The following is a 121,896-nucleotide window of genomic DNA, read 5'->3' as shown; positions in this document are numbered from 1 at the left end:
ACTTCAGTGAGCCAAGTGTCCATTTCCTTTCCATAGATGGTCACAAATTTGTCTAAAGTACATTGAAATCATTACATTACAGGCATTTAGCAGACGCCATTACCCAGAGCAACGTACAACATTTTACATAGCATTGCATCCATTTATACAGCTGGATATATACTGAAGCAATGCAGGTTAAGTACCTTGCACAACGGTACAACAGCAGTGTCCTACCCAGGAATCGATCCTTTCGGTTACAAGACCAGCTCCTTATCCATTATACTACACTGCCGCCCTAGTGGCACGGATAATTGTGATAAGGAAATGTAAAAGATGCACAGCAAAATGCAGGGCCACAAGTCCCCCCTCCCCCCCAAACAACCAGGAAGTGCAGCAACAGCACCAGTCTACCAGTCTGAAATGCTAGCCTTCTGCTCTCCCAGAACATGCAACCCTTGGAGCTCTTGGAACATCTCTGGTGTCCTTCTACAATATTCCACACATCCGAGCGGATTTGGGTCTTGCGTCAGTGCTGTGGACAGAAGGGATTCTTGAAAGTTTAAAATCTGCAGGAAAGAAAGAAATTCTTTAATATGGGGCAAAAATAAATAAAGGTATACAATTGCTCAACAGCATTAAACACTTCACTCACCTTGTTTATGGTCATCCAGGCAAACCACCACAAACCCTTCCACTAAAACATTTCAAAACCATTGAATCAGCCTTAAGAATTCATAAGATTAAATATGGCTTCTCAACACTGCTATTCATTGTAATGGATGTCAGGTTCAAACAGGGCGCATTTTCAAATACCATGCGTTTCAGCACCAGTGATTATTCTCAGCAGTTGATTGGTTAAAAAAAAAAAAAAGTCTGCACACTTCCGTCAAGGCCTTGATTGGCTGCTGATTGAAAGACACTGAAAAACTGGACTGATGTCAGGAAACCTCTGCTCTATAGAACAGGGGGACATGACAATCAATAACTCGCCCCATCATAAACCAAATATGATTCACCATTGCCCAATTATGATCACAACTTCAGTTACATTATTACTCGTTCAAATGTCCTCCTTTTACAGTTGGTGTCCACTAATGGACAACATAATCCCTTTACGTTGGGTGCCAACATGACAAGAGTTCGGAATTGGATACATGCTGAAAATTTAATGCATTTCCAGAAGAAACAGAAATTTCTATTGAACAGTTCCCAACTTCGCTATTGGAAACCTCATTTAAGTGATGTTACGTTACATTTCCATGTGTCAACTGTTTGGGCCTCACTAATCTTATTAGGATGTCCTAAACCATTAAGGCAATGAACGTGCATTAACAAATAAAAACCTCTAACGCATGGCGTCCATAGTCATTTTGGCAGTGCGTAAAGGTTCCCGTTTTGTAAGACCATTTTAATTCCACTCATGGGCATAATGCAGATTTCTTGTTAGTGGCTACAGTTGAAACTGACCGCGTTTGTACAGGCTACAAATGTCCGTCGTGACGCCCAGAACTAATTAAATTAAGACCAATACAAAACGGTGTATTTGGAAAGGAGCAGATTACATACAAGCAAATAACGTGCGGTCCACCGCCAACTTCAATTTAAAGCAATTCCGCAACAGCCTATGAGTTTAGCCTACCGTTTGAATGATCAGAGAAAACACTGCAGATTGTTCGCGGTTTCTTAATTCTTACCCCAAAAAGAGGATGCTGAAAATTGAAGGCAAGTGAGATTCCCGCATGACACGTGGCCAAACCCGTAGAGCCGATGTAGCCTCAGGCATTCTGGAATAGGTGCGTTCGTTTGCCGCCATACTTCGAAGTAGCCTAGACTAGACTTGGCCCTATAGCAATTAAACCCTCATTTACCTAGTAGTTAACTACAAACCACTATAGCAGCTTAGTTCGTTACTGCAGATCAGTGGATTCGCACAATCGTAGTAGTTAGGCTAATTCAATTTACTCGGCATGTTTTCTATGCGCTTTGGATGTTTCCCCCCCGAAGCCCCCGAATTAAAACGGTTCCGAATTTGTAGCTACCAGCCTATTTGCATTTACAAATGGCCTTATGGATTATCTGGAATAACAAACTATTAAAATCGATATCACCGCAAATTCGAACCATTATTGGCTGTTAGAGCATTTGGAAAAGCGACCACACATTTATCTCGATGTCGAAGAAAAAGCAGCCTGACTCGTGCTTTTTTATCAGTTAATACAATCACTTACACGTGCGGCAGGTTATCAGATTAATAATCAAAAGCTGAAGTCCCCGGCTGTTCATAAATAAAGTGAAAGAGGAAAAACACTGGCCAGGCCTCAACCCCACATTTGTACACGGATATAAAGTATAACGGATATAAACAGTAAATAAATCATAATAATTCTTCGACTCAGGCATTGAATGAAAAATAAATAGAGCCAAATACACTTGTGATAATGTTAATAGTCAAATCAGCGTCTGAATTCAACACACGTTTTACTTAATTCTGTCGAGTCACGGGATGTGCTGGTCATCAGTTCATTGCACATTAAACTCATCCCCGATTCCCACGTGGTTTCTTGCATCGGAGTTGGGACTGTCATCTCCCTTACAGTCATCTTATTCACAAAAGAGTAGGGTCAGAAGCAGAGGTCGAAAGTCCAGGGGCCTGTATCATAAAATTAGATTACCATATTAGCTGGATGACTGCACTGAGTAAATCCCGGAACAGCTCTTTTTACTTCAGTCCATGTTCCAGATTTGGGAGAGTTCTGGGTTTTACTCAATGCAGTTATCCAGCTACATCAGTATGCTTCATGATACTGGTTCCTATAGGGATCAGAAAGTAGAAGTCCTGCCATGTGTTTCTTCCACCCATTAACCGGGCCAGCTGATTTCGCTGATTAGTTTTACCTCCTGGTTGAAGGATTGTGCTAATGAGCAAATCCAGGTGATTGGAAAAAAAATCCTTTTACTTTTTGAACCTGGATTTTACACCTCTAGTCAGGGGCACATGAACCAAAAGTACTTGGGGCTTATATCAGGAATGTCCACCATCTAAGGCAGGGGTGCACAACTCCGTGCTAAAAAGCTATAAGCCTGACCATTTTGGCTAGAAAGAAGGTAACAAACCAGATCTCCATGATCTCTGCACAGACAGAACTCTCTGTCTCAGTACTACTGGTATTATATTAGTATATTATGGCTGGACGTAACCCTGAGATTGAACCTCTTCACTTGTAAATACTCTGTGTATTTATTGACAATATTCACATGCAAGTTCAAAGGGAAGAAACTGAGAAATGCTTGAACCACCTCAACCGAATAATTGTCTCTCCTTGCTGAAGCCCTCAGTGGAGAATGAAATTTAGGAGTACTACAGAACTGTGACAGGAAGGGACCGGGTTGCTAGACTGGGGGATTGTAGGGGATTTTGAAAAAACTCAGAGAGGAATTTTCTGAATATGAAAGTATGAGTCAGTGATTGATGGGAAATTTTAAAAGGAGGTATGGGTGATGGTTTTGAACATTTGTACAGAGTTAAAACAAACGTTTTTAAAAAAAGGAACAAGAACTACATTAGTATATTGTAGTGGCATGCCCACAAAAGGCGTAGGGTTTGAATGGCAAGAGGATGTGGACGAGGTTTTGTTTTTGTGTGGCTGTCTGGCCATAGGTACTTCTTTTAAGCCTAAATCAAAACACAGGTTATTAGAGGGCAAACAGATTACTTTCATCGTATACAGTCGTGCCATTGACCTCATTTCATTGCTTATGTGTATCGATTTATTGGTGTTCAGTCAGGTTTATGAGATTAACCTGCATCATGGATTTTATTTCCTGGAGGAGCTTCCCGGAGTCCTTTTTGATTTGTGCCAACTTTCCAGCAGCTATACAAGCTTTTAAACAACAGAGGGAGCAAAACACCACATTGAGTTCCGGCTTGTCTCGGTTTTGTCGCGTTCGTCAGAGAAATCCTCTCGGCGCATAGTCACATTAGTACAGTATTATTGCGTGCGGTGCAATTTATTGGTGTGGAAATAAAATGGCCGAATAACAAAGAATGGGTGAGAATGGGTGATGTCACCAGAGACCAATCAACATGGGACCAGAGCAGAGTCAAATCTTTATTGTAAATAGCCTACTTTAACCTTTTAGACAGCAGTAAAATTCCTACAGACGACTGAGGTGAACTGAAAAGAAACACCCAAATTCACCATCAATATTCTGAATTCATTTCTCCCTTCGTTCGATTGTCCGTTCCGTCAATATATTTAGAACAGAAATTCTCCGGCAGAAGTGCGTGTAGTTAGTCTTAACGGCTAAAAGCGTCTACATTTCAAACGTTTATGTGTCACGCGGGGCAAGTTTCGGCTTTGCACGCGCACGCGGAAAAACGCAGGTATGACGCTCCAGACTGCCGTGGATCCGCGACGAAGCCCCTGAGGCTGCAGGTTGCACTGGGTTGCATCAGCCTGCCGTTTCAGCAAAACGGCTCAGTAGCTCCAATTCAAAAGGACACGTTCAGCAAGATTTTTTACAACTCCACTGTACCAGTACAAAATGCAGAAATTCTTCCTCCCCCCGTCCAACCTTCTTTCAGAGGTTTGCCAGGCCTTGATTGGAGGAAGATTTACTCTTTGCTGTGCACATTTAATCAAACTATATTGCAAGCTATACTTAAATAGACACTGGCAACCAACCAATCACAAGCAAGCAACCATGCTGGGGCAAATGCGAGAAAAAAAATGGCACGTTTATTTGAACTGGCAGGAAGGCGCGATGAAGTTCAGTGAAGACACCTGTTGACTCCGGAAACACCGGGAACAACCACAGGAAGGGCACGTTTTTTTTGGGGGGGGGCGGGGGGGGGGGGGGGGCACACACCAAGGGGCTTCAAAAAGAACGACACGTCAAGAGGCAGATGGGTGTGTTTTTGAAGAATTTTTATTAAATTTGTTTTTTAGAAAAAAGGAAAAAAAAAAACAATACAAAATTCTGCAACAGTCTTATGAAATTTAGCTGAGTGAACTGCCATCAGTCCAAAAGGTAAAGTTAAAGTGCTTGTTCTAAGTCATTGCCTTTAGAAAGTTTCATTTTCCAAAATTCTGCCCCACAGGAGCATCGGGGCTGACAGTGCTTGGGGAGGAAAAAAAGAGAGGGGGAGGACAGGAGCTGACCCCACCCTCTCTCAAAAGAATGGCCTTTAGACTGTCAGGTATCACAGAATTCACATTAAATTAATGAAAAAAAAAACAAAACAAAAAAAAACTATTCCTCCCCTCCAGTTCAATTGCTTACACAACACCAGTGCTCTTCAAAATCATTCCAGTGGACTTCCTGGATGATCTAGGACTAGTGCACTGGGGCAACCTTTAAAAGGGGCCAACTGAGATTCTCAGCTCAGGGATGCAACACACAAAAAGAAAATGTTAACCAAAGGCTTGTCAAGTTTTGGGATTTTTCCTTTAGCCAGAGTGGACCCTTCCCTACTTTTCCCCAATACCTAACGCTAACACCTTTGACAGTGCTGTGTGGCAGGAAAGCACAGATGTCTGGTATAGATCATATAATTTCCACAAATTAACTGGCCTGTTCCCACAACACTGGCCAAAAAAAAAAAAAAAAACCTGATTGGTAAAGGGGAAGATGTGCCACTTCTGTGGCTTCTAGCCATCTTTTTACTTGCCGCACCACTAAGAACCCCAGTGGATGCACACCTGGGCCAGGTGAGGTAAAATTGGGGGGTGGGGGAAGAAAAAAAAAAAAAAAAAACTTAATGAACTTAAAATGAAATAGTATTTTCAAAACCAAAGACCACCCAAACCCCTCTTGTGCCTTGATTCTGTGTAGCTTCAGTTTTGAAAAAAAAATTTTTTTTTTTTTTTTTTTTGAGAACAAGTTTTAGTTTCCCCAAACGACAGGGAGAGGAAACTACTGCATATGTAATTCAAGTAAGTCTTACTATAAGACATAAAAACCCACAAAAGACGCATCTGCAGAAAGATTACAATCGCGCGTCCTGTCACCATCGTGAAGACGGACCAGTGAGAAGGACGCCGTTCGTTTTTCTCCTCCGAGTACATGCATACAGGATTCGTGAGAACGGTGCCGTTGGAAATCACCTTCCCGATTACGGTTCACGAATCAAGCTGGCATCCACGCAGCAAGAAGTACTCCGAAACAAGCCTAGCCTACCAGATGCTCGATCGTATAATAAAACAGCCCACATTCTTCTTTGGCAATAGGTTGAGACCCTCTTCTAATCTCTTGGGAGGCACGTTTTGCCAGAGAAAAAGAAACTGTCCAAACCTTTACTTGCCCAGAATAATAAAAAACACACGCACTAGCTTTTATTCCTCCTTGGCATTTGTCCAGCTAGCGCAACATTATCATTTAAAAAAAAATTAAAAAAAATAAAAACCACTTGCTCAGTTTCTCTCTCTCTCTCCCTCTCATATTCTCAACATATCACTTTCACAACCACATGGACACAATTCAAGAATGCAAACATATTTAAAAAAAAAAAAAGAAATTAAATCTTTTAAGATAAAATCGAAGGAAACATCCGGTGTTCCCCTGGAACAGCACCTGCTCTACAATGAAGATTTTTAAATAAAAGCTCCATACAGTCATACAACAGTGGCACAGTCAGAATTGGGAGTTACCCACAAACATAAAAAGTAAACTTTTTTTTTTTTACTTTTCTTTAAAAAGATGACTTCTTTCATATTCAAACGGCTACATTTTCCTTGGAAGACAAGTTTTTTTTTTTCTTTGTTTTTGTGGAATGTTTTTCTATTTTTTTTCCTTTTTTATATAGGATGAACAATTCCCCCGTTTCACAGTTTGCTTTGTCAAACAGTTTTTTTTCCCCCCCAGCTTCCTCAAATGAATGCTGTTGCAAATTCTAGCAACAATGTCTGTTTATATAGCTTCTGCAAAATGTGCAGCACAGGAAAAGGCAATATAAATTAACCTTCATGGTCGGGAAGAATCCCCCAGCCCAGTTAGCCTTGAGACTCAATTATGACTAAACGTCACACGTCACATTTTGGCCAAATGCCATGATTTGGTCTCGCCTCACCACAGACTGGAAATGTTTGAGTTCCACATCAAAAATGAGAACATCAAGCTCCAGCCAATCACAAATCTTTAAAGTTGCACCAATCCTGCCAAATCACTACAGGGCTGGCAACAGTCAAATTTCCAAAGATATCATTCGCACCAGCAAAGGAGGGGGCGGGGTTTCAGTTAATAAACCCACCCCTCGTTTTAGTCTGGTTAACGGAAGAAAAAAAAAAAAAAAAAATGTACGACAGGAAGCAAAATGTACAAACGGAGGCGTTGGACACCTGTTAAGATGATGATTCACACTCAAACACCAGAGTCTTGGGTGGATCTTAACGCTGGGACAGAAACTTACATTTTTTTAAAAATTAAAACAAAAACAACAAACACTAGAGATTGGCTTTTTTTTGTCCAATTTTTGCTAAATATTTGAATATTTACCAAAACAAGGCGAAGGAGGACCAAAAAAGTGCCAAAGCCCTGCTGGGCTGGAAAGGGAAAGCCATTCTAATCTTAATTTTAAAAAATATTCAACGAAATGTAAAATAATGTGCAGCTCCAGGGGCTTAGGACAGAGCCCAAATGCCCAAATGCCTTCCCCCCCCCCCCCCCAGCGGTGAGAACGGCTGGCTCCGATTACAGGACACACATGCAGGTCAGTTTCTTTTCACCAAGTTTGGTTTTCGATACCCGATCGGCCGCCCCCCTCCCCCCCCGGAACTGTCTCTAGCTTTGAATTCCAAGGCTGCAAGGCTCCTAACCCCCTAACCCCCTTTTGTTGCCGGGACGACGCACGCGGGCACCCAGGTGAGACCACAGGAACTTCCCGAGCCTCCAGTTCCCCCACATAAAGCCGTCAAGGTAAGGGAGGCGGGCTCAATCCAAATATGGAGCTGCCCAGCAATGCGACTGGCTGGGGTGGTCGTTCACATTGACTTTAAGACCATCCCATTGGGTAATGGGAACGGTCGACACGGCTAATCACGCCGTACCTCAGGCGATTGCTCTCCAGTCTAAGGAGAGGTTCTGTGTGGAAACAAGAGAAGCTCCTGTAAGATGATACATGTTTTCAAACTGGGTACTCAAAATAAAATTTGAAAAATACAAAAGATTTAAAATAATAAAAGTTATCGCCGTACGGCGAACGGACACTGCCAGCAGCCTCTGTTCCCTGCTGTGTAAGTTCTGAAATTATAACCTTCATCATCGCAGCGATTGCATAAGGCCAGTACGCATCTGCCCACAGGGGGCAGCATTCATGCAGTTACATACCGGCAAGAAAACATTCCTGATGCGTTTGTGTTTTCAGTTTTGAAATTCACAGTGGATCCAGTTATATGTGGATGCAGCACAAACAGGGCAGTCCTTTGGTGTCTGAGCTTCGTTTCCCCCCCGCCCCCCACTCCCTTCAATTGCACAAAATAAAATTACACCCCCCCCACAACCCCCACCCCCACCAGACACAAACCATTAACCTGAACCTGTCGGTTGCCATTGCATGTCAAAGCAAATGCGCTTTTGTAGACCTGCAGCAACAGGAGGCAGACAGACAGGCTGAGGGGGGGGGTGGGGGGGGTAGGGTGTGAGGGTGTGGGGTGCACAGGCCAATGGGTGGGCTGGCCGGGCTGGTTGGGGGTAGGGAGGAGCACGAGGGCCCAAATGGGGGGGGTGGGTGGCAGGGGTGGGGTACGGGGGGGCAGGGCCAGGCGGGTGTGGACAGGGGCTGGCTGGGGGTAGGGAGGAGCACGAGGGCCCAAATGGGGGGGTGGGGGTGGAGACAGGGGCTGGCTGGGGGTAGGGAGGAGGATGAGGGCCCAAATGGGGGGGTAGCGGTGGAGGGGTGGGGGGTACAGGGGGGTCCAGGCCTTGTGACTGGCGGGCTGGTTGGGGGTAGGGGTAGGGGGATGAGGCGGGGTTGGGGGTAGGGGGGATGAGGGCGGGGGGTTGTTACTCCGTGAGGCGATGGTTTGGCGGCGGTGGCGGCTCAGGCGCAGTCCCCCACGATGACCAGCGGCGCGAGCAGCTGCCGCAGCTCGGAGGCAGACACCGGCGCCCCCTTCAGGAGGCTGCTGCGCTGCCTGCGCCTGGCCAGCTGCGAGCCGGAGGGCGGGGACAGGCGCACGGAGGAGCAGGACCCGGCGGTGACCACCGGGGGCGCCGCCGCGCTCCCCCCGCTGGCCTGCTCCTCCCGCTCGGCCAGCTCGCGGTTCACGGCGGCCGCCTGCCCCGCGAACACGCCCAGGTCCCGCACACTGCTGTTCCTGCGAGGGGGGGGCGGGGGGGGGGGCGTTAGCAGAGAAGGGACACGTTTCAAATATACCCCCCCTGACTCACCCCTATAAACGTTACTCTGTATCACATTATCAGACTCCCACTGCGAGACTGCCCTGAATACCCCACCAGCCTCACACCCTGGCAGCGCCGTTAGCCGGGCTGGGGTTGGCTGCGCCTCTGCTGAGGGGCGAGCTCTGCCCATTTCGGGCACGTGCTTCGCTAACAAACGACCGGTCATTCGCCGCTTCTGGCGAAGTGTGACCTCACGCGCGCGGCGCTCCGGGTAAGAGGCCGATGACTCACGCTTCTGACCTACAACATAACTACCGTCACTACGGTCTGCTAGAACCAATCAGACTGCAAGATCCCGACTGGAACTTCCCTTTCCAGCTCTAGCTTCCCGAGTTGAGAAGAGCACTGTAGTAGCTAATGGACAGACACACACACACACACACACACACACACCCCCCCCCCCGGGACAAACTAACTGCCTTCATTGATCTGTGATCCCCTCCCGACCATCCCCCAAACGTAACAAATCCCAAAAAGCTCGTACTCACCTCTGATGCAATATAGACGTTGGGGAGGTGTTTGGAGCCCCCTGGAAGAAGAAGAGGCGGAAGGGGAACAGGGTTAGCTGGGACGGCCCGTGAAGCAGGGCCTGATACAGGCACACACACACACATCCCTGGTCGGGACGGTCCCGGCCGAACTCACCTCCAGCACCCAGGGGTGCCGCAGCACCTGGGCCGCGCTCAGGCGGTTCTTGGCGTCCCGAACCAGCAGCTTGGAGATGAGGTCCTTGGCGCTGGGGGAGATGTGCGCCCAGTCTTTTTCGGGGAACTCGTACTTGCCCTCCTGGATGCTCTCGAACAGCATGTTCTGCGGGGGAAGAGCGGACGCAACGCCTCAAAATACAACACCTGCACGTGCACCCCCCCAAGGAACCCTAAAATAAGCCTGCATCACTTAAACCCTGCCAGCAAGACATTTTTAACAAACGCTGCTCATTTACATAAAGGACATCGCGTCCTTTAAAGTAAAAGCCAGATGTGATGTTTCCAGACAAACGGTGCTGAGTTTTAGTTCTCGTCTCCTAGCTCACGGTAAGACACTTTCGTCCCGGGCCGACAGACCCGCCCTGGGTCGACTGAGACCCGCCCTGGGTGAAGCTCCAGCCCTGCGGGGCTGTTGTGGCCCCAGTCTGTGCTGGAGCGTTCTGGAAGGCAGGGTTTGCTAGTGGACTAAGGCATCCCGCCCTCCGCCCTCCGCCCCCCCCGCTGGTTTTCGAGCGGGACCGAAGCCCTACCTGGCAGGCGTGGCAGGGCTGCCCCCACTCCCAGCCGCAGTCGCCCCCGCAGCGCCCCACGAAGGGGGGGTACCCGCTCAGCATGATGTACAGGATCACCCCCAGACTCCACAGGTCGCAGCGCTTGTCGTACATGCTGGCCTCCTCACTGAAGGCCTCCACCACCTCCGGGGCCATGTACTCCGCTGAGCCGCACTGGGGGGGGAGAGGGGGAGGGGGAGAGAGAGAAGGTGGGGGAGGAAAGGGAGAACGAACACAAAGTCAGCCAATGCACAGGCACTTAGCCCCATGCCCCACCGCCCTCCCCACAGCCCCACCATCCCATAATCCCCTGGCTGCCGGGTAACCGCGTTACTCAATGCGGGCGAGAGTCTGATCCAACTCAAACACACAGCGGCCGCCAAAACGCGTTGGAAACCAGGAACGCGAATTCGCAGAAAACGGCCCGAAGTAGCACCTCCCCGGCCGGGACGGGGGGGGGGGATCAAGCATCAAAACACACGCCTGACGCCCCAGAGCGCGTCCCGCGCGCCAGGAACCCACCCGCCCGCCCGCCACGGGGTCCAACCTGGACCCCAAACCGGTTCATCCCAGTTCAGCCCCAGAGTAAACACCACAGAACCATCACGGTTAGAGCTATTGGGAGGGGGGGTGGGTTCTGCTCGGGTTCGAGAAATTCAACGATTACACACCAGAGACTAGCTGTGGCAGTCGCACCGCAGCCCAGAAAAACTCAAACTGTGGGGTTTCAGAAGTGCAAATTCAACAAAAATGCGAGCGTCTTTGGTTACCCTTCATCACGAAAAAACTTCCAAATCTCAAAGGGGACTTCCAATAACCGGCAACGTGCGCAGGATAAAACAATCATGATACCAAAATAAAAAGTGAAATAAAAACCTAACTCATGGCCATAACTGCGTCTACCAGGCTTTAAATAAACTGCGAGCCTGATACTGTTTTTTTTCCCCTCCCCCCTCTGAAATGACACATTCCAGAAGGGGTTTAAAAACGAGTTTAAGAAGAAAAAGCAGCGAGTCCATTCTCCCCAGCAGCCCTCCGTCTGCACAGCTCGCCTCCATTGTCAGCCACAGGCCCAGCTGTCGCTTGGCTCCGCCCCCACGCCCCCCCTAACACCCCCCATGCACATTTATGTAATGCAATTTCGCAGTGCAGGAATCTCAGACAATCGCACAAAGCCTGCACTGTTGCTGGACCCCCCCCTCCCCTCCCCTCCTCTCCTCTTTCCCAACCCCCCACCTCCACACTGCTGCTACCAGCCACCCAGCCACCCAGCCCCACCCCACCCAGCTCAGCTCAGCTCAGCTCAGCTCACATCCACTCAGGGCCTCCTAGGGAAAGGGCCTCACAGACATATGGCAGAGGCTACAAATCAGGACGTAAAAGAAAAGACCAAAGTACGTTAAAACCCTCTAACGTGTGACATCACATATGTGGTTTAGAATGTTCTTAACTGAACGTTCTATGGCTGATGTCACAACCACTGCTGGTAACTGAAAGTGATGGGGCTCTACAACACAGAAGACTTTGAATTCTGGAAAAAGAATTCTGTAAAAAATAAATATATAAATATATATATATATATATATTCCAAAATACATTCAAATTAAAATCAGAACTATACTCTTCAGAGGGTCCAGGACAGAAAACTAGGCAGTTAAAGGTTGCGTTTCAGCTCTCGAACCCTAAATCATCACGGCTGCAGGACACTGCTGTTGCTGCGGAGACGAGAGGGAGCTGAGGATCGGTGTCTGCGCTCGCGTCAGTCTGGCGCGAGTCTCCCGCGCCGTCCTGCCCGGCGCGGCGGTAACGGGGACAGGCTGTCGCTAAACGCAGGCCGGGGCTTTTCCACCCCCACGTGACCTGGCAGCCCACACGGGCTCATGTGACCGGAGACACACAGAGAGCTCAGGCCCCACATTCCCGGATCTGCGCCCAGCACACCTGCAGCATCAGCAGAGAGAGAGTCGGAGTTCCCCGCAGAGAGAGAGAGATGCACACACACACACCGCACGCGCACACACACACACGCACACACACACACGCACCACGCACACACACACACCAGACCGCACACCTACACACACACACGCACCCAACACCACAACCACACCCGCGACAATACAGCAGAGCACACTTCTACTGAAGCGTTCCCCAGCTCACCCACACACCGCGGAGGAACTAGGCAGAGAGTCCACCACTCTCAGAAGCCGTCCCGCCCCAAACCAGACCCTCGATTGAATCTGAGAACCACAACACTACAACAAAGCGGTTCCAAGGACCCTTTAACACAACAACACCGAGCTATAACAGGCCAAGGATACAAGCCATTTTACAAAGAAATACAAGCCCCACAGGCTAGAACAGAAATGTAAACAGAAGAAAATATCCTGTGTTTAAAAAAAATTTTTTTTTTTTTTAAACCCAGAGACACATGAGTAGAGGGTGGGAGGGGTTAGTTCCAGTCAGCCCCTCCCCCTCAGCCAATCGGAACACAGTTGCTAGGTGAGGTGCGGAGAAGACTCCGGCCTCTGGAACGGCAGCCTTTGTGACATGAAAACAAAGAGGAAGGGAAGGAAAAATGCAGACTTGCAGAACTCGCTGACAGAGTGGGCGGCGAGAGACCGGCAGCCAAACAAGCCTGGCTCGAGCCACACTGCAGAGTTACTGCCAATGTTGATGTAAGGGCTGATACAGTCATGTTTTTAAATAATAATAATAATAATAAAACCATAACTCAAAGATAAAAAAGCTTTCGTTCTCTGATCACGTTACCAACTTTGACCACACTGGATAAGAGCGTCTCCATTTATCTTATCTTATCCAGCACTTAAACTTAAAGATTACTTTTTATATTTTGTTTACAGGAAGTCACATTTATAGCTGGATGTTTTACTGCAGTGATTCGGTTCAGGTCCCTTGACCAAGCACACGAGGGCAATGAGGTCTGAGCTGGGAATTAAACCCACAATCTTCCGGTTACAATCCTGTTCCCGTTGGGAGACTGGCTGTGCGGTATAAAGGAACAGGATTGTAACTGGAAGGCGCTACTGCACAGAGAAACACCCCTACGTCAGGGTTATAGTATTCACTAAAACAATTGTCAAGTATTCATTTTATTTTATTTTTTTGCACAGGTAAGCAGACGTCAGACTTTCTGTGGTCGGAGAGGGGCATTAGATCTACAGATGAAAACGATTCATGAAGTTAACACGTATTTTCTCCCAGTTAAACCTGAAAGCACAATACAAAAAAAACAATCCCAGGACAAATTAATCCTGAAACGTTAAAAAAGAAAAAACCTCAAAGACCTAGGTACTTCCACGGGGCAGCAACGAAATTCCCCACGCAGACCACTCACCCAATACCGAAACTTAATTTAGGGAAGAGCATTTTGGCTGGTTCCTAACGCGGGGACCAGGATGGCAGAGGTTACATTACATTACATTACATTCATTTGGCAGACGCTTTTATCCAAAGCGACGTACAAGAAGTGCATTTTCATGATCGTAGACAACTGCTGAACACGGGTTCAGTAAGGTACAATTACTTATTTTGTAAAGCTATTTCTAGCCGAGAACAATGAACACTATCCTGGTCTAACATCTGCAAAGCCAAACTAGGCAGAAGATTAAGCTAGAGTATTAGGACAAATACAATTTACCAAGAAGTGCAGGGATGGGGCAACATGTAACAAGTGACAGGAAAAAGGGTAGTCACGTTCTGTTGCCGTGCAGAAAGACGACCCAAATGTGCGTGTGGGCCCCCCCCCCCCCTCCCCCGGCATCCCAAACCGCCCCAGACTAAACACGTGAGCCCTCTGGGCCCCCTTTACTACCCACCCCAAAAATACCCCGAAGCATAGCTCTCCAGCCAGCTGCCAAATCCAGGCAGGGTCACAGCGGCCCCCTCACCCCACACTACCCAACCTCACCCCCAGTTTAAAAAATCCCCCATTTTCCTCCGGAGCTCGATCGCTCAAGTCCACGTCACCTGCTCCTGCCAGTCTCAGAATAACCGGCCCGAGGCTCCGGGCGGGGGAGTCCGAGTCGGATTCGGCATCTTAACGCACTGCGCCCCCGAGGATAACACGCCGGCGTCCCGCGTTCAGATCTCTCTCCCGGACCACCCCGCCTGCGCCCGCAACAGCAAAAACCATTTTTAAAAAAAAGACCCCTCCAATCCCGCTATCGCAGTTCCTCGGGATCAGGGGTCGGAGATAAGCAGGCAGAGAGAGAGAGGGCGAGCGAGGGGTGAGACGCCTTGACTGGAATTCCGGAATCCTTTCCATACCGCACGAGGAGGAACGCCGGCGAACGCCGCAGAGAAAAAGCCACGTCCTTGACCCCCCCCGGATACGGGCGGAGTTTCGGCCAATCGGAGAGCTGTCCTTCGGGTGATACCACCCGGGCTCGCCCTATACCGCGTGAGCCAGTGGGCGTCGATAAGGAACGGCACTGTTAAAAAAACATGCCTGGCTAACCCACGCCAGAGAACAGGCGAAGGTGTGTGACTGACCGTGTGTAATCAGTGTGTAATCACAGTGTGTAATCAGTGTGTAATCACAGTGTGTGTAATCACTGTGTAATCAGTGTGTGTAATCACATTATCGCCTCCTTCTGAGGACCCTCTCAGGTACCCATAATATTTGCCCCCAAGTCCCATTAATGAGTCAACCATACAAGGTGAATCACTATCACATTAGCACACACGTGCCTGCGCCCACACACACACACACACACACACACACACTCACCGGGGTCAGGAGCTCCGGGGTGGAGATGGGAGAGCTGTCGCTGTTCAGCTTGATGCCGCTGCCCAGGTCAAAATCACAGATCTTCACAGGCGAGATCTGGTAATGGCGGCAAGAGAGACATTCGACAGTCAGCAACACGAGCACGTATACAAAAAAACAAAAAAAACAAACCACCATTCACAGCATTCCACCTCCAAACGAGCGCACCGTGAAGGTAGCACACATTCCAAAGTCCACGGCCATTTACAGCGATACTAATCCGCAGGATAAGATAACGGAACGTTTACACGGAAACACCCGCTTAGTCATTTTTCTTCAATCGGAGAGGCCGATAGCCTCACCTTACAGTAACACAGAGCTTGTGGCACCCGGGAAACTGAAGCTAATACTTACAGAATACTCAAAATGCCTACAACCTTTACATTTTATTTCTACCATAAAAAACAAACTCTTATCTACAACAATTTACAATGGCTGCTTTTTTTTTTTTTTTAACTACAGGCAATTAATTCATACAGCTGGGTATTTCGGTTAACCTCTCTCTCGAGGGCGCACACACAGCACCCCAGCCGGGAACCCAAACCCACAACCAATCGGAGGTACAGGAAATCGAGCTCTCACCCGGTCCTCCTGCTCACACAGGATGTTCTCTGGCTTGAGGTCTCGGTGCGCCATTCCTTCGCAAGACAGGAAACAGGACGTGAGAAAGACGAAAGACAGAACACGCCGTCTCTCCCCCCCCCTTCCGAATTACGGCACAGCCCCCTGCCAGTGGCGTGAGGGGGGAGGGCACACCGGTCCCAACGCAGCCGACTCAAAAGGAACAACCACGCAACTGAGCACAATCAATCCCAGAAGTCTTTGCGCGGACCCCAGCGACATTTAGCTCGGCTACTACATTAGCCAGAGATTCTCACGCCGTCCTCTTAGCTGCTTAAAAAATAATAATAATAAAAAACAAAACCAAAGTGAGACCAGCTCACCTTTGTTATGCAGGAAGTCGAGCGCCCTGGCGATGTCCTGCACCACCACGCTGGCCTCCTGCTCGTTAAAGTGCCGTCTCTTGTGGATGTGAGCCAAAATGGAGCCTGCGAGAGACAGCCGCGTTCACAGTTACCCGCTAACACATCCGCAATTCCTTCATCCGTGGGGACGATGCCCCTCTTAAACGTCCACACACGCATGAACAGCTCATCTGATAGGGCGAGAGAGATCTCCTGACAAACTCACCTCCTCTCAGCTTCTCGAATACCAGGTAAAACTTCTCTTCTTCCTCAAAGAACTCGACCAGTTCCAGGATGTTTCTGTAGCAAGACACAAAAGTAAAATAAAAACAATGAATACATGGTGTGACATGAATTCACACACCAGTCGGCGTGGTAAACATTACTTTGGGCAAACGGACACGAAACAGGACGGCACGCGGCTTCGTGTGAACCATTTTAAAGATGGCGGCCGGAGCACCGCATAGATGGCGGTATGACAGAAGGATTCTCAATCGCTAATGTGCGCCATTTCAGTCGCATGCTCACGGATATAAATCTCTCGCCAGGTCTTAACTTAGCACCACCGCTCATCAACCTGTGTTTATTTATAACTGGGATGCAGTTTAGCAGCCAAACTCAGAGTCTGGACTGGACTATATTTATCAGAACAAAATGTTGCTCGAGAATCACTTTAACGCTGCATAATACACCTGTTTTTTTTTGTTTTTTTAAAATAACTGTTTAACAATGCCCATGTGCCAGACTGGAACTTGTGGAACAGCTTGTGATTATTATTGGCTAGATGGACTTGCTCGAGTGATGCTAATGTCAGCATTTATCTGTGAAAGACATTTGTACAAGTGAGGTCCAAGAGTGTCGTTAGCCTGGTCTAATTCACAGTTTTGCATATAGCTCATGTTCCCCCCGCCTCCCCACACACACACGCACACACACACGCACACACAGACACACACAGACACACACAGACACACAGCTAGCCTACCTGTGACCCTGGCACTGGTACAGCATCTCCACCTCCCTGAAGACGCGGCTTCGGCTGTGTCCCGGCCTCTTACTGATGATCTGAAACAGACACACAGGATACAGTCAGGCGCAGACACAGGCTCAGACACACAGGATACAGTCAGGTGCAGACAGTCTCAGACACACAGGCCCAGACACAGGCTCAGACACAGGCCACAGTCAGGCTCAGACACACAGGCCACAGTCAGGCTCAGACACACAGGATACAGTCAGGCGCAGACACAGGCTCAGACACACAGGATACAGTCAGGCGCAGACACACAGGATACAGTCAGGTGCAGACACAGGCTCAGACACACAGGATACAGTCAGGCGCAGACACAGGCTCAGAAACACAGGACACAGTCAGGCTCAGACACAGGCTCAGACACACAGGACACAGTCAGGCTCAGACACAGGCTCAGACACACAGGATACAGTCAGGCGCAGACACAGGCTCAGACACACAGGCCACAGTCAGGCGCAGACACAGGCTCAGACACACAGGATAGTCAGGCTCAGACACAGGCCACAGTCAGGCTCACACACAGGCGCACACACACACAGGCCACCGTCAGGCTCAGACACAGGCTGAGACACATTAAAAAAAACACAATGCACCTGTGGTAGCACAATGGTTAGGGAACTAGGCTTGTAACTGAAGAGGTTACAGGTAGCTGAACTGACATCATCCTTAATTTACTTAAGCAGAACTGCTTCAGTAAAACATTCGGGTGTGTGTGCGCAAGAACAGATCAATAATAGAGCATGTGAATGAAATGGCTAACCATAAACACAGAGGCTAGTAGCCTGTACTGGCAGACAGCGCTTGCTGTCGGACTCTGACCCTTAACTCTTCAGGAATCTTAAATGTCAAATTTCCTCAAAGAACAGCCGGAGAGTTGGGGGGGGGGGGGGGGGGGGAAGAGTACAGGGTGTCAACCTTCAGGTTCAACCAAAAGAAAATTTGTCTGCCCTGTTAGGTATGAAATTACACCTCCCCCCCCACCTACCCAGCCTGCCCCCAGGCACACTTTTCCAACCCAAATGGTTTCCAGGAACAGTAGCATGACCTACTTCAGTAACAGGCTCCCCCCACCCAACCTTAGAGCAGAACGGGACTGTGGTGTAAAATTAAGGCTTGGCCCCTCTAAATATAGCTTATGCTGCAAAGGGGGGGCAATCTACACTCCTAATCTCAAAGCTCAGCGCAGGGCGAGGCCGAGGAGCCAAGCCGCGTTCACGCGATTGGTCACCTGCGGGGAAACTGTCTGGAGTAAAACCAGACCTTCAGCACACACGCCCAGAGCAAGCATGGAACGGACCAGGAAGTCCGCAGAACGGAGAGAGGCTGGCAGTGAACTCACACGGGGGGGGGGGGGGGGGGAATAATAAATAAACTCAGAGGTTTGTGTGTCCCCCCCGCCCCACACCCCTCCCCCACCCCATCCCATATCCCACAAAATCCCCAGGGCCTGAGAAGCACATTGTCCAGCCTAGCAGCTGTAGGCTGCCCTTTTTCAGTGGCCCCAGCAAGAGTGCACAATACACAGCAGGGATTAGCTGACAGAAGCAGGGGACTGAGCGAGTCCCAGGTCTGCACTGTCGCTGCATGTCACCCACATCCCCAGGTCAGCAGTTAACGGTTAACAGTTAGCTCCTCTTTGCCTGCTCCTACCCTAGCTCCACTGTTTTCACTCACCAGTAGTGATTGTGACATCAGCACTGGAATGTTCCATTAAGAACATTCTAAAATCACACATTTTGTGATCGCACACCATAAAGGGTTAAAGCAGAGGCTAGGCTACTATAGAGACAGTGCAATTCCCTTTCTGAGCAGCAGGTTCTAAATCAAACGGCCCAGTGGGGGGGGGGGGCATGAGGAGATCTGTCCCTCACGGAAGCAGTGAGATTGCTCTGGTGTTTTTTTACAGCCCTGCTGTCGGAGACAGAACGGTGTTTGGTACAGGATGGGGATGGGGGCAGGGGGGGCGGGGGGCAATCTTGCATCTCTGGTGGATATAAATCTCCACTGCAGCTTACTTGGGCTTGAAAAGAAAACTGGGGGAAGGGGGGGGGGGGGGTAGTGTGGGTGAGGGGTGTGGACACAGGGAGGCCCCAACTGACTCACACTGCAGGTCTGTAAATCAGTCAGGGTCTTTAAATCACTGGAGCTATGATCAGTATGCACAGCCCCCCGCCTCCCCCGACCCCAGACATGGGGCCGGCAAGTCACCCCCCCACCACCTTTAACTCCTATTGTGACAACCCCCCCCGGCCCCCTCCCTCCCGCCTCCCCTTTCCCCCTGACCCACCTGCTGGGGGAGGGAGAGAACGAGAGAGAGAGACATCTGGCCTGTGGGCTAAGCCCCTCACAACCCAAACTGACCCATCGGAGTCAGCACCCAGGCCCCGCCCCCCACCCGGCCACAGTCCCACACAGCCCAGCCCTGTGGGAAAGCAGCCCCCCCCACCAGGGTAACCAAACCAAGGGAACTCTGGAAGGGCAGCGAGGGACAGACAGACTTCCAAAATTCCACCGTTGCGAGATAAAGAGCCAGAAAGTGCAGAAGCTAATCTCGGGCCACTAGCCAGACCGTGTTATCACCAACAACATCCCGCACGTGTGGGGGAAAAAAACACGGAAGGTTAATGAAATCAGGAGAGCTTGACTGGAAACGTAGAAAGGAAAATAAAATGGCACCACGTGACCCCTAAGCCAACAGAGGCAAGGGCACGTGCAGCCGAACAGCAGGCGGATGCCAACCGTTTACAGTCGACCGTAACCCCGCTCGCTCACTCCTCTCGTGTTCCAGTGAACGCGATGGCAGCCCAACAGCCTTTTATTTTTAGAAATCTTTCATGAAAGAGCTGTAATGCAATTTCTGCCACCATCCAAAAAAAAAACTATTGTGTGGGGGGGAAAAAAACAAAACAGTTTCACAAGAATTGCGTGAAGCCACATAAAATGAGGCAAGAGAAAAATCCAAAACAAAATCTGAAACAAAATACACAAATCTGTGTGTCCTCCTCCTCACCCCACACCCCACTGGGAGAAAAAACTGCAGACAGAGCAAGTACCAAAAAGAATAAAACAAATGTGTAAAAACACTGTAGGATATAACCCTCCCCCCTCCCCCCCCCCCCCCCGCCCCACCAACTTTCGCTGGTTTCGCTACATGTTTTTGGTACAGCTGCCAGTACACCATGTACCTGCTACTAGACGCCTCACTGTCCAAAAAGGGAGAAGGGGGGGGGGGGGGGGGAAGGACATTGCCAGCTCTCAGCTCTGATTGGCCAGTGCTATGGGGGAACCAACCAGGAACACAAAAAAATAATAATAATAAAAATAAATAAAAAACTTAGAGGAAGTTTCTCTGCTGAGCTAGCGCACACGCGCACGCACACGCGCCACAGAACGACAACAAGAGCTGTCGTCTGAAGCTCACAGAACAGCGCAGAACACATACGACTGTTGAAGGTCTGCAATAAACAAGTGTGTGTGTGTGTGTGTGTGCGTGAAGATACACACCCTACAGATTTCAGGTTCATCGTGTGTTTGCTTTGGAAGATGATTGAATCATTACATCAATGAATTTTGATAAAAATATCAGTCTGGCAACAGACAGATGAAGAGCATGACAATACAACTCTTCTCCCCCCCCCCAACCCCACATTCTTCAGTTCACAAATCACAACCTCAAGGCCAGAATACTGTGCACCACATAACGGAATGTAGCGCCTCCACACCAGTTACAAGTTTAGACCCAGACGGCAGCAGCGTTTGGGGGGGGGGGGGGTGCAACACGAGTCACCTGCCATTTCGGACCCGAGCCACATCATGGGTCTGCGTTACCCTCGGTGTCGTCAGCCCCCGGTAAACTTGGCTCACCTCGAGGACTTTACTGAAGAACTCTTTAAAGGAGAGGAACCTTCACCACAGGAGTGAACCTTACCTTGACTGCATACTCCTTGTTGGTGATGAGGTTAACACAGGTCTGGACTCTGGCATAAGCCCCTTCTCCTAGAATCTCCTCCTGCAGCCGGTAAACATCTAAAAAATAAAAAAAATGTATAACCCAAAATGAGTTTTCTACAGATACCACAGCCGGTTTCACTTAAGGGGCGAAATAAATGTGCGGCATAATAAATCTACCGTAGTATGAACTAGTACAACAGTAATTAAAAACCAGCAGGGACCGCAACAGCCAATAAAATCAAAGCAGCAAACACGTTGATGAGAACTGGCTCCCGTACAGTGCTTCTCCATGGCTAGAAAGATCAGCTCCACTAAACGTGGGAGTGTGAGGTGCCAGGCGGGAGGTTCAAGGCCCAGACTCACCCTCGAACCGCCCCGAAAAGCTGTCTGTCGCCCGGCACCTCTTCTTCTTCTTGTTTCTCTTTTTGGCGTCTGGGATGTCGATAGGCTGGCTGGACGGCATGTCTGACACATAAAGAAAAGTCAGTCAAACGTTTACAGGCCCAGTGGCCAGGAGCAGCTGCGCTATGAGGCTCTGCTATAAAAAGCAAGCCGGGGGAATACCTGCTGGCGGAGAACCGGGTCATTACTCCGGGCTACTCCGACAGACAAAAAGGCTACAGAGTCTGTGCGCCGGGCTAATCCTCCTTTCAGCACACCTCCTTCAAAGCCTCACGGTGGGGGGTGGGTGACAGGCGACATATGCCAGATCGAGTCCTCAATCCTGGCTGAACTGTGAACCGCGAGCTCCTCGCATCACCCCACGCGCAGACGGCGAGACACACCAACGGTCGCGAACGCTTCCGGTGAACTGTGCCGGGCGCCGCGCGAACTCGCAACGCATGTCGCATCTTCAAAGGATAAAACGTTGCTGAAACTCCGCTAGACAAGAGAACGAAACACTGAAAGCAAAACGCAAAATAGCTCTCACCTGGTCGCGTGGGGCAGTCAAAACGGAAGGTTGGATCAAGGAGACGAGAGTCTGTTTTAGAGAAGTCATCGGATTCAAAAGGGTTCTGACCCTAAACAAACAGGTAAACACAAGTACAAATTACCACCAAAAAATTACACAAGTCCATTTCAAAGCAACAATAAAAGTCACTGCAAATGCCATGAAGCAGTTATAACACTTTCTCCTCTAGAGTATCAACACAGGATTCAATGAAACACGTGCGCAAAGACTTCCATGGGGTTCAAAACAACTCGCCACTCTTTAAAAAATGTACTCATTTTATTCATAAGTATTAGACAATAAATTAGAAGTTCCAGAAATGCTTAAGGCCATATGAGTAAACGAATGTCCTGTTGCAAGTACATATGCAATACAAAAGCCCGTAAACTGAAATGTCACTGCCACAAAAATAAATTGTGCTTGTGGAGATTTCCTTCTCGCATTTCACAAATCCAGGCACACCAACTGGGCTAGTGTCCCGGTATATTCTGAGATGAAACCGTATCGCTGGCAAGCAAGTATATTCCGAAGCCATCTCACAAGTCATCTACATAAGGAAACGCAACGACCCGTTATGCACATGCCATGCATTAGTTCAAAGCGAGCACAATCAGGTAAGCCTGCAAACGAATGCTTACCTTGAACGAGCGATGGAATCCCGTGACCTCGGCGATCTTATTCTGCACCATTTTTAAGCTTTGCGTGACGGGTGGGCGGGTGTGCAGCGGCGAAGACGGCGTGGGTGACAAAAACGGCACTTGCTCCGGGACAAAATGCAATTATCTCGAAGAAGCAGAACCGCTCCCGATGACGTCCGGACGACGAATGTTCGAGGTGTTAAACGGGACCCCTGAAATTACGAGGGGAAAGGTTACTTTCTAGAAAACTGTACGATAAATGTTAAATATAAGTTTGCTAAAACAGCGCAGTCCGCTGGACAGAAACATCCCAAGTTGACAAATACGGAAAAAAAACAATGACGTCAGGTACACAATGACTTGAATGAGTGAATGCAACAGGGCCTTGTCAGGACATGTCCAACTACAACCGTTAAAAATTTGGATCTTTTAACCCCATTGGCAAGATCAGCCAGTAAAACGTACGCTACCGACTGAAACTGCTCAGCGAGTTTACTGGTATGATTATGAGCCTTTGCATTTTGGACAGCTGAGAGAGACGATTTTTACAAAGGCGTGTTTTGGGTCCGATCTAGACTACAGAAAAAAACAATACCAACAATTTATCGAAAAGTGCAATTCACCACCAACGTTGGCAGTAGAACCTATTTAGCCACGGTTAAAACGTGTAACATGGCCTTAACGTCATCGCTAGCTGTGCTGCGAGTGGTTCACTAGCGCTAACTAGCTAGCTTTAGCATAATAGCTATGGACTACACATGACGCAAAGCAAGCAGGCTAGTTAGCAAGCGCTACGTGCCAATAATAATACAAAAAAGCCAACAATAGTTAGCCATTAGACAACGTTAAGCTCAGAAATGCAGCTGTCCATGTGTCTAATGGCAAGCGTATAAGTATATATACATACGCGTATATAAATATAGACTAGTTCGTCTACCTATCATACATTGAAATCGTTTCTATGTATAAACTACAAACAGCCAATCAGCAAGCTACCTCACGCTAAACTATAATTTGAAGTGTTTATGTTTCCTGAGTATTGTTTGGGAGACAACGCGCTATTTAATTGGAAACTATACCAACAAGGTATTCCTTTGAAAATAAACAGTTAACGTTAGTCAACAATCATACTGCGAATCAGCTAGTGTCAGCAAGGCAAAGTTGCCAAGCAAGCAGCTAGCCAACATCAGCAAATTAGCACTACATCGAATCTATGTTGCAGCTTACCCCAGACATAAATAGCGAGACGTTGGCTTGGCCCGATTCGCGTAGATATAGCTAGCCTTAAGAAAATGTAACTTAGCTGCTTACCCCGTTGCTATCCTTGAATCTCCAGCCTTAGCGCCGTTTGAACCCACTGCTTCAGAAGCTGCAGTTGGCGTGGGAAAGTCCGACGGGTAACTATTGTTCGAGGGAGCAGCTCCACAGCTATGGGAGACCTTTATATAATCTCTGTCCTTTTCCCCGCCTACCTCTCCCTTTGGGCCCTCCTCCATGACCGTAAACTCGGCTCCAAAACATCGAAGTGTTTCGGATATTTCATCACGTGGGTTATGGCGTATGGTTAGGGGTTGGTTCTGTGTGGAAAAAAGAAAAACAAAACGAATCAGTATCTTTGTTCGCTCGACTGAGAAAGCGAAAAGAAAAGCAATTAAAAAAAAAAAAAAACTAACGTTACATTTGAATAAAGTGATTCAGAAGACACCATATATCATGCTATTATGCTGTTTTGTGAACAATTCTTTTCACCGATGGACCCATTTAAAACAACGAGCAAATGGGCACCGAGCAAACATTTGCTATCTATTTCTAAAATAGTGATGTATACTTCCAGATATTTATAAATTAATGTATAAATGAATGTAAATTTGCACAAAACCACTGAGATATTATTAAAATGTGCATAGCCTTTGTTCATTATTCTTAGTTACTTGACATTACATTAAACATTAAACACAGATTCTCTTATACGGAAGAACACGAGTGTTAGTTTTCATTATTCTGTTACACACTATGCACTGTGCTGACATAGACTTGGGCATCATCACAGTTTTAATACGTATGCAGAATGTATTTTCATATTGTTTCTAAATCTGGAGATTTCAACTTTTTCTGATCCAGAGACCCCCACCCAGCTTCAAAGGCATCCAGGGGACCACCTTATAAGTTTTAAGTTGCTATATATAATTTTTTTTTAAAGATTTCTTTTTATATATATATTAGCCGAAAGCTATATATAGTTGTTGTTAATGAAGCTTGGCCAGGGATTGCCTGCAGTACTTTGAAGTACCCCCTGATGAAAGCCTGACTCCTAAATGATTGATGGGGCCAGCCGTAAGAGGACTGTAGTTACCTTCAGGCTGGCCATTTGAATAGTGCCTTTGTAGATTCTGCTGATTGAAAGCACTAGTCAAATAACGTTTTCTGTGCTCTGCGAAACATGTGATGGCCATTGTCAGACAGACAAAGAAAGACTTAATTATATTATATATTATATTATATTATTTTACATTATCTATAGCCGCTTATCCTGGTTAGGGTCATGGGGGGTGCTGGACTATCCCAGCATGCATTGGGCGAGAGGTAGGAATACACCCTGGACATGCTATATTATATTATATTATATCTTTCTATGAAACATTTCATCGAATAAATCTTGTTCATGAAGGTTTTGGTAACTTTTTAAAACCCTCTGGAGACAAAATGCCCAATAACATTGTATCTGACGTGTTTGTACAATTATTATTATATATTTTTAACCTTTCCACATCCAGCTGAAAACCTTAAGCCAACATCCCCTGCTTCCGAATATATAACTTGTACATACATATTCATATTTTCCTGCAATGTAATTGCAAAAGTAACCTGCAGCTCGAGCGGGTGTGCTATTTGCTGTGGTCTTTTAACAGCCTGGGAGAGGAACGGATCGACCCCGAGACAGATTTCTCAAAACTCCTTTCAGCAGACGAGGATACGCTCAAGGCCTCGTTAATGCTTTAAGGGTGGCATGCTGTCAGCAGGAAGCCAGCCATGATCTTTGCACAAGAGATTAATACATACAGGTGAACACGAGAAAAATTTGAGTTAAACCGTTAAGAGAAAAGGGGTAGAAAACAGCAAGCACTTTCCCCTCAGGAAAGCTTCATTTCACAGAACCATGGCCCGATGATTGTCCTGTGACTTTTTTAAACTCCTGAGTATGCGACGCACAAGTCATGAAATACTATTTCACACGACCGCGTTAATGAAATAACTCCCTTTGATGACGTTGCGGGCCCAGAAGGGAAAAAATAGATGGAAGCAGTCGCCTTTCTCCGTGTCCTGACTGAAGCCAAGCTCAGCACATTCTATTTGAAGCAATTTTTCCACCCAGATTTTACCCAGGGCAGCAGGGATATTTATTTATTTAGTTATTTAGTTACAGGCAGATGACAAGGGAACGTGGGAAGAAAAATAAGACGATCCCATTTGAATGAAAAATGCTCATATTACTGCTGTGGTTTATGCGTGGATTTAGCAAAAAAAAAAAAAAAAAAAATGCTGAGATGCTGAAACTTGCCTTTTCAGGTTCTGCTGACGGTGTTTCAGTGTACTGACATTTGGTTGCGAAAGCACTGCCCAACCCAGTGCTGAAATGTTGAAACGTATTTGGCCTACCCGATCTCCCACCTTCTCTTTTTGAACCTGAACTTCTGGTGGTCTGATGCAGGGGTGTTGTGCAGGATTTTTGTTTTAGCCCGGCGCTAAGATTTTACTTATCAAGGTCCTGATTCAAGACCATGAGAAGTTAAGTAGTTGAATCAGGTGTTTTAGTGCTGGGCTACAACAAAAACCTGCACACCGGCCATTTCTGGATAAGATTGGACACCCCTGGTCTAGTGAATAAGTTCTCTTTATTGGCTGTGGTTAAAGGGCATAATGTCTTAATGATATTTTCTGGCCCATAAGCAGAGGTGTTTAGGCGCAGGCAAACATTACACAAAGTGCTGCTTACTACTAAAGCTTGCAATCTCCACATGATGCAACAACTACTTTTTTTATGGTTTTCTTCCCTTTTTTTCTTCCCAATTTCGGTTGCCCAATCATAGTAACCCACACTGTCAGTGTTTTCGTGCATGTGTGTGCACATGTGTACACGTGCATGAACCGTGTTTTGCATGCCCGAGTATGCAAAAGGGGTGTGTGTATGTGCAAAGATCACTTAAGCTATTCAGACGCATCTGGACCACACGCATTCCCTAGAGTCAGCTTTCACGTTCACATGTCACAGATTTACACACACATTTACCACTTCAAGCTTCTCGGCAAGTGAGTTCCTGGAAGAAAAAAGAACTAAAAAAAAAAAAACAAAAACAAAAAAAACTTGCTACTATGGTTTAGAGGTAAAACATACCTCTGTTTCTTAGAACATATTCCTCCTGTAGTCTCACCTGTCACATGCTGAATATTACTGATCTTCATTAGACACTAATAACCATTCCGACAATTGCCTTCCGAAGATCACACCAAGGTGGGAGGCTGCCCGCCAAGCTTTTCACGACACAAGACCACCATTTCTCCCCACCGAGCTGTATAGTGGTTCTCACACTGAGCTGTATAGTGGTTCTCCCCACCGAGCTGTATAGTGGTTCTCACACTGAGCTGTATAGTGGTTCTCACACTGAGCTGTATAGTGGTTCTCACACCGAGCTGTATAGTGGTTCTCCCCACCGAGCTGTATAGTGGTTCTCACACCAAGCTGTATAGTGGTTGCAAAAAGAAGGCATTGCTCACACGAGCATCCTGTCTGGGGAATGTGACAAAGATAACATTTTGATAATTCTTTTACAAAGTAGTTTGAACTGCATTTTTTTTTAGTAATTGTAGTTTTGCATTTAGGGTAGCTTGGCTGAAGTTAAATTCCTTTCAATGTGAAGAGATTGGTAGTTTCTACACACTGGTGTTAATATACACAGTAGAATTTTCAGTATTAATTACACTCTTAACAGCTCTTGTTGTAATACGGGACATTTTACTGTGAGTGAACAAAATAAAAAAAAAACTATGGCATTCTCCTGTTAGCAGCATGTACAGTGTGCAGTATAAGAACTGACAACTACATATTTATCTAGTTGTATATTAATGCATGTTCTCAGACCTCCATTATGAGCTTTCACCATTTACCACCATCATATCTGAATTCATTCCTGCCTCTCGCCCAATGCATGCAGGGATAGGCCCAGCGACCCCCACCCCAACCGCCCCCAAGATTTAAACAAGCTGTAATGAGAATCACTAGAAATTGTATTGTGTCATGCTTTCAAAAATATAAGCACAAATCAAGTCAAGCAATCACTTTCTGCGCATTCTGGTATAGCCAGTGTGTGAAAGATTGCATTCACTCTCATAATGGCATCAGAGATTGTGCAATTTGTGTCAGCCCATGTTACATAAGGCTACTTCCAGTTTTATTTATTTATTTATTTTATTTTTTGCCAATGGAATTTTACAAAACATAAGTCCAAGGTTTGGGTAAATGTAACAAGGGGTCCTTTGTGGCACTAGGGAAATTATTAAAAGATTACAGCATTAATTGTAGTACTTCAGACTTCTGTAACAGCTGGCAAAGAAACTTAAGTTCTTGGATTTCCAAACGCAGTCCACTGAGATGGTCAGCCCCGATAGAAAACAACACGCTTTACACAGATTTATCGGAATTTAGGTTAACGGTCGAAAATAGTTACTGCTGGGATATGCGGGGGTAAAAAGATCAACACTGCAAATTCTTTATTTTCCGTGCACAGATGTATCTTACAGAAAATGATCGCTTGAGGAATTGTCCATGATTCTTTTCCTTCTCTACAGTGCAAGGGTTCAGGACCAATCACGTGTCACATTGTTTGCATTCCCGCCTATACTCGGGACAAATGATTTGAGGTACAGCTCTTCGACGGTACGCCGTGTTTCAATGGAATTTTAGATCCCAAACATGGCACCTCTACATTGTACAATAACTCTTAAAAATGTTGGACGCATTTTAGGCTTCTACGGTGCAGCGACGCGAGCCGTCCTCTTGATGACTCACGTCCAGTCGTTTCGAATGCTAGCGAGCGTTCTTTGATGCGGTACGATTATCGCTCGCAGTCAGCACGCGCTGCAGCTGCCTCACGTACCGCCAGGAGTCAAGGTGGGAAGGGGAGGGTTCCGGCCTCGGGGGATGGGATGGGGGTGTAGTGCGTACTACTGGTGTTAAGGTAATTTCAGAAAATAAATCAAAATATTTTTTCTTTAAAAGTTGAACAGCTTGTTACCATTAGCCGATCTCGTTTGTCCGTGTTAAACTGGATGAAGCAGATTTAAGCAATTGATCATATAGTCTACTTTTATGATAGGTCTCATTATTTTTGTGAAAAAAATTACACCTGATTAGACCTATAATATGATTTAATTTATTTTCTTGATGTAAATACACTTTTGTTGTTGCTACATTTGCATGATAGACTGTAGGCAGGCCTACTTCAGATTCTACATGGAGGTAATGTTCAGCTATATTTTGTCTAAGAGCAAACAACTTTTCAAACACCTTAAGAGCACTGCCTAATTTGGTGTGGTTGAATCCTTTTCACTGTACAAGGGCCTTAGCCATCCCAAACATGACACCAAACGACGACCTAACTTTTCACGTCAGTAAATTCACACCAAATTCAGTATTAAGGCTCATTAATGGGGTACACAGACTGCCTTGGCTGTCCGTCGATCCTCCCAGCTCGTGCCAGTGTGGAGGACGATGTACGAAACTTTTGCATTGCCCTTAATAGCTTCGGCTGACCTGTCGTTACTTTTTTTTTTTGTTCGTAGTGTGGAGATGCGTGTGAAATAGTTCTTGTTGCCCTCGATTGTAAGCCTCGCCCCACGAGGGCCGCCAAATGCGTTATTCGCACGTGCTAACAGCTTCTCACAGCATTCTCTCCTTCCTCTCACACATATCGCACATTTCATGGATCGCTTCCGCGCGCTTGGTCTGGAATGAGCTCTCCGACGCCTGACTGGTCGTGTGATCAGTCCTCATCAGTGCCGTGTCCGAAATCAGCGTATTTGCCTAGTACTAACTGAGTATACAGGTTGTATGAGTAGCCCAAATTAATCAAAATAAAAGTTTTCAGATCAAACGGGAGTTGACCTTAAACTGTGGCTGACAGTATGCTTAAGTCAGAAGACTAGGCACTAGAACTGGCTTGGTGTCCAGTATTGTGTACAAATCAGTGCCTACTATTGAGTATGCATAGTGGTTCTCCCCATGTGCAAAAAGAAGGCATTGCTCTCACGCATGTAAGGTCTGGGGAACATAATATTTATCGCTCTCTTTTTTTGAGAGATAAAGTTCTTTACAAAGTAATTTGACCTACGTTCATTTTTGAGAAATTGCAGTTTTGTAGTCTACATTTTTCTTCTGGATAGCTTGGCGGAAGTTCAAGTACTTTCAGTGTGAAGTACAGCTACACTTTTGGAGAAGTTTTCCCAACACCGCTTGTAAATACAGTCTTGGAATTACCCCCTGGAGTTATAAGTTCCAGTTTCAGGTTATTCTGCCAGTCCTTCCAAGAATATGGCCCATTAAAAACTGAAAGCTGTTCTCAGTAGGTCTGGGAGACATGCAAAATTCCAAGAATAAGCAAGTTTTGAGACACAGTCTAACGACCAGTAATTATCCATCTGAGAAGCGTTGTGAGGTAGACAGGGAGTTTCTGAGCCTTAGGAACTCACAAAAGCCTTAGGAACTCACAAAAACTACACAACTCAAATGCCAGGAATAAATCACATGGTGTTGATTTCTGCAACCAGCAGGGGGCACTTCTGTGACTGTCTCAAAAGTGTGATGCCAAATCTACAGTAAAAGGTAAATTAATTTTCCTCACAATTCTTCAGGTGTTTTTCAAATTTATTTTCATAAAAATTCTTATGAAAAATTCATTGGAAAACCTCATGTGCTTAGTTTCCTCAACAATTTCGCTTCACTTACATTGAACATTGGGTTAACATCAGCATTGTTTAATATGCTGACATTATTACCTACAGGACACAACTTCTCAGGGAAAATATCATACAACAATGCAACAGATCTATGTGACCGCATCAGTTATAATTTAGTGAGTCACAAACCTATTCCACACGACCACTGTCAGAGAACAGAATAAATGTGTAAAATAGTTTAATTCAGTTAACCATTCTTCACTAATGCCAAAAGAGTGCCTTACATTTGCAAGACAAGTTCTGAAAAAACAACAAACAAACAAAAAAAAACACATGTATATTAGTGCTACAGCTAAGCACTATCTGTAATAAGACTGCAGAAGAAGAATCTTCAATAGCAGCTGCAATCAAACAGCGCGATGACCGGACACCAGGTTTTGCACATTCGACTGATAAACTGAATCACTGAGCGTTTGAGTCACATTCCGTCTGAATGACATCAGCTGCTGCTACACATCAAAAGGAATGACAGTAACTGCCGCCGACTCCAACGGCACATTCCGACACTGCAGATCGGCGCTGGAAAAGCTATCATCGTAGGTCGGACAAGTCGCAGGTCATAATTCTACTCCATAGCTGAACATAAATGTGAAAGAACACGTGTGCTCATGTGGGCGAGCAAAACATCGGTGATTATAGAAAGTAATGCAATTTTGAAGCGTTCAAGTTAACACAAGACACTCCATTATTTTACACTGATTGCTGTATTATAAATGACTTCTCATGCATTCCTTAGTCCAAATTATTTTGGGGAGTCACTGGCCCACATACAGAGGGCTTTAAGGGGGGCACGCTGCTACCCCTCCTGGGAGCACAGACGCAACCTGCAGGACAGACTTCACAGTCCTGGAATCCAGGACAATATCAGATTTCACACCGGAAGCCCGGCGACTATGTGTTGCATCACCATCAACGGCAGCATTGTGCTCTCCCGTACTGTACAAATCCTCATTCAGTTCGGCCAATCAGCCAATTTGTTTCATAACCAGGCGCAATTCGAAACATTAACCCAGAATGCCGCAGTCACAAGATGTTCTTTGGCCCTCTCCGCCTTGCCCGGCACACTGAAAGGAATGCATTATTGTGCATAAATTCCCTCTCCTGCATATTGGTGTACATTCCAGCAGCGTCCCACTTCAGGCGAATTATTCCCCAACCCCGGAGCCTTCTTAACCCTTTAAGGCGTGAGGTCACAAATAAGGCATTAGAATGTTCTTAACTGAACATTCCAGTGCTGATGTAACAATCACTGCTGGAGTTCTAGAACACCTAAACATTTTTTAAAAACCCTGCTCTTCAAGGAGTTAAATGCAGACAGCTGTGCTAATTGCGCCATCTAGTGGATTGTCAATGTATACGCAGTTTTGTTCAATATGTTTTTGTGAACTCCGGCAAGCCAAGCCATCTCCCCATTCCTGGAGGTCTGGTGTGCAACACGCTTATGGTTTTTGTTTCAAACGATTAATCGGGCTCAGTCCTCTAAACATCTGTATGCACCAGTGCTGGTTCACTTCTACAACTGGACCACTGTACAATGTTTCCACAGAGGGGGAAGCTACAGCTTCTGCTACAGCTCAAGTTATCCGATCTAACGACTAATTCAGTAATTAAGAGCACTAGGTTAGAATGAAACCCCAGGACAAATCAGAGCTCGTTATGCACCCCCGCAGCACACAGAGGCAACAGAAAATCAACTTTATTAACTTATAAAATGTGCAGTCAATAAAAAGGACGACAAGGACAAACGAATGGGAGAGAAAAATCAAAGCGGCAGGAATTAGGAATTTTCAAAATAATAAAACAAACAAATATATATTTAAAAAAGAAAAAAAAAAAGAAAAGCAAAAATATATCGAAGGACTTGAGGCGGGGGAGAGAGGAATGGCACAGGGGGGCAGGGAACCGGAGACAAAAGGTTCAGTACCGATTACAGCAGGGTAACGCAGCGAGGCCTGCCCAAAACCTCCATGATCCTACGCTGGTGAGGGGCATTAAGCTACACCCGTCAGGCCCTGGAAGCACACCGCACGAGCAGCCCCCTACGGCCATCTCTGGCGGTCCATAGCTATCCAATCAGTTCCTGAGTCAGGTTTCTGAAGACATCACGACCAACACTACCAAAGCTACTCGTTGGTCTGCGCCACACAACCGACAACGAAGGATTCGGTAAACCGGTTGTGGCAGGCGCGTGAATCTCAAGGGTGCTTTTAAAAAAAAAAAAAAAAACGTTCTTTTTAAAAACACATACGTAATATGTAAAAGCCATAATGTTTCACACTGAACAGAAAGGCACAACAAAATATCAACAAAAAAAACAAAAAAAACATTTCACCAAAAAAGAAAAGAATGATTGGTGTAAGCTGGACACTAATAGAACTTCTCCGCTTCTCCAAAAAAAAAAAACAGTAGAAAATAGGCTGCTTAAAAAGCTCTCCTGTTAAAAAGATCATTACAGTACACGTTTACAAAAATAGATTCTTTCTGACTGCGTTTCCTGTTTCAGTCTTCTCTCCGATTGCGTTTCCTGTTTCAGTCTTCTCTCCCGTGTGGTCCGGCTGTGTTCCTGGAGAGGGGGGGGAATGTGAAGTTTGGGAATGGGGGGGGGGCGGGTCCATTTCTCAGTGGCACATCCGTGATGTCATCTCTTTCTGCAGGAGAGACACGGGCACAGAAATTTCACCGTGAGCCCGCTGCTTCGCAGTAGGGAGCAACATCACCATGACGACATCCTCCCCCCCCCCCCCAAGTCGAACCCGGGCCCAGGGAGCCACAGGACGTCCCGGCTGTCACTGTGACTCATCACTTAACCCGCTGACAGTGGAGTACACGCCTAACTCACCTCACGTGGATCTGAACTGGCTGCCGATTTTGAGGTGAAAATGAGAAGTGGTCAGCCTGTGTTTCAGCTGGGCTAAGACAAGTAATCTCTGACTTCAACACACACACCATACACTGCTTTAGGACATAAACACACATCACCACACCACACACAACCTACACTGCTCTCTGACATAAACACACTTCACCACACACACCCTACACTGCCCTCTGACATAAACACACATCACCACACACTGCTCTCTGACATAAACACACTTCACCACACACACCCTACACTGCTCTCTGACTTAAACACACATCACCACACACACCCTACACTGCTCTCTGACATAAACACACATCACCACACACACCCTACACTGCCCTCTGACATAAACACACATCACCACACACACCCTACACTGCTCTCTGACATAAACACACATCACCACACACACCCTACACTGCTCTCTGACATAAACATACCCGTCCCCACCCAGAGCAGGGCTTATGAACCTGTATTAGTGTGTAAATAACCCTCTGCAGCTGTCTCATGGCTGTGCATTCACTGCAGGAGCAGAGAGCCAGTAAATACAGCTTTACTCTCACAGGAACGTGCCCTGCTGTGATGGAGAGGCCAGGGGTGCGAGATGCTGGATGCCCTGCGAATAGCATTCAATATTACCCATAATGCTTTTAAAAACCCAGTGTTTTAGAAGCCAGCATCAGTAGGAAACAGAAAAACTTACAGTAATGGAATCTCTTTTCCTCTCTCCATCGCTCTCTCTGTCCGTCTATCCTTCCATGCCTCACTCACTCACACACACACACACACACGCGCGCACACACACAGTCGCTCACTCACTCACACGCGCACGCGCGTGCACACACTCACTCGCACAGATACACACACACACTCACACACACTCACTCACTCACACACCTCCACCCCCCCCCCCCCCCTTCCCGCTCGCTCACCAGAGGCTCCAGCTCCTTGTGGTCTGTGAGGTTGAACTCCGTGACGAAGTAGTAGAAGTGCTTGTAGCAGGTGTTGACGTGCGCCTCTGCCCCCATGTGGGACACGCGGTCGAAGTGGTGGATGTAGACGTGCACGAACACGCGGAACAGGCGCGACAGGATCTTTTTGGCCACCTGCATGAAGGTCTTGGGGAAAGGAGTACCTTGAAAAATAAAATCAAATCAAACAACGCCATGAATGAAGGCACAGAACAGCAAGTGCAGCGTGTGCCAAAGGAAGAAACACACAGACATCTTAATGGAAATATTCACTCAAAAATTCAGCCGACACTCGGAGCAAATGTAGATATGCAATGCCCTGCTTGATGAGATGGTGCTCCTATGACACAGGACAGGGGGTGCATGCCCAAACCATGCCCTGGGGGGGGGGGCAGCAAGGCCCAGCAAGGTGCTGGACTGGCCCATGAAACAAACGGTAATAAAAACCTGAAAAGGTGTAGCGAATGGAAAATTATGGGTTGGATCATCAAGCTCAAAACCTGTGGGTATTCCCCACATTAAGACAAACCACACAAAGGTGGAAACAAGTCCGTCCAGTAAAATACAAAAAGTAAACATACGTCAACGCTCACTCAGCCAATTCAAACATGAATCACTGATACATGTGTGGGCACTCTGGCACGTCAATATAATGATCCCATCCTTCACACCTTACCTTGACAGACAGGGTACCCAGACACACCCACATTACCCCCGCCTCAAGCTCCCACAGTTCAATGCAAAGGCACTGCCTATGACGTCTAGGGGATTTTGGTGGGATGCTTCACGGGAACTGAAGTACAACATCAAATGGGCAGACTGGTCCTTGCAGAGCACAATGATTTTAAAAATGTAGGATTTATAGCTCACATAAATAACAATCAAGCTGTAGTTTGTTACATTACCACCACAATCAAGCAAAAGTAAGATTTAAGAGACTGAACAGAGCGTGGCAAATTCCCTCTTTACCTGCGACTGCTCACTACTTAACCTTTTGAAGAGGTTTTTTTTTTTTTTTTTTATTTGAAAAAAACCCACTGCTATCAGTCACCAGAAGTGACTGTGACATCAGCGTCAGAACGTTCAGTTAAGAACATTCTAATCACGGATGTGTGACCTCACACCTTAAGAGAGCCATGTCACACATCAGTAAACCCCCTGTGTGAAGCAGTCAGCCGGCCACATGCATAATTACCCAAGGGATGGCTGAATGTCTATATTCCCCAGGCTACTGCTGACAGCACTGACAAATTTAGCCATCATCTCCGTCAGTGGTGATGAAGGTGGCTGGGGGATGTCACAGGTGGGTGGGGCTAAAGTGGACCCTGCTCCCATTTTAACGAAACCACAGAAACCACCCTCAGCCAACGCCCCCTCAATGATGTCACTTCTAGCCTCTGACATCAGAAAAAAAAAAACCGCAGCGATAGAATGAAGAACCCTTTCCCATGTAAAGCTTCAGTGGTAATGCTCATATTAATAATTCTGTTTTATTTCTGCAAGCCTATAGTTACCTTTACTGCTCAAGTGAAACCGTTTACTAAAGGACTCTGACGCATTTACAGTGAAACTCATCTGACTGCTAGGCTCGGCTCCAGAGGTTAGCCAAATAAAAATGAGGACACAAGCTATACTTATTTATACCGCACTGTACAGGCTGTATATGACCCAGTTTCAAAGCCACAGCCTGCCTGCGTCTGGTGCCAGTCAAATACCGGAGCGAGAGAGGGGGCGGAGCCACAGACAGGCCTATGAACGACAGGGGATTTCTGGCTCCTGTTGCTGGGTTTTCCATAAGGACTCCGTGTTCATCCAATCAGATTTCATCTCTTCCGGTGACCTGGGTGTGGGCCACGTACACGCTTAGGACGGCCCTACACGTTCACAACCCCTGCAGTGCACTGGCTTATTATAGCTGTGGTCATCACCTGCAATTCCATTCAGGAAATGAAACTGAAAAAACAGCCATCGAGTTCAATGATGACACCCCCCCGTGCCCGCGCCCCCGCCCCAGTTAATGAGCAGCTGAATTTCTCTGGCTCTTTGCCTATGTACTTCACGTGTTTACTTGGATTTGAGTAAGCTTGCCTTTCAACGGTGGAAGTTTGCACTCATCTGCATATGGTTTCACGTTTCGGCAAGTCATTCCTTCTGAGTGCATTCTGTGCAAGGGGAATTTATTACTGGTCTTCAGGAATTACCCTAAATTATAAGCAATTTAATCACTGCAGAGTCAGCTATATCCTCCTGAGACCTGACAGGGGGAAAGTCTTTCGTATGTATATACCGACACGTCCCCTACAGGGGACAAAAATTAATGGCCAGGTCCAAGGAGGATACCCGGCCCCAAACTGCCTCACGGGAATAAAAATAAAACACGTGCCTTTGACCTGGCCGGGGAACGGAGAATATCAGCTCACAGATTGTGAAACACACACAGCCAGCTCACGTCACACGACAAGCGCCTCCTGGGAAGCAATGTAAACGCTGCAAAAAACCGCCGAGGCGTAACTGGGGCCCGCGCTAATGTAAACACAGCCTCGCTCTAGAATCGTCCGTTAATCGGCTCGGGAGGAAACTGCGCGCACTTCCACACGCCGTCATTATCTGACCGGGTGATCCGCTAACACAGTTGGGTCGCTGTACCGCCAGTGATCCTTTTTCACGTCACGGATGTAATACTCCGGTCCTAGCGGACTAGCAGCATCTGCAAGTCCTCCGGGCGGCACGCGCTCCACAGGTTATTGTGGCTTCCACTCAAACGGCAGCCAATTTAATCCTGGCATACAAGGCGCGAGGACTCTTTAGCAAATCAACGACTTAAATTAAGCACTGAGGTGCGTAATCGGACAAAGAAACCCAGAGCAGACAGTGCAGCCCTGCAGGACTGGAGTTGGAGACCCCCTGCCTTTCATTACACATTCTCTCTCTTTCTTCCAGGCCTTTTCTTGAATTTTTTCTTTTCATAATTCATTTTACAAATCATTTTATTGTTTTTTCTCACCAACTTGTCTAAAATAATGGGGGGGGGGGTGCTCGGTGTCAAATCCTATTCCTGTTTCACTTCGCGTTACTTCTGTGTCGTTTCACGTTCAACAAAGCACGGACAAAGAGGAAAAGGCGCTGCATCAACATAAACGGTCGCCATCATTACCGACGTTGGTGGGGAAGATGTCCTCGTTGTTGATCTGCACCTCGATCCAGTCCATCAGCAGGCTCATGTACTTGGGCGCGGGCAGGGCGGTGGGCCTCTTGTACTTGCCGTCGTCCTGCCAGCGGTACTCGTACTTGGGCCCGCCGGACATCACGGGGCAGCTCTGCTCGGTGCAGGAGTCGCTGATGGTGCCGTAGATCAGGTTGATGCGGTTGAAGAAGTCCACCACGTGCACGGCCACCCAGTCGTGGAGGCCCTCGCCGTGCGGCAGCTGCACCGCCTGCTTCAGGTCCAGCCCGGCGTTGAGCGACGCCTGCGCCTTCTTGTGCAGCTCGAAGCGCTGCGTTCCCGGCTCGAACTTTCGCTTGGGCCGAAACGTCCGGTCCTTGTTGAAGACCTGCTTCAGCGCCAGGGACATGGTGGCGGAGGGCGCTGTGCTGAGTGAGTGTGTGTGAGTGTGAGTGTTTGTGCACGCACGCGCGTTTGTGGGGTTTAACTCTGCTTTAGGCGAAGAACCCTTTCCTCTATACCCCTATCCCTGGTGCTCAGGACAGGATTCGCCTTGATGCGAACAGCTGTTAGTCTTCCCCGAAACACGTACAGCCGTTTACACTTCTAGTGCTCATGGGACCTGTCACGCAAAAAGAGAGAGAGACAGAGTGAGTGTGTGTGTGTGTGTGTGTGTGTGTGTAGGGGGGGGGGGGGGTGTATGTTTACACAAATAATACTGTAACAGCAATTCTGTGCCACATTAGTAAAAGGCATAGTTGTATCATTATGGTGAGACTTACAGTAGAAGCCGCTAGCCATGTTCTTTATAATACACAATACAATTTTATCAAAATGAGGACTGCCACTGGTAACATGTTAACTATAGAAAAACATAATAATTTTGTTCCATGATAAACAAGACTTGAAACCTAAAACGTGTTAGTCCATGTTGGCAATTTATTGATGCCCAAAACATGATCTTAGTTTGAAAACATAAAAAAGAACATGCCAATCATTACTAACCACTGTGTAATTAAGATGACTCATTTCCTTCATTGGCATTGCACTAGCAAACTTGACAAGCGTTAAAGTTCCGGACAGAACACGTGGACATTAAAGTGATAAAACTTTAAATGACGATTGCTACAAGTAGCCTAACGCATCGTTTTGTGACTAAATGCTACATGCTACATGACAGGACAACGGTATCCCCCTATTCCCAAGCCGAATTAAAAGCGAAACAGACATCATGCCATGCAAGCTAATAGCCTACTGAGGACAGCGAAAACTTTCAAACGTTTGAAGATAATACACCGCAAAAAAAACAATGTGTTGTGTGCGTTTTAAATTAGTTCTTACATTTTAACCGTAAGATTTTTAAAAAGATCGTTCCAGAAGTCAACATCTTGCTAGCTCGCTGCTACTTTTCCTGTGTAGGCTAGCTACTTACCGACTAAGCTGGTTTCTTGTTCCGCTTAGCAAACTTCAGTATAAATCGTCCAACTCCTTTGGTTACTCGCCGCAAATTTACAGCATCGCCTTATTTCAAAAATATAAAGTAAACAATGCCAACCGCGGTGTGGAATTTCTTTATAACTATAACAATCAGGACTTAATAATACATATTGCCGCTGCACTTTCTTTGCGAAGTCAGACAGAAGGCCCCTCCCTAACCACAGAAAACACTTCCTTTGAAGAAACGTCATGGCACACCGCCCGTGGGTGCACAGACTGCTCGTCTTTGGAGGAAGAAGCAAGCCTATGCAGCCTAATTCAGTCAAGTTTTTTTTTCACAGAAAGTTAAGTAGTTCGTGTAGCCTCGGGCTAATAAAAAATGTGCTGTGTATATATATACCGACGAGCAGCTTTGTGTTAAGATTGAAAAATACGTACTGGTTTAAATGCCACGAACACTGTGGGCTACAGGGTGTAATTTACTTGGTGTACTAGCTAAGTGAAGTAAAATGCCGAATTTGATATTTGTCGAGGTTACGGTCCTGAAGGATCTGACTGTAAATAGGAATGTAAATATACACGTCCAGTAGGCCCAGGAGTCATTTCATGATGCATAGCCTCGTAATGCGTAAGACTCACCCCACCCCCCCCCCCCCCCCAAAAAAAGATTAAGTTTTAATGAGTACATTTATGCCTAGCACTAGATTATCTTGCAGTAAAAAAAACAGCAACATTGGTTAAATTAACGAAAGGCTCCATTTAAACCTTCCCAAATCACATTGTTCCTTTTAAAAACAAGCAATCTGAAACAAGCATGCGATATGGGACATGCATTTTCATGCTGTTTGAATCCGGTTTGTTATTTAATTGAATTAAATTTGGTTAATTTCTATGAACATGCACACAACCACATGCATGCACAGACAGACACACACACATACATTCGTATTGCTATACTTGTGAGGACTTCCCATTGACTTACATTCATTTCGTAACCTCTAGCTCAGGAGGTAAGAGCGGTTGTCTGGCAGTCGGAGGGTTGCCGGTTTGATCCCCCGCCCTGGGCGTGTCGAAGTGTCCCTGTCCCTGAGCAAGACACCTAACCCCTAATTGCTCCCAATGAGCTGATTGGTACCTTGCATGGCAGCCTTTCAACGTTGGTGTGTGCAGTGTGTGTGTGTGTGAATGGGTGATGAGAGGCATCAATTGTAATGCGCTTTGGATAAAAGCGCTATATAAATGCAGTCCATTTACCATTTACTCTAACCCTAACCCCAACCACTACATGCCTAACCTTAACCTAATTGTAACCCTAACCCTAAGTCCTAACCCTAAAACAGCCTCTTGAACTTGTGGGGACCAGCAAAAGGTCCCCACCTTGCATAATTTTCCTCATCTTTCTATCCTTGTGGGGACATTTGGTTCTCACAAAGATAGTAATACATGCCCACACACACACATTCTCTCTCTCTCTCTCTCTCTCTCTCTCTCCCTCTCACACACACACACACAAACTCAAAAAGAAATAGAGATGCATAAACATTGAAATTAATGGAAATACTTTTATTAAAATTTCAAAAAAATGATACAAGTTCAAATGAACTCAAACAAAAAACTGTTTTCATAGCAGTTGAAAAGTAATAGGTTAATACATCAGTAGTTGTAATAGTTTGATTCATGATGCGCACATAGTTTTTATTTCAGAAAGGCAATCAAATATATATCTGTGTGAGAAAAAAAAAACAAATATAAGACACAAAAAGCAGGAAGATTTTGGCTCAGGGTGCTTCTCATGCTGAACTGAATATCCATGTATCTATTAAACCAGCCAAAACCCTGCTACATGGAGTATGGCTGTTAAAACAAGTTCAGGTTTTAGGACTCAGCCTAGGTGTACCTCAAACTATTTTAAAATCTAAAGGAGCATAACATTTTTAAAAAGGTGCGCTGACTACCTTTTAAGACATTATAGACTATATTGCTATTGAAGACCAAGCAAAAATACCTTCAAAATATTAAAATTATATAGCCTACTTGGCATCTTACCAGAATCATAACATTTTTACGATAAAGCTGCATTATGCTTCTCGCGTGAAAACTCTGAAGAGACGTTTAAACTTTTAAACCCCCTTGTAGCCTACCAGAAGATTTCTCTTATATAAAAAGTTTGCAGAGAAAGACCATTCAAAACAAAAACAATAACACTGGCAGCACACAAGCTTCAGCGGCCGTTTGAGACAGGTGGCTGCGCTGCGACACGGCCATCGTCTCTGCCTCGCAAGTTTGTTACGTTGTTGTGTCGCGACTGATTTTGATTTAGTACATCGAGTGGGTGTCAGCCGAAATCACGATGGGTTGAGGGGAACAGTGGCGTAGGTTTCGTTTGAACATTTGGGGTGACACGTTAAGCAGGGGGTCTGGGGTCCCCCCTCCCCCACCACCCAGGAAATTTTGAGCGTCAAACACTTCATTTCCTGCATTCTGGTGAATTATTATGCACCAATTTGTGCCTTTTCTGCTTCAATTTATGGTGGAAATAAAAGTCCTCTGCTTCTTTCATGTTTTTATTGGGGGGGGGGGGGGGAATGCACATGTTCTAAATACTGAGGGGGACGTGTACCCTGCGTCTCCCCCGAAATCTATATCTATGCCTATGGTGGGGAAAAGTTTTTTTTTTTTTTTAGACTCGTAACCCGTAACCAAACGATTAAAAGTGGCTGCTGCACAGTCAGCTGACCTCACCTGCTTCGTTTGGCCGAGGCCAACTGGCGATTTTAAGGGGATAGCGATAAACCAGCAGATCCTGCAACCCACCAGGACCGGGGGGGGGGGGGAGGGAGGAGGGTTGAGATAATTATTCACAGAGGCGCCCGTAGAGGGCGCTAAAGAGCCCGCCCCGAGAACTGAGGAGGCGTGGTCTAGACCCCGAGCGGGTCTGCAGAGGCAGCGGCGGCTCCGGGCTTCTCCTCCGGGGGGGTCTTCTTGGAGGTGGAGTAGTAGTAGGCCCGCATCCTCTCCTCCACCTTGGCGAAATTCGGTTGTTCCTCATGACTCAAGAAAGAAAGGACAACCAGGTCACTAACTCACTGCTTGCCTATACATAACATATTAAATGTCCAAATTGCCCCAAATAGTTTCAGGATAACAATTTGCTTTCTATATGTTAAATTGTAAAATTATTGTGGTTATGTTCAGTTGAATTCGTTGTCGGACAAGCAAGGATTAATTAAGAATATGTTTATCTTCTGAATCCAGCAGTGCCAACAATCAATGTCCTTGTTAAAATGTCCAGCACCCTGAATACTGAACACAACAGATATTGCGTGCAAGTACCCCTCACTTAACCTACATGTAAAATATACTTTATGTGAATTAATTTAATAATTATTTAAAATGAGAATTATAAATTAAATTGCCGAATTCATTGATACAGTGCACTGGTGGAATCAACCAACAAGTCAAAACAAGCTCTATACCAGGTTTTCAGATTAAATAATTGAATTCAGTAAGTAGCAGTCAATTATAATGAATTGAAAAGATATTCTTTATTGGATGCAGGCACACTACTTCTAAATTACACAACAGAAGACATACAGTAAAACATTAAACAACTAATCCAGAAATACCAGAAAATAGAGAGAGAGAGAAAGAGAGAGAGAGTGGGATAAGCCAGACCTTGCCAAAGTATCACCCACTTCCAGTATAAGCGCCACAGGATGAAAGGAAACCAGCTACAAGCACACAACCAAGGAACCACCACCAAAATAAAGAGGAAAACTCTTCTTCCAGGCTCCGAAACCAAACGCAACACAACCAACTTTCTCCTGTGGCCATCTTAAATACCTTACCCAGCATGGCTTGAGGATGTTTGCCCTGATTGGGTCATGCCTGGTTAAGGTTCAGGACAGAAGGGAAGGGGGGTCAGATTAATTTATGGTAAGGACTGGCCTACCTAAAGATTGCATTCAAACTGAAAGTAATGGGAAATGTTAGGCATGCAGGGTCTCCAACCCCCGATATGGTGTCCTGTGTCATATGGTTTGTCCCTTCTGAGGAGCTGAGACCCATAGATTGTCAGCCTAGATTAGGTTATCAGTGGAATTTAAAACTGCTCCAGTCACATTTGCTTTGATGCTTGTGATGGGGAGGCCAGGCCACATTCTTATTCACCGTTTCCCTCGCTAAGGCCAAAATCTAAACACTACATATCCTACATCGTTAAAAATCAAAACACGACTTGCAAGAAAACTCGTAGGTAGCTAACAAGCAAAGCTAGCCTTACAATCAAGGTTATTTGATGCTTACAATCCTACCTTGTTAGCTAGCAATGGATTTGGTATATAAACACATAAACATGTAAAAGTCATAATGCTTCACACTGAACAGAAAGGCCCAGCAAAATATCAAAGAAACATTTCACCAAAAAAAAGAAAAGAAAAGAATGATTGGTGTAAGCTGGACACTAATAGAACTTCTCCGCTTCTCAAACACAGTAGAAAATAGGCTGCTTAAAAAGCTCTCCTGCTAAAAAAGATTATTACACGTTTACAAAAATTGATTCTTTCTGATTGCGTTTCCTGTTTCAGTCTTCTCTCCCGTGTGGTCCGGCTGTGTTCCTGGAGAGGGGGGGGAATGTGAAGTTTGGGAATGGGGGGGGGGGGGTCCATTTCTCGGTGGCACATCCGTGATGTCATCTCTTTCTGCAGGAGAGACAGGGGCACAGAAATTTCACCGTGAGATTGCAGGGAGCAACATCACCATGACGACATCCCAGTGAATTCTGTCCTTTTCCCACCGACATGCTGACACAGGGCACCTTTACCCAGAGGGCCCCCCCCCTCCAAGTCGAACCCGGGCCCAGGGAGCCACAGGACGTCCCGGCTGTCACTGTGGCTCATCACTTAACCCACTGACTGCAGCAGAGGAGTACACACCTAACTCACCCCACCTGGATCTGAACTGGCTGCCGATTTTAAAGTGAAAATGAGAAGTGGTCAGCCTGTGTTTCAGCTGGGCTAAGACGAGTAATCTCTGAGTTCAACACACACACCATACACTGCCCTCTGACATAAACACACACACATCACCACACATACCCTACACTGCCCTCTGACATAAACACACACACATCACCACACACACCCTACACTGCCCTCTGACATAAACACACACACATCACCACACACCCTACACTGCCCTCTGACATAAACACACACACATCACCACACACACCCTACACTGCCCTCTGACATAAACACGCACACATCACCACACACACCCTACAATGCCCTCTGACATAAACACACATCACCACACACCCTACACTGCTCTCTGACATAAACATACCCGTCCCCACCCAGAGCAGGGCTTATGAACCTGTATTAGTGTCTAAATAACCCACTGCAGCTGTCTCATGGCTGTGCATTCACTGCAGGAGCAGAGAGCCAGTAAATACAGCTTTACTGTCACAGGAACGTGCCCTGCTGTGATGGCCAGGGGTGCCCAGAGAATAGCATTCAATATTACTCATAATGGTTTTAAAAACAGTAAGTGTTTTTAATTATGAAGCCAGCATCAGTGGGAAACAGACAAACATACAGAAATGTAATCCCTTATCGTCTCTCCATCCCTCTCTCTGTCCATCTATCCCTCACTCACTCACTCACTAACACACACCCATCCACCCCCCCTGCCCCCCCCCGCTCGCTCGCTCACTCACCAGAGGCTCCAGCTGTTTGTGGTCCATGAGGTTGAACTCCGTGACAAAGTAGTAGAAGTACTTGTAGTAGGTGTTGACGTGCGCCTCCGCCCCCATCTGGGACACGTGGTCGAAGTGGTGGAAGTAGACGTGCACGAACACACGGAACAGGCGCGACAGGATCTTTTTGGCCACCTGCATGAAGGTCTTGGGGAAAGGAGTACCTTAAAAAATAAAATAAATTAACACCATGAATGAAGGCACAGAACAGCAAGTACAGTGTGTGCCAAAGGAAAAACCACACAGACATCTTAATGGAAATATTCACTCGGGGGGGGAAAGGGGCTAATGCCCTGCTTGATGAGATGGTGCTCTTCAGGCACAGGCCAGGGAGTGCATGCCCAAACCATGCCCTGGGGTGGGTGGGTGGGGGGGGGGTAATTCTGGCCCAACAAGGTGCTGGACTGGCCATTGAAACAAACGGTAATAAAAAAATAAAAATAAAAACCTGAAAAGGTGTAGCGAATGGAAAATTATGGGTTGGATCATGAAGCTCAAAACTTTGGGTATTCCCCACATTAAGACAAACCACACAAAGGTCTGTCCAGTAAAATATCAAAAGTAAACGCATCATTCACTCAGCCAATTCAAACATGAATCAGTGACATGCGTGGGCACTTATAATGGTCCCATCCTTCACACTTCACCTTGAAAGACAGGTTACCCAGGCACACCCACATTACCCCTGCCTCAAGCTCCCACAGTGCCTCAAGCAAAGGCACTGCTTATGATGTCTAGGGGATTTTGGAGAGATGCTTTATGGGAACTGAAGTACAACATCAAACATTGCATACTTCCATGTAGTAAGGTTTCCTTTGCACCTTTTTATTGTAGTTAGTCAGGGTACGGTTGCAGCGGACCGGAAGACTCACTTCCCCCTTTCTCCCCTGTAATTTGATCCTTCCCTTGTCCCATCCTCCCCGGTAGTGAGGGTAGAACTGTACATTTAGACAGTGAGTGTTAGGTTAGATCTGCTGGCTCTATCCTGTCTACCTGTTTGTTTGCGGGTATTGTATTGTATTAGGTTATTGGGTTTTGTAATAAATATATATTTTGTATTCTGCCAAAGAACGTTGTGGTGTTTTTAAATGTGTTTGGCTTTGGGCTGACAGCCGGTTACTGAAACTCGGCAGTCTTGGGCCGTAACATGTTTTTGGGGGCTCGTCCGGGATAACCTTTCCATTCCTATCCATTGTTGTGTTTTTGGATTCACTCAAACGGCAGTCAGTTTAAGCCTCGCAAAGAAGGCGTGAGGATTCTTCAGCAAATGAACAACTTAAATTAAGCACTGAGGTGCGTAATCAGACAAAGAAACCCAGGGCAGACAGTGCAGCCCTGCAGGACTGGAGTTTGAGACCCCCTGTCTTTCATTACACATTCTCTCTCTTTCTTCCAGGCCTTTTCTTGAATTGTTTCTGTTTTTAATGCATTTTTTCCTTACAAATCATTCAATTGTATTTCACACCAACTTGTCTTAGTAGGCGGGGGGGGTGCTCTGTGTCAAGTCCTATTCCTGTTTCACTTTGCGTTACCTGTGTGTTGCTGCACCTTCACAAAGCACAGACAAAGAGGGAAGGCGCTACATAAACATAAACGGTCGCCATCATTACCGGCGTTGATGGGGAAGATGTCCTTGTTGTTGATCTGCACCTCGATCCAGTCCATCAGCAGGCTCATGTACTTGGGCGCGGGCAGGGCGGTGGGCCTCTTGTACTTGCCGTCGTCCTGCCAGCGGTACTCGTACTTGGGCCCGCCGGACATCACGGGGCAGCTCTGCTCGGTGCAGGAGTCGCTGATGGTGCCGTAGATCAGGTTGATGCCGTTAAAGAAGTCGACCACGTGCACGGCCACCCAGTTGTGGAGGCCCTCGCCATGCGGCAGCTGCACCATCTGCTTGAAGTACAGCATGGTGTCGAGCGACGCCTGCGCCTTCTTGTGCAGCACTAAGTGCGGCGTTCTCGGCTCGAACTTCCACTTGGGCCGAAACGTCCGGTCCTTGTTGAAGACCTGCTTCCGTGCCAGGCACATGGTGGCGGAGGGCGCTGTGCTGAGTGTGCGTGTGTGTGTGTGAGTGTTTGTGCACGCGTGCACGTTTGTGGGGTTTAACTCTGCTTTAGGCGAAGAACCCTTTCCCCTATACCCCTATCCCTGGTGCTCAGGACAGGATTCGCCTTGATGCGAAAAGCTGTTAGTCTTCCTCGAAACACGTACAGCCGTTTACACTTCTAGTGCTCATGGGACCTGTCACGCAGAAAGAGAGAGAGACAGAGTGAGTGTGTGTGTGTGTGTGTGTGTGTAGGGGGGGGGGGGGTGTATGTTTACACAAATAATACTGTAACAGCAATGCTGTGCCACATTAGTAAAAGGCATAGTTGTACCATTATGGTGAGACTCACAGTAGAAGCCGCTAGCCATGTTCTTTATAATACACAATACAATTTTATCAAAATGAGGACTGGCACTGGTAACATGTTAACTATAGAAAAAATAATTATTTTGTTCCATGATAAACAAGACTTGAAATCTAAAACGTGTTAGTCCATGTTGGCATGATCTTAGTTTGAAAACATAAAAAAGAACGTGCCAATCAATACTAACCACTGTGTTAATAAGATGACTAATTTCCTTCATTGCCATTGCACTAGGAAACTTGACAAGCGTTAAAGTTCCGGACAGAACACGTGGACATTAAAGTGATAAAACTTTAAATGACGATTGGTACAAGTAGCTTAATGCATCGTATTTGTGTCTGTTTAAACAGACTAAATGCTACATGCTACAAGACAGGACAGCGATATCCCCTACTCCCAAGACGAATTAAAAGCGAAACAGACATCATGCCGCGCAAGCTGATAGCCTACTGACGACAGCGAAAACTTTCAAACGTTTGAAGATAATACACCGTAAAAAACAATGTAATGTGGTGTATGCGTTTTAAATTAGTGCTTACATTTTAACCGTAAGATTTTTAAAAACGTCGTTCCAGAAGTCAACATCTTGCTAGCTCGCTGCTACTTTTCCTGTGTTGGCTAGTTACTCACCGACTAAGCTGGTTTCTTGTTCCGCTTATCAAACTTAAGTATAAATCGTCCAACTCCTTTGGTAAATCGCCGCAAATTTACAACATCGTCTTATTTAAAAAATATAAAGTAAACAATGCCAACCGCGGTGTGGAATTTCTTTATAACTATAACAATCAGGACTTAATAATGCATATTGCCGCTGCACTTTCTTTTTTACAGTCTCTGAGTCAGATCAGGCAGCCAAAAAAAGGACTTGCTGTTTGAAAGTCATTTCCTGGTCATGTTCTTCTTCTTTTTCTTCTTGTCAGTTTCCGGCAGTGTACACGCAACTAGGCGTATTACTGCCCTCCACAGGATATAAATTTAACATTTGCAGCTCATACTCTCATATACAGCCCTGACTCGTGCAGGAACTGTAAAACTGTATTGATGATCAGCTGGTGGTTCTCGCTTTGGCCAAAAAAAGATTTAACGGAGAATGCAACTACTCCTAGGTCTGACAATCTCTTATAGAAAGTTTCCCTCTCTGCTTTATACTTGCCACACGCCAGGAGAGCATGCTTGACTGTTTCTGGGTTTCCACACTCACATAGTCCTGTTGGATGTTTTCCTACAATGATTTAACCCACAGTGTCCAAGCCTCAGTCTGCTAATTTTAACTGAATCTCTTCGGGTTCCAGACCAACAACTGGGTTTTTTAATCTGAGGATGGAAATAAAAATAGTGTCTTCCTTTAGTCTCCTTTTCCCATAATCCCCGCCATTCTCTTTCAACACCCTCCTTGATTTTTCCTCTAGGTTCCACCCTTCCCAGGGATATATTTACATCTATGTCTCCTTTCTTAAGACTTGCCTTTGCTATAGTGTCGGCTATTTCATTTCCCTCAGCTCCAGTATGCCCAGGAACCCAGCAGAACTTGACTTCGCAACCAGATTTCCCAATTCTGAACAAAACAGATAAAATCTCATTAATAAGGTCAGGCCGAGCTTTTGATTTAAGTCCTCTTATAGCCATCAGAGCAGCTGCTGAGTCAGAACAAATGAGGACTTTCTTTGGTCTTACGTCCTCTGTCCACCACAAAGCCCAAAGAATTGCCAGTAGTTCTGTCGTGAAGACAGAACTTCCATCAGTGACACGCCGCTCAATCCTAAGACCAAACTGAGCCAAATACAGTCCAAATCCTGCTTTCCCACTCTCTGGGTCCCTAGAACCATCTGTAAAAACTTTCAAATAAGACTCCATCTCTCTGTTGAGATAATGTTCTGTTTTTGAAACTATCACACTACTGTCCTTTTCTTGTAAAAAAGTGAGGTCAATGTCCGGCTCTTGCATTACCCAAAAAGGTACAGGTAACCAGCCCGTATGATTTGCTATGCTTTCCTGCTCCATTCTCAATTTACTGGCCCACTGATTAACACTGTCAAAAAATGGTTTCCTTTTAATCTTGCCACCCGGATTCCATGACCCTTGTAAAAGACACCTGGCTGGGAGTGTTTTATTAGCTCCACTTAGTTTTACCCAGTACTGCAGCCCCAACTTAATTCGCCTTAAGTATAAGGGCATTTCTCCCATTCCAATAAGCAGTGCAGGAATTGGGGACGTTTTAAAAGCCCCACAGCAGAGTCTCAATGCCTTGCTCTGTAGAATGTCTAATTTCCCGAGCACCGACTTGGCAGCTGAGCCATAAACAAAACACCCATAGTCAAGTACAGATCTTATCATTGCCTGGTATATTAAATGCATAGTCTCTCTCTCTGCCCCCCAGTCACATCCAGCCAGACTTCTCATGACATTTAACACTTTTTCCCCTTTTGCTAGAGCTCTTGCTGTATGAACCGCCCAAGTCATTCGCTCTTCAAACCAGATTCCCAGAAATTTGAAGTTTTTCACTCTCTCCAGTGAAGATCCATACATGTGCAGTCCTAGGTTAGGTAACTTTCTTCTAAAACCAAATATCATAAATTTAGACTTTACGGCTGAGATTTTAAAGCCCCATTTGTCTGCCCATTCCTCTACAGAAACTAGAGCCTTTTGGACTTAAACTCTGCATTTCTTCCTCTTCTCCAAATGGCACCATCATCTGCAAATAATGACTGTCCAAACCCTCTTCCAATGTTACTAAATATATAATTTATCATTATATTAAATAGGACTGGGCTAATTACACTTCCTTGCGGGGTACCATTTCCTATTTCAACGATTTTTGAGCTTTTCCCACCCACTTGTACTTGTACTGTTCTTCTCATTAGAAAATCTTTGATCCAATTGAACATTCTGCCTCTAACTCCTAAATCATATATTTTAATCATTAGTCCCTCCTTCCACAAGGAATCATAAGCTTTCTCAATATCCAAAAATACACTTACCACTATTTCTTTACTATCAAATGCTTTTTTAACATCTTGGTCTAAAACTGTGACTCCATTGTTGACCTACCATTTCTGAAGCCGTTTTGGAAATTGGCAAAAAGTCCCTTACTTTCTAAAAAATAAACAAGCCTATTGGTAATCATCCTTTCCATGATTTTACAAAGCACTGATGTTAATGCTATAGGCCAATATGAACTGGGGTCAGATGCATCTTTACCTGGTTTCAAGATAGGGACTACGACTGCATGTTTCCATTCCTTAGGTAGACAACCCTCTGCCCACACCGAGTTAAACAAAGCTAGAATTTCTTCAAGAACTAACTCATCCAAATGTTTGAATAATTCATAAGACAGCCCGTCTCTCCCAGGAGTAGTGTTTGCACCAGAATAAATGGCATCCCTCACTTCTTTCATATTAAAAAACAAATTTATTGGATTGTCATTTTCTGAACTCCTATCCAGCTTCCACTGATTAGCTAACATCAGCTTGCTCCTCTTCATATCTCTCTCAACTCCCAGATCCCCACATCTATGCACTGCTTGAAAGACATCAACAAACATGTCAGCTTTTCCTTTGTCGGATACTGCTTCCACCTCACCATTCTGTAAAACCGGAATTGGTTTTCTTTTATACAATCCTGACATTCTGTGTACTGCTGCCCACAGGTGCCTTACAGGAGTCTCAGGGCCTAGTGTTCCACAATATCTTCTCCAACTATTTCTTTTTGCATTTTTAATTACTCTTCTTGTTACTGCCCTTAATCTCTTATATTCCACTGCATAACACAGCATTGGATGTTTCCTTAATTTCCTATATGCCCTAATTTCTGTTTCTTACAGCTGTGTCACACTCTTTGTTCCACCAAGGAACCGATGCACGAGATCTGGGATTCTTCTTCATAGGATAGTGCCACAGGCTGCCTTATGGATCATCTTACTGAGAGACGCATTCCAATTGTCTACAGAGCCCTCACTATCTATCTCTTCTACTAAACTTTGAGCCCTCTCCTGAAATTCATCCCATTTAGCCTGAGAAAAATTGTATCTGGGAACTCTCTCTTCCACTTCTATTCTCAGATTTCTACCGAAACTGCATACAATTGGATAATGATCACTGCCCAATAGATGTCCATCCATAACATCCCACTTCCCTATTCTGGCTAAGTTTGAAGAAGCAATAGTTAAGTCTATGTGACTGCAAGTATTCCTTAAAATATGATACCTGGTCGGCCTTCCATCATTTATCGCTACCAAATCATATTTATCCAGGAACTCTTCTACAACTATTCCATTGATGTCCTTGCTATCACTGCCCCATAGAGGGTTATGAGCATTAAAGTCCCCAACCCATATAATAGGACATCTTACACGCTCCATAATCTCATCAAACTCTGACAATGCCAAACGCTTACAAGGATTATAAAAATTAATAATAGTTATAGACCTATGGCTACTCCAAACTTCCACCGCCAAACACTCAAGATTAGGGCGTATTTCAAGCCTCCTATACTGGACTCCTATCTTAATAAAAGTTGCACACCCCCCGCCTGTTCTATCAGACCTATCCATTCTCAAGCATACATATCCCGGAATTACAAAATCCGGGCAGGGCTTTAACCACGTCTCTTGGATACAGATCAGTTCAGGTTTCTCTTTAAATGCGTCGACAAATCTCTTTAATTCCTGGCCGTTTGCTATAAGACTGCCGGCATTCCATTGAAGAATATCAAAAATTAATCCCCAGTATCGTCGTCCACGTACAACTCCTCCATATTGTCAGTCGTCAGCTGTGAGTTACCTATATGTTGTTTCTTCGTCATGTACTCATGTAATTTTTCTGGTAAAAACTGTTTCGAACCAAGAAACCTTTCAGCTGCATCAACCACAATTTTAATAATGTCCGATTTCTTGCTTGTTATTTTTGCACCTACCAACACATCAACAATGAAAGCTAGCAAAGATTCTCTGCTCAATATCAACATATCAGGGGGAAATTGTGGTAAAGTTGGACAAGCGGGCTGGCTCCCCAACACTGCACTGTTTGTCGTTAAGTTCCCAAGTCCCCGCTCTCTATCCACTCTTTTAACTACCTCTGCATATGAAACTTTGTGCTGCTCTTTCACATTCTGGACTCGCCTGGCTTGGACAAAGTGCTCACATCCACGGAACGCTGCCGCATGATCCCCTCTACAATTACAACATTTGGGGACCTCTGCTTTATATTCTTGGATTACATGATCTTCCCCACACTTCGCACATATACGCTTGCATATACGCAAGAGCTAGCAATGTGCCCAAACCTCTGACAGTTAAAGCATCGCAACGGTGGTCTTACGTATTCCTTTACACGATACGCCATGCTTCCAATATACACTCTTTCTGGCAGCGAGCTGTCTGCAAACGTTAGCAGGACTGGCGAGTTCCCTTTGCCTCCCTCCTTACTTTTGAATCTAAAGATTTCGGCCACCCTTAATGTTGTCTAAGATTTCCTTCTCAGACAGGCCGGCGTACACACCATAAATTACTCGTTTGAGTCCCTGTCTCTCTCTGGGAATCACGCTCTCAACCTTCACTACCAACTTCCCCACCTCCTTAGCGCAATCATATTGTTTTTTATCTTTGCAACACACTCTCAACAGCCCATTTGACAATATCTTGGCCTGGAATCCCTTACCGATCTGAGTTTCCAAAGCGTTTGTAACTCTTAGGGGATTTACATTACATTACATTATAGGCATTTAGCAGACGCTCTTATCCAGAGCGACGTACAACAAGTGCATAGGTTCATGATGTAGAGGTGCAAAAGAAACACTAGAGTGAAGTAAGGATCGTAGTGCCAGAAGTGACCACATCGATCAGGACTCCAACCCTGTAGAGTAAGCTTGTTCAGCAAGCAAGACTCCTACCAAGTACAAACTAGCACTGGAATCACACCTAATCAAACAAAACAATCCTGCCAGATACACTAACATAATCATTATCCTAACTAGGTACAGTGAGCTGAACTATAGGCTAGGGAGGGCTGGGGAGAGGTGCAGCCTGAAGAGATGAGTCTTCAGTCTGCGTTTGAAAGTGGTGAGATTCTCTGCTGTTCTTACCGTCACGGGGAGGTCATTCCACCAGCGAGGGGCCAGGACAGACAGCAGACGGGAGCGGGAAGTACAGACGCGAAGAGGGGGAGGTGCCAAGCGTCCAGAGGTGGCAGAACGGAGAGGTCTGGCTGGTGTGTAGGGTCTGATGATCCTCTGAATGTACCCTGGTGCTGACCCCTTAGCTGCCTGGTATGCAAGCACCAAGGTCTTAAATTTGATGCGAGCCATAACAGGCAGCCAGTGGAGGTCAGTGAGCAGGGGGGTGACATGGGAATGTCTGGGGAGGTTGTAGACCAGACGCGCTGCAGCATTCTGGATGAGCTGCAGGGGTCTGATGGCGGATGCTGGCAGACCAGCCAGTAGCGAGTTGCAGTAGTCCAGGCGGGACAGGACCATCGCTTGAACCAGGAGCTGGGTTGCGTAGGTGGTGAGGAAGGGGCGGATTCTCCGGATGTTGTACAGGAAGAACCTGCACGTTCGACTCACCGCCGTGATGTTCTGGGAGAGGGACAGCCTGTTGTCCATCACCACTCCAAGGTTTTTTGCGGTGGGTGATGATGACACCACAGTGTCCCCCAGGGAAAAAGAAAAGTCGAGAAGGTTAGAGGATGGAGCAGGGATGAAGATCATCTCCGTCTTACCTGGGTTCAGCTTAAGATGGTGGTTATCCATCCAGCTCTGGATGTCCCTCAGGCAAGCAGAGATGCGAGCAGAGACCTGAGTGTCAGAGGGCGGGAAGGAGAGAAAGAGTTGGGTGTCATCGGCATAACAATGATAGGACAACCCATGGGCAGAGATTACAGGACCAAGAGATTGGGTGTACAGGGAGAATAGGAGGGGACCAAGGACAGAGCCCTGGGGAACTCCTGTGGCAAGGGGGCGAGGTGCCAATACTGCACCAGCCCAGGCGACTTGGAAGGAGCGACCGGAGAGGTACGACTCAATCCAGTCTAGTGCTGTGCCACAGATCCCCATAGCTGCCAGGGAGGACAGGAGGATGGGGTGGTTGACGGTGTCAAAGGCAGCAGAAAGGTCTAGGAGGATCAGGACAGATGAATGGGAGGCTGCTTGTGCGGCGTGAAGCGACTCATTGACCGAGAGGAGTGCGGTCTCTGTCGAGTGGCCAGGTCTGAAGCCAGACTGGTAGGGGTCTAGGAGGTTGTTCAGGGAGAGAAAAGAGGAGAGTTGATTAGAAGCAGCTCGTTCAATTGTTTTGGATAGGAAAGGGAGAAGGGAGACAGGACGGTAGTTCTGGATGACGGAGGATTTAGAGGCATTAAATCAAGCTGGCCCACGTCACCCCACTGCTGAAAAAGCCCACTCTGGATCCCTCTATCTCCCTGTTTCTGGTCTTTCACTTTAAACAACATAACATATTCTTCAGAATTACTAATTTTTCTCATTTTATTTTCCCCAGATACATCTGGTACCTCAGGTCTTTCACTCGATGCTACCCTCTTCTGGCTTCCCTTACCCGCCATCTTCCACGCACCTCCCTCAACCCCAGCACCCTTTCCCATATCCATCGGCTACCAAAGTATTACACCTTTCCTTATACTTTTTAATACTAGCAAAAAAAAACAAAAAAAAAAACGAAAACGAACACCAACCACCAGCAAAATCACAGAACTGCGTAGGGCTTGAACTTGGCGTTTTCCCTATTTTAAACCTTTTGAAGGTTTTCTACACGGCTAACCCCGGCCGGAAACCCCAAGCCGGGATGCGCTCGTGCTTCTCTAAATCCTAATGCTTTCTGATGTGTCCGCTCCAGAGGTCCGCTCCTAACAGTCAAAAGAAAAAACAAAACAAAAGCTGTTTGAATTTCGCTCCACCAAACACCACACCGCTCAACAGATCACGCTCCGGAAATGACGTTTCACAATCGTCGCTAGAAGCTACTGCCTCAACCGGCCTCAACACTAACCTAGCTGACTGTCTGCCGTTATGTTTTAAAATATATGATCAAATGTTTACGGAGTTTAATTTCCATCCGTTACTGTACTGTGTCATGTAATCACGTTATATGTATGACATTAATAATACAATTATGTTCAGTTACCTTCAATTTATGTTTCCCGCCAAACGAATATGCTTAGCTAGCATATCAGCTTGCCAGTGAGCTAGGTAAGCTATCCGTGGTTAGCTCACGCATTAGCAATATGAACTACAAGGGAAGAACATCGACTGCACTGATGGTCAATCAATCAGATGTGTAGACTACTGGTGATTTGACTAGGCTAATTTTCATATAACTGTCTGGTAGACCTGCTGTTAACCAAGCAAGTTATCGTCGTATGTTTTCGCCACAGTCAGTTAATGAGCCATTAACTGCTACTACTCCATCGCCGTTTGTGGTGTTTACTTGCTGGGTGACGCTAGCCTATAGAGCTTGTAAGTGAAAACGTCACCAAGCCACTCCCCTCGTTTTCCCGCAAATTTGGCAATGGGAAAATGAATGGGGCAATTTTCAATAAGCGATATTTTTAGTTACAAGTCGGGAACCAGTTAGCTATTGGTATGCGGTACTCATGACATATAGGACTCATGAAATATAATATCAGCAGCACGATTGACCCATGAGAAGTACAAGGTACAACGTTGTGTACGTTTAGTACGCTTAGGAACTACACATACCGGTACTGTGCTCACGACGCACGCTTATATCGTCACGGCTCAGCTGGAACACACTTGCGCCCTTCTACTTCTAGTGTCACTTTGATATCGTATTTCAATTTAGAATTACTGGAAATAACAGATTTGTTACTATTAAGTTATATTGTTTATTTCACATCATGATTGTACGGTCGTGATGACAACAGGATTTCCTTCAGGAATCAATAAAGTACAACCATAGACCGTATAAAAGAGTACAACCTAACTGAACTAACTTAAGACGTAATTTCAAATGGAATATGACGTCATATATATTTTTATCACAACACAACGACAACAATATAGCTAGCCAGCATGGTTTTCGATAAATTACCGACAATATATTTACTACTTACTGTTTTAATAAAACTATTTATTCGAAATTGTCTATCTCTTGCCTACTGCACCTGTCTTGTCTAAGTGCAGTGTGATTCTGATTTTCACAATGTGTGTATTCCTTTGTAAGTGCTGTGAGCACACGGAAAGTCTATTTTACACCGAAACCTTGCGAAACGAAGTTTCGTTACATCGTGTACTCCGCAGCATATGGTTTGTAATGACAAATAAACCTGACTTTGACATTAGCTAACAAAAACTTTATAAACGATATTTTTCATGCTGGCGCTGAAAGACCCGTTAATCTACCCTGGCTGTATATGACATGCTCTACATGGTTGGATTTGGAATGATTTTCTCCCTTCTTACATTACTGTCCTGACCGTTGAAAAAATGCATTAAGCTAACCAGTGACACCGCATTTGTCGTGGGTATAGCTAGCTAGCCACCGGTGTTGGGTGCAGTCGGGCCTATCTGCTGGTCCAGAGTCAGTTATTTTCTTCTCCTACTAATGGTTAAAGTTAGGCCCTGGGAAGGGAAATCTGACCCCAGACCAGCAGTTAGGGGCAGCCAAGGCACCGCACTTGGCGGGTAGACTTACAAGCACACGTGGTTGTGACGTATATCGTGCGACTTTGATTTTAGTGTAGTTCAGGACCACCAACACATCGTAAATCGACATAAATCCGTTATTTTTCCTTCCAGAGATTGAAATAAATAGAACCAAGCACATGCTACGGCAGAGAATGACGGTCCCAAAAAATCGTGAGAAATCATTTATTTTTAATCACTATAGATATTTTACAATCAATGATTTTTAAAAAGTCAATAGGATTTTAACATTGGGCTGTGACGTCACGAACCAGACGTCCCCTGGAAGCTCAATTGTGCTTCAAAACCAGAGACTGTAAAAAATATGGACAAAGCTACTGTGACGTCCCCCATTGCCTCTCCGTGGGTCTGTAAAACACGTTTTGAAGCTCAATGGCGGGCGCGGCCATGTTCTCGATTTGGAGCCAAAACCATAGAGTTAAGCGGTCTTGTGATTTTTACAATGTGATTGACAGTCTGGTGCGGAAAAGCCCATCAACCTGAACGAACGATTGCAGAACGAACTTGAGGCTAGCTGACTGTCTGCCGTTATGTTTTAAAATATATGATCAAATGTTTACGGAGTTTAATTTCCATCCGTTACTGTACTGTGTCATGTAATCACGTTATATGTATGACATTAATAATACAATTATGTTCAGTTATCTTCAATTTATGTTTCTCGGCAAAACGAATATGCTTAGCTAGCATATCAGCTTGCCAGTGAGCTAGGTAAGCTATCCGTGGTTAGCTCACGCATTAGCAATATGAACTACAGGGGAAGAACATCGACTGCACTGGTCAATCAATCAGAGATGTGTAGACTACTGGTGATTTGACTAGGCTAATTTTCATATAACTGTCTGGTAGACCTGCTGTTAACCAAGCAAGTTATCGTCGTAGGTTTTCGCCACAGTCAGTTAATGAGCCATTAACTGCTACTACTCCATCGCCGTTTGTGTTTACTTGCTGGGTGACGCTAGCTGACCGATCGTTCGCAAGTCACTTTTTACCGAATAAAAATTAACAGTTAGCGGTGATTAACAAATCTACCAAGTATTTTAATAACTGATTTACAGGCGTGTAAATATGACAAGGCACTTTAAAGAGCAAGTTTTGGTCGCCATCTTGTGAAATAGGCCTATTGTGCTTCAAAACGTGTTTTAGAGACCCACGGAGAGTCAATGGGTGACGTCACAGTAGCTTTGTCCATCTTTTTTTACAGTCACTGGTCATTGCACTAGCAAACTGGACAAGCGTTAAAGTTCCGGACAGAACACGTGGACATAAAATGTCAAATGCATCGTTTTGTGACTAAATGCTACATGCTACACGACAGGACAGCGGTATCCGCCTATTCCCAAGACGAATTAAAAGCGAAACAGACATCATGCCATGCAAGCTAATAGCCTACTGACGACAGCGAAAACTTTCAAACGTTTGAAGATAATACACCATAAAAAACAATGTAATGTGTTGTGTGCGTTTGTGCTTACATTTTAACCGTAAGATTTTGAAAAACATCGTTCCAGAAGTCATCTTGCTAGCTCGCTGCTGCTTTTCCTGTGCAGGCTAGTTACTTACCGACTAGGCTGGTTTCTTGTTCCGCTTAGCAAACTTAAGTATAAATCGTTCAACTCCTTTGGTTACTCGCCGCAAATTTACAACATCGTACAGCATAATTTATCATTTATAAAGTCTAGCTTTGCTAGTATGTTTGCCCTGATTGGGTGATGCTTGGTTAAGGTTCAGGAGCGAAACCTTAAATCAGTTGTAGCAGGCGTGTTAATCTCTGCTTTTTAAAAACATTCTTTTTAAAAACATATTTCTTTAAAAAAAAATAATATGTAAAAGTCATAATGCTTCACACTGAACAGAAAGGCACAACAAAATATCAACAAAAAAAAATACATTTCACCAAAAAGAAAAGAATGATTGGTGTAGAAAATAGGCTGCTTAAAAAGACCTCTCTCTCTCCTGCTAAAAAGATCATTACATTACATTACATTACATTACAGTCCCCTAAAGAAATGGAAAAGTCGAGGAGGGGAGAGGATAGAGCAGGAATAAAGATTAGCTCCGTCTTTCCTGGGTTGAGCTTCAGGTGGTGATTGTCCATCCAGCTCTGTATGTCCCTCAGGCAAGCGGAGATGCGGGCAGGACACGTTTACAAAAATAGATTCTTTCTGATTGCGTTTCCTGTTTCAGTCTTCTCTCCGATTGCATTTCCTGTTTCAGTCTTCTCTCCCGTGTGGTCCGGCTGTGTTCCTGGAGAGGGGGGAATGTGAAGTTTGGGAATGGGGGGGGCGGGTCCATTTCTCGGTGGCACATCCGTGATGTCATCTCTTTCTGCAGGAGAGACACGGGCACAGAAATTTCACCGTGAGCCTGCAGGGAGCAACATCACCATGACGACATCCCAGTGAATTCTGTCCTTTTCCCACCGACATGCTGACACAGGGCACCTTTACCCAGAGGGGCCCCCCCCGAGTCGAACCCGGGCCCAGGGAGCCACAGGACGTCCCGGCTGTCACTGTGACTCATCACTTAACCCACTGACTGCAGCAGAGGAGTACACACCTAACTCACCCCACCTGGATCTGAACTGGCTGCCGATTTTAAGGTGAAAATGAGAAGTGGTCAGCCTGTGTTTCAGCTGGGCTAAGACCAGGGATCTCTGACTTCAACACACACACCCTACACTGCTCTCTGACATAAACACACACACATCACCACACACCCTACACTGCTCTCTGACATAAACACACACACATCACTACACACACCCTACACTGCTCTCTGACATAAACACACACACATCACCACACACACCCTACACTGCTCTCTGACATAAACACACACAAATCACTACACACACCCTACACTGCTCTCTGACATAAACACACACACATCACTACACACCCTACACTGCTCTCTGACATAAACACACACACATCACCACACACCCTACACTGCTCTCTGACATAAACACACACACATCACTACACACACCCTACACTGCTCTCTGACATAAACACACACACATCACCACACACACCCTACACTGCTCTCTGACATAAACACACACACATCACCACACACCCTACACTGCTCTCTGACATAAACACACACACATCACTACACACACCCTACACTGCTCTCTGACTTAGACACACATCACCACACACACCCTACACTGCTCTCTGACTTAGACACACATCACCACACACACCCTACACTGCTCTCTGACTTAGACACACATCACCACACACACCCTACACTGCTCTCTGACTTAGACACACATCACCACACACACCCTACCCTGCTCTCTGACATAAACACACATCACCACACACACCCTACACTGCCCTCTGACATAAACACACATCACCACACCACACACACCCTACACTGCTCTCTGACTTAAACACACACACATCACCACACACACCCTACACTGCTCTCTGACATAAACATACCCGTCCCCACCCAGAGCAGGGCTTATGACCCTGTATTAGTGTGTAAATAACCCTCTGCAGCTGTCTCATGGCTGTGCATTCACTGCAGTAGCAGAGAGCCAGTAAATACAGCTTTACTGTCACAGGAACATGCCCTGCTGTGATGGAGAGGCCAGGGGTGCCCAGAGAATAGCATTCAATATTACTCATAACGCTTTTAAAAACAGAAAGTGTTTTTAATTATGAAGCCAGCATCAGTGGAAAACAGACAAACTTACAGAAATGTAATCCCTTATCCTCTCTCCATCCCTCTCTCTGTCCATCTATCCCTCACTCACTCACTAACACCACCCATCCACTCCACCCCCCCCCCCCCTCGCTTGCTCGCTCGCTCACTCACCAGAGGCTCCAGCTGTTTGTGGTCCATGAGGTTGAACTCCGTGACGAAGTAGTAGAAGGACTTGTAGTAGGTTTTGACGTGCGCCTCCGCCCCCATCTGGGACACACGGTCGAAGTGGTGGAAGTAGACGTGCGCGAACACGCGGAAGAGGCGTGACAGGATCTTTTTGGCCACCTGCATGAAGGTCTTGGGGAAAGGAGTACCTTAAAAAATAAAATCAAATAACACCATGAATGAAGGCACAGGACAGCAAGTACAGTGTGTGCCAAGGGAAGAACCACACAGACATCTTAATGAAAATATTCACTCAAAAATTCAGTCGACACTCGGAGCAAAAGGGGCTAATGTCCTGCTTGATGAGATGGTGCTCTTCAGGCACAGGCCAGGGGGTGCGTGCCCAAATCATGCCCTGGGGTAATTCTGGCCCAACAAGGTGCTGGACTGGCCATTGAAACAAACGGTAATAAAAACCTGAAAAGGTGTAGCGAATGGAAAATTATGGGTTGGATCATCAAGCTCAAAACTTTGGGTATTCCCCACATTAAGACAAACCACACAAAGGTCTGTCCAGTAAAATACCAAAAGTAAACACATCGTTCACTCAGCCAATTCAATGTGTGGGCACTTATAATGATCCCATCCTTCACACTTTACCTTGAAAGACAGGTTACCCAGGCACACCCACATTACCCCTGCCTCAAGCTCCCACAGTTCTCAAGCAAATGCACTGCTTATGACGTCTAAGGGATTTTGGAGAGATGCTTTATGGGAACTGAAGTACAACATCAAATGGCCAGACTGGTCCAATGCAGAGCACAACGAGTTTAAAAATGTAGGATTTATAACTCACATAAATAACCATCAAGCCGTGGTTTGCTACATTACAGGGTTTTCCCTACCACAGAAAGGCTTAGGCGCAGCGCCTAAGTGATTTTGCGAAGCGCCTTAAGCCGAATGAACGTAAAAAACCATTTAGGCGACATATCAGAATGAGTGCAAAAACAACGGTGATGCGCTGACAAAAAACAAAAAAACAGAGAGGTGGTTTTATGGTTTTAAATAGAAGTGGGTGACTGATGAGCGTTTTTATGTTTTTATGCATGGTAGGTGTTAGGTGTTCCTGGTTATTATTTCTGCGGAAATTAGTTTTATAATAATTTATCTTTTGTCCAGTAGGCGTCGCTCTCTCCGCGGGCTGAAGCGGGTGGGCGCACAGGCGTGTGCAGACTGCCGTAATTGACTCCCCCATAAAAAATGGCGATTCGGGACATCTTGCTCTCTCTCATTGTTCGACTACCAAGCAGCGACTACCGACTCTCATTCTTTGTTATTGTAGAGACGCTACAAGCAGCGACTACTGTGTCTTGTCTTGTCGAACAGTCAACATTGTTCTTTGTCAAAAAATCACATTGCATACTTCATAGACCGTGTGGTAAGGTTTTCTTTTGCACCTTTTATTGTAGTTAGTCAGGGTAGGGTAGCAGCGGACCGGAAGACTCACTTCCCCCTTTCTCCCCTTTAATTTGATCCTTCCCTTGTCCCATCCTCCCCGGTAGTGAGGGTAGAACTTATGTACATTTAGACAGTGCGTGTTAGATTAGATCTGCTGGCTCTGTCCTGTCTACCTGCTTGTTTGTGGGTGTTTGTATTGTATTAGGTTATTGGGTTTTGTAATAAATATATCCTTTGTAATTATTTTGTATGTATTTTATATATCCTTTGGCAAACGTTGTGGTGTTTTTAAATGTGTTTGGCTTTGGGCTGACAGCCGGTTACTGAAACTCGGCAGTCTTGGGCCGTAACATGTTTTTGGGGGCTTGTCCGGGATAACCTTTCCATTCCTATCCATTGTTGTGTTTTTGGATTTGATTGTTTGCGTGCCATTTATTTTTTTTCCGTGCAATAGCTTTTGTTCGTTCTGCTGTTGCTGCGGCTTTAAATGCCTTGTCTGATACACGGATCTTTGGTTGTGATTCATTGTATCTTCGTATCTGCTGGTACCTTGTACTGATATACTTTGTTGCACCACATTGAGTAGTCGCTTTTGTATGGTGTGCTTCTGTGTTATTCGTGCCGTTTGACCTTCTTGAGTTTGTCTCTGTGGGTATTTTTCTCTGCTCAACGCATCTTTAACCACGTCTAAATTTGACTTGGCGGAGTTTGTAGCAAATCCTAGGCAGCCAGTTCTCAACCGGTTGATTAAGGAGGAGCTGTTGAGCGTAACCGCCCACTATTCTTTGGATGTCTGTGGTGATGTCACAAAGAAAGAGATTCTTGCAAGAGTCACTGAGGTTTTGTCCACCCAAGGTTTATTTGTTGAGGCTATTTTAAAATCTCAGTCCGTCTCGGATGAAGAGACGTCTGATGGTGGTCGTAGTCGCGAGTACGGCTCAAGCTGGCAGTATACTCCGTAAGAAGAAAGAACTTCAGGATTGATAACCACCGGCGAACATATCCACGAACACTGATGTCGGTATACTCAGTGAGAACACCGCACCGTTTGAAGTCACTCCACGCCGCCGGGGCGTGAATAATTACGAATAATAACGAGGCAGCTATTAACCGGGTCTGGAATCTCAACCAGACCTCAGTCTCGCGGCTACGCCAAGAGAAGGGCTACGCGAGATCACAACACAAAACAAAAAGTTTAAAGTGTTTAAAGTGGCTTTAGTTTGTGTAATTATGCAAAAGTTTAAAAAAAGGCGAAGATGGTACGTTCGCCCTCTAAATCAGAGTAAGACGGAGAATGGAGAGTTTTGTCTGTACATTCGGCAAATGCGAGTTTAGACGAGGGGGTCCACTTTCTCTTATTTCCGAATGTGTGCTAAGCGTTTTGATGACTTGCTGAAACGAGTAGCACCATTCATCAAACATGCGGGAACTCACAGAATTCCCATCTCTGCAGAAGAGAGATTGGCGTTGACTCTCCGTAAAATAGCATGCGAATTCAGCCCTCTGAACTCTCAACCGTGACGTAAGACTCCGGTCCTGACGGACGAGCAGCATCTGCAACTTAAACTCTGCAAGTCCTCGAGCGCCACGCGCTCCACAGGTTATTGTGGCTTCCACTCAAACGGCAGTCAGTTTAAGCCTCGCAAACAAGGCGCGAGGACTCTTTAGCAAATCAACGACTTAAATTAAGCACTGAGGTGCGTAATCAGACAAAGAAACCCAGAGCAGACAGTGCAGCCCTGCAGGACTGGAGTTTGAGACCCCTGCCTTTCATTACATTCTCTCTCTTTCTTCCAGGCTTTTTCTTGAATTTTTTCTTTTTTTAATGCATTTTTTTCTTACAGATCATTCAATTGTATTTCACACCAACTTGTCTTTCTAAAGGGGGGGGGGTGCTCTGTGTCAAATCCTATTCCTGTTTCACTTTGCGTTACCTGTGTGTTGCTGCACCTTCACAAAGCACAGACAAAGAGGAAAGGCGCTACATCAACATAAACGGTCGCCATCATTACCGACGTTGGCGGGGAAGATGTCCTTGTTGTTCATCTGCACCTCGATCCAGTCCATCAGCAGGCTCATGTACTTGGGCGCGGGCAGGGCGGTGGGCCTCTTGTACTTGCCGTCGTCCTGCCAGTGGTACTCGTACTTGGGCCCGCCGGACATCACGGGGCAGCTCTGCTCGGTGCAGGAGTCGCTGATGGTGCCGTAGATCTGGTTGATGCGGTTGAAGAAGTCCACCACGTGCACGGTCACCCAGTCGTGGAGGCCCTCGCCGTGCGGCAGCTGCACCGCCTGCTTCAGGTCCAGCCCGGCGTTGAGCGACGCCTGCAGCACCCTGTACAGCTCGAAGCGCTGCATTCCCCGGTTGAACTTCCACCTGGGCCAAAACTTCTGGTCCTTGCTGAAGACCTGCTTCAGCGCCAGGGACATGGTGGCGGAGGGCGCTGAGTGTGTGTGTGCGTGCATGCGTTTGTGGGGTTTAACTCTGCTTTAGGCGAAGAACTCATCACTTAACCCGCTGACAGTGGAGTACACACCTAACTCACCCCACCTGGATCTGAACTGGCTGCCGATTTTAAGGTGAAAATGAGAAGTGGTCAGCCTGTGTTTCAGCTGGGCTAAGACGAGTAATCTCTGACTTCAACACACATACCATACACTGCTCTCTGACATAAACATACCCGTCCCCACCCAGAGCAGGGCTTATGAACCTATATTAGTGTGTAAATAACCCTCTGAAGCTGTCTCATGGCTGTGCATTCACTGCAGGAGCAGAGAGCCAGTAAATACAGCTTTACTCTCACAGGAACGTGCCCTGCTGTGATGGAGAGGCCAGGGGTGCCCAGAGAATAGCATTCAATATTACTCATAATGCTTTTAAAAACAGTAAGTGTTTTTAATTATGAAGCCAGCATCAGTGGAAAACAGACAAACTTACAGAAATGTAATCCCTTATCCTCTCTCCATCCCTCTCTCTGTCCATCTATCCCTCACTCACTCACTAACACACACCCATCCACCCACCCTGCCCCCCCCCCCCTCGTTTGCTCGCTCACTCACCAGAGGCTCCAGTTGTTTGTGGTCCATGAGGTTGAACTCCGTGACAAAGTAGTAGAAGCGCATGTAGCAGGAGTCGACGTGCACCTCCGCCCCCATCTGGGACACGCGGTCGAAGTGGTGGTAGTAGACGTGCACGAATACGCGGAAGAGGCGCGACAGGATCTTTTTGGCCACCTGCATGAAGGTCTTGGGGAAAGGAGCACCTTAAAAAATCAAATCAAATCAAACAACGCCATGAATGAAGGCACAGAACAGCAAGTACAGTGTGTGCCAAAGGAAAAACCACACAGACATCTTAATGGAAATATTCACTCAAAAATTCAGCCGACACTCGGAGCAAAAGGGGCTAATGCCCTGCTTGATGAGATGGTGCTCTTCAGGCACAGGCCAGGGGGTGCGTGCCCAAACCATGCCCTGGGGTGGGGGGAGGGGGGGGTAATTCTGGCCCAACAAGGTGCTGGACTGGCCATTGAAACAGACGGTAATAAAAACCTGAAAAGGTGTAGCGAATGGAAAATTATGGGTTGGATCATCAAGCTCAAAACTTTGGGTATTCCCCACATTAAGACAAACCACACAAAGGTCTGTCCAGTAAAATACCAAAAGTAAACACATCGTTCACTCAGCCAATTCAAACATGAATCAGTGACATGTGTGGGCACTTATAATGGTCCCATCCTTCACACTTTACCTTGAAAGACAGGTTACCCAGGCACACCCACATTACCCCTGCCTCAAGCTCCCACAGTTCCTCAAGCAAAGGCACTGCTTATGACGTCTAAGGGATTTTGGAGAGATGCTTTATGGGAACTGAAGTACAACATCAAATGGCCAGACTGGTCCAATGCAGAGCACAACGAGTTTAAAAATGTAGGATTTATAACTCACATAAATAACCATCAGGCCGTGGTTTGTTACATTACAGGGTTTTCCCTAACATAGAAAGGCTTAGGGGCAGCGCCTAAGTGATTTTGCGAAGCGCCTTAAGCCCAATGAACGTAAAAAACCATTTAGGCGACATATCAGAATGAGTGCAAAAACAACGGTGATGCGCTGACAAAAAACAAAAAAACGGAGAGGTGGCTTTATGGTTTTAAATAGAAGTGGGTGACTGGTGAGCGTTTTTATGTTTTTATGCATGGTAGGTGTTATGTGTTCCTGGTTATTATTTCTGTGGAAATTCGTTTTGTAATACTTTATCTTTTGTCCAGTAGGAGTCGCTCTCTCCGCGGGCTGAAGCGGGTGCGCACAGGCGTGTGCACTGGTCAGGTCCGGGTGCAGACTGCCGTACTTGACTCCCCCATAAAAGATGGCGATTCGGGACATCTTGCTCTCTCTCATTGTTCGACTACCAAGCAGCGACTACCGACTCTCATTTTTTGTCATCGTAGAGATGCTACAAGCAGCGACTACTGTGTCTTGTCTTGTTTTGTCTAACAGTCAACATTGTTCTTTGTCAAAAAATCACATTGCATACTTCATAGACCGTGTGGTAAGGTTTTCTTTTGCACCTTTTTATTGTAGTCAGTCAGGGTAGGGTAGCAGAGGACCGGAAGACTCACTTCCCCCATTCTCACCTTTAATTTGATCTTTCCATTGTCCCATCCTCCCCGGTAGTGAGGGTAGAACTGTACATTTAGACAGTGCGTGTTAGTTTAGAACTGCTGGCTCTGTCCTGTCTACCTGCGTGTTTGTGGGTGTTTGTATTGTATTAGGTTATTGGGTTTTGTAATAAATATATCCTTTGTAATTATTTTGTATGTATTTTATATATCCTTTGGCAAACGTTGTGGTGTTTTTAAATGTGTTTGGCTTTGGGCTGACAGCCGGTTACTGAAACTCGGCAGTCTTGGGCCGTAACATGTTTTTGGGGGCTTGTCCGGGATAACCTTTCCATTCCTATCCATTGTTGTGTTTTTGGATTTGATTGTTTGCGTGCCATTTATTTTTTTTCCGTGCAATAGCTTTTGTTCGTTCTGCTGTTGCTGCGGCTTTAAATGCCTTGTCTGATACACGGATCTTTGGTTGTGATTCATTGTATCTTCGTATCTGCTGGTACCTTGTACTGATACTTTGTTGCACCACATTGAGTAGTCGCTTTTGTATGGTGTGCTTCTGTGTTATTCGTGCCGTTTGACCTTCTTGAGTTTGTCTCTGTGGGTATTTTTCTCTGCTCAACGCATCTTTAACCACGTCTAGATTTGACTTGGCGGATTTTGTAGCAAATCCTAGGCAGCCAGTTCTCAACCGGCTGAATAAGGAGGGGCTGTTGAGCGTAACCGCCCACTATTCTTTGGATGTCTGTGGTGATGTCACAAAGAAAGAGATTCTTGCAAGAGTCACTGAGGTTTTGTCCACCCAAGGTTTATTTGGTGAGGCTATTTTAAAATCTCAGTCCGTCTCTGATGAAGAGAGGTCTGATGGTGGTCGTAGTCGCGAGTACGGCTCAAGCTGGCAGTATACTCCGTAAGAAGAAAGAACTTCAGGATTGATAACCACCGGCAAACATGTCCACGAACACTGATGTCGGTATACTCAGTGAGAACACCGCACCGTTTAAAGTCACTCCACGCCGCCGGGATAATAACGAGGCAGCTATTAACCGGGTCTGGAATCTCAACCAGACCTCAGTCTCGCGGCTACGCCAGATCACAAAACAAAAAGTTTAAAGTGGCTTTAGTTGCAGGGGTCTGGTGGCAGATGCCGGTAGTCCAGCCAGAAGAGAGTTGCAGTAGTCCAGGCGGGATAGAACCATTGCTTGGACCAGGAGCTGGGTTGAGTAGGTGGTGAGAAAGGAGCGGATTCTGCGGATGTTATACAGGACAGATCTGCATGCCCGGCTTACTGCTGCAATGTTCTTGGAGAGGGACAGCCTGTTGTCCATCACCACTCCGAGATTCTTGGCACAGGGTGATGATGTCACTAAGGTGTCCCCTAGGGAAATGGAAAAGTCGAGGAGGGGAGAGGATAGAGCAGGAATAAAGATTAGCACCGTCTTTCCCGGGTTGAGCTTCAGGTGGTGATTGTCCATCCAGCTCTGTATGTCCCTCAGGCAAGCGGAGATGCGGGCAGGGACCTGTGTGTCCGATGGGGAGAAGGAGAGAAAGAGTTGCGTGTCGTCGGCATAGGAGTGATAGGACAAGCCATGGGCAGATATTACAGGGCCAAGGGATTTGGTGTACAAGGAGAAGAGAAGGGGACCGAGGACTGAGCCCTGGGGAACTCCGGTGGCGAGGGGACGGGGTGGTGATACCTTACCCGCCCAGGCAACCTGGAAGGAACGGTCAGAGAGGTAAGACTCAATCCAGTCAAGGACTGTGCCGCAGATCCCTGATGCTGCCAGGGAGGACAGGAGGATAGAGTGCTCCACAGTGTCAAATGCAGCGGAGAGGTCTAGAAGAATCAGGACAGAGGAGAGGGAGGCTGCTCGTGCGGCATGGAGTGACTCACTGACCGAGAGGAGTGCAGTCTCGGTCGAGTGGCCAGGCCTGAAGCCAGACTGGTGGGGATCAAGCAGGTTGTTGTGAGAGAAGAAAGCAGAGAGTTGGTTAGATGCAGCACGTTCAAGTGTTTTGGATAGGAAAGGGAGGAGAGATACCGGGCGGTAGTTTTGAATGACTGAAGGATCTAGTGTGGGTTTCTTCAGCATCGAAGTGCTGCACCTTCACAAAGCACAGACAAAGAGGAAAAGGCGCTACATCAACATAAACGGTCGCCATAATTACCGACGTTGGTGGGGAAGATGTCCTTGTTGTTCATCTGCACCTCGATCCAGTCCATCAGCAGGCTCATGTACTTGGGCGCGGGCAGGGCGGTGGGCTTCTTGTACTTGCCGTCGTCCTGCCAGCGGTACTCATACTCGGGCCCGCCGGACATCACGGGGCAGCTCTGCTCGGTGCAGGAGTCGCTGATGTTGCCATAGATCAGGTTGATGCGGTTGAAGAAGTGCACCACGTGCACGGCCACCCAGTCGTGAAGCCCCTTGCCTTGCGGCAGCTGCACCGCCTGCTTGAAGTCCAGCATGACGTCGAGCGACGACGCCTTCAGCACCTCGTACATATCGAAGTGCTGCGTTCCCCGCTCAAACTTCCGCACGGGCCGAAACGTCCGGTCCTTGTTGAAGACCTGCTTCAGCACCAGGGACATGGTGGCGGAGGGCGCAGTGCTGAGTGTGTGTGTGTGTGTGTGTGTGTGTGTGTGTGTGTGTGTGTGAGCGCGCGCCCGCGCACGTTTGTGGGGTTTAACTCTGCTTTAGGCGAAGAACCCTTTCCCCTATACCCCTATCCCTGGTGCTCAGGACAGGATTCGCCTTGATGCAAACAGCTGTTAGTCTTCCTCGAAACACGTACAGCCGTTTACACTTCTAGTGCTCATGGGACCTGTCACACAGAAAGAGAGAGAGACAAAGTGAGTGAGTGTGTGTGTGTGTGTGTGTGTGTGTGGGGGGGGTGTATGTTTACACAAATAATACTGTAACAGCAATGCTGTGCCACATTAGTAAGGCATAGTTGTATCATTATGGTGAGACTCACAGTAGAAGCCACTAGCCATGTTCTTTGTAATACACAATACAATTTTTTCAATATGAGGACTGCCACTGGTAACATGTTAACTATAGAAAAAATAATAATTTTGTTCCATGATAAACAAGACTTGAAACCTAAAACGTGTTAGTCCATGTTGGCAATTTATTGATGCCCAAAATATGACCTTAGTTTGAAAACATAAAAAAGAACATGCCAATCATTACTATCCACTGTGTCATTGCACTAGGAAACCGGACAAGAGTTAAAGTTCCGGACAGAACACGTGGACATTAAAGTGATAAAACTTCAAATGACGATTGGTACAAGTAGCCTAATGCAGTGGTTTTCAACCCTGGTCCTGGGGGCACACTGTGTATGCTGGTTTTCGTTCCAACCACAGTTCCAATTTCAGAATTTTAACAAGCTGTTAATTTTTCTTAATTAGGTGTTTTTCATGTTAAAAGGAATTATTTTAAAGTGATTGCAAACGATCACTTAAAAAGAGGTAACATTTTTAACAGATCAAATTAACAAGGGGAATTAATAGGCTCCTAATTAGGTTGCTGAATACATGTGTTTAAGTGCTTTAAGCGCATATTTCCCTTAAACTAATTAGCACAATACAGGTTTGACTCGTTATCATGTTCTTTGTTTTCGAATTCGTTATCTATCAAATGATTAGATTTAGTGGCCAGGTGTCCACACTTTCCCCAATTAGGAACCTGTTGATTTGCCCCAGTCTTTATTTTGATTAGTTAAAAAGTTTAACTTCTTTACGTAATCGTCTGCAATATAGCACAATGTGAATGTGGGACTCTTATTCTTTATGGCATGCATAGCTATTTTTGACACAAGGTGGCTTAAGTGGGCAAATAATCCCTCTGACACGAGAAGCACCTAATTAAGGAAAAATAATAGCTTGTTAAAATTCTGAGATCGCAACTGTGGTTGGAACGAAAACCAGCATACACCGTGTGCCCCCAGGACCAGGGTTGAAAACCACTGGCCTAATGCATCGTATTTGTGTCTGTTTAAACCAGAGACTGTAAAAAATAAAACAGACGAAACGCTACATGCTACATGACAGGACAGCAGTATCCCCCTACTCTCATGACGAATTAAAAGCGAAACCAACATCATGCCATGCAAGCTGATAGCCTACTGACGACAGCGAAAACTTTCAAACGTTTGAAGATAATACACCGTAAAAAACAATGTAATGTGGTGTATGCGTTTTAAATTAGTGCTTACATTTTAACCGTAAGATTTTTAAAAACATTGTTCCAGAAGTCAACATCTTGCTAGCTCGCTGCTACTTTTCCTGTGTAGGCTAGCTACTTACCGACTAAGCTGGTTTCTTGGTCCGCTTAGCAAACTTAAGTATAAATCGTCCAACTCCTTTGGTTACTCGCTGCAAATTTACAACATCGTCTTATTTCAAAAATATAAAGTAAACAATGCCAACCGCGGTGTGGAATTTCTTTATAACTATAACAATCAGGACTTAATAATACATATTGCCGCTGCACTTTCTTTGCGAAGTCAGATAGAAGACCCCTCCCTAACAACATAAAACACTTCTTTTGAAGAAACGTCATGGCACACCGCCCGCGGGTGCACGGACTGCTCGTCTTTGGAGGAAGAGGCAAGCCTATGCAGCCTAATTCAGTCAATTTTTTTTTCACAGAAAGTTAAGTAGTTCGTGTATCCTCGTGCTAATAAAAAATGTGCTGTGTGTATATATATACCGACGAGCAGCTTTGTGTTAAGATTGAAAAATACGTACTGGTTTAAATGCCACGAACACTGTGTGGGCTACAGGGTGTAATTTACTTGGTGTACTAGCTAAGAAGTAAAATGCCGAATTTGATATTTGTCGAGGTTACGGTCCTGAAGGATCTGACTGTAAATAGGAATGTATATATACACGTCCAGTAGGCCTAGGAGTCATTTCATGATGCACAGCCTCGTAATGCGTAAGACTCATCCCCCCCCCCCCAAATAAAGTTTTAACGAAAGGCTCCATTTAAACCTTCCCAAATCACATTGTTCCTTTTTAAACAAGCAATCTCTGAAACAAGCATGCGATATGGATATATTTCATGTTGTTTGAATCCGGTTTGTTATTTAATTGAATTCAATTTGGCTAATTTCTATGAACATGCACACAACCACATGCATGCACAGACACACACACACATGCATTCGTATTGCTATACTTGTGAGGACTTCCCATTGACTTACATTCATTTCGTAACCTCTAGCTCAGGAGGTAAGAGCGGTTGTCTGGCAGTCGGAGGGTTGCCGGTTTGATCCCCCGCCCTGGGCGTGTCGAAGTGTCCCTGTCCCTGAGCAAGACACCTAACTCCTAATTGCTCCCAACGAGCTGATTGGTACCTTGCATGGCAGCCTTTCAACGTTGGTGTGTGCAGTGTGTGTGTGAATGGGTGATGAGAGGCATCAATTGTAATGCGCTTTGGATAAAAGCGCTATATAAATGCAGTCCATTTACCATTTACTCTAACCCTAACCCAACCACTACATGCCTAACCTTAACCTAATTGTAACCCTAAGTCCTTTCTCTCTCTCTCCCTCTCTCACACACACACACACACACAAACTCAAAAAGAAATAGAGATGCATAAACATTGAAATTAATGGAAATACTTTTATTAAAATTTCAAAAAAATGATACAAGTTCAAATGAACTCAAACAAAAAACTGTTTTCATAGCAGTTGAAAAGTAATAGGTTAATACATCAGTAGTTGTAATAGTTTGATTCATGATGCGCACATAGTTTTTATTTCAGAAAGGCAATTAAATATATATCTGCATGAGAAAAAAACAAATATAAGACACAAAAAGCAGGAAGATTTTGGCTCAGGGTGCTTCTCATGCTGAACTGAATATCCATGTATGTATTAAACCAGCCAAAACCCTGCTACATGGAGTATGGTTGTTAAAACAAGTTCAGGTTTCAGGACTTTAGCCTAGGTGTACCTCAAACTATTTTAAAATATCTAAAGGAGCATAACATTTTTAAAAAGGTGCGCTGAATACCTTTTAAGACGTGATAGACTATATTGCTATTGAAGACCAAGCAAAAATACCTTCAAAATATTAAAATTATATAGCCTACTTGGCATCCTACCAGAATCATAACATTTTTACGATAAAGCTGCATTACGCTTCTCGCGTGAAAACTTTGAAGAGACGTTTAAACTTTTAAACCTCCTTGTCGCCTACCAGAAGATTTCTCTTATATAAGAAGTTCGCAGAGAAAGACCATTCAAAACAGAAACAATAACACTGCCAGCACACAAACTTCAGTGACCGTTTGAGACAGGTGGCTACGCTGAGACACGGCCATCGTCTCTGCCTCACAAGTTTGTTACGCTGTTTTGTCGCGACTGATTTTGATTTAGTACATCGAGTGGATCTCAGCTGAAATCACGATGGGTTGAGGGTAACAGTGGTGTAGGTTTTGTTTGAACATCATTTGGGGGGGACACATTAAGCGGGGTGTCTGGGGTCTGGTGTCTGGGGTCCCCCCTCCCCCACCACCCAGGAAATTTTGAGCGTCAAACACTTCATTTCCTGCATTCTGGTGAATTCTTATGCACCAATTTGTGCATTTTCTGCATCAATTTATGGTGGAAATAAAAGTCCTCTGCTTCTTTCATGTTTTTATTGGGGGGGGGGGGCAAATGCACATGTTCTAAATATTGAGGGGGGCGTGTACCCTGCGTCCCGCCTGAAATCTATATCTATGCCTATGGCGGGAAAAACGTATTTTTTTTTTTTTAAAGACTCGTAACCCATAACCAAACAATTAAAAGTGGCTGCTGCACAGTCAGCTGACCTCAGCTGCTTCGTTTGGCCGAGGCAATTGGGATTTAAGGGGTAGCGACACCGCGATCGCCACAGGACGGGGGAGAGGAGGAGGTTGAGATACAGTTATTCACAGAGGCGCCCGTAGAGGGCGCTAAAGAGCCCGCCCCGAGAACTGAGGAGGCGTGGTCTAGACCCCGAGCGGGTCTGCAGAGGCAGCGGCGGCTCCGGGCTTCTCCTCCGGGGGCGGCTTCTTGGAGGTGGAGTAGTAGTAGGCCCGCATCCTCTCCTCCACCTTGGCGAAATTCGGTCGTTCCTCGTGACTGAAGAAAGAAGGGACAACCAGGTCACTAACTCACCGCTCGCCCGCGTAACTCCCCCTGATAACGGCTTATTAATAACAACAACAGCAATAACAACAACACCGAGCATAACTCCCCCTGATAACTGCTTATTAATAACAACAACAGCAATAACAACAATAAAAATAATAATTTATATTATTATTATTATTATTCTTTTAAATTATAAACTGTATAGAGTACCTTTTATATAAGTACACAAACAAGCAGCTCAGAGTTTTACAATGGAACAGAAATGCATGTTGTGAAAAGTTAAACTTATTATTATATATTAAATATTATATATTAAATTAGGAGTAAAATACACACTGAATCCAAATTACATACAAAATCAACAACAGGTGAGACAATCGAGACTCTAGGTGACCTATATTCTTGACCCCAGATCATCTATCTCCAGAGCCTCTGGAAAAGGAAGTCATTTCCGCTAAAACCTCCTGCAATTCCATTAGTTCTAGGAATGAGTTAACTGACACACCCCCATAAAATTATCTAGTTATGACTGACATGTCCGTTATGTTATTAGAGCCCCGTCTACACAAGATCATTACAGCTGAGAGGACCGGCATGGATGTGTCACCCTGGTTCGGTTCAAAGTACCGGACCGAGTCATGCGCCTGAACAAATGAGATCACGTGGTGAAAAGAAGACTTCCTCGTTGAATTCCACCAGGTGCATGTATTTGTACCTTCACGATGAAACGGGCGTTAAGATTATGTGCGGTGACGGTCTGATGACCGAAAGCGTATTTTATTTTTTCTTCTGAAACCCAAACGTGGTGAACGCACGCCGGAGGCGCCTTTGCTGGCGCGGCGGCGGCGCGGGATCCTTACTTGTGCGTCCAGCAGTCCCTCATCAGGCTGTACATGGTTTCGGGACATTCCGGGGGGCTGGGCAAGCGCTTCCCCTCCTCGATGAAACTGTTCACCTCCGACCCCTTCAGTTTCTGTGAGCCGCGGGCGAGTGCGCCAGGACGAAGAGAGAGAGAGAGGGGAACAGGGTCAGAGACGCAAGATGAGGTGCGTGTGTTGTGGGAAGGGATGTGTGTGGAGAGTGTGTGTGGTGTGTGTGTGAGTGTGTGTGTGTGAGTGTGGGAGTGTGTGTGTGTGTGTGGATGTGTGTGTGTGTGTGTGAGAGTGCTGTGTGTGTGTGTGTGTGTGTAGTGTGAGGGCGGTGTGTGTTTTGTAGTGTTTTGTGTGTGTGTGTGTGTGAGAAGTGCGTAGTGTGTGTGTGTGTGTGTGAGAGTGCGTGTGTGTGTGTGTGCATGCGAGCGAGTGTGTGTGTGTGTGCGTGTGAGCGAGAGTGTGTGTGTGCGGGTGTAAGTGTGTGTGTGTGAATGTGTGTGTGTGAGTGTGTGCATGTGTGTGTGATCGTGTGCATGTGTGTGTGTTGAGCATCATGCATGTGATGTGAAATGGTTCGAGTACAGTGAATATCAACATTTTTAGAATTTAAACTTTTGAAGAAATTTTAAATTCTTCACGTTCACGTCGGAAATCCCTGACAAATACCTAATTTTATTCTTATTCTAAAACATTCTGTAATCGGCCGCACATTCCCTGCTGTTGGCTACATAGCATTTCTATTAACTTAAAGAAAGAGCCACAGCATTTCAGCTCAGAAATCAGGCACAGTTGTCCCCAGGCTGGCCCACACAGTCGCTCTTTTGTCTGCAGTGTGAATATCCTGCTGTGATGTACCCCAGTCTGTGCCTCCCTCTGATTGGCCGGCCCACCTTGTAAGGCTTTCCGCCATAGGAGAAGGCCTCCCACATGGTGACGCCGTAGCTCCACACGTCGCTCTTGCTGGAGAACTTGCGGTAGTTGATGGATTCCGGAGCGTACCACTTCAGAGGCCATTTTCCTGCTGTGCGTGCCTACAAACACACAACCACACACACACACACACAAAACCACACACAGACACACAACCACACACACAACCACACACAACCACACACAGACACACACACACACACACACACACACACACACGCACACACACACAACCACACACACACACACACACGCACACACACACACACACACAACCACACACACACACAGCCACACACACACAAACACACACACAACCACATACAACCACACACACACACAACCACACACAACCACACACAGACACACAACCACACACACAACCACACACAAACACACACAACCACACACAGAAACACACAAACACAAATGCACGCACAGAAACACACATACATACAAACACAAGCAAACATGCAAGCACACACACACATGCACAAATGCACACACACACACAAGCAATCATGCATGCACAAATGCATACATACACACACACACACACACAAAGGATGCACAAGCAATCTGGTTAACTCACTGTGTTGCAACTCATAGTTTATGCCCCCAGATAGCCCCGGCAGCATAATGATGACCCGCAGCACACGGCCCGGCAGCATAATGATGACCCGCAGCACACGGCCCGGCAGCATAATGATGACCCGCAGCACACGGCCCGGCAGCATAATGATGACCCGCACACGCCGCACAGGCCCGGCCCCGCATAATGATGACCCGCAGCACACGGCCCGGCAGCATAATGATGACCCGCAGCACACGGCCCGGCAGCATAATGATGACCCGCAGCACACAGCCCGGCAGCATAATGATGACCCGCAGCACACGGCCCGGCAGCATAATGATGACCCGCAGCACACGTAGCTGACAGGCACGCCCACCTTGTAGTAGTTGTCATCGGCCCCCAGGGCCTTGGACAGGCCGAAGTCGCTGATCTTGGCGTAGTGCTGGTTGACCAGCAGCACGTTGCGGGCGGCCAGGTCCCGGTGCACGAAGTTGTTCTCCTCCAGGTACAGCATACCCAGAGACACCTGGTGCATCAGCTCCACTACGTTCTCCACAGAGATCTGCTCTCTGTCAGGTGACACGACAAGCACAGACAGGCCTGCTTACCGATTGGACGCTCCACCGTGCAGCGGCAACACTGACACACGAAAATCCGGTGTGCTGCACTGCACGGGGTACAGGGTTAAGAAGGACAGTGTCAGTGATGCGAAGCACCGTGAGTGCTAATAGCTCCCCCTAGTGGAGAATCTTTAGCCTGCTAAACGTGAGTGTGTGTGCGTGAGTGCATGTATGTGTGGTTGTGCGAGTGAGTGAGTGCGTGAGTGAATGAGTGTGTGAGTGTGTGAGTGTGTGAGTGCGTGAGTGAGTGTGTGAGTGAGTGTGTGAGTGAGTGTGGAGTGTGTGTGGTGTGTGAGGTGGTTGTGAGTGAGTGAGGCGTGAGGTGAGTGTGAGTGCGTGAGTGGTGGTGAGTGAGTGAGTGAGTGAGTGAGTGAGTGTGTGTGTGTGTGAGTGAGTGAGTGAGTGAGTGAGTGAGTGAGTGAGTGAGTGAGTGAGTGAGTGAGTGAGTGAGTTCCAAAACAGATCCTTGAGGTGCATCACATCTAAAAACAGCTTTGAATTTGGAGGAAAAGGAATGCACTTTAAAGAGTTCAGGGAGTTCTAAATTATTAATGAACAACCAATGTCGCAACCAACACAGTCTTTACCGGGTTCTCCATGCAGGTTTAAGCACTGTTTGTTTGTTAATAAATCACCGGGAGGTCTACTACAGCATGCAACAGGTCACATTCCGCCATGCTCTCTCAAGCAGTCCACCAGCTGTGACTTGCAGCACAGATGTTATATAAACTCACCAGATGACTGGCTCAATGTGCTTAATAGTCCTGTCTCTGCAAATTATTGCATCTCTGAGTGTGGTGATTGCGTTATGAATATTCATAAAGGGGCCATAAATGGGGGCAGAAAAGTCATCACGACACCATCACAACCACTGTATTTAAAATATTAATTTGCTTGTGTCTACATCACATATAATGCAGGCTTGCTTTTTTATACTCTGTTCAACCTGAAAAACAATCTATGGCTTCCCCCATTTTGATTGTCGGTCAACTGGCTCCCTCCCTCTGGACCCGGGAACCACCCAGCCTCAGCTCCCGGACCGCAGGCGACCCCGGGCCGGATCAGCGCCGGTTCTGGGCCCGAAGTCAGCACGGCCTAGGCCGGAATCCGTGCAGACCCGGGCCACAGTCGCTCGTTATCTGGGTCGGTACCGGCACAACCCGAGTTCAGTACCAGACCGCAGGACCCTATCCAACACACTGGAGAAGCACCTCAAACAGGAAGAGCCGCCCAGCAGCCCCCCGGGGGGAGACCATGACAATGAGAGGAGCTTTGCTGGAGGGGAACTCACTTCTTGGAGGACAGGAACTTGTTGAGCGGCCCGCAGGAAGCCATCTCCATGACCAGCATGAGGTTCTCGGCCTCGCAGAGGCCGATCATGCGCACGATGTAGGGGTTGTCCAGCTGGTGCATGATCTCCGCCTCCTTCATCATCTCGTCCTTCACCGACTTCTCGTTTTCGCTCTTCAGCACCTTGATCGCCACGTCGATGTGCTTCCTGGAACGGCACATGGGGCGGTCAGCTTAGAAGGTTTAGAAAAAAAAAATTTGGCACTCAATTTTCACACCCTAATTTGAAATACCCGACTGTCTGCCCAACCATGGGTTCACGTGCAAACCCCCACTGCTGTTTCGGGAGCGTGTAGACAAACCGCAGTACCCCTCCGAAAACACAGGGTGTCACGTGCTGCTTCTTCTCACTTGCCAGACTAAGGCTAAGCTTGCACAGGGTGGAGTCAGAGGAAGACTATTCATATGTGGCTTTAGCGTGCACCTCGCGGGCAACCCGATCGACCAGCAGGGGTCGCTAGATAGCGATGAAAACAAGCAATATCTCTCCTCTAAACTCGGGGGTTTACCACAGCAGGTTTACGACCGGGGGGGTCTGTGAAGGTACTGCAGGGGGTCCCAAGCCAGACTTCATAGCCAATGACCATATATAGTCTTGTTTAGGGTTTTTGTTGTCTTGGACGGGACAGCGCAGCGAGAGACAGGAAGAGGTAGAGACATGTGACACGTAAGTGGCCACAGGCGTTACAGCTCACGTGGACGGCTCTCCACGGGCTCCACCACGAGACGCCGCTACATTTACACGTACGAAAGAATGTCACTTATGACGGGGGTCTCCGGGGGTGAAACGGCGGCTCTAAAGTGGGCTAAAGTGGGCTGAAGTGTGCTAAAGTGTGCTAAAGTGTGCTAAAGTGTGCTTCTGGCCGGGGGGGTTTTTCACTCTGCAGCGTGGCACTGACAGACAGGACAGGTGATGGAGCTGCAGTTAGGCTGGAGGCCAGGGGCTGAGGTGTACGGTCGCCATCATTTTGTACTGCGGGGGCCATTTTGTACACCCCCCCCCCCACACACCCTCTCTCTGGAAGACTGGCTGTAACATGTTGAGCATATGCCGATATTAATCTTTTGCACGAACAGCCTCCAAATTTCTTCGCGTGAATTTTTTTTGCCTGTCTAAACGTTTTCCAATGTCAAGGGAAATATTGGCAATTTGTAAAGATTTGCACAAATGTCAAGACATTTGGAACTTTTTTTTTTTTGTAAGGCTGCCGGCGTCTCTGGATTTCATTTCTGTCTCGCATTCCGTTCTGTTTTCGCTGCTCCGAGCTGCACAAACTCAGTTTGGTGGCCAATATAGTAATTAAAGACATCAGTCTCACGGCTCAGCGTCAGACTCACACACAGTTCTTCTGCTGTTCTGCTGCATTTTTTTCATCTTGAGAGCTTGATTGGGAGTGAAACTACCAGAGAACCACAGAACCAGAGAACCAAAGAACCAGATAACTGAAGAACCAGATAACCAAAGAACCAGAGAAACAGAGAACTGAAGAACCAAAGAACCAGAGAACCAGAGAACCAGGGTTTTTTCAATTACTGAAGAGAACATGGAATTGACCCCAGATCTGCAGCAAAACACATTAAACCAGGAACGATGATACCTCCCACTCTGTTTTTATTTACCCCACCCACCCCCTTACGCTATGCCACCCCCCTCGAGCCCCCCCTCCTCACTTTCTCATCTTGTAGACCCCCTTCTTCACGCAGCCGAAGTTCCCGGACCCCAGCTCCACCTCGTCGATCATGAGCTGCTCGCGCTTCAGGAAGAGCTTCTTCTCCTTCAGGGCCTCGGGGTCGCTGTACGGGCTCTCGTACACGCTGGTGTCCATGGGCAGCGTGCGCCGGTCCGCCGGCACGGTCTCCAGGGCTTTAGGCAAGGACAGCCAATCACAGGGCTCCGTTAAACCTCAACGTCCAATCATTGCTGCCACCGCTGTTACACAGGTTTTTAAAAAAATAAAGTTTCTAACAATGGTTGTGGAAAAGAGGTTGCCAGCTTAGCTCCCAGGTGGTGCACTGCCGTTGCACGTATGTGCTCAGATACTTAATCTGAACTCCTTCAATAAAAATCGAGCTGCGTAAATGGATTGTATTTAAAGGATTTCAGCTGTGTAAGTTGCCATGCATAAGAGAGCCTGCTAAGTTAAATACAACACTATACATTCAGGTATTATTTTTTATTAGGTAAAAATACTGAAACGCATAGGTAAAAAAGGGACAGCAATGCATATAGACGCTCCACACAACCAAGTAAACAATGCTCCAGCACGCAAAGGTGGTGTTTTAAAAGAATGAAAAGCATTAGAGAAGAGAGAGGTTCCAGAGAGTCGCCATGAAAATTTTTTTTTTTTAAAAGCCTTATGATTTATTTCAGTTTCGAGCTGCACTGACATAGACTAACCTTTAGGTGGCGGTGTGTATCCATTCGGTTGAGGGGTTCTCCTCTGGAAAGAACCAGGAATGTTTTTTTTAATTTTTTTTTTTACAATTGACAGGCACATGTGTATAACACATAAAATACACATAAATGAATGTTGTTAAAATATCCAACCGCCCTTTCCTTACATTCATCTGCAAAACCAGGGCAGTAGTGTAGCATAATGCTAAGTAAACGGTTTGTAACTGTAAGGCTGTAGGTTTAATTCTCAGATCAGGCACTGCTGTTATAGCCAGCACTTCACCTGAACTGCTTGAGAACATATCCAGCTGTGTAAATGTATTGTTTGAATTAAAGCGGTGTAATGTTGCTGTGGATAAGAGCATCTGGAAAGAATCTAAAATGTAAATGTAAAACAGAGACAAAAAAAAGCTTTTGCTCTCGGGTCAGTACTTACAACTGGCGGCACTGTAGGTGTGGCAGCTTAAAGACAGGGATGGAGAGAGTTAGTCAATGCTATGTTATATTTTGGTCAGTTTAATTTAATGTCATAAAACAACCAGCACATGAAGGTTCTTCTTACCTTTGTTCTCAGTTCCAACCAGCCAATAAATCTTTATTATATTAGCCATTTACAAAAAAAAATAGTCCCAAAGCCCTGCAGAACATAACTGATGTTGAGTACGAATGAATGCAACAGAACTACAATACCCATGGCGCAGTTGGGGTTCACGCAGGCTTCACGCAATATGGTCACTAATCCATCAGGCTTCATCTTGAGGTACTCCACCAACTGCAGGGGCAGAGAGAGAGAGAGAGAGAGAGATGGAGAGAGGAGGAGAGAGGGGGAGAGAGGGGGTTAGGGAGAGAGACCAGAGAAGCTCATTTATACCTCAAAATCAGCAATCAAACTAATATACATCCTTCTTTTAACGGATAAGGAACCCATAAAACAAAGTTACGATAAAAGATGCACAGAGACAATACTACCAGTGGGCCTGTCTATGGCTGTCCTACCAATGAAATCAATTTTTATATATAGTATATATATATCCTCCTAAGACCCAGCAATTCATTTTTCCCCTCTGTAGGGGACACAAGCCTCTGATCTTAATCTATAAACTATATTTTCTACTATGCTAAAACCATACAGTACCCTACAAGGTACATTCAATAAATTCAATATATTTTTTCAGTATTTTCACTGCAACGTGTTTTTGACACTCGTATAATGTCAAAAAAAGAATTTAAAAAAAAAGAATTGAACACTGAAAGTTTTTTTTTTTCATGCCGATTCACAGGCGTGGTGGTGTATAGTTGGTCCTTCAGGGGTGGGGAGAACCGACCTGCCAGACGGTATCGAACTTGGTTCCCTCGGGCATGGAGTACTTCCCGGACTTGTCCTGCAGGATCTGGTAGTGGTAGGTCGTCTTGCCGTACATCAGAGACAGGGCGAAGGTTCCCGACTCCTCGCGATCTCTAACTCTGAGGAACGAAACGCGCACGTATGAGCACGTGTAACCGACAGGTCGCAGGTTCGATTCCCACGTAGGACACCGCAGTCGCACTCTTGAGAAAGGCGCTTTACATGGATTTCTTCAGTATATTTCTTCCGGCTGTGTAAATGGATCTGGATAAGGGCATGTCCTAAATGGCAGTGATGTAATATAACTCACAGTGAAACAATCAACAATGAGCGGAAAAAATAAATATGTAATTTTTAAATAGGGGGAAACCTACAGAAGGCCTATGAGTTGAATGATAAGCACTAATAAGGAAAGTAATCAGAACAAAAACGGCTAACAACACAAATAACAGAGACGGTGCCTCTCTGGTCGCCCCTCCCCCCCCCCGCCCCTGACAGGAGGCCAACGCCACACACTGTTTTATCCCCCGATATATTGGGTTTTTACTACTTACTGTAATTTGTTAAAACGGTTCCCAATTATCGACTCCCCCTCTAAACACTTTGGACAAAATATGTACTGATAGCCATTATAAAGACTGGGCACAGGATGAGACAGACTGTTCTCGAACGAGAAAATGTATAGTTTCCGTCATAGTTTCCGAGATTCAGTTCTGTTTGTATCTGTGTGTTTTTTTTTACAGAGAAACTGCCACAAAGACGCTGTACAGAAAAACAGGAAATAGATATAATTAGGCAAGACGGAACCCCACAAACAAACCGCCAATGCGAGTTAAAAAAATAACTCCGCATCGGGAAGAAACAAAGAAAGGGAAAAAGGATCAAACAGTGGCACGGAAAAAAAGCTCCCGGATGTTGAAGGGAGTCCACCCTCAGCCCTCTGGCCCACGGTCAACAGTTAAAGAGGGAAACAAAATGGTGACGCAAGATGTAATGGAGAATCTACGTATGCATCGTATCTAATTAGAGCGCCACCCACACAAGATCACGACTTTGAGCAAAGTCATGCTACAGAGTCTATAGACTCGCCAGATTCCTTGGCTTCGTATTCTTTTCTTTAAAAAAATGAAAATAAAAAATTTGGTGCCCAGCTTGGGACTGAATGCGTCCAGTTTTCACCTGAATTTGAAACGCCCAATCATCCGCAGACGCGTTCAGACATGCCCAAACCCCACAGCGGATGCGGGTGAGTGTAGACATAACACGGTACTGAAAACAGAAAAAAAAGTCTGCTTCTGTTCACACTGCAGACCACAGCTATAGCATGGAGCATAGAGCGTAGTCAGAGGATGACCTTTCATACGCAGCATTGGACGGGCGCCCAATCAACCAGCAGAGGTCGCCAGAGAGCGATTAAATGCAGACCTATAACCAACCGAATCCTCTCAAACACTTGGGCGACCCAATTGCCAATTGGGTGGTGTCACCCCTGTGGAGCTACCGGCCAATGCCAGCAATGGCACGGGCTCCGGATTCTGCCCGAGACTGTGGGGGCGCATCTATGCGCCACATAGCGGGGCCCTAACCGAATGCGCCACCCGGCAGCCCCTTCCTGCATTTAAACAGTGGTGAGAATGGAAGGAATACTTAAAAAGAGAAAGAAGGGTCGCACACTCTGTTTACTCCAATGCAGATTTTTATCTCCAACGTTTCGGCAGCAAGCTGCCTTCGTCAGGGCTTCAGCACAGCAGTTCTCACGCACACGTATAAGTTACTGACAAATTGGATGCACCTGTGAGACAGACAATCACGATCACATGGTGTTTAAACAGGAATCTACACATAGAGTTATGAAAGAACACACAATCAATTCAATTATTTCCACTTTCCACAAAAATAAGCATTACAAAAATAGACATTCAATGTTTTTAGGACCTATTCAATAGGAATTCATTCATAAGAATCACTATCTTATACATAATATGCATTTTGTATTCTTCGCATACATTTGGACAACAGCAGGCACCTCAATAGAGCATAAAACAAAGAAGACAGAACCAGGTTACATACTAGGCAAAAAAGTTCCTAAAAACTTTAAAAAATCGAATGTCAATTTTCTGCATTGGAGTAAACAGAGTGTGTGACCCTTCTTTCTTTTTTTTTTCCTTTTTAAGTTTTACTTGCATGTCCTTCTGGTCTGCGCCTCGCTAAAACAAGGCGTGCGTTTTCTTTTTCACTTTTGAGAACTGGAAGGAATACCAGAGGTTTAACCCTCTGAGGCGATGAGATAGCGAGCGCGTGATTAGAATGTTCTTAACTGAACGTTCTAACGCTGATGTCACAGTCACTCCCGGTGACTGAAAGCAACGGAGTTCTAGAACACCGATTTAGAATTTCAGGGAAAACAAAACAGAAACATTCCATTCTTCAGAGGCTTTCAAAGACACGGTAGCTGGGACTCCACAGGAAGTGCGACGGGTACTCACAGGAACTTGCCGTCCGGCTGCGCGCCGGAGTAGAGCCGCCGCTCGCCCTCCTGCCGCGCGATCTTGCCGTGGTACCAGGGCATCTTCTCGTGGGCGGTGGTGGCGATCAGCTTCTCCAGCTGAGGGGCCTGGCTGATGATGGCCTGCTCCATGGCCTCCCCCTGCGGCCGTGGGGACGGACAGACGGACAGACAGACAGACAGACGGACGGACAGGCAGACAGACGGACGGACGGACGGACAGACAGACAGACGGGCGGACGGATGGACAGACAGTTCAGGACCAGGCCCAAGACGTTGAATGCTTTTAAATCCATGATGCAAGAACTGGAGGCGGAATCGATAGGATGTCGGTGTTCAAACTGAATTTCGGTGTGTTGCTTTTATTGCACATTGTTGTTGAGTGTTTTATATTGTAGCGCTAATTGTTTGTTGTACTGATTTGTCTTATTTGCAACATTTTTGTGCTGCTGCCTGTCTAGACCAGGGCTCCCTTGGAAAAGAGATTTTTAATCTCAATGGGACCTTCCCTGGTTAAATAAAGGTTTAAAAAATAAAAAAGGTTACCCCGTTGCAGGGGTGTGCAGACCGTGTGAGGGCGGTGTGTGGTTTTCCTTTAGGTCCTTTCAGTTGTTTGTGTTCAACGGACTAACCTACAGGGTCAAAGTTAAACTACGCGGTCGTTCCCTGCACTTGGAACTGTACTTCCCTCTAGGGTTTTCGACACACTTGTTCCTGGTTATGGTTATACACTTTGCTGTACGTCGCTCTGGATAAGAGCGTCTGCCAAATGCCTGTAATGTAATGTAATGTAATGCCTGTAATGTAATGTATGTAATTTAATGTAATGTAATGTAATGTAATGCCTGTAATGTAATGTAATGTAATGCCTGTAATGTAATGTATGTAATTTAATGTAATGTCTGTAATGTAATGTAATGTAATGTAATGCCGGTAATGTAATGTATGTAATGTAATGTAATGTAATGCCTGTAATGTAATATATTTAATGTAATGTAATGTAATGCGTCTGCTACTCATGAAGTAATGCGCGTAATGTAATGTTGTAATGCTAACTGTCATGGCTTGATGTAAGCCGAATGATGTCAATGTAATGTAATGCCTGTAATGTAATGTATGTAATGTAATGTAATGCCTGTAATGTAATGTCTGTAATGTAATGTCTGTAATGTAATGTAATGCCTGTAATTTAATGTAATGTAATGTAATGTATGTAATGTAACGTAATGTAATGCCTGTAACGTAAGGTAATGTAACGACAGCGCGGGCGGGCCTCACCTCCAGGTGCCAGGTCTGGCGGACGTACTCGCGCAGCATGTTGTCGCGCAGGCTCTCGAAGACGCCGGTGCGGACGGGCGTTTCGGCGGGCCGCAGGCAGGGCCGGCGCAGGGTGCTGACCAGGCCGTCGGAGTCCTTGCTGTAGTACTCGCACAGCTCCGCCGGGCCGCAGTGCGGCTTGCCGCCGGCGATGCAGTAGGTGCCGTTGAGCTGCTTCTCCACCGAGTAGTGGTGGAACTGCAGGTTCCACACCAGCGACAGCACGTAGCCGCCCAGGCTGCGCAGGCACTGCCGCAGCAGGAACAGCCCGTCCGCCATGCCCGCCAGCTTCAGGCACTCCTCCGCCTCCGAGCGGCTGATGCTGCCGTAGAAGAAGGGGAGGTCCGCGGCGGGGTCCGACATGGCGGGCGTCTGTGTGTGTGTGTGTTTGTGCGCGCTGTGTGTGTATTTGTGTGTGTGTGTGTGTTTGTGCGCGCTGTGTGTCTATTTGTGTGTGTGCCCTGTGTGTGTGTGCGTGCGCGTATGTGTGTGTGTGTGTGTGTGTGTGTACGCTGTGTGTTTGTGTGTGTGTGTGTGTGTGTGTACACGCTGTGTGTTTGTGTGTGTGCGCGTTGGGGGTCAGGGAGCGGGAGACGGTATTTCTGATTGATGATCAGATAGTGACTGTCTTCTCAGCATTTGCTGTTTCCTTTGCAGATTTTCTATTTTTAGGATATCCGGGCTGATGATGGGATTCAGAAATTATGAGAGAGACAACAAGAAAGAGAAATATTAATAATCATAAACAGTAAATAATACCACCAGTATTTATCAGTCAGAGAGTACGCTGCAAAAAAAGGCTATCCCAAACAAGTGTTTTAGTCTTGTAATGACACAAAAATCTTACTTCTTTCTCTGAAGTAGAAAATAAGAATTTCTTTAAGTTGCTTTTTGCTTGACAAGAGAAATTATCTTACCCCACTGGCAAATCCTGAACGAGTCACACTGTCTCACCTTTCGTAATCTTTTTATCTTATAAAGGAAAAAGCAATATAAATAAGATTTTAAGTCTAAACATAAGACTAAAACGCTTGCTAATTATTTTTTGTTTTTCTTGCAGGGAAACATTGTTTGTATAGAGGGAACCCACAAAATGAGACACTGCCTCTTTGCTTTTTCTCATAGCATGCTTGCATGGGGGAGGTTACAGTAAATGGCTTCTCCACACTGGAAAACTCACTCAGAAGTTCAAACACTTCAACAACCACTTTATTAGCCTCTACTAACCCCGGTGGGGGGGGGAGGGGGGGGGGTTATTAACAGAGATGCTCTCTCGTAAACAGAGGACGGTGTCACACAGAAGGAGCACGGGGGCGATAAACAGTCAGTTAGAGCAGCACAAAAATAAATGCTGTAACAGATGATCTTTCTGAAATATCCTTAGTGGAAATATTCTTTTTGCGTGGAAGCTATATTCTCACAAACAGCGTAGGGCATGTGCAGCAGTTTTTATTTAGCAGTTCAGCTTCAGTTTCACACATATACACACACACACACACACACACACACACACATGTGCACACACACAGACAGACATACAGAGGAATGTGTGCTATCTGTGTGTGTGTGTGTGTGTGTGTGTGTGTGTGTGCTGTGCATGCGTGCATGTGTGTGTCTGTGTGTGTTTGTGTGCTGTGTGCACAGTGTGTGTGTGTGCTGTGCATGCGTGCGTGTGTGTGTCTGTGTGTGTTTGTGTGTGTGTGTGTGTGTGCTGTGCATGCGTGCGTGTGTGTGTCTGTGTGTGTTTGTGTGCTGTGTGTGTGTGTGCTGCTGTATAATGGCACAGATCGAACACAGCTGAGAGCAACCACGACAGGAAGTTCAACAGCCGCCCCCACTACCACCACCACCCCGCCCCTCCCCCCCGCGTCCCGCCCCCATCCCCCCCTCCCCAAACCTCCAGCCGTAATGCCTTCAGTCTGCCTTCAAGCAGGTGCTTGAGGTTCTAGAATGTTCCTTGGCTCAGCCGACAGGTTAGCACAGGCTGGCTCTGACTCCAAGCCGCTTCTTCATTATCAGTTTCTGGCAAGGAAGCTGTTTATTCGCTATGATGCACACGTGCATCATTTTTAAAAAAAGTGGCCTCATCCTCGCTATAAAGAAGCTTGAATTCAACAACTGACAGTATGACTTATTTGTAACAGAAACTATAGAGAAGGGAAAGTTGCACTGTAAAAAAAAAAAACTATGTCAGTCTTAACAAGAATTTTAGAATTAAAATATTATTTCTGGTACTTTTCAGCTTAATCAGAGGAAAAGATTACCAACGAGCTGAGACAGTTAGACTAATTTCAATATTTGCCAATGGGGTAACACAATTTCACTTGACAAGCAAAAGTAATTTAAAACAAGCTGATATTTTCTACTTAAGAGAAGAAAGTAAGATTTTCAGTCTCGTTACGCGACCACGACGCTCGTTAAGACAGCCTTTTCGGCCCTGTGACATCACACTCGTTAAGACAGCCTTTTCGGCCCTGTGACATCACACTCGTTAAGACAGCCTTTTCGGCCCTGTGACATCACGCTCGTTAAGACAGCCTTTTCGGCCCTGTGACATCACGCTCGTTAAGACCTTTCGCCGGACATCACGCTCGTTAAGACAGCCTTTTCGGCCCTGTGACATCACAGGAAAGCAGCGACTGTCAGGACAAAACCCGTCGGCCCGTCTTGCAAAAGGGTCAGCGAGATTTTTGTATTCTCTGCACGCCCAAATACACAAAAATGCGTCTAAGGGAATATTTTGTTTCAAGTCATAGCCAAACTTTATTTGTTTATTTGTTCGTTTATTCGTTTAAATGTTTGCTGGTATTTCGTCCTGCATAGCTGCCGCCACCAGAGTCCAGATTCTGCAGCGAACCGTGGGTCCCATCCCATGCACTAGAGAACAAGGCGTTAACGGGATGAGCCACCCAGCAGCCCCCAATAGACAAACTCATTCATTAAAAAATTAAAATATTCACAGACGAACTGCATGTTAACTGCAGAAAAGGGTCACGGTCATTCCTAATTTTTTTATAAAAGCAGAGCAGAAGAAAACGATGGTAAAAGCCAAACAACAACAACAACAACAAAAACGCAATGTTTACTGAAATGCACGCCCTTTTTTAAAGAAATACCACAGTGCAGTGTTGAAAGAAAACAGACCATAAATAGACACTGGGATCAGCATCACATGCAGTGTACGGTACTTGGTGAGGAGATTAATCTGATAACCAGTGGAAAATACTGGTGTCAGCTGGTGTCAACAGACAGATTTTTTTTCGTTACCTGGGGGTACGAGTCTCCAGAATCACACACCGCTATCTGGGAAACAAGGGCTGCGTGTAAACTGCAGCAGGTGCAAAAAGTGACAGACCGTGTTCATTAGAAACGCTAAAATATCTGTCTGTCAAACACCACTTTATAACCATAATCATACTATGTACACTCACTGGCCACTTCATTAGGTGCACCCGTTCAACTGCAAACTGCACCCGTTAACACAAATATCTAATCAGCCAATCACGTGGCAGCAACTCAATGCATTTAGGCATGTAGACATGGTCAAGGCGATCTGCTGAAGTTCAAACCAAGCATCAGAATGGGGAAGAAAGGTGATTTAAGTGACTTTGAACATGGCACGGCTGTTGGTGCCAGACGGGCTGGTTTGAGTATTTCAGAAACTGCTGATCTACTGGGATTTTCACACACAATCATCTCTAGGGTTTACAGAGGATGGTCCAAAAAAGAGAAAATATCCAGTGAGCGGCAGTTCTCTGGGCGAAAAATGCAAGGCAACAGTAACTCAAATAACCACTCGTTACAACCGAGGTATGCAGAAGAGCATCTCTAAATGCACACCACGTCAAACCTTGAAGCAGATGGGCTACAGCAGCAGAAGACCACACCGGGTGCCACTCCTGTCACCTAATGAAGTGGCCAGTGAGTGTATTGGAAATGTTAGCATAACATTTTTTTTTCCTGAGAATACAGCAGATCACATGGTGCACTAGAGACAGTATCAAAGACACCCTAGTGTATGTCTGGAGTCTGGAGATGTTTCTGAACCCAATCAGGCAACATCTCTTGGTCATGTGTTACTGATGCACCGTACAGAACCATGTTAGCAGCCTAAAACACAAAAAATACACCAAAAAAAAACAAAACGAAATGTCGTCTCTTGAATTTCTTTTGACACATTTTTGCGTTCCTCCGACCAAAACTCCCCAGTTCTCGGGCTACGAATCCATCTCTTCATCCGGTTATTTTCCTACATGTGCATTTTGAACGACTAGCTAAACCCAGATGCGTGGGCGGCGCTCTCTGTGACTAGTTACTTTCACTGATTTTTCGTGAAAATTGGCCACCTCGCCCACCACTTCACCTCCAGACTTCCTCTGTGCTCTGCATTTTCCGTATGATTAAGCAAAAAACACTGACTGCACTGCAGCATTTTCCAGTTACCTGAAGGTTAGAAGGTTGGCTGTAGGTTTCAGAAAAACGTTTTCACGTTAAAAATTCAAAAATACCAAAAATGGCCCCCTTTTTTCCATTTATTTATGACACACTTTGTTCAGAAATGTTTTTTTTGTGTGCCAACACAGGTTTTGTTTTCGTTGACACATTGCAACAAAACACTTTTTCCCCCCCTACTCCTCCTCCTCCTCCTCCTCCTCTTCCTCCACACCTTTCTACATCGTAAAGTCATCCACTGTGCTCGACTGATGCTATGAACTGACCTGAACTGAACACAGGCTGAGACAGGGGAATAAGCGGGGGGGGGGCGGGGGGGATGTTGAAAATTCATTAGAAACCAGCATCAAATTTCAATCAGTGATAGCCTACAGACCGAACATTTATGTCCAGTGTTAATTTAACTCTCAACAGTGTTAATTCAACTCTTAACAGAATAACATTTGGCCTCACATTCCACCTGAGTGGGACCAAAGTGCTATCTGTTAAGAGTTGAATCAACACTGCTTAGAGTTGAATTAACACTGGACGTTTTACTGTGGGGCAACCCTAGCTCTTTTACAGTGTCAACCGTGGTTATTGTGGGCCCCCTGCTTCCTGGGGCTTCCCCTGCCCCCCCTTGACCCCCCCCGGCCTCCTGGACAGCAGACGTATAGTATAGCCTGGGCCTGGCTCCCACACCGCGCGCCCACACAGAGTACTACCGCGTGGCCGCGGCTAGGACCTCCCGCGGCTAGGAACTCCCGAGGCTAAGATCTCCCCGCGGCTAATATCTCCCACGGCTAAGATCTCCCGCGGCTAAGATCTCCCACGGCTAAGATCTCCCGTGGCTAAGATCTCCTGTGGCTAAGATCTCCCGTGGCTAAGATCTCCTGTGGCTAAGATCTCCTGTGGCTAAGGTCGCCCGCAGCTAAGATCTCCCACGGCTAAGATCTCCCGAAGCTAAGATCTCCCACGGCTAAGATCTCCCGAAGCTAAGATCTCCCGCGGCTAAGATCTCCTGTGGCTAAGATCTCCTGTGGCTAAGGTCTCGCCGCGGCTAAGATCTCCCGAGGTTAAGATCTCCTGTGGCTAAGATCTCCCGCGGCTAAGATCTCCCGCGGTTAAGATCTCCCGAGGCTAGGATCTCCTGTGGCTAATATCTCCCGCGGCTAAGATCTCTCGAGGCTACGATCTCCCACGGCTAAGATCTCCTGTGGCTAAGATCTCCCCGCGGCTAAGGTCTCCTGAGGCTAAGGTCTCCCCGCGGCTAAGGTCTCCCGAGGCTAAGGTCTCCCCACGACCACATCAAGGCCAGGCGGCTCAGCTGACCCCCCCCCCCCCCCACCGGGAGACGCCTCGGCGGCTGCAGCGGCTGCAGGGGCACAGGGGCTGCCGAGGACGCAGGAGCCAGAGCGACGAGCTTAGCCGCCGTTCGCAGCTTCTCTTGTGGGTTTCTGAGCGCAGCCTCTACAGGCTCACCTGATACACTCCTGTCTCCTGTGCTCCCTCTGTGGTCTCCGCTTCTGAGAACCACTGGGAGGGGGGGAGGAGGGGGGGGGGGTTCTGGCTCTTAACAGGTGCTAAATTAGAGTGCCTAATGCAGAGGGTCTGCTGCCTGGGGGGGGGCACAGGCCCCCGCTGGCCCCGTGAGCTAAAGCCAGAATCTAGACGTCTGGAGGGGTGGAAACCTAGGCGGAGAGATGTTTTTACATAAATGGACTACGTCGACCCCAGTATAGCTCAGAGAGAGCCTGGCTACACCCCTAGTTGGCTAGAAAACTTTCACTTTTCAACCGAATGTAGCCGGGTTTTCACTTGAATGCCTCGACGGAACACAAATGGTGACAGGGAGCCTTTGTCGTTACTCCGCACTTAGTTAAGCGATTGGAGCAGTCGATTACACTCACTCAGGAACTCACTTCGCCTGGTTCGCCTGGGTCTGAACAGGCCGCTGATTTTCAGGTGAGAACAAAAGCACAGCAGAGCTTGTGGCCATCCAGGACCAGGGTCGCAGACCCCTGACCTAACACATATTCTTTATAGCGCCCCCTCACTGCGACGCTTGAAACTGCAGCGCACGCTTGTGCTACGTAAAAAATTTCAGGTGACGCATTTTACAACGCAACGACGCGTGATGCTGACTTTGCGTAGCTCGAAGCGTCTGCGTTCGCCTACTTCATAGGATATGTTTCGGGCCTAATGCTACTATACATCATGGCTGCCCAACCCTGTACCTGGAGATCTACCGTCCTGTAGGTTGTCCTGGGGGAAGACCCCCAGACCCCCCGCTTAATGTGTCCCCCCCAATGTTCAAACCAAACCTACGCCACTGGAAACAGGGTTGGCCAGCCCTACTGTACAATGTCAGCCTTCAGTGAGGTTTTATAAGACACATACGGAGCATGTAGGACAGAAAGAGCTGTAGATATTGCAGCCAGTGGAGGTGGCAGGGATTGTGGGCAAAGAAATCTCTGAGCCTGTAGCATTTAGCGATTTCTGTTTTTCACGTAGCTGGAACAGACTAGAACAGCCTTCTTTCTTGGTCACCTCAACTGTCTATCATATCTTGCCTTCTTTCAATTACAATGACCGTAAAAACCAAGTTTTGACTTTGTCATGACATTGGGTTCATAGCCTTTAGGTCACCAAGGCAATGTAGAAGTAGTGACGGCTTTTTTGTGAGTATGTTGCTTTTCTTCATAGAATAGCTAGCCTAGCACAGGCCCATATGAATAGTTCTGTATGAATGTATTGAACCCCGTGTTGTTTTTTTAATGTTTGTTCCTTCGGTTCGCTCGCAACGCACAGTACACGGCATCATCCTACTAATCTGCTTGTATCTGAAAGACTTCTCAAAATGAACCGAGTAATTGATTTACTAAAAGGTTTTTCACCCGTTGTGTAATTTGTAGACAGAGAGTAGAGCATGTTTTCTTTATCAAGCCAACAGGAAGTGACAGCTTATGAGCCTTTCGCTCTCTGAGCAAGGTGATTGGGGCTTCTATAAGCTTCTAGAACAAACCACAGACGTTGCCTAATAATGCTTACTTTTCATTTGTTGCTTCAAATAATATTTACTGCTTTTCTGATCACAGATCCTAAGACACACTCATACAAGAAAATAACAACCGAGAAACATTATGATAGCCTCCCTTTTTCAAATGTCCTTTCGATATGCGTCGTTCAGACTTCGAAACACTGTTATTTAATTATTACTTGTTAGCTATTATTGTTTTTTTGTTAAACCGCCAACTTCAGTGGAAAACAAATTTTTTAAAAAATCAAATTGGCCCCCTAACGCATTTATCAAAATAATGTCATTAAAAAGCAGAACAAACCCAGGCAATTTAAATGTTTCGAGAATATCAGGGAACATTCCGATTATCATTTGCTGAGTGATAACTTTGTGATGAGAAGGTTCTCCGAACAGTCTTGGAATATATCTACTGTTCCAGAAAGGTCTCTGTCTCAAAGTCGCAGAAAAAGCCTCCAGACGTGACATACATACTTACTGGCACCATCCTCTGATGGTTATCAAAAAACCTCATGGAGTATGCATGTCAAGCATTTTAAAAAGTACTGAAATGGCTCAAAGATTTGTTTAGCATTTTAGCATTGCTAACGTTCTTGATTAAGTGCATAGGAACAACCATCCACAGTTTAAAAATGTTTGTTTTTTTTTACTTGGGTAAGAAAACAGGATTAGATCATAAGGCAGTTCCTACGGAATTTCTTCTGACATAAATCTAAGAAAAAGATCAATTGTAATCAATGTTTGCCATCAGGCTTTGCACTGAAAATTCAAGCAATCATGTTGGTAAAAGATTTTTTTTATGGTTCATAAATCAGCCATAACAGTAAAACAATCAGAGCCAACAATTGCAAATGCTTCATAGATGCTGTTAGATCTTGTTACTAGGATATTGTCGCTATTAAATTGGACCTACTTTCAGCACAAGACTAGAAGACTTTGACTTGCAAACAGGCTTGGAGTCTTAGACTACAGGTCAAAGCTATAATTTTAAAATGAATTCTAGACAAACAACACACAGAGGCAAGTTAACGTAGAACAAGAACAATGAAAACCAATCGTATGTTGGGATCCATAAGTAAGGCAATTTATAAATATAATCCCTGGCTTCGGAGTAAAAAAATGTGCTACCCTGTAAGGTAGGAGTAAAGCCATTTTGTCTTTGTTGTGCCTCAAAGAAAGAACAAAACAATCTGAACAAAACAAAAACTTTTTGGACTTTTCCCTTCAAAGATTTTTCTCTCAGGGTTGAAGTTAAAAATGAATATTCAACTGAGAAGCGATAATACTTCTTGTTTATTTTCTGTTTTTGTTCACAGAAATAAAAAATTCCCTTTTTAAAATGTTTATTTATTTTTGTACATTATATTCATTGCATATTTGAATGTATTATATTCAAGATTTTTATTGTATTTCATATAATAATTAAATGCGACATTACATGGCCAGACCGTGTCATTTCTTAGCCAATTAAACCCATAGAAAATATATGCTTTTTGTAAAGTACTTAGGTAATTCGCTATATGCATATGAAGTGCTTTTCATGCATGTTCATTCATTGTAGTATAGACAAAAAAAACATTGATTAATATTACAAAATGAATAGAATGCTTTTAGTGTACTTTTCAGATACATAGGTAATAATATTAATGACAATTGTCCTTATAATTAAAAAAGCTCAGAACATGTCTGATATTGTTTAAAACATAGAGGCAATCCACATTCAGTGGGAACGTATTTCTTTAAATAAAAAACATTAAAAATTACACAAATGGAGTAAATTACACTGTATGCTATTTTTTTAGATCACCAATATGCATATATAGGCCAGGAAACAATTTAAATGCATAATTGCACAAACAACTATTTATGGATTTGTTTAATATATTTATGAGTTCTTATAACAAAATGGCAGCTGAAAACAATTTCTTCATCAAAGCCTGCGTTGCAGTTAGATGTTATAATATCAAAAATATTAATGTTTATGTTTCGTTCAAACAGGGGTTAAATGCACACTAGACGATAACTATGCATATTTCAGTATAATTGAGAAACATATGAGATGCACATAATGTTATGGTTGTGACTGTATTATGTTGAACTTGCACCAAGGAAACGTGGGAGCTGAGTCTTATGCAGTGTGTCGCGCTCTTTGACTTATCCGTGGTGCAACCACGCACCCATTAACTGAAATGCAAAGGCTTTCATGCATGTGCACTCTCGTGATGAAATGGCAGTTATATTTCCAGGCCTGCATAAACACATAATTGAAGCGTAGGCCTCAACGCTTAGCTTCCCATCGTATTCACAACAGTTTATGTGTTATTTCACAATACCTGATTTAAAAAAATAGCAGTCAGTAAAACAAAATTATGTTGCGTCATGTTTTAATGCGTTCACCATAAAGAAATTCATAAACAGGCTCGAAAATGGCACACGCCTGTTGCCTGCACCAATAAGGAAAAGACAACAGAGAAATAGCCATAGAAGCATAAAGACACTCACCATGAATTATCTCACAGGTAACGGTGTTACCCGTAGGGCAGACGAGTTTTCCTTTTGTTTCTGTTGTTAGCTGTTATTTCTCAGGCACAGACGATGGGGGGAGAGAGACACATATTCAGCTTTTGAATTTTTTTTTTTTTTTTTTTTTTTGGAGCGAACGCAAACCGGCACAGTTCACGGCTGACGTCTGATCATCGCCTGCGACGAGTGTCTGATTTAGGTGCGCAGACGCCTCGCGTGGGCTGACACTGACACGCGCAAGACCTGGATTCTCTTCCTACTTCTCAGAAACAGAAAAACTGCTTTCTCGCCCCCGTGACTCTAACTGCCGAAACTTGGGGTGGTAGAGGGGAGTGGGTGGGGAGGAGGTAGAGGTAGAGAGGGTTTTGGCGTACGCTGTTATCATGAGTTTTTAAGTTTCACAGAGAAACACACTCGATTGAAGTTAAAAAAAAAAATTTTTTTTTAATTGTAACCTTGCTATTGTAATCAAATGATGATTTGATGATTCACTCAATCCGACAGCTGGTGGACAGGGGGCATCGACTAAGTTTTGGGCTGCCTTCTCCGATCAACGCCAATTGGCGTGGTGCAAATGAAGTTTTACTGTTGTCGTTGTACATGTTATCGTTGGCTGTCTGAGAGAGTTGATTTTACACTGATAGGGCACCTTTTACCCAGTGTGGGTTACATATAAAACTCAGTCAGAGTTGAAGTAATGCTTAAGATTTTACTGTGCGGTGGCAGGGGGAGGATGGGTCTTTTCTAAGAACACGGTCCATTCGTCCAAATGTCTCTATTGCCTGGCATCGTGAGAAGTGCTTGATTTGCTGTGACTTTTGCCCGGTAGATGTAGTGAATTTTCCACAGTCAGAGGCCGCGTGAACGGCAGGCAGTTTGTTCTGCTCTCGTCTGGTCCTCCAGCGTTCATCCCCTCACCCTCCCCCTCCCACCCAGGATTCTGATCCATGTGGAAGAGTTGGCAGTGAACAGGTGTGATGGATCAGCGTTCATCAAAATCAGGTTTCCTCTCGTTGTTTCAATTTTTACTTTTTTATTTGGCGCCTTTGAGGTATTCATCCGTGAGACTTCTTTCAAAAATATTTATAGATTTCAGGCAGACAGAATCCCCAAAGTGTGCCCCAGACCTCGCTCGGGCGCCCAGATCCTGGTCTGGATCCCAGAGGTCTTGGAGGAAAACGAACAGATGTAGTGACGTCATCGGTATGAAGGTGCGCTGTCAGCTGAATTTAGTTTTCGATTCTGCGCGTATGATGGCTTTGCGGGGTCACCACTATCCGCGTTATGGAGGGTATAGATCCACGGACCACGCGTGCGGGGATACAACAATCGCTGAATTAGCCCGAGGCTTGGATTCGTTCAGCCCTTTTTCTTAATGTTGATTCACAATTAACTGCGAGTTTTACTCTTTATCCCCCTTCACGTAGTGCATCGAGTTTTACAGTCACCAAAACCGACTTGACAAACTCGATGTGAAAAAGCAACGAACACTTGCATTCGTGTGCAAGTCAAATTTAAAGACAAATCTGGATTTAACTGAGTAATGTAAAAGTAATGTTGAGTTAGCTGGGTCACGGTAAGGACTAAACGGCGACTTTCGTTATGTAATTACACATAGGCTGCAGCATTGCAGAGGCTAGAAAACCTTGGCGCTCCTTTAAGAAAAGGTTTTCATAAGATGACCCACAGAGGGCGCTCGAAACTAAGCAAATTGGGTAATAATAATAATAAAAATAATGATAATAATAATAATAACGCAGCCCATGTGGACTTTTCTGACGCTTTCTTGTAATTTAACGTAAGCATGTCCGTTTAACTCAAAACTGCCTTGATCACAACCGTTAGGTCTGTGTGGTGAGGGAGAGAAAGTCACTGCGAGAGAATTTCTTTGGAAGGAGCTCCTCCGCGCGCCGTCTCGCTGTTATTACTTCTCTCACTTCCTGGTCTTCGCTGCAGGCTGTGCAAAAACTGCAGGTCGGGTACGCAACCACTGCCTTACCATTCCCCCCCCCCCCCCCCCACCACCCCCCCCCACAGCGGAACACTAGACGAGAGGCTTGAAAGGTCTTCGTCACTGTACAGTCAACTGCTGCACGAGACAGTTATGTGGAAGACGGCCGGCACGTTCTAAAGGAAAACAAGAATCGAGAGGAAGAGTAAGTCTTTTTTAGAAGTGGTCTTTTGGAAAGGAGAGTGCAGAAACTTTGGTTTTACTCTCGTGTTAGTTCAGTTTATGGTATGACAGACCCTTCATTTTATGTGTGTGTGTATGCGCATTTGTGTTTGTGTTAAAATTCGTTTGCACTTTACGTGTTTGAAATTTATTCCAATTTAAATGCACATTTTGTGTAGCTATGCAGTGGGCGTCGGTTGCCATAATAACTTATCTGCGGTGCAAGGTTTTTTGGTCAGGGTTTGTTCAACTATTTTGCGTTAAATTGCTGATTTGCATTCAATCACTTTGAAGCCTGGCACTGAGCAGTAGTCTAGTTTGTATCAATGCATTAGAAACGTCAGTCGAAATAGTAATTAGCCATTCAGAAAGCTAGCTGTGAACGTATTTTTCAGTTCTTCAGTATAAAACAAAAATATGTGATCAGTTTTGATGTTTTAACAGTTTGTCTGAAACAGCAAAGCTTTATCATTGCCAATCAACTTTTATATCATAACTCTGAACCCCTTCGTTGGAACCTTTGAACTGTCACTGTCCTGCATCGGTGTATTTACGTTTTCGATCTACTGTATCTGAAATAATATGACCGACTACCAACCGACTTCGACAGCAGTGCTATTCATGTAAGTCGGTGCGTCTGTTCCCCCGGCTCATTCTGAACCAGAAAAAAAAACACACCCACGAACTAGTTTATTAGGCGCACAAAAGTTGAATATAATTAGCAGCGCTTAATTGTGTGCCTGCTTCGAGCGCTGCACAGCGAGGACCAAAGCGTGGCTCGCGGCCAAGCGGGCAGTCTGGGTCGTCTGGCAGCAGTCCAGGGCTTTTCGTGAGCCGCGAGCGGAGGAGCGAGCGCTTATCGGGAAACCGTTTATGCAATTACACGTTCACAGGCGACGTATACAAATTGCAGAAGACATTTCGAACAGCGAAAGAATGCACTGCAACCTTAGTACGGCAACCTTGCAGACTAGATGATTTATGCCAAACTTTAGGACGTGCGTCTGTGTCTGACCCAGTAGTCTTCAGGACCAACTGTAGTCGGACGTGTTCGTGTCAAAAGTTGATCGGTAGCCCCCCATAACAGTTTTTGACACTTCTTCTACGTAAAAAAAACTAAAGTAGCTGAGCGTTATCCAGAGCAAATGGACTTCCGGCCGTGTAAACAAGGATCACAGGTACAAATTAAAGAGACCTCCTTCTTAATTACAGTGACAGCAATTACAGGTTGCTTTGCCAAGGAAGACTGCCGTGTCTGAAGGGGGTTGTGGGGGGTGAGTGGGGGGTTGCGGTCATAAAATTGATTCTCATCGCTGAATATAAAAATGGTAACGGAAATAAACTTGAGACATTTAGTTCATATTTAACAATTTGATTACTGCCTTTTCGGTTCAGTGTTTGTTTTGTTTGGGTCAAAATCACAGTGGATAAGGCCTGGAACTGGCTTCTGCTTTTGTTTGAATTAAATATGAAAATACATGCGAGAGAAATATGAACATGTAAAGTGCTCCATTAGGGTCTTGCCTAATGAAGTTAATGAGGGTTGCATTTTGGAACTGTGGTGGAGTGCACGTCCCTGGGTGCCTGAACTTGTTCCTGATGTCATTTTTCCGGTTGGTTTTCATGATTTTGCGATGTAAATTCCACACCGCCAAAAAGCTGTGCGTGTTGAGATTGAGATTGAAAGATTGAGATGGCCCTCGTCACGTCTGTTTCTCTCACCTCACCTCCAGAGCGCTGGGAGGTACTGGAAAGGGACTGAGATGGTAGTGTCGTGCTTTCCTCAGAGATGGCAGCGATGTGCCCGCCCTCTTTCAGTTGCATCTGCACGTTGTGATTGGCCAGAGTACAGTTGCCGCTCAGTAAATTGTCCAGTGTTACTTCAATTCTTAACAGATAACATTTGGTTCCACTCAGGAATATGGGACCAAATGCTATCTGTTAAAAGTTGAATTAACACTGGACATTTTACTGCGCAGGGCGAACAATTCCATTTCAGTTTACTTGCATCAGTAAGTGAACTGAAATTCAGTTAAGTGATTGGAAAACAACCATTGAAACACTGTGGACAGTTTTTTTTTTCAGTTTATAGATTTGATTTCAATTGATTTCATTAATTAAGTGAAGTGAAATGGGAATCGACCCCAGGCCTTTTGGTTGCCGTCACGGCATTTGAAATCTTGAAATCACAGGTCCTTCATCCCTGGAGTGCATCTGCACTTGTCGCAGTGCATGCTGGGGGCCCCAGGTATTTTGGCAGCGCAGGCGGGGCAGTCTCACTGGGGGAGTGCAGGCGGCCATTTTCTCACGCTGTTTCCGGTTTGTGTCCCGGTTCAGCAGAGGCGGGGGGGGGGGTCAGAAAAGACACCTTCCGCTTGGGAGGAGGTGGAGGGTGAGGAGGGGGAGGGGGGGTCACTCTATTGTGTCATTTCCCTGACCCCTGGCTCTGGCCCAGGAAAAAAAAAAAAAAAAAAAAAAATGCATCAGCATCCCTGTTTTTTTTTTGGGGTGAGGCTTCACATTGAAATAGTCATGTGGGTTTAATTTGTGCGGTCAGGTTTCTGCTGGAGGAACTCCGGCTCTCCCTCAGCACAAGGGGAGCACAGTCTGCCGCACAACACCCGCCTTCTCTCTGGCCTGCGAGTCCTCTTCGGTTCCTGATAGATTATCTGCTCCAACAAGCGGCTTTTAGGCCTCAGCCAAATCATGTGTTTGACCCACCCTGAAATCGCGAGTTAAAAATGTGCACTAAATGGCTGCTTCTTTTTTTTTTTCTTTTCTTTTTTTTGCTAAGCGCTTCTTTCTTTAACTCATAAAAAACAATAACGCAGGCGGAACAGTGTAATTTGTGTCTTAAAGCGGATGGTGAAGTTCTTTTTTTTTTTCCCTTTTGCGGCTAAATTTTAGGGTATTCTGAGCTGTGGTAACTGAAGTCATTGTGAATGTTGGCATTAAAAAAAAAAAAAAAGGCGAACTGTTCCACAGTCCTGTCCTTTAGCCTCGATGCTCTGATCGCGCTCGCTCGTGTAGCCTGAATGGCTTGAAATGTCGTTCAGTTTGAGGAAATGCGATCCACTGAAGACGTAAAAAATGGAATCTACGTGAAGAATTTCTCATAACCATAACCGTAACGCGGGTCATAAAGGACAAATACAGGTTTTCTTTGTGAAGAGCAAAAAAAAGAAGAAAAATAAAGAAACTTAGTCATCACATTCCATTTTGCGATTTGCACCCTTGGTGTGCGGTTATTGTCGAATGATTTACGGACCCTGCCGTCCGAGGTTGGGGTCGTGCTAAGGGACAATCAATAAACGGCCAGACCGCTTTAAAGAAGAAACAAAAGTAAATATGGCGTGTGATGGGAGGAGGGGAGGAGGGGGGGAGGGGGGTGGAGGGGGGTATGATTTGTGTACTGTTGACGGTAAAAACAAAAACAAGATGAAAGGGGATGTTTAATGGAAAAACGATTTGGTTTCTTGTCGCCGCGTCCCATGACCACGCGATAAAACATGAGAAGCCAACCGAGAGGTAATGAAAATGAGGGAGAGTTTGGGCCAAGCAGGAAATATCTGGGGCTGCTGGGGGGGGGGGTAGTGTGTGATGGGGGGGGGTTGTGTGGTGCTGTGGTGGTAGACGGGGTGGGTGTGTGTGTGTTTGGGGGGGGGATTTAGGGAGGGGGGTGGTGTGGTGGTAGGTGGGGTGTGTGTGATGGGGGGTGGTTGGGTGGGTAATGTGTGATTGGGGGGGGAGGAGGTGGGGTAGGCAGGGGGGTGGTGGGAGGGTGTGTGGTGTGGTGGGTGTGGTGTGTGGGGAGTGGGGTGTGGTGTGTGGGGGCAGTGTGGTGGTGTGGGTGTGTGATGGGGGTGGTGTGGGGGCAGTTGGTAGGTGTGGTGTGTGTGGTGGTGGGGGCATGGATGGGTGGTGTGTGGATGGGGTGGTGTGGGGGCAGGGGTGGTGTGTGGGGGGGGGTGGGGTAGCATATGTGTGGGGGCGTGGTGTGGGTGGGGGCGTCTAAGAGTGGTGGTAAGGGTGGGGTGTTTGAGTCACTCATCCATGTCGTACAGCACCCCAAACACACAAAGCCCTTTCAGTGCGTCTGGCCCTTCGGCCTGCTCAGTAACTACTTCACTTCGGCCCGAAAGGAAATGAGAGCAACTTTAAACCCCCCCCCCCCCCCCCACCCCCTCCCTTTTTTTCTTCTTCTCTTTTTTTCTGCTCTCCTTTTTTGGCTCTCTTTTTCAACAACCCCTTCGTGTTTTTTTTTTTCTTTTAGGGGTACGCTGAGGAGGGTTGGGGGGTGGGGGTGGGGTTGGGGGGGTCAAAAATGTGCGGTACGGTTTGTTTTTTGGGGGGTTTTGGGGCTCGCAGGTTCTTGGACGGGGGTCGGCGTGACATCAGCAGCACCGTTGGAGCAACCTGCGCTTGGCGCCAGCCGAGATCCTTCCGTAGGAAAAACACGCAGGAAAGGAGCTGGATAAGGGCCATATTATTGCGGCAGGGATGTTTGTGCGTGTGTGTTTTTTTTAATTTTATTTTTTGTTTCAGTTACGGTCGCTGGCAGATCTGTAACGTGATGTGGGGGCTGTGGCTCCTTACGGTACACTTTGAGGCCGAGGAATTCTTGGATCCGAATCCACGGAATGCGCTTCGGAGCTCGCCTGCTTTCCAAAGCAAAAAAAAAAAAAAGAAATTATATATATATAAAAAACTACAGCTCAGCATAATCCAAATGAAGTGAACCTCTGGAAGGAGCGGAAGGAACAAAGGCTGCTTTTTTTTGCCTGTGAAGTTCAAGTTAAAACATTGAAGCCGATCCTCTTCTGTGGTTAGGTGACTGTTTGTTTGTAGTTCCCATTTTATCCAGGCTGGAAAAAAGGCCAAAAAGTTATTTCTGTTGTATGCCCCCCACACCCCACTGCCACACAGGCCTACCTACTTATATCCATATCCACAGAAACACACTCACACATGCACGCACACAGACACACACACTCACACACACATGTACACACACACATGCACGCACGCATGCACACACTCACGCACACACGGTGTACACACTCACACATGCACGCATACACACACACACACTCACACCACACATACACACACACATGCTCACACACACACACACACACACGTACACACACACATGCTCACACACACACACACACACACAGAGTGCTCATGGACAGCAGTAGCAATCTCCCTGGCACTCACTCGCTTTCTTTTTTATTTCTCTCTTTCATTTCTTTCTTTCCTTTCTTTTCTTCTTCTTTAAATCCGTTCCCTCGCTCCTGTCGCCGAATCGTTTCCCATCTGCTTCCGATTACCTTTGGCTGCGGCCTGTTTCTGCTCCCGCACCCAGACAGCACCGAGGGAGAGAGAGAGGGAGGGAGGGAGGAGAGGAGAGGAGGAGGGAGGGAGAAGGAGGGAGGAGGAAGGAGGAGGGAGGAAGAAGAGGGAAGGAAGGAGGAGAAGGAGGGGATGGAGTGAAGGAAGGAGGGAGGGAATGAAGGAGGGAGCAAGGAAAAGGAGGGGGAGGGAGGGAGGAGGAGGGCAGTGGGTTTAGAAAGAGAAAACATTTGAGATGGCTGGCCTGTGCTCAGTTGCGTAATAATAAAATGTCAACGATAGCTGTGAATCAGTCACTGCCGTGATCAGGAAATGATCAAGAAGAAATATTCCTGGTGATTCATGGGATATTGTGTTCTTAGGAGAGGGTGAATGGCACCTACTCTCACCTTGTGCTGATTTGAGCTGATGAGGATCTTTCTCTCTTTCTCACTCACTCTCCTCTCTCTCGCCTTCCCTCTCTCTCCCTGTCACTCTTTTTCACTCGCTCCCTTTGTCTCACTCTCTCCTCTCATTCTCTGTGCTTCTTCCTCTCCTCTCCGGTCCATCTTGGGAGCGTATCAGGGAGGGTTAAGGAAGGAGGGAGGCTGCAGGGTGGCTCTCTCTGGTGCGGTATGGTTGCCAGCGGGTCTCTCTCCCCTGACAGCACGGATGATTGATTATCTGAGAAAGCAGTAGGGAGTCGGGAGGGAGTTCATGGGGCAGTGACCACGGTCCACATATATTTGGGTTGTCAGTGGGGGGAACAGAGAGACGGGAGGGAGCTGGCGAGGGGGGGGAGGGTGTGGGGGATGGTGAGGGGGGCATGAGGGGGCTGGGGGGGTGGTGAAGGGGGGCATGAGGGAGGCATGGGGGATGGTGAAGGGGGGGTAGGGGGGGCATAGTATCAAATAAAATCAGATAAATTTTATTTATATAGCGGTTTTTAGAGAGCGCTGTCAAAAAGACACTTTACAGAGTAGGAAAAAAAAAAAAGAAGCAGAATCCAGGCCTGAAGCCCCACATAGCAAGCATGTGAGGTAAAAAAAAAATTCCCAAGAGAAAAGCCCTCGAACTCGCCGATGGGAAGAAATAGGGCAATTTCGATGTCCCCTTTCTAACTGTAACCTGCCTCTTCCCAACAGAGGGGGGGCCCGTAATATGCTGACTGTCCCGTGCTGAAGCCGCCAGCCTGCCTGCCACCCCCCCCGTATCGACACCCGCGAACACCCACCGCTAACTGTCACCAACCGCCGCCGCCGCCGCCGCTGCCGGAGAGTGGCGGAGCCAGCGCCCCAGACCCCCCCCCCCGCCAGGACCGCAGCCAAGCCGACGCCCGACCCCCCCCCCGCCCCCCCCCAAAATCCCACCCTCCGCCGTCCCGTCGTCGCCATGGCTCCCGAGTTCGCTGCCCCCTCCTGGTGAGCTGCGCGGGCGTTCCGAGGGCAGGAGACATGTTGGCACGGAGGGCCGGGGACCGCACCGACGCCAGCAGCAGCAGTAGCCATGGAAACCGTACTGAGGACTTTACTGGCCAGCGTTGTCATCATCGCCATGGTTGCCACGGAGGTCGCCGAAAGTCTGACTCCTGAGAAGATCTCTCTGTCGCAAGGTGAGGATCAGCTCCACCCCACCACCCCCACCCCACAACCCCCCTTTCCTCTCTTCTTTTTCAGGGAGTAGAAAAAAGGGGGAAGTCATGAATTTCATTATTTCCTGTTGGTAAAATGATGTTATTTCCACCGAGCACCTCGGGGCTGTGTTGAGTGTCTGAGGGGCACAGGTGTAGTTGTAGCTCTTTTTTCCGGAACATTCTTAGAAGGGTCCGGCAACGAATAGAGCAGATAGTGAATTATCTGTGACACAACAGATAGCAGGATCCCTTATGTGAACCTGCAGAGAGATATGAAGCGTGGCATTGGGTACAAGAGGGAGACTGAGGATATAAGCACTGCCTTATGTAGATGGATTGGCAAATTTAGTGGGAGAAGTAGCATAAATTGTGGTATTTCCCCCACAGTAAATTCTGAGAGTTCTCGGTTTGTTGATGATGATGATGATGATGATGATGATGATGATGATGCTGTATCTTTAATAGTTTTCAGTCTTCGGCTCCACTTGTTCTGACTGCTGCGGGGCGCTCATTCCAGCCCTTTGAGTGTGGGTGGGGGGGGCAGGCTGTGTTTGTGTAGTTTTGTGTGGGTGGTTTACACCCTTCCTTCCTCCTGAGGCAGTGACGCTGCTGTTTCTGGTGCACCGCTGATGGGATCAAGTATCGCAATGTGCCCTCGATGCCCCCCCCAAGGCCCCCCCCCCGACAGCCTCGGCTGCTGCCCTACCCCACTGCGACGGTCCCACCTGCACCCGCACCCCTCCGGACCCCCCACCCCATCTTGTTCACAATCCACCCCCCCCACCCCTGTCAGATGAAGCAGCGCCAAGTGTTTTTCCTGGAAAGTGTGAGGGAAACAGGTCCCCACCCCAACCCCCCCCTCCACACACTGCGTTCGCCGCTCCCACCAACCCCCCAACGTTCGCCGGTCATCTCGCGAAACAAGGCGCCGATTGTGCCTCTTTGAAGCTCCGCCCACCTCCACCCCACCCCCCACCCCCACGCTCTGCAGAGTCATCTGTTTCCAATAGGCGGGCCAATAGGCACCTCTTCCCTTACCAGCTCCGCGGGCCCACGTTCACCAGCGGCGCTCAGGAAAGAATCTGCGTCCGGGGACCTGTTTCGTCTGGCGGAAAAGTCCGGGAGAGTGACAGCGGTAATCGCTGTACGCAGAGCGGCTAACGTCAACCGCGCGCGCTCGTCCCTGCGTGCCGTGTGCAAAGGGGTCACAGATCGAGCGCCGCGTACACCGGTCCTCATCAGTTCCTAATCTTTATTACCCCTTTAAGGGGTGAGGTCACAAATAAATACGTGATTTAGAATGTTCTCAACTGAACATTCTAATGCTGATGTCACGATCACTACTGGTGGCTGAAAGCAAGTTCTAGAACGCTAACTTGGAATTTTGAGCAAACATTCCAAAGAAAAGAAAAACCTGCTCTTCAACAGGTCAGTGTGTTTCTTTCAGACCTTTACAGCATTACGCAGCTGACAGTCACTGCCAATTTCTTTTGAGGGAAACTGGCTAATGAGCCAGCTTTTCTGTAGGTGGCCATATTGTGCTTGGAAGGACCCTGTTTTGCAGTGGACATCTGTTTTTATCCCACTGCTTGCACAGATGAGGAGGGCTTTTGTGAGATCCAAACTTGGCTGTGCGTGAGCGCTAGAGAGAGGTGGGAAGGGAGCGTTGGGGTAGGTCTGGGATTGATGGGATTTCTCTCTCTAAAAACGTGGAGCTCCTAGTTTTTTGGAACAAGCGTTTCTTCTGCTACATTTAAATAGATGTACAGTAAATACGTGTAAATCGTGATAGTTGTGCATTTTGACTGGTGCAAGTGCACGGTCAACACCCATCGTGTCGCTGACTCAGCACGTGAACATGCCTGACCTGAACATTATGTAATGTGATCAGCCAGTTCATATACACTCTGCTTGCACTGGACACGTTGCACAAAGAACATTAAATCTATTTCACTTTTAAATTTATGTAGTCAGGTGAGTTCAGCCTGGCCCATACTTCACAACGGGAGCCACTACCATGGGGGCCCTGTCTCCTCGAATTCAGTCCGGCTCTTAGCAGGAGGAGTGGAGAGAGAGAGGGAGTTATAGCAGGAGGAGTGGAGAGAGAGAGAGAGGGAGTTATAACCCCCTGGGAGTCGCCCGGGGTGAAGCCTGGAGCAAACATTAAATTGAACGACGAGTAACCAAACGGGGAACGTTATATAATAATAATAATAATAATAATAAGCTTTATTTATATAGCACCTTTCATACATAAAATGTAGCTCAAAGTGCTTTACGTTCAGCATCGAAGCAATTACAAAGGATTGAAAAGGTTAAAAGTACAGAAATACAGAATACAGAAATAAAATTTAAAAAATAAAAATAAAATGCAGACAAAGAAATCAGCAAAAACAAAAATAAAAACATAAAATATAAAAAAAAATTATGAAAATAATAACAGTGCTGCTAGATATAAGCTGGATTAAAAAGGTATGTTTTCAGTTGCTAGCCTTTCTGATATGAATTGGCAGGGTGTTCCATAGTTTATCCAGCTGACCTCACAGCATTTATTTAAATATAAATTTTTTTTAAAAAGCAATATGCAGACGCGGCGTGGCCGGAGCTGAGAGGGATGGCTATTTTTCTCCCTCAAATAGCCGAATAATGAGGTAAGCCCTCTGGTCGGTGCCATTAAGTCATCTGGTTAAATGCGCCCTTATTAAGTCAGCCCACCGGGTGTATATATAACCCCCCCCCCCACCCCCCCCCCAAGCCGAACCTCAGCTGTTGCGTCTTTTTTGATGTGGCGTCTCTCTCTCTCTCTCGCTCTCTCTCTCTTTATTAAGAAATGGGAAAGGGCAGAAAAAACGAGCCGCATGGCCGGGAAAGGTCTGAAGAGGGCGCTGTTGCGCACGCATGACAATTTCTGACTGGGTCGTAACGGCAGACTGCGGCGGCGGTTTGAGAGAGAGAGAGAGAGAGAGAAGGAGAGAGAGAGAGAGAGAGAGAGAGAGAGAGAGGGCCCCAGTCGGCAAATATAGATCGCCCGCTGGTCGGCCACAAGCGGCTGTCTGTTGGCACAGCCGTCACTTCGCCAGCTGTTTATAAAGCTGTTATAAAACCCTTATAAAACATTTATAAAAAGCTTATAAAATGATTATAAAATGTTTATAATAAAATACGCTTGCTCACATACGGACAGTTTAAGCGAGGTGGTTGATATGAGGATTAGCTGTTACGGGGATGCAGAATAACCAGCAAACGGTTCTGCCTCTAGTGGACCGACTTGCTGCCACTGCAAAATTCTGGCAAACTGGCTGGCGGTCCAGTAGGCGCTTACTGGCTTTCTGTCTGGGATTTTAGGGGCTGGCATTGTGGATAACCTTCCTCTCCTCTCTTCTCCCCTTCTACCCTCCCCTCTCCTTTCCTCTTCTCTCTTCTCTCCTCTCCTCTCATCTCTTCTCATCTCCTCTCCTCTCTTCTCCTCTCCCCTCCTCTCCTCCCCTTTCCTCTCCTGTCCTCTCCTCTCCACTCCTGTCCTCCCCTTTCCTCTCCTGTCCTGTCCTCTCCTGTCCTCACCTTTCTTCTCCTGTCCTCTCTTCTCCTCTCCCCCGCTCTCCTCTCTTCTCCCCTCTCCTCTTCTCTCCCCTCCCTTCCCCTCCTCTCCCCCCTCTCCTCTCCTCTCCTCTCGTCTCCTCTCTCCCCCTCTCCACTCCTCTCCTGAGCTCAGTCCACTGCAGACAGCTGTTACACATCTGGAAGGAGAGCGGAGACAGAGATCTCACCACAGTTTTTAGTTTCTGTGAAAGGGTACAGTAAAGACAGCCCTCTCTCCCCACTTCCATTCTTTCTTTAAGGGCCTAATTAAAGGTCCCTCTCTCTTCAAAAACCCCAGGCTGTGCGTCATGGTGGTTCAGTTTTATGAAAGGTGAGCATTTCATGTTACGTTTTATTGGAGGGGGGAGGTGGTCTGTCTTTCATTATGTGTTTTTATTGGTGACGGCATTGTCTTCCAACTGGCGTGATGATAAACCTGGAGATCAAACAACTCCTTGATCAAACAAAATGGATTAGCACGCACTGAACAGTGAACGAGCATATTGGGGTTTTTTTTCTGATTGTTGGGGTCAATGTCAATTCTGTTTCAGTGCAGTCAATTCAGGAAATAAAATTTTAATTCAGTTTGTTGATTGCAAGAAAAACAGGCAACATGTTCTATGAGGATTTTTCCATTTATGAATTGAATTTTTCAGTTTGGTATTAAATTAAAAATTAATTGACTTAAATTTAATTGACCCCAGCCCTCGAAATACCCCAACAGTGTGGGTTTTGTGTGAGGAGTGTGTGGAAGTGGAATGTGTTTCGCTGGTTGTCAGATTCCTCAGATCAGATGGGGTTAAAACACCAAGCAAGGGATGAACTTCAGTGGATCATCCAGCCCATCTTGACTCATTACTCAATTACCAAAAAAAAACGGGTTCAGCTAATCACTTGATCATGGTCTTCAGTACAGACCTTCTGGGCGAGAACGTCATCTGGCACTGGTCGGTGCCAGATACCTGCTCTAGACGGTATCCTGCACTGTGCCAACCTGGATTTGAATCTGTGGGTCTCTGCCTCTGTTATATGACCTGGCAGGCTGTTCCACACGTTGGCAATGCAACCCTGACCTGATCTCAGTGTAGAAGAATTTTTTTTTACATAGGTCAATTTGTGTCAACATTTCAATGGCTTGCACGGTCATGTGATAGAGGTAGGTTATAGTTGAGATTTTGCTGTTTCACATGAAAAGGTTCTGGCCCCCCTTCTTCACACCCCTTTAACCACCTCTACAATGGGAGGGAAGAAGGGGGAACGCCATTTTGTGTCCAATGTTGATGTCAACTGAATATCAGTTGAGTGTCAGTTGAGTATCAGTTGAAAGTCAGTTGAGTGTCAGTTGAAAGTCAGTTGAGTGTCAGTTGAAAGTCAGTTGCATGCCAGGTGGTTCTCCTCGGACCCTTGTGAAGAAACACTCTATAGACACTCAAACAATGTATTACCTGACTGTTTGCTGTCTCTCAACTCTCAACGTCTATTGAGCATCGAATGTTCAGCTGAATGTCGCCTACTATTCGCTGCATATAAATGGCCTGTCTGAGGACATTTCAACTACTGTTGAGTGAATCTCATGTACAGTCAACTAAATATAACTATCAACATATTGTCGTTTACCCACATTTCATCCTTGTGTGACAGCATCAAAATGTCTGGTGGCAAAGAGCCATCTATTGATTGTCAGCAAGACATACGTTGACATTGTTGCTAATGTTGATAGTTGATATGTCCTCTGCAGATGATGTTTTAAATTGACACTGAGCAGGTATTACGTGGAGATCATTGGACACTTAAAATAAAGTGTTACCAATGAGAGTGCACACAGCCATGAGCAGCAGTGCCATAGACCAAGCGAAGTGGACCAGAAAACCAGGGTCAACGCGTACACGCAGAATTGCTGAAGTGGTAATTCTGCCATTCTGTTTATGCCTGTTTTGTCTCTCCTCTGTGTTGCATCTCTCCCCCCCCCCCTCCCCCCCCCTCAACACAGGGAAGGTTGTGCAGAAGGTTAAGAGAACTGCTGACTGGGTTTTAACTGTTCCACCCCAAACCCTTCCAAAAAACAAAAAAAAAAAGAATCTGGGCTGCAGAAGTAAAGTTCTGCAGACAGGATGGACTGGCTGCTGATAGCGCCCCCTGCTGGTGTGAGCTGTTGAAATGTCCCTGTGCTCTTTGAATGACCCCTCTGAGCAACGGACTACAGGGCAATACTGGCTGACAACAGTAGTTCCTCTCAGCCGGTGAGATAGAGGCTCGCCAGGGGGGTGGGGGGTTGGGGGGTGGGGGGAGTTAATGACATCGTCCATCGTTCTGACGGTCTCAGGATGGGAATATGAACCTAACCACCCCCTTGGCATGCCGACCACCCCTACCCCCCCCCCCTCCATTTTTTTTTGATATAGCGCTTTGGCCTTAGCTGTGCCCTCGCACATGTGGGAGCCATTGTGTCAAATAACCCCTCCTGCCCCCCCCCCCCTCCACCTCGAGGTAAGAAATTCTCAATAACAGCTCCACACTCGGTAAGGAGATAGCCTTATCAGGTGGCTACGTCTGGTCCATTACAGTTCCCAGAGAACCCAGCTGTGGGAGGAAGTCTGTAACAGCAGCTGTGGTCATCCTGTTGAGACGGGGGGGGGGGGGAGGGGGGGGGGCTGTTATTTTCACTAATAGGGCCTGCCTAACTGCTACCAAATGCGTTTGAAGCCGCATCTGTCCCGACCCCACTTCATGGTCCGCCTGTGAATGCCGGTATCGAAGTGTCATTTTGTATTTACAAGCATTGCAAAAGTTGTTTATTCTGGTAAAAAGTAAGACTGAGTCTCTTAATTAAAGAATGAATAATTATTATTATTTGCATCTCTCTCTCTCTCTCTCTCTCTCTGTCTGTCTGTCTAATCATATCATTCTTTTCATGTAATGCTGTAAATGGACAAAACAACGAATCGCTCATATTTCAGTCTCAAAGGATGTGCTGCGGGGTCTTGATTGGTGATGTGGTGGTGGGGTGGGGTGGGGAGGTGGTGACGGGGGGGGGGTGAGGGGGGTGTAGGGGGGGGGCGGGCGGGTCACAGTGCTTCTCTCGCTGTTTATTTGACTTGGCCCGGCCGCGTAAACAGCAGGGCCCGGCCCGCTCCTCTGCGGACAGCGGCGGCCCTAATCGGCACGGTCGCTTACCCGCGAGCGAAGCTCCGCCCGTCTCCAACAGCGAGCGGGAGGGAAAAGCCGGGGAAATGGCCCACAGAGGCACTGACCTTCCCCCCCCCGAAAGCGCGGCGTTCTTAGCGCCGAATGTTTGGACGTTAAATCCGCCGGGCCCGCCGCTGGAAACAGGAAGTGTACAATTTCAGGGGTTTCCATGGGGACGGCCATGGCCTTGAGAGTGATTGCGTGAACTGAAAAAACCCTCGAGTGCCTTCGAGCACAGTCTCGTTTGTTCTGCGGCCTTCGTTACCCTTGACAGTAACGTAATACCGGGAGTTTGAACCTCTAGTCGAAATAAGGTTTGGGATGTTTATCGTGTTGTCTTCTCCTGAGGGACCAAATAAGACGTTCCAGACGTTCAATGGAAATTTTGTGTGGTTACCCCACGGCCTAACTGCATGGAAGGACATTTGCTATGTGACAAAAATCCCTCTTTAGGCAGCAACTTTAAGCGTTATAATGGTTGGGCAACTACTCCCTGCAAATCAGATGTTGCGAGTTTGGTTCCCAGGTGGGGCACTGCCATTGTTCCCTTGAGCAAGCTACTTAACTGAAATTACCCAGCTGGATTGTATGAAGGCACGTAAGCTGTGTAAGTCTGTTTGGATAAGTGCACCTACTAAATGCATGAACACAATGTAAAGTGATATTTTATGTTGTAATTACGAACATAGTTTGTGAGCTAAGAGCATTTTCAACTTAAGGCGTTCCCAGAGTGGAAGATTGGAAGACGACACACACAAAGCGTCTGGATTAGATATTTTCACCACTGATGTGGATTTTGAGCGGCACTAAAAACTGCATTGACTGCTGCTATTGGCCAGTAAGTAGTCATGGCAACCCTCACTTCTGAGCAGGCGTCCCTTTTTTGTGTCTGTGCCCGCAGCCGACTTCCTGTCCAGCCTGGACCAGTACGACATCGCCATCCCGGTGCGCGTGGGGCCGGAGGGCGAGGCTCTGGGCGGGGATGGGGCGGGGCAGGGGGAGGGGCCCCGGAGCGGAGCGGGGGGGCGTCGGCGGCGTCGCAGCCTGGACGAGCGGCCCGGGGACACGCAGCTCTACTACCAGCTCTCCACCTCGCGCGCCAACTTCCTGCTGAACCTGACACTCCACCGGGGCCTGCTGTCCGAGCGCTTCCGGGTGGAGTACTGGCGGAGGGGCCGGCTGGCCTGGAGCCACCCCTACTCCCCCCACTGCCACTACGTGGGCCACCTGCAGCACCTCGCCCAGTCCAGCCACGTGGCCCTCAGCAACTGCAACGGCCTGGTAAGAAGCTCCGCCCCCTTTCGTCCAGCGCATTACATCACACTAAACAGAGCTCTGCCCCCTGTCATCGAGCGTATTACATCACACTAAACAGAGCTCCGCCCCCTGTCATCGAGCGTATTACATCACACTAAACAGAGCTCTGCCCCCTCTCGTCGAGCGTATTACATCACACTAAACAGAGCTCCGCCCCCTGTCATCGAGCGTATTACATCACACTAAACAGAGCTCCGCCCCCTGTCATCGAGCGTATTACATCACACTAAACAGAGCTCTGCCCCCTGTCATCGAGCGTATTACATCACACTAAACAGAGCTCCGCCCCCTGTCATCGAGCGTATTACATCACACTAAACAGAGCTCCGCCCCCTGTCATCGAGCGTATTACATCACACTAAACAGAGCTCTGCCCCCTGTCATCGAGCGTATTACATCACACTAAACAGAGCTCCGCCCCCTGTCATCGAGCGTATTACATCACACTAAACAGAGCTCCGCCCCTGTCATCGAGCGTAACATCACACTAAACAGAGCTCCGCCCCTGTCATCGAGCGTATTACATCACACTAAACAGAGCTCTGCCCCTGTCATCGAGCGTATACATCACACTAACAGAGCTCTGCCCCTGTCATCGAGCTACATCACACTAAACAGAGCTCCGCCCTGTCATCGAGCTGTATACTCACACTAAACAGAGCTCTGCCCCCTGTCATCGAGCGTATTATCACACTAAACAGAGCTCCGCCCCTGTCATCGAGCGTATTACATCACACTAAACAGAGCTCTGCCCCCTGTCATCGAGCGTATTACATCACACTAAACAGAGCTCCACCCCCTGTCATCGAGCGTATTACATCACACTAAACAGAGCTCCGCCCCCTGTCGTCGAGCGTATTACATCACACTAAACAGAGCTCCGCCCCCCATCACTTTATACTACTTTACATGAAGCTCCGCCCCCTGTTACCAAGCGATTTCCATCGCTTTAAAGGAATCTCCACCCCCCTGTCACTAAGCACATTACATCACACTAAACAGAGCTCGCCCGCCCCCCCCCCCCGTCAGCAAGCACTTTACACCGCATTACATGAAGCTTCGCCCCCTGTCACCAATCACATTACATCACATACAAAGGGGGCTTAAACTTTTTTCATGCCAGGGTCTCAGGAGGACATGGTAGAATACCGCAGATACACACACACAGGTTTGTGCGTGTAACACGGTAATATAGCGAACAGCCACACGTGCTGCACATCAGGGCTCTTCACTCCTGCCAGAAAGAGGTCCGTGGGGGGGCATGGGGGGGCGTGGGGGGGGGGGGGTGCTGGCTTTCATTGTCACGCAGCACTAAAATGGACCAATTAAAGCGGTGGATTACGCAGTTTCTCCCCTCACCTGCTTTTCTTCGGGCCTGCGCTCGTTTGCTGGGTCTCAGATGAAAACGAGAGTCGGCGGTGCCCTGGGGGGCTCGGGGGGATCGGGGGGGGGGGCACGCACATGTTCTGCACTGCGCTGGCACTGCACTCCATGTTCTCAAAGATCCAAGGTCCTGCCTCACTGCTGATGCAGAAACATTCATGTTCAGTGGACCTCATTCACGAAACGTGCGTATGATCATATTTAATCGTAAACTGCACGTAAGAACGTTTCCACGAACATTTTGGCATTCATCATTTTTTACTTCATCTGTATTTGTTCATGGCTGTTTCCTTATGTGAATCACATGAACAGGATTGTGCATAAAATTTACAAACAGCCAGCATCCATCATCTCATACACCTGGGATGTGCACAAAAACAACAGTCTGCACATGTGTCATGAATCCCATATTGGTTTTTCTCAAGAATATTTTCTAAGAACAAAAAAAGTAAGAATAATTTAATAAAAGTTTTGGGAATGAGGCCCAATGCATCTTCCAACAATTCACTGAGCAATACGGGGCAACATGAGGGCAACAGGGCAATACAGGGCAACATGAGGGCAACAGGGCAATACAGGGCAACAAGAGGGCAACAGGGCAATACAGGGCAACATGAGGGCAACAGGGCAATACAGGGCAACAAGAGGGCAACAGGGCAATACAGGGCAACAAGGCAATACAGGGAAATACAGGGCAATACAGGGCAATACAGGGCAACAAGAGGGCAACAGGGCAATACAGGGCAATAGAGGGAGAAACACAGGGCAGTACAGTTGCGATGGGAATTAGAAACAACTGGAACATTCAGCAGCCAATAAAAATGGAATGGGGGAGGAATGTAGGAGCATCTGTTTAGTTTATAACGGGTTTGTCTAACTCCTGTCCTACAAGGCTGCTGTGTCTGATGGTATTTGAGTTTTACTTTCAGTCAGAAGCAGATTTGAGATAACGAGGTGTTTGGCCTTTATGGACCACTATGAGACACCCTAAAAACCAGCAGGCACTATGACCCTCCAGGACTGGAGGCTGCCGCCATTGGTCTACAATGAAATCTGTCTTGCCACCCTGCTGGGGTATGAGGTTGCAGGCATAGCGCCCCCTGGAGGCACCGGGAGAGATCTGCATTTTGGCATTGAGTGTAAGTGCTCAGCACAACCCTGTTGTGGTTTTATAAGGTGGTCTAATTAAGGAGGGAGGTACCTGAACAGAACACCTGGCTAAGACCTGAGGTGGGCACCTGCAGCCATTGTGCATGTTTAGTCCTCTAGTTCGGGGGTCCTCAGTCTTAACTAGAAAGGGCTGCTGTGTGGGTGCAGCGTTTTGTTTCAACCAAGCAGTTAAACACCCTATTCTACTAATCTATGGCCCGAGAGTCTTTGGAGTGTTACTGCTTGGTTGAAACAAAACCCTGCACCCACCCTATCTGGATAAGACTGAGGACCCCTGCTCTAGTTTGTATCACCCCTTTGCCCTCCTTACCCCTAGTCCCTGCCCCCTCCATCAATGCCCACACCCCACCCCCCATCACCAAAAATAGAGAAAAAAAAAACCTTAACGGTGTATTTATTTTAAAGTAATGTTTCACGGCATCGAGCCCATTCGGCCTGTCTGGTCCCTGAGCAGAGGCCCCCCCCTGCATAAACATGGGATTACCAAGGAGCCGATTCCTCCTCCGAAACGTGTCCCCCCCCCCCCACCCCTCCGTTTTCTCACACAGGTCACTGTGAGCGGCCCTTTGTTTCGGGTCTGTGACGAGCGTGACCCCCCCGATGAAACGCCTCTGCCGACTCCGGCTACGCGACCCTCCCCCCCCGCCCCCACCCCCACCCACCGCTTTGTGCCCCTCGGCCATCGAACAGCGATCGCCTGTGTTAACGCCCCCCCCCCCCTTACCCCCCCCCCCCCACTCGCCCCCTCCTCTCAGCCTCAGAATATAATTGGGCCCATAATACCGTACGTGAAAGCGGAGGATTACGCGTGTGCACCGCAGCGTTAATAAGACCCCCGCAGATAATTACCGGTGGCCAGGGCGGCACGTCTCTGATCCCACGGAGAATTCGCCGTGTCCACGAGGCCATCACTAAATGCATTATGGGATTACGCGCGGTTCGAAGCTGCGCTGTGGAGACGAGGACGGGGGAGAGGACGGTGGTTTTATCCAGGCCCTTCGGCCGCGGGGCCGCGGGGGGGTCCGATCGGGAGAAGCACGGAAGGGTCGTGTCTCTCCTCGTTTGTGTCTAAATCCTCACGGGTTCACGTTCGGATTGAATCGTCCTCCCCGCGCACCTCCGCCTGGGGCGGACGGACCGAGGAGAGGGGGTAACACGATTATCTTTTCAGCTTCCCATAGGTAGCCCGAGAATAAAAAGTAAGAAACGTAATGTAACAAGACAACGAAGTGCAAACACTAGCGGTGATGTGCCATTACTGTAATCGAGCCGACAGCCAAAGTGTGTGTTCCATTTTTTTCCCCGCCCGTATGTCTGACTTGACAAGTTACTCTTCCCTGTGGAGTAAGCCTCCTTCCTCATCTGTCATTACCGTGCCCCTCCAGCAGGGGGTGATAGTGTCCGGGGACGAGGAGTTCTTCATTGAGCCGCTGACTCCAGCCGACAACCTGACCAGCGTGGCTGAGAGGGAAGGGCGCCCCCATGTGGTCTACAAGAGATCTTCCCTCAGGCACCAGTACATGGACCAGTCCTGTGGAGTCATTGGTGAGTGAAGCCACAGATTCTATAGGCTCACCAGATGCTCAGCTCTTGGGGTTTTCTTCCAAGCTCTCTGCCTCTTGACCACAGGAGGTTCCAGATGGACTTCAAGGACTATATTACAGTACAGAACCCTGTTACTCAAATCACCAGTTGCACCAATTGTTCATTAATTACTCGGGGGTGGGAAAACCATGGCTGCATTTGGATTCGAGGTCCAGATTTGAGTAACCATGGTGTAGAAGGTCCAAGTGGTGGGGGGAGCGGAACTTTCAATGTTAAGAGTCTGGATATGGGGATCTGGTGAGCCTGTAGAATCTTAGTAATGAGTGCCTTGCCTTCTGTTTAATTTTTTAAATCAAATTGAGTATTTGTTTCAAACTATGATGTTAAAAATGTAATTCCATACAGGTCACAAGACTAAAAATAAAAATGAAATATACTGGCACACTTGGAATTTTAGGCTGGAATTTTTCCCACTTTTGAATGAAACTTCATTTTGTTTCCTCGATTGACTGAATTAAAGTAAAATTCCATCCCAACCCTTCTTAGCGTTGTGCCTGTACGAACCACTGATTGATTGAGTAATCCGTCGATCGATTGGCTGATTGATTGTTTGATTGACACCTTTTCAGACGAGAAGCCGGCCAAGGGCGGGGCCTGGTGGCATCGCACGCTGAAGACCCCGCCCAATCAGATGGGGCGAGGGCAGCTGCCCCTGAAGCGCTCGGTGGCCCAGGAGCGCTACGTGGAGACGCTGGTGGTGGCCGACAAGATGATGGTGGGCTACCACGGGCGCCGCGACATCGAGCAGTACATCCTCGCCGTCATGAATATTGTAAGTTTCACCTCAAATTGGATCCCGTTCCATGGAACTCCCGCCACCCCCCCCCCCAGAAGTCATGATCTCAGTTATCGGTGCTCGCCTTCATCGTTATTTGTCAGTAAAACTATAATTTCTCATGTGTCTCGTGTAATAATTTAGCCCAGAACAGAGAAAACGGTTGGCTTCAGGTGCTCCTTGTTCTCTACTCAGGTGTAACACCTGGAGATTGGATTAAAAAAAATGTAGCGGTGGCTGCAATTCAGATTAGAGCAAAGCAAGGGCCTCCAAACCTTCATCTCGTTTTTTAAATACTCTGAACATTTCTGGAGAACAGAAAAATAGTGATAATCGCACAGTGTCCTCCAGAAAGGCCCCGGACTCCACCGTTCACTTAGACAATAAGAGGAGGAGGAACTTTCCTCCAGTTGGCGTCATTGCTCCAAACTGTCTTGAAGATGAAGAGGGGAAAAAAAAAATTGTTTTTGAGACGTGAGAAATGCAGGGTGAATTTAGGATTCTCGGGTCAAGTTGTGGTGTAGCTGCCCCCCCCCCCCCCCGCTCACAGGAGCAGACCTGTGGTGCAGATGACAGCTCATATATTTTAAACCGAGGGCCTCTCTCTGGGTCTGCCCCCTCCCCCGTCTCTCTGATGTATTTTAAACGGGGGCCATGGGGGCTTCTCTGGTCATCTCTGAAACCCCCCCCCCCCCACCCCCCACACTCCACCACCTCGGTATATTTTAAACCGAGGGCCTCTCTCTGGGTCTGCCCCCTCCCCCCCCCCCCCGTCTCTCTGATGTATTTTAAACGGGGGCCAGGGGCTTCTCTGGTCTCTGCTGAAACCCCCCCCCCCCCCCCCCACCCCCCCCCCCCCCCACCACAGGACTCCCGGTCACATACGAGGCGGCTAGCTTGCGTCCCCAGGGCCCCGAATGGCATTTTAAAGCTCAGCGTTTTAGCCCGAGACCGAAATTCCCCGACGCTGCGCCGCGGACAGCGCAACGGGGAGAAAAAAAACCCAAAAAAAAGATCCGTGCCTCTGGAATGTGTTTAATGACGGGGGTTTTTAAAAAAAAACTCTTTTTATGGCCCGAGAGCGGCGTGCCGTGGTCTAGAGTCCGCCCTCGGAACCTTTAAAACAAGTGATGTGCGTCCAAAAGAAGGAGGAGAAGGAGGAGAGGAGGAAGAAGAAGAAGAAGAAAAAAGCTCAGATGGGGGGGTGGCGGTTAGCGATGATTGTTATTACAGGGTTTTGGCGGTTGGCGGAAAAGGTCGTCGCGTTCGAACGGGAATAGCTTTTTTTTTGGGGGGGGGTTTTGATGATGTGTTTTGATTACAGGGACACGTCGGCAGCGGAGGGGAAGGAAAAAAATCTTGTTTTTTTTTTTTTTAAGACTGGTCTTTTCTTCTTTCCCTGGAGGTCAGGTTGCCAAACTGTTCCTGGATACTAGCCTGGGGAATCCGGTGAACATAGTGGTGACCCGGCTCATCCTGCTCACCGAAGACCAGGTACCGGCTGATCTGCGGCCTACGCCCTGTACCGTACATCCCCAAATCCGGCACACCTGCACCCTACTCAAAACACACGCTCCCTATTTAGACTCCCTATTAAGTACACACTTTTCAGGGTGCACACTCCATACTTCAGCCATATGCAGCCTATTCACACACCCTACGCTCTCAAAACAGACACCCATTTCAGGGTCCATATGCCCTATGAACCCCTTGCAAACACTCCCAGGCTCCTCAATGCTTTTCCCTTGATGAATTATGCCAAGGCTCTATACTGTACATTGGGTGTAACCAGCCCTGTTCCTGGAGATCTACCATCCTGTAGGTTTTCCACCCCAACCCCTAATTTGATTCACACCCTGATTGTACTAATTAGCAGCTCAACAAAGATCTCTAGCCGTTGAATGAGTTGTGGCTTTTGTTTAGGGTTGGAGTGAAAACCCACAGGATGGTAGATCTTCAGGAACAGAGTCAGTCACCACTGCTATACCATTATTCTGACCCCACCCACCCTATTCTGACCCAACACAACCCGACCCAGGCCCGGCAGACTCTATCCAGGGCCCATAAGCGCTATCGTTAGTCCTGACTGGTCCGGTTTGGGTGTTTCCCTCTCCGTTCCTCTCTGGCTGTTCGGCACCGAGTCTCGGACCCGGCTCAGATCAGAACCCGGTCCGCCTGGCCTGAACACGGGCCTTGTTTGTGGAGTTGTTGGGCTGGGGTGCCCGTCCTCACTCCCCCCCCCCCCCAGGTCCTGACCGCACTGGCTGTTACCGCTGAGCCGCGGGGACCCCGCTGTGACTCACGCTCTGGGCCCCGCAAATCGGGTGTAAAAATAAGACGGTTAAATATAAGATGGGAGTCGGCGAAGGAGGGAGGGAGTTAGGGTTTTAAGGGAGGGGAGGGCGGTGGGTGGGGGATGGGGGGGGGAGCATGACTGTGGGACCCTGTTCTTTTCCACCTGCTGCTCGGTAACCGAAACCCCGTCCCACCGCTGCCCCCGGTGGCCAAAAGGGACCCCGCGGTCAGACCCGACCCACCGCAGGTTTGGGTTACACCCCTGCGGTAACGCGAGCTCTAAATACAGCCCTCCGGATGACCGGAGCGTGTGGCACGGGGACGTCTGCGGGTTTGGCATACAGGTGTTCCACCGGCTTATTTGGGCCCGGTGGCCTGATTATGAATCATAGGCAGTTAAATATAACGGGCGGGGGGTGGGGGAGGGGGGTGTGGGTGGTGGGTTTGACTTGGATTTGAACCCAGCGTGCAGATTGTCAGTGTAGGGGGTTTCTGTGCTGTCCAGTGCAGTGAAGAAGGCCGGGGGGGAGGGGGGGATGCAGCGATCCGTCCTGTCTCCCCCCCCCCCCCCCCCCCCCCCCCCCCGACGCTTCAGCCCCTGTCTGAATAAAGTTTTTTTTTTTTTTTTTAAAGAGGGGAGGACTGCCAGCTCTTCTTAGAAAGACAAAAAAATGAAATTAAGAATGCAGTTTTTGGAGCAGGGCTGTGTTGAGTCTAACCTCAGCAGTGAAGCGTTACATATCCACTTTTGGTCCCCCACTGTACAACACCCCCCCCGGTCACTGCCCCCCCCCTTCTCAGTCAGAGACTAAATGAGCCCTACAAACCTGCGAACTCAAACTCATGTCCTGGAAGGTTTTTAGCGTTTCAGCACTTCAGCGCTTGACTGCTCACTGACTGAGTCCACGCACCTCGTTTCCCAGTCCTAAACTGGCAGCTGATTTGAAAGGAAGCTGGAAAAAAAAGAGAAAGAACTGCAGACGCTGTGGCCTTCCAGGACTGGAATCTGAGGTCGGTGATGTGAAGCATGTGGGATGTCATATTTTTGAGACATTTTTTCCTACAGTCCAGAAATGGAAATGAAATCTTTCTCAGTGTGACTGCTGGGTGGGTACTTTTCCAGTACCACAGCTCTCACATGCGTGGCCAAAAACAAAAAAAAACTATCCACAGGGTTATTTTTTGGGAAAAATATTGTGTGTGAAAGATGTAATTAAAGCATATAAAGCTGCTCCCATTCAGTTTT

The 121,896-nt window shown here is 46.7% G+C and overlaps 4 protein-coding genes across 17 annotated transcripts in view; 1 reads left to right on the top strand and 3 right to left on the bottom strand.

Annotated features, from left to right (window-relative positions):
* Window positions 1–8,942: 8,942 nt before the first annotated feature.
* On the bottom strand, window positions 8,943–24,397 carry mknk2b (MAPK interacting serine/threonine kinase 2b). Its single transcript, XM_064330068.1, has 14 exons — window positions 24,282–24,397; window positions 22,971–23,182; window positions 22,312–22,402; window positions 21,744–21,845; window positions 21,358–21,455; window positions 17,382–17,461; window positions 16,623–16,696; window positions 16,376–16,480; window positions 16,014–16,069; window positions 15,393–15,488; window positions 10,619–10,813; window positions 10,027–10,191; window positions 9,870–9,910; window positions 8,943–9,296 (listed from the first exon to the last, which is right to left on the bottom strand). Exons 2-14 carry the CDS (start codon window positions 23,019–23,021, stop codon window positions 9,020–9,022), a joined length of 1,431 nt encoding a protein of 476 aa, XP_064186138.1. The 5' UTR covers window positions 23,022–23,182; window positions 24,282–24,397; the 3' UTR covers window positions 8,943–9,019.
* An 8,234-nt stretch (window positions 24,398–32,631) lies between these two features.
* Window positions 32,632–71,940, bottom strand: mob3a (MOB kinase activator 3A). Of its 11 annotated transcripts, none has more exons than XM_064330060.1 (10): window positions 71,476–71,814; window positions 69,333–69,986; window positions 65,608–65,810; window positions 64,560–64,956; window positions 61,096–61,298; window positions 46,786–47,182; window positions 45,137–45,339; window positions 37,976–38,368; window positions 34,779–34,982; window positions 32,632–33,628 (listed from the first exon to the last, which is right to left on the bottom strand). In XM_064330060.1, exons 2-10 carry the CDS (start codon window positions 69,751–69,753, stop codon window positions 33,599–33,601), a joined length of 2,451 nt encoding a protein of 816 aa, XP_064186130.1. In that variant the 5' UTR covers window positions 69,754–69,986; window positions 71,476–71,814; the 3' UTR covers window positions 32,632–33,598. The 11 variants fall into 11 exon arrangements, 9 of the variants coding, with proteins under 9 accessions (XP_064186130.1, XP_064186129.1, XP_064186128.1 ...); XM_064330059.1 differs by having other exon boundaries at window positions 34,779–34,981; window positions 37,972–38,368; window positions 71,385–71,779; XM_064330058.1 differs by having other exon boundaries at window positions 34,779–34,981; window positions 37,972–38,368; window positions 71,476–71,779.
* A 2,125-nt stretch (window positions 71,941–74,065) lies between these two features.
* LOC135252223 (tyrosine-protein kinase ZAP-70) lies at window positions 74,066–86,646 on the bottom strand. Its single transcript, XM_064330057.1, has 12 exons — window positions 86,171–86,646; window positions 84,873–85,033; window positions 82,367–82,505; window positions 81,732–81,813; window positions 81,478–81,503; window positions 81,045–81,087; window positions 80,318–80,510; window positions 78,588–78,794; window positions 77,053–77,245; window positions 76,063–76,203; window positions 75,161–75,273; window positions 74,066–74,288 (listed from the first exon to the last, which is right to left on the bottom strand). Exons 1-12 carry the CDS (start codon window positions 86,570–86,572, stop codon window positions 74,156–74,158), a joined length of 1,833 nt encoding a protein of 610 aa, XP_064186127.1. The 5' UTR covers window positions 86,573–86,646; the 3' UTR covers window positions 74,066–74,155.
* Window positions 86,647–98,233: 11,587 nt separating this feature from the next.
* adamts10 (ADAM metallopeptidase with thrombospondin type 1 motif, 10) overlaps window positions 98,234–121,896 on the top strand; it is a 60,715-nt gene continuing 37,052 nt past the window's right edge. For all 4 annotated transcript variants that reach the window (XM_064330055.1, XM_064330052.1, XM_064330054.1 and 1 more), the window contains exons 1-6: window positions 98,234–98,356; window positions 104,853–105,319; window positions 113,007–113,386; window positions 117,361–117,520; window positions 118,150–118,352; window positions 119,766–119,849. In XM_064330055.1, coding sequence (XP_064186125.1) covers window positions 105,214–105,319; window positions 113,007–113,386; window positions 117,361–117,520; window positions 118,150–118,352; window positions 119,766–119,849 — 933 coding nt within the window. In that variant the 5' untranslated portion in view covers window positions 98,234–98,356; window positions 104,853–105,213. The remainder of the gene's footprint in view (window positions 98,357–104,852; window positions 105,320–113,006; window positions 113,387–117,360; window positions 117,521–118,149; window positions 118,353–119,765; window positions 119,850–121,896) is intronic.

Source organism: Anguilla rostrata, chromosome 4 (assembly GCF_018555375.3).
Source record: "Anguilla rostrata isolate EN2019 chromosome 4, ASM1855537v3, whole genome shotgun sequence".
In the NCBI taxonomy this organism is placed as follows: domain Eukaryota; kingdom Metazoa; phylum Chordata; class Actinopteri; order Anguilliformes; family Anguillidae; genus Anguilla; species Anguilla rostrata.
The sequence above is the reverse complement of the archived record's forward strand: the minus strand, read 5'-3'. Positions and strand labels throughout refer to the sequence as shown.

Excerpts from the sequence above, each read along its gene's own strand:
- mknk2b (XM_064330068.1), bottom strand. The coding sequence starts at position 23,021 with ATGGTGCAGAATAAGATCGCCGAGGTCACGGGATTCCATCGCTCGTTC. Across the intron at positions 21,846-22,311 it reads TGACTGCCCCACGCGACCAG|ACATGCCGTCCAGCCAGCCT; the intron begins GTGAGAGCTATT and ends TTTATGTGTCAG. Across the intron at positions 16,481-16,622 it reads ATTCGAGAAGCTGAGAGGAG|GCTCCATTTTGGCTCACATC; the intron begins GTGAGTTTGTCA and ends TGTCTCTCGCAG.
- mob3a (XM_064330059.1), bottom strand. The coding sequence starts at position 69,753 with ATGTCCCTGGTGCTGAAGCAGGTCTTCAACAAGGACCGGACGTTTCGG. Across the intron at positions 45,340-46,785 it reads CATCTTCCCCATCAACGCCG|GTACTCCTTTCCCCAAGACC; the intron begins GTAATGATGGCG and ends TTATTTTTTAAG. Across the intron at positions 34,982-37,971 it reads CATCTTCCCCACCAACGTCG|GTACTCCTTTCCCCAAGACC; the intron begins GTAATGATGGCG and ends TTATTTTTCAAG.
- LOC135252223 (XM_064330057.1), bottom strand. The coding sequence starts at position 86,572 with ATGTCGGACCCCGCCGCGGACCTCCCCTTCTTCTACGGCAGCATCAGC. Across the intron at positions 80,511-81,044 it reads ATACACACCGCCACCTAAAG|CCCTGGAGACCGTGCCGGCG; the intron begins GTTAGTCTATGT and ends CCTTGCCTAAAG. Across the intron at positions 74,289-75,160 it reads AGGGACTGCTGGACGCACAA|TCACGAGGAACGACCGAATT; the intron begins GTAAGGATCCCG and ends TTCTTTCTTCAG.